The 124,396-nt window shown below is 50.3% G+C and overlaps 6 protein-coding genes across 10 annotated transcripts; 3 read left to right on the top strand and 3 right to left on the bottom strand.

Moving 5' to 3' along the window:
* The first annotated feature begins 10,000 nt into the window (after positions 1–10,000).
* Positions 10,001–30,058, top strand: AGTRAP (angiotensin II receptor associated protein). 3 transcript variants are annotated; one of them, XM_074975218.1, is made up of 6 exons: positions 10,001–10,105; positions 16,477–16,511; positions 23,867–23,972; positions 26,840–26,879; positions 27,113–27,151; positions 29,859–30,058. In XM_074975218.1, exons 1-6 carry the CDS (start codon positions 10,043–10,045, stop codon positions 29,966–29,968), a joined length of 393 nt encoding a protein of 130 aa, XP_074831319.1. In that variant the 5' UTR covers positions 10,001–10,042; the 3' UTR covers positions 29,969–30,058. The 3 variants fall into 3 exon arrangements, with proteins under 3 accessions (XP_074831319.1, XP_074831317.1, XP_074831318.1); XM_074975216.1 differs by having other exon boundaries at positions 26,681–26,879; XM_074975217.1 differs by lacking the exon at positions 27,113–27,151 and having other exon boundaries at positions 26,681–26,879.
* Positions 30,059–33,406: 3,348 nt separating this feature from the next.
* Positions 33,407–61,764, top strand: C18H1orf167 (chromosome 18 C1orf167 homolog). The gene is made up of 22 exons (XM_074933924.1): positions 33,407–33,491; positions 35,345–35,563; positions 39,132–41,086; positions 41,741–41,784; positions 42,401–42,620; positions 42,817–42,992; positions 43,537–43,634; positions 44,067–44,253; positions 45,505–45,686; positions 46,098–46,284; positions 46,897–47,107; positions 48,165–48,346; positions 48,501–48,624; positions 48,953–49,107; positions 50,348–50,556; positions 51,442–51,586; positions 55,883–56,150; positions 57,433–57,541; positions 57,790–58,027; positions 58,926–59,061; positions 59,919–60,029; positions 61,246–61,764. The coding sequence occupies exons 2-22, from the start codon at positions 35,434–35,436 to the stop codon at positions 61,303–61,305; spliced, it is 5,127 nt and encodes a 1,708-aa protein (XP_074790025.1). The 5' UTR covers positions 33,407–33,491; positions 35,345–35,433; the 3' UTR covers positions 61,306–61,764.
* A 1,986-nt stretch (positions 61,765–63,750) lies between these two features.
* On the bottom strand, positions 63,751–79,894 carry MTHFR (methylenetetrahydrofolate reductase). 3 transcript variants are annotated; one of them, XM_074933927.1, is made up of 12 exons: positions 74,679–74,816; positions 74,520–74,576; positions 73,069–73,307; positions 72,559–72,669; positions 72,168–72,361; positions 71,129–71,379; positions 70,100–70,234; positions 69,491–69,671; positions 68,535–68,717; positions 65,553–65,660; positions 65,113–65,232; positions 63,751–64,574 (listed from the first exon to the last, which is right to left on the bottom strand). In XM_074933927.1, exons 2-12 carry the CDS (start codon positions 74,528–74,530, stop codon positions 64,377–64,379), a joined length of 1,731 nt encoding a protein of 576 aa, XP_074790028.1. In that variant the 5' UTR covers positions 74,531–74,576; positions 74,679–74,816; the 3' UTR covers positions 63,751–64,376. The 3 variants fall into 3 exon arrangements, with proteins under 3 accessions (XP_074790028.1, XP_074790027.1, XP_074790026.1); XM_074933926.1 differs by lacking the exon at positions 74,520–74,576 and adding an exon at positions 79,687–79,718 and having other exon boundaries at positions 63,755–64,574; positions 74,679–74,927; XM_074933925.1 differs by lacking the exon at positions 74,520–74,576 and adding an exon at positions 79,742–79,894 and having other exon boundaries at positions 63,756–64,574; positions 74,679–74,927.
* An 84-nt stretch (positions 79,895–79,978) lies between these two features.
* Positions 79,979–104,921, top strand: CLCN6 (chloride voltage-gated channel 6). Its single transcript, XM_074934032.1, has 23 exons — positions 79,979–80,085; positions 81,978–82,037; positions 83,591–83,656; positions 84,027–84,092; positions 84,901–84,967; positions 85,858–85,964; positions 86,213–86,339; positions 87,005–87,072; positions 88,006–88,064; positions 88,534–88,666; positions 89,571–89,684; positions 90,023–90,189; positions 91,365–91,491; positions 91,892–92,021; positions 92,344–92,497; positions 92,595–92,754; positions 92,927–93,033; positions 94,452–94,638; positions 95,290–95,447; positions 96,365–96,521; positions 97,242–97,349; positions 97,914–98,039; positions 100,504–104,921. Exons 1-23 carry the CDS (start codon positions 80,005–80,007, stop codon positions 100,582–100,584), a joined length of 2,610 nt encoding a protein of 869 aa, XP_074790133.1. The 5' UTR covers positions 79,979–80,004; the 3' UTR covers positions 100,585–104,921.
* A 1,465-nt stretch (positions 104,922–106,386) lies between these two features.
* LOC142000797 (natriuretic peptides A-like) lies at positions 106,387–109,201 on the bottom strand. Its single transcript, XM_074975359.1, has 3 exons — positions 109,018–109,201; positions 108,541–108,870; positions 106,387–106,567 (listed from the first exon to the last, which is right to left on the bottom strand). Exons 1-3 carry the CDS (start codon positions 109,141–109,143, stop codon positions 106,562–106,564), a joined length of 462 nt encoding a protein of 153 aa, XP_074831460.1. The 5' UTR covers positions 109,144–109,201; the 3' UTR covers positions 106,387–106,561.
* An 8,625-nt stretch (positions 109,202–117,826) lies between these two features.
* Positions 117,827–122,698, bottom strand: LOC141974280 (natriuretic peptides A-like). The gene is made up of 3 exons (XM_074933842.1): positions 122,458–122,698; positions 120,338–120,623; positions 117,827–118,004 (listed from the first exon to the last, which is right to left on the bottom strand). The coding sequence occupies exons 1-3, from the start codon at positions 122,575–122,577 to the stop codon at positions 117,988–117,990; spliced, it is 423 nt and encodes a 140-aa protein (XP_074789943.1). The 5' UTR covers positions 122,578–122,698; the 3' UTR covers positions 117,827–117,987.
* Positions 122,699–124,396: the final 1,698 nt, after the last annotated feature.

Raw genomic sequence — 124,396 nt, 5'->3', positions numbered from 1 at the left:
AGGGCCCCTTCCCAGGGTTCTAGCCACGGGCAACAGTCTTGTGTGGGGAGAGGGGCACTCAGGCAACCGGCTCGGGGGGTCCTGTTTCTCTTTGGGGAAATATGGTCACCCACCCCAGTGTGGCATGAAAAGATTCTGGGTGGCTTGAGGTAATGTCTTGTGGCTGTAAAACCAAGATCTCAGCCCTTGTTGCAGGAGTGAGGGTATTACCCCTGGTGGTCTGGTCAGATTCCAGTTTGAGTAATTATATTCTACCTCCCTAACTTCGCTCTGCTGTTTCATCAGGATATGTTCGTCTCCATTTTCTGCCCTAAAATCTTGTGTAATGTTGCTGCGCGCTGTGATAGGAAAATGTGGACGAGCACACACAAAGTTCCCGCTCCACTGTGTAAAGTCTGACTAAAGGCCCAATAACGACAACTTTATAATGCTGTGTATATAATAAGAAATAGGACACAAGCGCATCCTCAATGCCAAAAGAGATTTGAGGGAGGAATTTGTGAAGGAACCCTTAAGACAAACCCACAATTCGGGTGGCAGTAGCTACACTGTAGTACGATTTCTGTCCAAGAATTAGGACTAAAGCATGAGTATTTGGGTCCAGCTCCAAGCAGCAGGAAGAATGCAATTAGCCAACACAGAGCAGGGGAAGTCTAGACTCTCTCTAACAGCCCAGATTCATAATAAGGGGTGGCGCTGCCAATGTTATAGCCAACACCTGGAGTTTAAAGGCCAAAGTTCTGAGCTGATCAGTCAGTTGCAGATTTCTTAGATCTGGCCCTTAGTTTGCTGATGACAACCATGTTCAAAACCTAGCTGATAGGGCTCTGCCAGGACACCTCTTTCCAACATGGTTGTTGCTAGTCTGATTGTGCCATGGGCCCCAATTCTGCCGTGAGCTCTGCAGGCGCAGATCCCCGTGCGCTGGTGAAGCCCCGCCCCAGATAGCGGCGCTCTGTGTAGGGGAAGGGGTCTGCCCACGTAGAGCTCACTGCAGGATGTGGGCCATAGTGTGTATTCCCTAGTGGGTGCAAATCATCATATCAAGCTGTAAGCAGATTCAAACAGCAGCAAAGGCAGTGACAAATCACTGTGCTGTTAGGCTTTACGAGGGACCTCAGCCTCGCTTTTGTTTTCATAGATGCAATTAAGTGCAGGTGCAAAGAGCAGCATTTAGACAACCAGTTCCCTGGCTGGCAGGATTAGTTAGCTGTTTAAAGGATACATTAGGCGATTAGTGCCTGCAAAAATGGATGCTGCTGTTCTAAATCAAGGGATACTGCTAGATCTATCACTCGGGTGTGGGGACAGAGGGAACAAAGAATCCACTGCAAAAAGATAAAAGCTTTCCAGATCAAGACATGGTGTTAAGGGGATTGACTAGAAAAGTTCTACCCAGAGGTGAGCTTCAGCCTGCAGGCGCCGTGCTCAACTGAGTTAGCATGAGATGGGAATGCAACCGCCTGACACCTGCACCAGTTCAAAACCCGCCTTCTGAATTACAGTGCAACCGAAGGAAAAGCTGTCAAGTAAATAACACCCCAAGCTGTTGAATTTGAGCCCAGCAGCATCTCAGACCCCACCACAGAGCAGCCTGGCTCAGGCTGCAAGACCTGACTTACTGCTGAGGGGCCGCAAAGCTTTTCCGAGCTAGCCCGCGCAATGTCTTCGGGAACGTGACAGCCCTTGCAGAGAAAGAGGAGTGATGCTAATGCTGGTTACATCTATGGATTCTCCATTTCTCTTCCAGGGTGTCCCAGCCCCGCTGCAGCAATCAATGGCCACGCTGCCTTTGGGGCATTAACCCCAGAAAAATCAGAGGAAGGAAAATCAAAGAAATCCCAATTCTGCACGTCACTTTCAAAGGTTAAGCTCTTGCAGATGAAGCATTCATGCAGGGTCAGCTTCTCTACGGCTGCAGGCGGTTTTGGGCCTGACCCAATGTGCTCTAGAAGGTCTCCCACTGACCTCAATAGGCTTTGGACAATCCCCAAACCAAACATAGCAGGACTTCATGGAGCAATTTCAAAAGCGCCCTTCCTTAAGGAGTGCACATGCTGTTAAGGGGAGTGAGAGAGCCTCCCCTAAAATTCAGCTCTAGAGAAATGACACGTGGTGTGGAGCTGCTGCTCCAAGGTGAGCATCATTAGGAATGAAAGAGAGAGGCCAACCTGCTGATCTGCCATAATCATGTCAGCAGCTGCCTGCTCTGCAAATATCGCTGAACCTCGGGGCCATTCCTGTCCACAAGTGACAGTTGCCAAAAAGATGAGTTAAAGGGAGATGAGGAGGCTCTTTGCAAGCCCCAGAGAGGCACAAATTAAACCATTTGGGAATCTCTCTCTGCTCTGTAATGGGCTGAACTAATTTTTGCTTCGGGGTGGCTTACTGCTCATTACGCTGGTCAACCCACAGTGCAGGCAACTGCTTCAGGTTCAAGCCATTGAAGCACTGCACATTTGAAGCCCATGCTATTCAGGGTCTGTGTGTCATAAAGCACGGTGGAAATGCTGCCATTTGTACATGGTTTCCATTAGAAAGAATCAAGGCTGCTGGTTCCCAGGCTGTGCCTTGCGTGAGCATGTGTGTCACGAGTCCCTAAAAGCAGCCTCCATCAGGCATTCTCACCTACCTTGGTACGATCAACCCCAGGGAAGTATCCCATGAGTGATCTCTCAAGGCTTTTGATTAAGGCTTCATAAGATGAAGAGACTTGCTCAAAACCTGCATCTGCTCTTTGGTTTCATACTGTGTGCCCCGGGATCAAGAGGTGAGTGTTTGAAGCTTAAATGTCTTACCACGGGTTCTGCAGAAATGGAAATCCCACTCACAATTAATACAAAACAATTCAGGGCCTGATCCAAGCCCATGGGAGTCAGTTGGGGTCTTTCACATTGTCTTTGGCTCAGACCCTGAGCAAATAGAGAGAAAGGCAAGATTGACAGCCCTGGAGAGTGAGGGTCTCTCCATCACCACAGAACAGGTACAGCCAGCATGGGCACCAGTGCCAGCTTCCCCCAGTGCCCTGCTAATGTGCTTCAACCTTGCCCTTGAAGGACCAGACTCTAGAGGGGAGAACGCTCAGTGGCCTTTAGCTTCCCTATTATACCGCCAAGAAGGGAGCCAGCTGAGTGATAAATTCCAGGCCAGTAACAATTGGACTGGTACCACCACATATTTGGCATAGGCCACCAAGCAGCCTGCAGGTTGTCACAGCTCAGTTGAGCTATTCTGAACTAGGGAGCTAGCTGTGAAGAGCTCCATGCCCCATTAACGAGCTTTTGTGCTGCTGGATTCTCCCTGGAGCTTCCATAACTTCCTGCTTATCTCTTCCACTGTATTTGTGTTGCTTTAGTTATCGGGCCCAGGGAATGCAACAGGGGCAGCCGGAGAGAGTGCAACAAAGTTAGACAGCAAGGCAATTTACAAGGTACAAGCAAAACACAGCAGAGATCAAAAATAGCCCTGATCCGCGTGGGAGCCGTGCAAATGCACCAGGCATATAATGGCTCTAGTTGTTTTCAGATCCATGGGATCATTAAGACATTTCTGAGTCACTTGAGTCCATGGCACACAATCCCACAATGATAACTGGGGATGAATGAACTACACAATACACTGAAGAACAAAGGGAAGGAAAATGCTTGATTGTACAAGAGGAAATGAATGGCATGCACTAAATGGCAATCGCATCCATCCAAGTGATGGCACTCATAAACTATAATAGTACATGATGTCTTGCTCTGGACTGAACGAAAGTGTTGAAGGGTGTCAGGAGACCTGCACAGTGCCGCATCTAAATTGTGCTTTTGCGTACACTTCTCATGGAGAATAGATTGCAACAATAGCATGGAATTGTCTTTGGAATGACACAAAAAGAAAAGGAGGACTTGTGGCACCTTAGAGACTAACAAATTTATTTGAGCATAAGCTTTTGTGAGCTACAGCTCACTTCAGTGGATGCATGCAGTGGAAAATACAGTGGGGAGATTTTTCTATATATATATGACAGTGTCCTTTTCTCCAGTACTGGGGTTTCCCAGGCATTGGCTGGCTACTCCGCTGGACAGGAAGAGGAGCGCTCCCCACAATGCGCCACAAAGTAGTAAGCCAGCAACAAAGCCCACTAAGTTATCTTCCTTTCCCATTTGTCCCATCTTCTCCATTCCATCTCTACACTAGGGATGAAGTTCCCAAATCCTCAAAAGTGCCTAATTCCCATTGGGGAACCTTTGGGGATTTGGGCCAAAGTCCCGGCCCTACTGAAGTCAGTGAAGGCTTTGACGTGGATTTCCGTAGAGACTGGATTTTCACCCTAGGACTTCAGTATGAACATTTTCCACAGTTACTATCACTAATTCAGCTCCAGGGCTGGCTGTGAAGGTGAAAAGGCTGGTGTATGATTATTATTTAACACTTATATTGCAGTAATACCTAGAGGCTAACCAGGTCAAGGTCCTAGGCTCCGTTTAATCACATAGTAATGACAGTCCCTTGGCAGACAAGGCATTTGCTGCCATCTGTGTTTTAGCCACTGTGTTGTCTAGACCTGTCCTGAACAGGGTTTCGATGTCACAGGGTTCGTGCTTAAAATGCAATCACTCACCTGGATTCCTGTCTGCATTAGCACCCCCCCACGATTGCTACCCTTGGTGGAGCTGCCCCAGGGGGACACTCTATGGAAATAATCCGAGTGCTGATTCAGCCCTGGATTATAAACTCTTCAGGGCAGAGCCAATTTGGGTTTTGTACAGGGCCAAGCACAATCTCTTTGGGGCAGGCAGTGTCTTTTCATTAGATATTTGTTCAGCTCCAAGAACAATAGAGCCCTGAGCCCTCATTTGGGTCTCCAAGTGCTACAGTAATACCGATAATAATTGCAGAGCCTGAACAAATAATAAATAAAACAAAGGTAATAAATTTGCTATGAGGATTGGCCGAATGAAGCCATTAATTACACCCTTGTAAGAGTGTGTGGTTGGTATAAGGGACCAGTCCGGCAAACTTTACTCAGGCAGATAGTCCTGCCTCACCTGAGAGATCCCCTTGAATCATGTGCCCAACCTGGGCTACAGCCCTGCAAGGCCAAAGGTTGTAGCACAATCCAGGAACCCCATAAAAACACAAGTTGTTACTGTTACCAGATGACCAACTTGTGTTGCGAATGTGTCAGCTACCACCGTTCTGTACCATGGCCGTGCAATCCTATATGGCCAAGATTTTTAAGAGTGGCTACTCGTGGTGGTGGTCTCCATTTTTAGGAGTCCAACTTGAGGCACCCTGATTTTCAGAAGGGTTTTGAAAATCTCAGCTACAGATTTTTGTAGTGTAGACAGGGCCCCTGCGTGAAACAGGGAAATGAGAGTATAAAGAGAAGCATATCCTAGCCAAAATGGAATGTGGAAATAGTGAGTTATGCTTCAGTCTCTTACACAATTGAAGTGGTGCAAGCTGGGAGAATTTGGGAGTCTTTTTTGGTTCATTATAGCAGTTGCTCTGATCTGTATGTACAGCCAAGCTTCGTCTGGTGCTGGAAGTGGTGCAAAAGCCTGGGTTTACTAACACGTCCTGCCTTGTATGTTTCCGAACAGAACTAAATAGTAATAGCTACAATGTTTGGCATCTAAATCTAGCTGGTGAGCCTCCACCGCCTTTGCTGGATCTGTTATTTATAATCCACATATTCTCTGAGTGATTTTACTAGATTAGCAGTTTATAAATAATAGGTAGTTCCACTTGGGCATTTAAGCAGCACTTTCGACTCAGATATCCCAAAGCACGCTACAAACTCCACAGTCAATGGAACTAGAGACATGATGAAGGACTGGTCACATGAGCAGGAGACAACTCTAAACTTGTGGCATGTTTTGGACTCTTTGGATACAAGGCACTATATAAATTACCAGCAAGGATCACAGCAATGTGTCATTGTGTCAATGTGTCATTGACCTTGTGTTACACCTCTGAAACTGTACAAGAGATTAAGGAATGATATATGCACTTTCACATTCTGCGTCAGCTGTGAACTTCTGACTTCTCTCTCGTGGCCCATCCACACTTTGAAAATATACCACATTTTGGAACTTGGTTACAAAACAGCCCCTGATTGATTCAAACATTTCAGTCTTTTGGTGTAGACTTGTAAAGTGTCTTCTGGGGTTCACAAGGGAGTCACCCTAACTTCTTTGGCCTTTTTATTTCCTTTGAAATAACTCAGGGAGACTTTCGGTCTAGTGGTCTTATTAGGACGCAGGCAATCATGAAGTCTACTCCCTGCTCTGATGTTGACGCAGCGTATCACCTTGGGCAAGTCACTTTAACCAAAAACCAGCTTCGGAAGGGAGCCAGTTTATATCCTCTGCAAAAGTGAAACTAAACCCAAAGGCACAAGACTAGCTTGAGGGAGGGGGAGGGACAGGATCTAGTGTAGGAGAGGGGAGACTGATGTATTTGCTGAGGAAGTCATAGCAGTTCAATCATCTCATTTCTCCACAGTACACTAGTACACTTACAAGCCCTGAGCTAGACCTGCGGCCACAGTTCCTTCTCCTGACAGTGATAGAGACAAAAAGAATGAAGAAGAGACCTTTAAAGGGGGAACACACTCTCTTGGTCTCTTTCTCTGTGTGCTCATAAAGCAATGGTGATTGTGAGACTGCATATTTTTACACACTCTTAGCTCCCTAAGTTTTCCCGTCTATCTTCTCCTGTGTCTGGGATCCCCCTTTTTCACCTAACAATGGCTCTCTGCCTGGTTCCTTATCTCGGACCTTGCCAGGGTACCTGCTGAGTGACTCAGCATGATAAGGAGGCAAATGAAAAGGATAAGAGAAGATAGTTCTCTGATTAGTTTGGACTGCCCAGTCTGAAACCAGTGAGACTCGGGAAAGGTGGGAATGTACGCTCAAGGAGAGACAGACAGACCAACAGGAAAGACAGCAGGATCAAGAGGTGCACCACATCATCCTGAAGCACTTAAAACAACGAACCCAGATGCTAGAGCACATTAATGAGCAAACACCCAAACCCCTGCACTCTAGCAGCCATTAAGCAATGTTGAGAACGATTCCTTCTGGCCAGGGTCATACACTTCCTCCTTGAGACTCCAATCCTTCCAGCAGCAGTGTCCCCAGCCTTCAATCTGAGTAGACAATAATGAGAACTGCTCTGAATGCTCCTACTTCCTGCTTTGCTGCAGCTGTGCGTGGCCAACTTGCACTTTAGTTCTTTGTAAATGAAGTTTAATAAAAGTCCTAGTTTGTGAAAACCCAGCTTTATTTTCCTTGTCTTATAATACAGAGGGGAAAATCCCCCAAAGCAGTAGCCCTCCTTCCCCAAAAGCAGTTGATAAACCCATTAGTGTATGTACACTAACACAAAGTAACACACTGGGTAACGCACACCGTCAGAGGACGCTCTGAATTAGGAATATTTTCCTCACTGAGATCTAGCCTTGACATGAAACATCTCCATTGGCCCTTCAAAGGCCATTCCACAGCCATCGTGCACTGGCTCAGGTGATAGTTAAATCTTTCTTTGCTTCTGTCCAGGTTGCCAGTGCATGGCTTCATGAGTCACGGAAGCAAAGGGTAGGCTGGGTCACCAAGAATCACAGCTGGCATTGCGACGACATTAAAGTCAATCGGACAGTCCGGGAAGAGCATCCCTGCTTTCAGCTTTTCAAAAAGTCCTGCATTCCAGAGCATCGTGGACCTTCCCTGGCCAGCCAACATTAAATGTCAGTAAATCATCCACAGTGACCCACTGATGCTTGCGTAACCAAGGAGAAGTACCCCTTTCTGTTTATGCACTCAGAGGTAAGGCGAGAGGGTGGTCGAATTGGGGACGTGCATCCCATCTATTGCCCCCCACAGTTAGGGAAACCCATCGAATCAAATCCATCTAGTAATTCTTGGAGATTGTCCGGCATGACAAGTCTGGGCAGCAGGACACACTTCATGGCCTTGAACACCACTGCCCCCACCACAGATTTTCCAGCACCAAACTGGCTGCCCACCAACTGATAGCAATCTGGCGTTACAAACTTCCAGATAGTGATCGGCTCTGTTTCTCTACTGTCAGAGCAGCTCTCCTCTTGGTATCTGTAGGGCTGGGGTGAGCTCAGCACACAGCTCCAGGAATGTGGCCTTCTGCGTCTGAAAGTTCTGCAACCACTTCTGGTGGTCTCAGATTTGTATCACAATCCAGCCTCACCACTTGGCTCGTTGTATGGACCCAAAACTGCTGCTCCATGTGCCGTTGGTCAGTGAATGCCTGCAACGGGTGGTCAGCTTCATCCTCCATCTGTATCTTCCACTCATCTTCAGTATCCCTGCTGCTGCTGAATGGCTGGCTGGTGCCGTATGCCTTGTCCTGTCCTTGAAATGGACAAGACAGCTGCGTTGATCAGTGCGGCATCCAGATTTCTGCTAGTGAGAAGGAGAAACAGTGTGAAAGAGTAGATTATAAAATGGGACAGATCTCTGGAAATTTGTCCCCAGACTTGCACAATTCCCTGGGAGGGGTGATGCTATCCCACAATACATGGTGACAGCCCCATACTACACTGCAAAAATTTCCACAAGGTAGCACACCAGACAGCAGCGTGGGGGACACCGGGATCCTACCACAGTGCCACATGTCTTTTGCCGATCCTGCCTGTTTCTGTGAAGACACGCTGCACTGGCAAAGGCAGCCCACTGTGAATGCACTCTGCCAGAATAGCAATGTCCATAGCACTTCTGCTGCTAAACTTTCCAGTGTAGACAAGTCTTCTCCCTACATACATGAACTCCTGACCAACCAAACTCAGTAAATCTTAAACAAGCTGGTGCAGACCCACTGTCTCCTGCATGAACACCGCATCTCTGTTTTCCATTTATGTATTGGATCAGACACTCCAGTGATGATCTATGCCACATAGTTTGACTTGGTCTCCTTCTCCCTGCCTTCTGTAGATATTTGGCAGTCAGTTCCAAGAGCTACAGATTGGGCAGCCCTGTGGTTTCACATTGCATTGCATAGAGTGAATCTCATCACCTGAGTCTCTTCCTACTTGCCTCTCCACATACACAGAGGGACTGATCCAAAGCCCAAGTAAAGTCAGTGGGTATCTTTTGTCATGAAAGCCAATGGGCTTTGGATCAGGCTCATAGAGCCGGAGAATTTACTCTCTCACTGGGTAAAAAGAAAAGGAGGACTTGTGGCACCTTAGAGACTAACCAATTTATTTGAGCATAAGCTTTCGTGAGCTACAGCTCACTTCATTGGGTGTTTCTCTAGGTCAGGAGAAGGATTTATCACCCTTTTGGCTGGGGCCCTAAGAAGTCAGGCAGCAATGGAGGGATGTGCAGTGACATTTGAAAGGCCCTGGTCCTTTAGGAATATGCACACCAAGAGCTTCCAAAAGGGTCTGGCCTCGGGCAGGATGTTTTTTGCATGCTGGCTTTTAAATAATAGTGTTTGCACCTGCAAAAATCTTTCACTGTCACGTTTGATTTGCAAGCCAGGAGGGACGGGCGCAGCCATGCGAAGGGGGCTGTGCACAAAATGCCAGGTCAGTGGGTGGGTGTGCGCTACCTGCCTGGATCCCAAAGGTCACCTTGGAATACGGGGCAGGTGGCCAGCCGGGCCATGGCATCCTCCCTTACCACAGTCTCGGGGGCAACCAGCACCCACACTCCCTATTACTCAGAAACCCCCAGCCCCACTGTCCAGCCCCAACACTGCCTCTGTCCAGCCCCAGCCCCCCGGCCAGCCCCACTCTGTCCACCTGGAGTCCCTGGGTCATTGCCCCACGTTCCCGGCTCCCCCCCTGGCCGGGGTCCCTTTCCTCGCGGGGAGGGGGTTTCATTCTCCCTCTTTAGGGGTGGGATGACCGATCTCGGGCGGGGGCGGCTCTGTGCATCCCCCGGCGGGGAGCCCCCGGCCGCCCCAGCGGCAGTCACAGGAGGGCGCAGGGTTCCCCCCCGGGGGCAGAGCCAGCCCAGCAGCGCCCCGCCCCCGCCCAGCCGGGCCCACGTGAGGCGCTTCCAGCACAGTCATGGGTGCAGGGCGGGGCTGCGGAAAGTTTGGAAACATGGAGGTGCCCGCTGTGAACCTCAAGGTACCGGGGGGGACGCAGAGGCTGCGGCTCAGCGACCCGTGGGGGTGGCGCTGGATCCCCCGGGAGGCTGCGGAGCTTGAGGCCCCCTCCCTCGAGGCGTGTGCGGGGGGTCTCCGTGCAGCGCCGAGCACCCGGCAGCCGGTTAGCGTAACCCTCCCCCTGCTCCTGAGCCCACGCGAACGGCGGGGCAGACAGCGGGGCTGTCCTAGGGGCACAGCGCACCCTCTGAGCGGGGAAAAGGGCTAATCCCACCTGACCTTTGCAGTCCTGGTGCATAGCCCTGAGCCCACGCCCCCCCCCCCACCGCCCCCTTTCTGTCCACACACAGATCAGTCTGACTCCGGGCCCCAAGCACTCAGGACCCCCGCTCCTAAGGACGCTGCTAGGGAGGTGGGTCAGAGCCTGGGTCGCCCTGTAACTTGGGTCCAAAGTCTGTCATTTTTTAAAATGTAGACATAGCTCAAGCTGAAGACCCAAGCCAGCAGGTCTGTGTTGCACAGCAGGGCTGTGTTAGCGTGGCTGTGAGACCCCTGGGGCCAGCAGCTTTAAGCCCAGGTTTCCAGGGCAGTGTGGATGCTCAAACCCTGGCTTGGGTGCAGTGTAGATATGCCCCCAGGGAGGCTACTCTCTAACCCCATAGATGAGGACACTTCAGACCAGAGGGTGGCTTTTGTTTTGACAATCTCCCTGTAAAGGTCCCATGACTCTTGCTGTTGACCAAGCATTTGCCCAAGCAAGGATCATAATTCCCCCTCTGCTGTAGGCTACACTGGATACAGATGCCCCGGCTGTGCACTCTGGAGAGAGCTGCATTTGCACAGTGCAGTGTGACTTGTCACTCTCTCGCTGACACTGGATGTTGGTTTTATCAAAGATAGTGACTCATTCTCCCCTCAGAGGAGCAAATTTTTCTGTGGCTCAGGAGGGAGCCGCAATCTTGGGGGATGGGTGCTGGAGACCTGCTTTCTCGCTCAGTCTGTTTTTGTCTTCAAACCTCTGCAAGAATCTCCCATGGCTCCAACCGATGGTGCTTCTAATTTGACTTGTGCCAGCTAGAAGCTTGGAGGCCAGATGGGGTGCTGGGATGAGAAACTGGACTAGGACTCTGCCCTCACAGAGCTGGCATGTGCCAATTGGTTTTGGGGAGAGTGCAAAGAAGTTCCTTAAACTCTGTTACATTCCTGTCATGTATTTGTGCCACCCAGGACAGGGTTTTGTTGTGCCAAACATCAGAAAATATGCACGTTTCCTTCAAGAAAGGAGGGAGTATTTATAACTAAGTTTCCTTCTTGCAACATTAACCCAGTTTGTTGTTAACCCTGTCATGCATTTCTGACCTACCCAAAGCTCCCTTTAACTACAGGGCAAGTTCTGGGGGCAAGAAGACTGCAGCAGCGACAATTGGCTAATTAACTGTGTTTTTTAGCGGCCAACACTTGATCCAGGATAAAATTCTGCACAAGTTTTCAGGTTCAAAATAGGCTTGGCTGCTGTTGGGCAGAGCATTTTAGGAAGTGAGCCAAATAATACTTAGTCCTGCCTTGAATAATACTTAGTCCTGCCTTGAGTGCAGGGGACTGGACTAGATGACCTCTCGAGGTCCCTTCCAGTCCTATGATTCTATTCTGGTTTTGTACAGCTGAAAACGGCTATGTATTTTTAAATTGTAGGGCATAGTTTCTAATCTGCAGGGCTTGAAACCTTTACTGGATAGCTAGTGGCCAGAGACAGATGCTGATGAGAGGCCTCTCCCAGTATGGATCAGAGTCAACACCTCGGTGAGAAGCCTGTCCTCCTTGGAGAAACCCCAGCTGCCAGGAAAGGGGAGGAAGCTAGAATTCCTCTGCGGGGGGTGAGTCCTTGGACTCTGCTCAGCGACTCTTTGAACTGGTGTTTGACTTGGCTGTCTGATAAATCTGAGACTTTCCGCACATTTTCACCGCTGTAAGAGAGCAATGCCTTTCTCCTCAGAGCTCCCTGGCTGTTAAGTGGTGTTGAGGTCTAGTTTATCTTTCCCTACCCTCCATTTTTTTTTTGGTATCCTGTTCTGCATTAATATCTTCAGGCCCTTCCTCAGCTGCTTTCAGCTTTGCTCAACCTGTAGCAGGAATAAAATTGATATGGATCTTGTCATTTTTGTTGCTCTCTGAGGGGTTAGGAATAGCTGTGAAATTAACCACAGTCTTGTTAATTTTACTTGGCTGAAGCTTGAGGAAGTTAGGGGGACCAGCACTGGAGCGGTCAGTGTGCAGACTTGGGAAAACACCCCTGGTTAAGTTTGCATCCCGAAGGCTGAATTCACAACCATAAACTCTAGACGCTTTTATGTGGCATGTTAAAACGGAAATTTAGATTTTACAGATTCGTGGCTTCCCGCTTCCCTTTCCAAGGAAAGCTTTTTTCACTTGCTAGAGGCAAGTAAGGAAATGGTGTTTTCAAGTGCTGGTCATGTGGCTTGCACATTCTGGCTTTTTTAGAACAGTGAATTCTGGGTGACTTTTACTATGGATAGTCAGGGCTATTGTGAGAATTTCTGGTGCTGGGGAACACTTGACTAGAGCAAGATCTTTCCATGTTTTTAAAGTCTTCTTAACTTTGTTGTCTGAGCACCATAAACACAAAGCATAATAGTGAGAAACAAGGACATCTAATTAAGATAGTAAACAAAACATGGACTAAGTATTGGTTGTGCAATGGACAGGGGGGAAAGCTGTTTTGAATTAAATTTGTCTCTTTAAAGTTTGGCTCCGCTAGGCCTCCTTGGGAAGCAAGGGCCCTGGGAATTATCTTGGTGGCTTTTTTTTCTTAAGTGACTTCATAGGTGCTGGAGGTTCTGCAGCACCCCCTGGCTTGAAGTGGTTTCCATTATATATAGGGTTTACAGTTCGGTTCAATGGCTCTTAGCATCCGCACTATACAGATTGTTCCAGCACCCCTGAGTGACTTGTGAAAACAAGCAGCAAGACAGAAATACAGACTGATATCTGTTTATCTTCAGAGTATGTGGTGCAGGAGCTTCCCCCGGTGCTGCCTTTCTAGTGTATCCCATCAAGACTCCAGTGGGAGGATGGCTAGTTCCCTGTATCTCTTCACTCCTGTTGTCTCTGTTGAACCTGCCTGTTGTGTTGTGGATCCTTATCATATTAGAGTAATGCCTAAAGGTCTTATTGTGGCAGGAGCCGAACAAATATATAATTAGAGAAATCCCTGCCCCAGAGAGCTTACCATCTAAATAGACAAGACAGACTGAGGGTGGGAGGAAGGAAATATTATCCCCACTTCACATGTTGGGACCTGATAGAGTGACTTGCTCAAGGTCACACACAGGGAATCGGTGGCAGAGCTAGGGATTGACCCCAGATCTCCTGAGTTTCCAAGCGATCATCCTTCCGTTCAGCCTGGAAGCCTTTAAAAAGGAAGCGTGGGTACAGGGGCTCATCCAAAAACCTTTCCACCTTTAACGTCTCTGTCACTTCTAGACGGAGGCTTAATAATGGAGTTTGTTTCATTAGAGGAAGACATTTCAGCCATCAGGGATTAAATCTTTGAGCAAAAAGAAGGGAATTAATCCTTCCCACATCCCACTGTAAGAGCCGGCCTGCAAAGTGACTTGTGTAATCTGGTATAGGCGAAGATACCATTAGACATGTATTCCTGACACCATACTGATTTAAGATGCTGCTCTGTACTGGACTGAGACCACCAACTAACCTCACAGCTGTCAGACAAGGATATCTTGTCACTACCAGCCAAGCCTAGTAACCAGGAAGGAAAAGGCCCCATATCGCTTTGCCAGTCCCCTAAAACGGTCAGTTCTGGAATAGCAAGGTTCTGACCCACCCTCCCTCCCTCGTCTGTGTGGTTAAGCATGCCTCCTAATTTAATAATGGCAATATTGGAAGAGACAGCTTTGGGGGGGGAGCTACCTAATTATGTTAAATGGTGAGGTGTTAGGGGGTCTAGTGAGTATGTAACGTGCAATTAAATTCTACATAATTAAGAGCTGCTCTGATATTGTGATAATCTCTTGAGTAAATCCTATTTGCATTTCTCCTTTTTATACAGGCACATCCTGTGTTTTACTGATTAGCAGCTTCCGTTTGGTCTGCAGGGTGAAATGGGGGAGAAGCAGCATTTTGTAGCCTTTCATGAACAACTGAAATAAAAATCAACATTAAAAACCTGTTTAAATGGCTTTTGATGTTGTGACAAAATCCAGCCTACCCAGCGTTAATGCTTAGTCCCAGCTATGCCAAGGTACTGCATCTATACAGGAACAATATTGCATCTTAAGTCGTACACACTGTGATATCTAGGCAGAATGGGGTAAGTTAAGGATGAGGAGCCACTTTTCATTTTGAATTTCCTGGTTTTTGCTTGTTTGTGTTGCAGCTTTATTGGTTATTCACATTTTTAAAAGCAACAGTCTTTGCATTAAAGGAGAGAGTGGAGGAAAGGTCTTATGACCAAGGCACTGTGCTGAGATCCAGGAGAGACCAATAGCATCTCAGAGCTGTCAGTTCGTCCTGTGTTTGCACAGCCCCTAGCACTAGGGTGTCCTGGGGCTCTTAGGTGCTACAGTAATACAGATAAATAATGACCCTGGGTTCAGTTTCCAGCTCTGTCACAGCCTATCTCTGTGACCATGGGCAAGTCACCTCACCTCTCTGTACTTCCGTTTGTAAGGTGGTAATGCTACGACTTCCTTTTTCCATCCTGTCTCTTAGATTGTTTTCTGAGGAAGGGAAGTTCCTTTATTGTGTTTATGTGGTGTCTAGCACGAAGCTGAGCCTTGAGGCCTCTAGGTGCCCCCGTGAACAAAGAATGACACTTTAGTGTATGCGTTACATATTAGATGGATCAGTAAATGCAATGAGATCAGAACAGTTCTGTGCCCAATCCCTACAATATCTAGACATGCCAAAACTGTTCCTAAATTTGAGTGTAATGCATGTGGAATGTAAGGGCTAGATAGAGACCCACTGAGAAGTCCCAGTGATTTCAATAGGCCGATTGCTTGCGTAAGTAAAGGTATTGCCATGTGGCCCTAAATGATGAAGCGTGTTGGGGTCGATGTAATTTTCATTAAGCACCTCTCTCTTATGATACCTTTAGTGACTGAAAACTCTGAAATGAGATCTGGAAACAAGTGTTGCAGTCAGTAGGAGCTAATTGATTGCATCTTCGATTTTTTTCCCCTGTGGTTCTACATTGAGGCTTGTCGTGTTTTAGAGAGATTCCCACCCATACCTTGTACCAATGGAACCTACGGCCTGTGTTTATCTGCAGGCCAAACGTGTCTTAGGGAGCAGTAACGGAGCCCAAATTGTTTGGTCTCAGCAGGTTCAGTGTGTCCTTTCTCATCCTGCTGTTAGTTCAGAAAGAGTGAAGCTCTGTTTGTTTCAAAGCAGCTGGTGGAAGTTCACAGTGGAGGCTCTGTGCACCTTGCCCAGCTGTAAATCAAATTAAACACAAATGGCAAGAAAATATCCTGCAATGCATGGAGAATGAGTGTCTCCTTGGTTACAGAAAATCTCAGATCACCAGTAAGAGAATGAGCAGCACAAGCATTTGCTTTGTTGTAAGCTCCTAGCATTTCTCATTTGCCTAATTAAACACAATGGTAAGAGCCATTCATGTAAATATTTGTATTGTGACACTGCTTGGAATGTCATTGCCATGCAAGGAGTTGGGACCTGATTGTGTAAGTTACTGAGCACCTTCCATTTCCATTGACTTCAGTGAGAGTGGAGGGAATTCAGCACCTTGCAGGATTGGCCCTGGATTTTTTAAGCAGGCATCTGGGAAGGCTGAATGTCACTGTTGCTGTCTTTGGACCTGGCAAGGCTTCGCTGGGGCTTAGCTACGTCTCTGAACAGAATGGCAGGAGGGGAAGGGAAAAAAAGTATTAAACCCTCTGCACCAGCAGGCAGGGACTTCTGCTTAGAGCTGATACAAAATGGCCTTGCAGTGGGAGCTGGGGCCCCCGGGCTGGAACACCTATTCAGTGGCGTTTTAAATGTGCTAATCAAGTGTCAATCAGATTGCCAGGCTTTCTGTTCAAACTGTTTTCTGGTTCCAAAAATCAATAACCCATTTAAAAATCCTAACCAGGCCCTGGATAACCTGCTCAAAGAGGTAAGAACAGTAACAAACTGTGACCAGATCGGAAAAAGCCCAGCAGCAGAGGCCAAGGGGAATGGCTGTGTCCATTCTGCAGCTGCAAACCAGCTCTTTGAACTGGTTTATTTCTACGGCCTGGCTGGCGCTCTTTGCTTTCCTTGCCCTTTGAAGCCAGAAAGTACCATTTCACTCCAGTTCTCCACCGTTTCTCAGACTTGCTGACTTGTCTTCTTTCTGCTCTCCTGCAGGCAATCGTTCTGGTGCACTGGCTGCTCACGACATGGTGAGTCATTTGTACGCTACTCGGACCTGGTGAGAAGAGGGGGCTCAAGAGAACCGAGAGTCGGCTTGTGACGGGTTGGGTCAAAGAAACTCCCTCAAGACTGTCACTAGATGTGCTGGGATCCCACTGAGAACAAACCCCTGTGCCAGAAAAGGCTTCCCTCCACTTACGTCTTGCTGAGCTAGATGCACCAGTCTGCTCCAGCACTGACCAAGAGGTTGGGCCATGCTCCCCTGCAGTTCACAGAAATTAAGATTCACTTAGCCCAGGAGTTTCTCAGTTAACAGGGACTTTCCCAGCACCCAGTATTCAGTCTTTCTGGGAGCCTAAAGGTATGTCTTCACTACCCATGGGATCGGTGATCGATCCATCGCGTCTAGTCTAAACGTGATAAATCGACCCCTGAGCGCTCTCCCGTCCACTCCTGTACTCCACCGCCGCGAGAGGCGCAGGTGGAGTCGACGGGGGAGCGGCAGCAGTCGACTCACCGCAGTGAAGACACCACGGTAAGTCGATCTAAGTACATCGACTTCAGCTACGTTATTCACGTAGCTGAAGTTGCGTAACTCAGATCGATTCCCCCCCCCCACATCCCCCAGTGTAGACCAGGGCTAAACCCTGAATACATCCATTTTACTCTGTATAAAGTTTATACAGGGTAAACTCATAAATTGTCTGCCCTCTATAACAGTGATAGAGAGACATGTCCAGCTGTTCGCTCCCCCAGGTATTACTTACTTACTCTGGGTTAATAAACAAACATGATTTTATTAAGTATAACAAGTAGGATTTAAGTGGTTCCAAGTAATATCAGACAGAACAAAGTAAGTCACCAAGTAAAATAAAGCAAAACATGCAAGTCTAAGCCTAATACATTTAGAAACTGATTACAGATGAAATCTCACCCTTAGAGATGTTCCAATAGGCTTCTTTCACAGACTGGACTCCTTCCTAGTCTGGGCCCAATCCTTTTCCGACCAATGTTGTAGGTTATGGCCTGGGTCCAGAAATCACTCTCACCCCCGTAGTTGCTGTCCTTTGTTCCAGTTTCTTTCAGGCACCTCTTTGAGGTGGAGAGACCATCTCTTGAGCCAGCTGAAGACAAAATTGAGAGGCTTCCAGGGCCGTTTATATTCTCTTTCTTGTGGGCGGAAACCCCTTTGTTCTTCTGTGCAAAATCACAGCAACAAGATGGAGTTTGTAGTCACCTGGGCGAGTCACATGTTCATGAATGATTCAGCTTTTTGCTGGCCGAAGCCATTGTTTACATGTTAGTTTGAACGTTCCCAGGAAAGCTCAGATTTGGATTGGCGTCTTCCAAAGTCCATTGTCAGTTAAGTGTTTCTTGATTGGGCACTTACTGAGAATAGTCCTTTCTCAAGAAGCTGACCAAATGCTTCACTGAGGCTACTTAGAATCAAACACGTTGAGATACAAGTACATAGCCAATATTCATAACTTCAAATACAAGAATGATACACACGTACAGACAGCATAATCATGATCAGCAAATTACAACCTTTCTATAGACACCTTACTTGACCTCCTTTGTACAAGTTTTGGTGCAGCTATAGGACCTTGGTTGCAACAATGATCTATATGGTCACAGTTCATGTCAGTAACGTGTCACAGCTGTTTTGATGTGGGGGGAGCACTCTCCGCACAGCATTGTTCTCTGCCTGGCTATAATATAAGCACAGCGTAGTGGCATTGGTATGGACCTGGGGTGGCTTGGCTCTTAAATCATGGCCTTGCCCCACAACCCTTTTCACAAGTGGAGCTGGGTCCTGTTTGGGTGGCAGCATAGGGCAACAGCCAAGGAAATGTGTCTCCGAATGACTCACTGATGACTCTTCTCTCTGTGTCGGTCCTGGCTAGTGCTCCAGCGCGGTGCTGGGGGGACCTTGCTGCTGGGGGTGCTGTCGTTCAGATGCAAGGTAAAAATGACCAATCGCACGGAACTTAACACTCAGCTGGTGTAAATCGGTTTTGTTCTCTTGGCTTTGAGAGAACGACTTGGGAATCAGGCCTACGGCTTCCTGTCTATCTCCTACCTACTTACATGGCCTCGCAGGAGGGCTGCCACCGACTGAGCAGTCCCTTGTGCCCAGAGTTCCCCCTGCGCCGGCCTCCCTCCACTCTTCTCTCCCTCTTAGAGCCACTCACAGCCTCTCCACAGCCTTTCTTATAAGTCCTGCTGCCCTCCACTTGGGGCTGCATTAATGACCCCCAACGGTTCCACCAGTCGAGCCCATCACCACAATCCAACGGTTCGCACTTAGCTCTGGTTCTTCTGCCATCCACACAGAGCTCGTCCCTTGCCACAGCCAGCTCACTGCTGACTCTCCCTGGAGTGTAGCCTTCTGGTGGTGGCTTCCTTCTCTTGCCAGCATTTCCCCTGTGCTGAGGAAGAAGGCTGATTATATACTACCTGCCTCAAAAAAGCTCCTCCTGATTGGCTGGAAGAGAGGGGTGTCCTGACCCATCCTACCCTACAGGGCTCCTGATCCCGGGCCCTTAAACCCCAAGACACTGTTTCTTTTCCTCCTATCAAACTCCTAATTCCCTGGGAGTGCTTCCTCTCTTCTATTACCAGGGTTTTTCCTGAGCCTTTGCTCATTCCAGCTTCTTGGAACAGGGTCTTCTGGCCCCCTCTCCTCTGAAAGGGGCCAGTATACCCCGTTATAGGCCCTCATCACTGTAGTATCTGAATACCTCAGTCTTTGTAACCCCCGTGTGAGGTAGGGCAGTGCTATTAGCCCTCATTTCACGGGTGGAGAACTGAGGCACCAAAAGGCTAATGACTTGCCCAAGATCACCACAGGGAGTCCATGGCAGAGCAGGGACTTGAACCCAGGTCTCCCAGGCTGGTCCCTCACCGTTGAATCATCCTTTCTTGACCACAGATGGTCATTAAAAATCTCTTGCCATGGTTAGCCCAAGCAAGATTAACTCAGGTGTCCTGCCCGAATTCCCTTGCACGTGTATTAATGCATCTCTGAGGCATTGTGTGTCATAGTATCTGGATATGAATTATATCAGTATGAAGTAGCAGAAGATTGCTCCGGATGGCTGAACAGAACTCCCTGCCAGTCTCCCACCTTTCAGATTTAAGGTGCTACTCAAGAAGAATCAAACCAAGATCGCTGGGGCCAGTTCCACCAGCCAGGTTCTTAGGAAGAGGCTTGCTGGAAAAAGCTAAGTTTTGCAGTGCATCCTGTCTGTGACCCCTGTAGCTTTAATTGACTGCAGTATCCTTCACTTCTCATTCTAAACTGCCTCCAGGCTGTTGTGGGCTGCTAAACAGGTGTCATATTTCACCACGGGGGTGGCTGCATTTCAGTGACGGGTGAAGATCACACTATCTGTATAGGGAGGGAGGGAGGGAGAGAGAGAGAGAGAGTCAGTCAGTCAGTCAGTCAGGCTGTTAAAGCACTTTGGACTCCTTCAGCATTCCAGGCGCATAATGAACGTAAGAAGCTGTCAATTATTTGATTTACACTGCAGCAGTGCTTAAAGGTCCCTGTGACAGAGAATTCCTGTGGGGCCCATTGTATTACATTTATGAATGGCTTATGTATAGGCTTGGCAGAATTCAATTTTTATCTTTTGCTCATTTCAATGGGCAATGTCAATTTTTTTTATTAGAAGCATTTTTTTTTTTTTTAGATTTTTATCAGTGTAAATGCCCACAGTTGTGGGAAATTATGGGGGACATCAGACAATGAAGGGAGTCCAGTAATAATTATTTAATGACGATAGACGTTGCGATTCAAAAAGCTAAAGCTTGATAACTGTTAAACCACAAGCTGTCAATGTCGCATGTCAAACTATACAAAGTCGATGTCCTTAAATCAAACTCGAGGAAGTTCTCGAGCAGCATGTTTCTTACTTTGCCTGTCTGTACATTTTGATTATCATCGATGGAAATATTTTTTTGGGGGGGGGGTGTGCGTGCGTGCGTGTATAGTGAAATAGATGTTTATAAACATTTACCAATACAAATCGAACCTTTTCAAGCCTATTTATATGGGCCAGAGAAATATGCGATTCCAGGGGCGAGGGTTACCAGCACTCCTCCAGGAACCAAAAGCAGTGGGGGGGCGATTAAGGTGAATCGCTTAGTTTGTAAGCCACTCCAGAGTGGTACCACCCTGAGGGAGGCTTGTATATGCTGGGCCAAACTGGATTTTTCAGAGACCAATGGTCAAAGAAAGGACTTTTGGCATAAAAAGGGCTAAGTTAAAACTAACTTGGGGCTTTCCTTCTGATCCAGCAAATGGACAGAACCTTCTGTCCATGGTGGGACCCCCAACCCTTGTGGAAGGGCTGGAAAGACATTGGCCTCCTCTAGGACACCATTAGTCTGATTGGTAACTCCTGGTATGTTTAGCGCATGTGTTTAAACCTGTTGATTGTTTCCATTATGTTTTCTCTATGATGCTTTTACCCTAAGAATAAATGTGCTTGTCTGAAAGAGCTGTGTGATAATGTGTAAGTGCTGGCAACACACTGTTCATAGCCCTTGGGGAGGGAGCCATGCTTAGGGGCTGGCTGTTAGGCAATCTGGCTTGCTGAGGATATCACAGTGTAAGGCAGGGAGCTGTGCAGCCTTAAAATCCCCTTGTCAGAGGGGAATGGGACAAGGCTCTCTGTCCAGAGGCAGGTGATGGCTGGAGACATGACTAGGCAGTCCTGGAGTGGACCATGGAGGTGGGGATACAGGTGCAGTTACTCTGAAACTGTGACAGTACCAAACAAGGTCCAGGCCCCATTGCAGTAGGCACAGTACCCACACCTTGCAAGAGATGGTCTCTGCCCCATGAGGCTTGCAGTCTCAACTGACTTCATCCTGAATCAGAGCATTAGCCTGACTGTTGTCTGTGACTTTTATTCTTGTGTAAGCTTGGAAGCGTTAAATTTTTATCAGTAAACGTCAAACGTTGATTTCACCATATACACACAAATTAAGGAACAATTATTTCCATCGAAAATAGAAATGTACACATAGGCAAAGTATGAAAAAGGCTGCTTGAGGACTTTAGAGTTTGATTTAAGGCTAAAATTTTGACAATTTGTGTTTTAACAGTTATACTGTTACCAGATGTGCCCGTTACTTTGGGGTATGCTCGTTTATTAGGGTTACTCTTGGGTGGGGGAGGGTTCTGTAATTCTATTAATGTACTGCTTGTGTCACTTGTGTGTTCATAGGAGCTCTACTTCTCCCTTCTGCAAGTCCCCTTCCAATGGAGCTATCCTGCAGGACCTAGGTTCCCCAGGGCTGGGTTCCTCCAGCCCCAGAATCAGATGAGCACCCACCCGCTAACAGAGCAAGTCTGAGTGGACCAGGTCAATCAGCACACTCAAGCGGACCCCCTTATATGTCCCTGGACTCAACGGGCTGGGTCAAGCAGCACTTTCAACTGCCACCTTTATATGCCACAGGTTCAGCACGTCCCTGTCCCCACTTTCACATTACAATTGTACTGGTAGTAACCCACTCGGTGAGCAAACCCCACAGAATTTGGGATGCTACAGGGATCTTTAGCTTAGGTAAAAGAAGCGTTGCTGCAGAGTAAATGGGGAAGCTGAAAACCAAGAGTAAAGTTCAGAGAGAGAGAGAAGCAACCAGCTTAACCATAAAGTTATTTACTGGATAATAGTGATAACTACACAAGGAGGGCCAAACAAACATAAGTTACATTATTAAAAGTTAATACCTGAGGTAGAAAAGAGAACAGAGAGAGAGAGAGGGAGGGATCTTACCCACTCCATGAGGCTTGAACTGGTCAGGGTTCCCAGGTGATGGTGGTAGCTCAGGGTCCTGAGTGCTGGAGACAGGCAGAGCCCCCAGCACGATCAGTCAGGAGATGGAGTCCCAGTGGAATTGATACAGAGTTTGGGTCCATGCATCAGAACACTTACATTAACATAGGTTGGGGTTTTTGTAGAGAAACAACGATGGTTCAAGGGAGAACACTAGATTTGTTTATGTGGTAAACTGATGACTCAAGGGTTTTCTTTAGGCTAGACAATAGGAGCTGATCACTCTTGGCTATGGGTGGTGTTCCTTGCAGGAAGCTCACAATGCAATTAGGCTGCTTCAGTATTTTGGATATCAATCAAGGATTCATTACTAGACTTGGTCTGATAACTGTTGAGCTGGGTGTGTGCAGGCGTAGGTTCATTAACATCTGGAGCAGAGATCCCCCATGATGCAGTGCTTCCCTGCTTTTCTGGTCCCAGAGTTCAGTGCGGTTCTCTGTTGTCCATTCTGTATGCTAATGGAGATGTCTCCCTGTCCCATCTTTCATGCAGATGAGGCTAGGGGAGTGGCCTCTGTTCTCCATTCTCTGTACTAATGGCGATGCCTTAATCACCCTTGTCAGGAGGGGTCTAGGTGTGTCTCCCAATGCCCTTCACTGCTCTCTGCAAGTCTTTTCTCTGATCGGTTTTGGTTCAAGCAGAGACTGTTGTGTGTCTTTCATGAGTCAGACAGGCTAGATACTGTGCCCTGGTTCCCCAAGAACACAGATCTGACTGGTATCAATACATTTTAACTTTTTGAATCTCAACTTCTACTGTCATTAAATAATTAGTCTGACTCCCTCCATAATTTCCTGCGACTGTGGAAATTTAAATGGATAAAAATAAAAAAGCTTAAAAATGAACATTGATATTTAGCTGTTGAAATTATTAAAAAAATGAATTCTGCCAAGCATGCATATGTGATTAGATTTTTAGATGTAAATAAATCTCCATAACAGGGTGGAGGTAAATATATAGCTACAATGGAGGCCAGCTGGGAACAATGTTCTGAACAAACGTCAAGAGACCCTAAAGAAACTTACATTTTGTTTAAAATCCTAACCCTTTGAAGGGGATTTGATTGTGTGAATTGCATGTGTGTGCTGTAGTAAATGCTTGAGCTTAATTGGCCTCATAGCTGATGTTGGAATGATAGATATAACTCTGGGAAAGGTTAACTGAGATTGCAGGGGAATCATCGGCTTCTTGCGGGTGTTGATACAGAGATCCTATAGTAGCAAATGGAGAGATCTTGCAGTAGTAATTCTTGGCTCTTACTCATGATTGATCCAGACAGCCTATAATTCCTATATATATAGAATTCTAGGGGTGGGGAAATAATCTTTTCGTATTGCTGGAGTCAGTTATTAGGATAACTCCGGAGTCTGACGCGCAGGGGAAAACCCGGCATATTGCTGGAACAGATCTAGCATTCCGTATCGAAATCTTGCAATGCACAGATCTAAGGGGGTTGAGTTCCAGTGGTTAAACTCTCACTAGTCATGTCAGACATGTTCTGAATGGTTTTTTTGTGCCTTGTTTGCCAGGGGATGCTTGGGGCTTCCGCCATCCTACGCATGGGGAAACTTCACCGTCCTGGCAGTGGGGGTTTGGGCAATTGCTCAGCGAGAGTCCATCGATGCAATAATCATGGTAAGTCTGGGGGCAGGCACCTTCCTGAACAGGCTCTGTAAGAGGGTGTTGTGGGGAAGACGTCGCTGCTTTTAAGGAGAGGATAGCAAAAATTCCTGAGAGTCTAGTCCACTTTTCAGCTGTGCTCAGAATTGAAAAGGGCACTTCCGACTCTCAAGCGGCCAGATTTTCAGAATAGCTCAGCTCTCATTTAGGCACCTAACTGAAGGTCAAAAGTGTTCAGCACCCATTGTTTCCAGTGGGATCTGCTGGGTGCTGAGCACTCCTAGCTGAACCCCTTAACCTTGCATCGTGTTAAACTCGCGAGAAAAAAAGACGATGATGCCACCACCACCACCACGGCTTTAAAACAAACCACAAGTGTTCAGCTTGTTCGTAGAAATAAATGGGACTGCCTCTTTGAAAGGGACACGTTCTAATTAAAAAAACAGTCTCTCAACTTTTTGCCTACTACTGGTAGAAGTAAGACCGAAGATGACTATAACTAAAACACGGTGGAGAGAATATTTTTCTCCTTTTTAAGTCTTGTGTATTTGACAGCATTTTGTCTGGTCAGTTTCAGTGTTTCCCCTTGATATGCAGTTAGTCCTGTTGTTCCCTCCCATTTGTGCAGGCCTTTCAAATGATGATAAGGGAAAGAAATGTTTTTTTAAAATTAGGAAATTTGATTGTGAAGCCACAAAAATTGGCAGGGGGACTTAGGCAGGTGTAGGACAGGGAAAGTACTGCTAACTTTTTGAATTAACTTGGCCCTAATCCTGGAAAAACTTACACACATACTTATCTTTTGGCATTGTGAGTGATCTTATTGAAGTCTATGGGATGAATTACAGCAGTAAAGTTAAGTACGTGTATAAGTCTGATGTCCACAGTTCAAGAAGGACTAATAAATTGGAGAGGGCTCAGAGAAGAGCCAGGAGAATGCTTAAAGGATTAGAAAACCTGCCTTATGGTGATAGACTCGAGGAACTGTTTAATGAGGGAAAATTAAGAGATGACTTGATACATTTATAAGTACCTACATAGGGAATACATATTTGATAATGGGCTCTTTGGTCTCTCTGACAAAGATCTAACAAGATCCTATGGCTGGAAGTAGAAGCTAGACAAATTTTAGACTGGAAATAAGGCATACATTATAACAGTGAGGGGAGTTAACCATTGGAACAATTTACCAGTTCTCCATTAGAGACCATTTTTAAATCAAGACTGGATGTTTTTCTAAAAGATAGAATCTAGTTCAAACAAGAATGATTTTGGGTAAGTTCTATGACCTGTGTTATGTCAGAGGTCAGACTAGATCGGGGGTGGCCAACCTGAGCCTGAGGAGGAGCCAGAATTTACCAATGTGCATTGCCAAAGAGCCACAGTAACACATCAGCAGCCCCCAGTCAGCTCCCCCGCCCCACCCTCCAGCAGCACTGCTTATCAGCACCTAACCCTCCATCCCTGCGCCTCCTGCCCGCCGCGATCAGCTGTTTTGTGGTGTGCAGGAGGCTCGTGGGGCGGGGCGCAGGAGGAGGAGCAAGGGCACGGCAGACTCAGGGGAAGGGGCGGGGGCCTTGGGGGAAGGAGGGGAGTGGGGCTGGGGCCTGGGGCAGAGCCAGGGGTTGAGCAGGGAGCACCCTGTAGCACATTGGAAAGTTGGCACCTGTAGCTCCAGCCCCGGAGTCGGTGCCTATACAAGGAGCCGCATATTAACCTCTGAAGAGCCGTATGTGGCTCCAGAGACACAAGTTGGCCACCCCTGGACTAGATGATCTGGCCTTAGACTCTATGGTACATCTTTACAGAACGCCTGCCAAGAGCCAGTAGCTGGTTAACTTAATCTATCAAGCAACAAACGTTTTTTATTTTATTAACACAGAATATTGAATCTGAAAATTAAACGAATGTAATGTACTCTCGGTGCTTGGGCCTGGATACCACAGTGAGGGGTGGCAGTATAAAAGCACTAGGATAGACCATTAATGCTACATGCTTGCTCTCGGCATTTCACTCAGCTTGGACAGTGCAGAGAAGCGACTCAGTTCCACTTTGCCTCTCATGTGCTCGCACAAAGCTACTGTTAGGGCCACAACCATGTCAGAGGAATATTGAAATCCTCACATATGGTATTCTTTTAAATCCGATACCACCTGAGTCCCTCATTGGAACTGCCACTGCAGTACAAATATGAAATTTGTGTCCACCTCAGACATGTCAAACCTCATTTCATACCAACGGATTTTGGACCTAGCCTGACTTGGCAAAGAGTCCCACTGAAGATACTGATCTGCTCCCTCCCAAGCTCAAAGTGCTGAATGTATTTTAAAAATAAATCTCTCTCTTACCCTGGAAAATACAAATGAGGGGAAAAAGGGTCCCTGACAGGTGAGGAGAGATAATTGTAAATATGACACCGAGTCATCCTCTTAGGAAAATCCATCTTTTACAGGGAAAAGTGTAAGGTGTTAAGAGATGAGCAGGAAGGGGGTGATACACCTGTCAAGGGGGTGTGGATTCCATATGCTAGACGCCACCATGGTTACAATTTCAGGCTGGCCTGGAGGTGAGGTAAGGTAAAGTAAAGCCGGTGGCACGTGAATGCAGGTCTTCAAGGATGGAGACGCGTTACATCCTGAGACTCTGATTTCCATTGGTGTGGGCTGTTTGGCTCTTGGTGGTGAATCAGATTTCCAATCAATGTCCTTGTGTTTGATTTCCAGTTCCTGACTGGCTTGTTGATCACGATCCTCCTGGACATCATTAACATCAGCCTCTTCTATCCCCGGGGTAGCTCTCTGACTGACCTGCAGCGCTTCGATGCAGGCATGGCCATCTTCAGCCTCCTCCTCAAACCCTTGTCATGTCTCTTTGTCTATCAGATGTACCGGGAGCGTGGGGGAGAGTACGTCGTCAACCTAGGTAGGAGGCCACGCGTCCATGTCGTCTGCCCTTTCCTGTTGTCAGTCTGGGCTTATTCTGCCTTCTGGATCCTTCACGCCCGCTCTCGGTCTGGGATACGCACAGCTGGATTCTGTCTGTTCTGGCCGGTCTCTCTCTTGCCCAGTCTGTGTTCTCCCCTTGCCCCCTTCTTGTGCTCCCACTTGGTCTCATGCTTTGTGGATTTTTTATGTTCTCCCTCTTTTCCCTTGCAGACCTGGAGTCCTCGTCCGACAGCCGCTTTACCTGTGACGGTATTGACTCCAGTGATATCCCCCTTGTCCGGCGTAACTGAGCTGCCTGTCTCCTCTTCCCTCTCCCTTAGCTGTGTGTGTTCCATGGCCGGGCTGGAAGCCTTTGTGTCTTTCTTCCTCACCGACTAGTTCTGTTCCCGCTGGCTGTGACTGGGGCAGAAGGAGGGAGGAGAAGGGAGAAATGAAAGCATGTTGAGAGAACGGGGGCAGGATGTGGGGTCAACTGAGCATGGATATGAAAGTCTGGCTTCTCATCCCAGCCTTGCTGTGACACCTTGGGCAAATCATTTTAATCTGTGCCTCAGTTTCCCCTTCTGAAACATGGGGCTAATATGTTCCTCACTGGGAGGGGGGGCAGTTCTGAGGAATAGCTGGTCTCTCCAATATCCTGGGTAGGTGAAATGTGTCTCTAGTTGACAATTCCTCAGTGACCTCCGCTGAGACAAGAGCGTGTTAGCTGCTGTGAAACGACCTTCTGCAGTGTGTACAGGGCAAGCCCTGAGTCTGAGCTAGCTGGCTTGCAAATCCCCACTGAGCTTCTCTTTTGGGGCGTCCTTGGCAGAGGGTCCTGCAAGCAGAGGCTGCAAAGCAAATTCTGGCCCTGTTGGACTGTGCCAGTCATTAGCCTTGCTGCTGCCCTCCTCCCCCTTCCTGCAGAAGGTACCATGCACTTTGGAGCCTGCTTTTTGCCTCCTAAAAAACCTCCTGAACAGCGGCTTTCCACCCTCGTCTCTTCGGAGACCAGCTTGGGCTAATGCACCACTCCACCGCTCCTGGCTCTGAACTGCCTGGCTGCTAGGAAAGTGGAGATATATTAGAAGGTCCTTGCTTTGCTGCTTCTGGGCTCCTGCAGAGGGTAAGGCCTCCCATGCAAGGGAGCGCTGTAGTATCCAGAAGATGGGATCAGCTTGGGCACCTGGGGATGCCAGCTGCAGGATGCCAGTCTCATCCCACCTAGTGTAATGGGGAACAGCTTTGATGCCTGCCAGTCTCTCTCCTGCCACGCTGTTAATGAAACTGCCAGCAGAATGCAGAGATCCCAGCCCCCGAGGGTTCTCAGCACAGTCTTGCCAGGCACTTGGCACAAGCCACATCCATCAGCTGCTTGTTGTGCTTGTAACCCAGACGTAACCATCTACTTGCTTGCGGCAGGAAGAGTAGGTGTCATTGAGCAATGAGTGCTGTTCCCTTCACCTCTCTAGGTTTTCGGGGCTATCCCTTCCAGCCCAACGGTGAGCCCAGGACGTGGATCTCGTCTCTAGCCCTAGGCATCTCCGTCACTAGACCGAACTCAATAAAACCGGTAGCACTAGTTTCCTGCGCTAGCCCAAACTGGCTTCACTGCAGCCTTTCGGTACAAGGTGTGAGTCACTGATGTGAGGTTAACGCATTCACCAAACGCCTCTTCCTGTTAGCTTTTCCTAGTGGCACCTTCATGCCACTAGGTCTGTCCCACCGCAGTGCAACTATCCCACTTTGTTCCACTTATGTATTTTCCTGGTCACTTCATAGTCGGTTTCGTTCTATGCAGAATAGCCGTCTGTTGCTTGGCAGCTCCCCCAGACCCCTGCCTGCTTTCAGCAGCAGTTGTCACATGTGTCGGTGACTGGCATTGATTTAAATAATTTTCTGTCTCATGATAGTTGATCAGCATAGATAGACAAAAAGCTTCTCTCTTTCTCTCGTTGCAACGGCACTGCATCAAGGCTCTGTAAGATGCTTAACACAGCAAACCGTGTTTGTAACATAATCAGGGCACGGTTGTATTAAAAGACAGTGCCCGAGTGTGATACACTTTGCTTTGTAACTCAGAGATATGAGGTGGGCTTATTAGGAAGAGAGACTGATGAGTGAATCATGCATTCAGCTCTTCACTGATTTCCACCAGCCAGACATTGTGCCCCAGGTATTCATGTATTGCAGCGTGGATTTAGTCTCCCCTGGCTCCCACAGGAAACTGTTCAAACAGGCTGAAACAAACAGTAATTGTGGGTCTGGCTATTCGACTCAGCGTCATGGCTGCAAGAGCAGTACCTCTCAGGGAACGAAAAGCAGCCCTGGCTTGTTGTTCTGAGTGAGGATCTAGGACTCATCACGTCCACCTATTAAAATTATTTTGCTTTGGAAGCCTTGGACCAACCCTTCTCCAGCTTGTTCCTGGTCCCATACTCCTTCCAGGAACTGTCTCTCTGCAAAAGTGTTAGGCCCCTTCTTCATGAGAAATGTAGTTGGACCGGGGGCTGCACTTATAGCATGATTGTACTACACCATTATTAAAACACCTGACACGCAGTTGTAACTGTAGAGGACCTTGGGGCATCAGTGTTTGTTATTCAGAGCTAATGGCAACAGTGAGGGGTCTAGAATTAGCCATACTGCAGCCGCACGCTGGTCTGTCCCTTCTGATATCCTGCACCTGGCCATTGCCCGTTTCTGCTTCAGAAAAACTCGTAATGCAACTGGCAAATGGTGCATTGCTAAGCAAGGAGGTTGGGTGAGGGAGTCCTGCCTGCCCCCAGTGCTAATTGTACTCGGACGGAAGAGTGCTTTTATTTGAATGAGCATAATTACAAGTAGCACGTGTCACAAAATTCCTTAGGTGCAAGGAGAACAAGGGTGCAATGAATGTGATGCAATGCTGAACTACGTTTATTTGACTTCCTGAGCTGGCATTGTCTGAAAGCATCATCTATTCCTCCCCATGCAGGTTTCCTCAGCGTGGGCCGGGAACGCAGCTCATACCAGTCGATTGATCAGCAAGATGCGCCTTGCCCGTACCCTGATCTGGACAGCAAGCCAGCCCCACATCCCTTCTGAGGCTCCCCGTTGCCAGAAACAGAGAGCAGGATCTCACTGATGTCCCCCACCCCCACCCAACAACAAATTAAAAACTACCCCTCCCTGTTCCCCCCCCCCCCCATTGGAGTAGGCTCTAAAATGAGCAAGCAGGAGAGGATCTAATTTTACTCTCCTCCCTTTGAGCATCCATCCCTTCCTGAAGGTGTTTAGGTGGACTGGGTCCTGCAGTGAGTTCAGAATGTCCTGGAGATGTCAGTTTAAGAACCATAGGTCTGTCTAACCCTACCACGCCCTGCCCCACAATGTCACTATTGTCTGAGTAATTGCAAGAACCTTCCCTGTAGTCTCCCAGATCCAACGCTCTGCAGCTCCTGCATCAGTGATACATCCCGCTACCCAAGATGTTCATGAAGAAGCTAGCTTAAAAGGCTCTTTTAAATGTCCATCTGATTGGGCAGCAGTCTACTGAGCCAGTGGGGGTGACCTTGGTCATATGGATAAAGCTCACAAGTGATTACTGCTGGTGTTCACAGAAACTCTCCAGTTTCAGTGAGGTGTGGTGGATGCTCATAAAGTTGTGTTCATGCTGGTAACTGCCCAGGCTAGCTGAGAGTAATTGCACACAGCTGGCCTGAGAGAAGGTGGGTCTGCGGGCCCAAGGAGTTCTTATGCTCCCTCTCTCTAGCCTTGGGTTTTCATTTGTTGTTTGTATGCAGGTTTCAAGTCCACAAGGACCCTGTGCAATGACTGTTACTTGTGCATTGTAAATATGTTGTGCCTTAAAACACACTTTTTGCCTTCACTTGGCATCTAAATAGAACGTAGTTTTTTTTTCTAAAATAAAAGGAGCACCTTAGCACTGACGGAATTCTGTGTTAAAAATTACACCACTCGCCCCACTGCCTCATCTGTAATGTGGGAAATTCCTGATGAGTTAGAATTAAGCCCAGTGGCATGGGAGAGTGATAAAAAGAGAAAAACAGGCTTTTATTTCCACTAGGTTTCTGGTTCAAGTCCAGCACGGGCCCTTGTGGAGAAGTTTGCATTGTAGTTAATCAGGGTGGAGGGTATGATGTGTCTTTCTGGGACTGCCACAGAAATAAAGGTCTGTCTCATGTGGGTATCCCATTTTAAAAAGATACTGCAAATCCTCTAACCATCTCTTGTATTCTATTTATTATTAATCATCAGACTTCACATTTTTTCTAGTGCCTTTTGTGGGCAAATCGCTGCGGCTTACAAACAAATCACAACGTTCCTGGAAGGCAGGAGCTCCGTATTCAACAGATTGCTAAAGGGACGCAGAGTGCCTAAGATCCCTACCCCAGCTCACTCAGGAAATCAGTGGCAGAGCTAGGGATAAAACCCTGGAATCTTGGCTACTAATGATTTATGCTGATAATTAAATAAAACTGTCAAAAGAGACCCCTTATTTGAATATACGCACAAGTGCCCTTGTATTCAGATATACTAGATGTAGCAAAAGTGAACAAATGTAGCCTATGCCAGCATGCATACCGCTGCTTCGGCTCTGAATGCAGGCTTTATTCTGTGCCTGCAGGAGTGTACAAAATCCAGGATTTCCCAGAGATCCTCCTTTTTAAACTGGCAGCAGGATACACTCAGACAGAAATGCAGAAGGTGCCAGGTGGAATACACCCACACCCTTTGATTTGCAGGGTTTTGGTTCTAAGGTGTTTTTCATTATCCGATGGGGATAGTTTTCTGGATTCAAAACTATCTTTGTTGCTAGGTATCAGGGGGTAGCCATGTTAGTCTGTATCCATAAAAACAACAAGGAGTACGGTAGCACCTTAAAGACTAAGATTTATTTGAGCATAAGCTTTCGTGGGTAAAAACCTCACTTCTTCAGATGCACGGAGTGAAAGTTACAGATGCAGACATAAATATACTGACACATGAAGAGAAGGGAGTTTACCTCACAAGTGGAGAGCCAGTGTTGATAGGGCCAATTCGATCAGGGTGGATGTGGTCCACTCCCAACAATAGATGAGGAGGTGTCAATTCCAGGAGAGGCAAAGCTGCTTTTGTAATGAGCCAGCCACTCCCAGTCCCTATTCAAGCCCAGATTAATGGTGTTAAATTTGCAAATGAATTTTAGTTCTGCTGTTTCTCTTTGAAGTCTGTTTCTGAAGTTTTTTTGTTCAAGTATAGCTACTTTCAAAGCTGTTCTAGAATGTCCAGGAAGATGGAAGTGTTCTCCCTCTGGCTTTTGTGAAGTACCATTCCTGATGTCCGATTTGTGTCCATTTATTGTTTTACGTAGGGACTGTCCGGTTTGGCCAATGTACATGGCAGAGGGGCATTGTTGGCACATGATGGCATATATAACATTAGTAGACATGCAGGTGAATGAGCCTCTGATGGTGTGGCTGATGTGGTTGGGTCACCACCTCCTCATCTATTGTTGGGAGTGGACCACATCCACCCTGATTGAATTGGCATTGTCAACACTGGTTCTCCACTTGTGAGATAACTCCCTTCTCTTCATGTGTCAGTATATTTATGTCTGCATCTGTAACTTTCACTCCATGCATCTGAAGAAGTGGGGTTTTTACCCACAAAAGCTTATGCCCAAATAAATCTGTTCGTCTTTAAGGTGCCACTGGACTCCTTGTTATCTTTTTTGTTGTGTTACTTACTTGTGTTACTTTGTTGTGTTATCTGTTTTGTTGTGTTGTGTCCCACTCTGCTGGGACTCCTAAGTAACACAACCTAGTAACACAAAAAATAATAGCAATTAAAAAAACATAGGCACAGCTTTTGTAGGACCTAAGTAAATGCAAGGCTTCCTCTGGTGCCTTGCCTCCCCCCTCTGGAGCCAGCACCTTTTGCAGATAAAGAGAACCAGCAGTGTCTTCTCTTGAAAATCTAGAGACTTTTAAAGAGGATCTGGTGATTTTGTGGGGAGGGTTCAGACTCAAGATTTTTTGATGGCTGGGGGTTGGCAAGATACTCCTGGTAAGGGCCCAAGAAGTGGATGTTATGACCCTCATTCACGGATGGGGAAACTGAGGCACAAAAAGGTTCTCTTCTCCCCCCCGCCCCTTCTTCTGGTGGTTTTGTTTTTAAACAAGATCAGGCAAGTCTGCTGGCTCACCGGAGGGCTTTTACCCCCGGGGCTCACTGAATCCCCACGTTGGTGTCCCTGGCCTGCGTGGGCTCGGCCCCGGGGCTGCGGGCAGGAGGGGGCCCGGCTCTGGGGAGCTCGGCGGCGCCGGCTGGGGGGCGGGGAAAGCCGCGGCCCCGGTTCTGCAGAGCCCGCCCGGGGGGCGCGGCAGCCACAGGCTCGGCTGCGGGTTCGCCCGCCCCCGGCCCGTCGAGCGTCGCAGGCTCCCTGCCGGGGCCCCCGCGGGGCGTCTCCGGCTCCGCTCGGCCGCGGCCCCCGGCTCCCCCTCGCGCTGCCCCGCCGGCGACGCGCCGAGCGCCGCGCCCGCTTCGGAACGGGGCGCGAGACCCAACGGCCGGCAGGAGGCGCCTCCCCCCGGCGCGGGCGGGCGGACGGACGGACGGACACCAGGTAGGATCCGCCCCCCCCGCACAGACACCCAACAGCTCCGCCCCTCCCCCAGCACAGACAGACAGACAGACACCTTAACCCCCCACCCCCCAGCACAGACACCCAACAGCTCCGCCCCTCCCCCAGCACAGACAGACAGACACCTTAACCCCCCCACCCCCCAGCACAGACACCCAACAGCTCCACCCCTCCCCCAGCACAGACAGACAGACACCTTAACCCCCCCACCCCCCAGCACAGACACCCAACAGCTCCACCCCTCCCCCAGCACAGACAGACAGACAGACAGACACCTTAACCCCCCCACCCCCCAGCACAGACACCCAACAGCTCCACCCCTCCCCCAGCACAGACAGACAGACAGACAGACACCTTAACCCCCCCACCCCCCCAGCACAGACACCCAACAGCTCCACCCCTCCCCCAGCACAGACAGACAGACACCTTAACCCCCCCACCCCCCAGCACAGACACCCAACAGCTCCACCCCTCCCCCAGCACAGACAGACAGACACCTTAACCCCCCCCAACCCCCAGCACAGACACCCAACAGCTCCACCCCCCCAGCACAGACAGACAGACACCTTAAGCCCCCCAGCTCTGACACCCAACAGCTCCACCCCTCCCCCAGCACAGACAGACAGACACGTTAAACCCCCCACCCCCCAGCACAGACAGACACCCACCCGGCCGTACCCCTCCACGACAGACGGACGTCCCCCAGCTCCTCCCCCCCCCACAGACACCCAACAGCTCCACCCCTCTTCCAGCACAGACAGACAGACACCTTAAACCCCCCACCCCCCCCAGCACAAACAGACACCCGGCCGTACCCCTCCGCAGACAGATGGACATCCCCCAGCTCCGCCCCCCCAGCACAGACAGACACCTGGCTGTACCCCCTCCACAGACAGACGGACATCCCCCAGCTCCCCACCCCAACACAGACAGACAGACGGACACCTTAAACCCCCCTCCCCAGTACACAGACACCCAACAGCTCCACACCCACCCCAGACAGACACCTGGTCGTATCCCCTCCACAGACAGACGGACACCAGGTAGGACCCCCCCTACCCCAGACAGACACCCATCAGCTCCCCCCACCCCTGCCCAGGCAGACTGATACCCGGTGGTATCCCCTCCAAAGAGAGATGGACATCCCACAGTCCCCTCCCAGCACAGACAGACACCTGACAGCTCCTCCCCCCCCCCCCCCCAGGACAGATAGATAGACACAGCAGCAGCCCTTCCCCCAGCACAGACACCGGCCGTATCCCTGCCACAGACGGACATCCCGCAGCTCCCCCACCCCTCCCAGCACAGACAGACAGACAGACAGACCCAGTGGTAGCCCTCCACCCCCCAGCACAGACAGACACCTGACAGCTCCCCCCCAGCACAGACAGACACAGTGGTAGCCCTCTGCCCCTCAGCACAGATGCACTGAAATACATAGAAAAGAAAAAGAACCCAGGGTGTTGGAAGAGTGAGAGAGAGAGAGACAGCAGGAGACCAGAGGCGGCTCAGCCTGCTGCTCAGACAGACAGACTGACTGTTCAGCACAGACCCAGCTTGCTGGGCATTGCCGGGAGGAGGGAGACAGGCCCAGGCAGGCTGATTTTCCAGCAGTGCAGAGGGGTACGTTGAAGCGCACACACACAGGGGCCTGCCCTATAGGAGGCCAAGGGATAACTTCAGGGTTGTGCTATTAATGAGTAAACATCGTTCTGGCTGATTCAGTGGGATAGCCAGATGCTCCCCTGGCCCGTAGGTCTTCACAATAGTGTGGGACGTGGGGAGGACACCTGGGTCTGTAGCTCTGGAACAAACACATCTGTCTGTTATTACAGCCTGCTCCCCCTGATGTGGTGGTTTTGACTTCCCATATCATGGGCCTGCAGTGGTGTATAACCTGCGTTGCTGTGAGAAAGGCCTTTCCATGAAGCCAGTTTGCAGGGTGCTAAGGTCTCCCCTGAACTGTGTAGAGAGCATGGAGAACACAAATAAGAGCTTGAGTAGCAGGAAGAAAGAAAACATCCCCCCTCTCCTGAGCAGCTATCTGAAATCAGGTAAGCAACTCTGCCCTGTCTGCTGCAGGGTTTCCAGGGTGTATATCACTCTGTTACCTAGGGGCTCTATCCAGGTAACCTACCAAACTGGGTGTCAGGAAGTGAGGCCCACCACTTTTCATTAGCCCTCCCCAATGGGTTAGCTAATTTATCTGTGCCATCTTGAGGATGTAGCTCTAATTAGACATGGGTCAAAGCTCCTTTTCCATGGACATCTGTAGTCACAATGACAAGCCAGCATCACTAATCATGGGCGATAAGCTCCTTAAAGTGCCTCAGCTGGGGTGCGCTTGCTGCTGGGATTTGGGGCATTAAGTGGACAAAGCTGCAGGTTTGCAGTGAGTTCAGAGAATCAAACACAAAGAGACGTTTGTTCTCGTCCCTGAGGTTCTGGCTGGAGCGAGTGGCATGTCCTGTGGTGGCTATCGGAGTGAGTAACTTCATACAGGAGAGGTGGTTTAGCACAAAAGGAGAGACAATCCCACGGTCGATATGAACTACACCGGGATGTGCAGCTGTGGGGGTTGGGATGTGTGCCAGAGCGATTTCCTGCTGAGAAAGCTTAGCATGGCTCCTTGAGGCTCGGCCCAGGGAAAGATTTCCCTCAAACCCAACCAGGTACAGTTTCTAGTGCTTCGGGTGGATCACCATGGGAGCTAGTCTGGTTGTTGGCAGGCGGAGTGTGCAAGTCATACAATGCTGCAAGATGATGGGGAGAGAGGGTCTGATCATCACTTAGCAGCCATGGCAGACCCACCCTTTTTCCAGCTCAGCAAAGTAACGTTTGTGAGTCTCTCTTAGACTTCAAGGGACAATATTGGGTTAAAAGCCCTACATGTGCATGGTGGTCTAGTGCATTGAGCAATCAAGACATCTCTACTTCGGACTCACTGTGTGACCTTGAGCAAGTCACTGTTGTATGTCTCAGTTTCCTCACCTGTGAAATGTAAAATCTACCACCTTAAGTCTCTGTGGATGGGGAAAGAACCCACTGATCTGGTCGAAGTGCTGCATGTTTGTTTGTTATGTATTTTAACAATAGAGGTCCCCTTTGTTATTGATAATGTCTCATAGTATTGAAAGGGGATGAACTGAAAACAATCCAGTTGACTTTTGGTTAATTATGCTGTTTGTTTCCTTTCAGTGTGGACATTGAAAATAGACTGGTCAGTTTCACTTTTGTTTCTAGTCGGTTTCGTTTTCCAGTTCTGGTGCACTAGCTCAAGGCTGTACCACTTAGTTTGCAATTATTTGTTTGTTTTTTTTTTAAATCCTGCTTATTGTCATTGGAATTACAACAACAACAAAAAGTCCATTGGTCATAGGGTTTGTAATACTTGTTTTTATTTCAAAGCCTAAATCTGGGGCTGAGTTTGACCTATGTCCCTTTTAAGCCATCTCTTTTCCTAGTCGAGACATTTTTAAAAATCTCATTGGCTTTGATCAATTAATCCTGATTTAAAAGTGTTAACCTGCATCTACACTAGGGTCCGAGTGGTGTTTCTAGAAGGGTTAGCTAACACATGTTAGTTACTGTGGATTTAATAGACACCATTTTTTTCTAGTCCACACAAGGTCTAAATGAGTTGGGTAAAAATAGTTGTTAAAATCTAATCCTGGCCATGTGTTAAGGGCCTAGTGCTTGGCAGAAAGAAATGTAATGAGGATTGGGATAGCATATGTGTCTATATGTGAGAGATCATTTGCTTATAACTTCTAGATTCTCAAAGTTAAAAGCAGACTGATGTGATCCTGTGGTGAGCATTGATGGAAGGAAACATAGCACCTGAAGGGGCTTGTCCCTTTGTGATTCTGGGCCTGTTATTAAACCCCCTTTTTAGCAACATGCTGCTAGCTGTGTGGAAATTCCTGGGATGCAATGAATCCTTTTCTGAAGCACCAGCGTGCTGTGCTTTGTGATTATGCTTTATGCAAGAATAGGCACTGAGAAGCCAGTGCCACTCTGGAAACTTGTGGAAAGTCTGTTCACTTTTGCAATGCCAGCCCCTAATTAAAATCTTCCCCTTTGCAATATGTTTGAGAACATATGAAAGACAGTGACAGCCGTTCCCAAAGATAATTGGAGTATCAGCGAATGAGTGTCTCCTTCCCGGCTTTGATCAGATTGTTGGCTGAATTTCTCTGTCAGAAGGACCAGCAGCCCATTTGCAAAGAGAGAGAGCTGAGGTTGGTAGTTGGCTGTTTGGGCCTTTTTCTGGGAGACAGGATGAAATGTACATAGCCTGGAAATTAAGCCTTAGTGTGTAATACCCGACTAAAGATACGTATTTGGCTTTCGAGCATATTGTTTCAAAACGCTCTTGATGTGAGAAAGATGATTGATGTTCATTTCACAGTCAGCTTTGGCGTTTTTCCCCCCTAATTCATTGAGTTTGCTGAAGAGAGAGGGGTGCAGGTGTGAATATATTTCATAATGTACTTTTCAGCTCACATTCACTGCCCATTTTAAAAAAAAGTAACGGTTAAACTGCTGACTTCAAGCTGTTCCTTCAATTCCCCCTACTTTTTTCTGGTGCTCTGCCTTGTGTGGCTGTAAATGGGTGATTTCCAATTTTAATCAACCAGCAGTCCAGCGAGATGGAGTAGTGGGGACTCCTCCTTGTAAGCATTAAAAAGGGGGGTGAAAGGCAACAGTTTCTTCTTACAGAAGACAGAGGAATGAAAGCACACAACCCCCTAGTACTGCAGCATCAGCAATGGGTATGAGCCTACATCCTGGAGGGGATTTGAACAGAGGCAAGACTGCTAATTAGGGACCTATGTGCACTGTAGTTCTACTTAAAACATGCTCTGGTCTTGTAATGTAGATGAGACTAAACTGTGATTCCTAAATGTGCTGCAGCCTTGGACTCTTGCCAGACTGTAGCATGATTTGGGAACCTGGGTAAAACGCAGTTCAGTCGCATCCATGCGGCAAGACTGAACTGTACTCGAAACAGCTCAGGGCATTATCATGAACCCCAGCCCAGGAGGAATTCATGTGGATGAGAGACCCAAGCCCTGCAGACAAAGATGAGGGAGTGTCCACGCTCCAGTTCAAACCACGTTGTTCAGAACTATTGAAATATGTTCTTGCTAGAAGTGTGTTAGTTTGATGGCAACTGGGCCTACCCATGCTATAGAAAACCATCTAAAGACTGGTGTGTGCACTGGCCAGGGGACAACTGTATTCGCATCTTACTAGCAAAAACCTGTATTTAGTCTCGGTTCTGGCTAAAGCATTCTGAGCTGAAGAGTAACTAGGGCCTTATCCATTGGTGGCTGCAGGTGTAAGAATAATAATGCTAGGAGAGATCCCACTTTCCCTAGGCTCCTGTTAAGATCTCGGGCTGTCCCCTTGAAATTCCTCCTGCCCTGCCAGAAGGAAGTCTCTCTCTTTATCAGGAACTCAATAGTGTACATGATATTTTCAGTGCTGGGACTGAGGCTGATCAGAGAGAAGAGGTTCATTATATGGGGAGTCCCTGAGGTGCGTGGAAAGCTGTTGGGGATGTGGTGATGAATTATTGATGCTCCCTTGAAAAGAACGGTTCTTGTTTTTCTTTAGAGCATGGAAAAGTCCAGAAGAACGTGAACATAAATCTGTATTTGGGCGCTGGAAGCCGAGCTGAAGCTACTCATCGCTGGGCCAATGCTGCTGCATTCACTGTAACCCCTGGCTGGCAAGCGGAGCAAGGCAGGAGTGCACCAGCTGTAAAAAGCAAAGGCCCCAAGAAGAGGGATCCCAGCCTGATACAGACTAATCTCTCTTGCCCTTCTTCTCAGCCTTTCCGGGCTGCTCCCAACCAGCTCTCCTCCTCCTGCTCCCAGCAGCAAAATAACCTCTACTGCAGGCTGCAGCGGGGCAGCTCTGGAAAGGTGGCATGTGGTAACCCCCTGCCGCCTTCATCAGCTCCACCCTACGTGGATCTTCAGCAGAGACCTTTCCGCTTTGACACGGCTGGGCTAGCAGGGAGTGAGGAGAATGTGAGTGTCCACCTCCTGGAGAGGAGCCTGCAGTACAAGAAGAAACCAAAGGAGGGGTCTATCCCCTGGGACCAGTCCTCTGTGCACTCCACCTGCCATAACCTTCCAGAGGGAGGAAACCAGAGCAATGAGCAACAAGTGAAAAAGCAGCAACATGGACCTTTCGCTGCTTATGATGCAGACCATGGGAATCCTTTACTAGCCAGTACAGATTCCCTTTCCCCAGCTGTAGTGCCTGTAATCCCCTCTGCTGGGCTTGTCCCCCACCACAGCCCAATGGTATGTCTCTCTCCAGGGAGCTCCAGAGGAAGTGTGAACTCCTGTTGTCCTGGGCCTGCCCTCACCTTGGACGAACTGGGTCCCCGCGGCTTGGCTGAGTCCCTTCCTCGCTCTGTGGCCCTTCAGTCTGTCCTGCAGTCCTCCAAGACCTCTGCCAGCCTGCACTGCTCAATCCAGAGGCTTAAGCAAGAAGCTGCTTTAATGGGGATATGGAGCTCCCTCCCTTTGGAGTCCAGGTCTTCTCCACTAGCTTGCAGGTTGTGCTTTGCCCCCGAGGTCTCTACACCTGCTGTCCTGAGTGTGGGAGAGGACCTTGCTAGAGAACAGAGCAGTGCTAAGCAGGCTAGAATGAAATGGGGTCCCCCATTTGTTAGGGATTGGGGTCTTGGTTCAGTGACTGGTGACGTGGGGGATGCCGAACCTAACTCTCTCTGTCACAGGTGCAGAAATACTGAATTATATGCTCAAAGAACCAAAGTTTCAGGTGGAATCTGGCCAGAAACCCTCTGTGCCGGTGCCAGCTCGGTCTACCTGGTTGATACAGACGCAGGTAGTTCCTATGACTGGTCTCCCTACCTCAGGTATAAATCTCAGGTACAGCACACTCCACAAAAGAACGGCACGTTCAGCCATGTAAAAACTAATTTCCCTGAAAAGCCACTTGGAGTGGAAGAGTCACCCTGCTCCGTGCATTGGAGGAAGGCCCTTTCATCTGGCCCAGACCCAGATGCTTTGCAGCTGTCACTGGAGACACAAGAGGGTGGCGTGCCAATGAATGTCAGTGTAGCTGTGTATGGGACTCCAAGGGAAGTGCATCTGAGAGTCCAGTCTCCTTCTGGAGATGCAGGGATCGGTCAAGTCCAGCAGCTCAGTATGAGCTCCATAGACGTCGGCACCTCTGAGCCTCATGGCAAAGACCAGGGAGAGTCAGGAGAGGCATGTGACATCATATCATCTGCAGCCAGGAGAATAGCCATGGTGAATAACAGGCAGTCTGTGCCTAGTCCCAGCTACAGCCCTTTCAGGGTAACAGCCAGGCAAGGTCCTGGTGAATATTCTTTGGTTGCCGCTGCCGTGGATGATACGAACGCTACCAATGAGGGAGGAAGTGAAGAACGCTCCCAGGAGGCCTTCTGCATGGATCAGAGGCTCAACACAGACTGGGGCCAATCTGAGAAGCTTCCTGCAGAAAGGAGCAACAGGGAACTGCAGAACTGTGAGGAAAGCAGCCAGGTGCAGGACAGAAGACTACCACGGGTGAGGACCCTGTCAGTGCACAGCATCCAGGTTCTCGTGTACCCTCCTGTGTTCGTCTCCACCTTTCACCAGCAGCAGCTGGAGGTGAAGAATGGAGGTGCTGAGGGAAAGGAGGTGTGGGGATGAATCTCCATACGGGGCCATGGGAGAGCCCCCAAGAATAATTGCAGCCATCATTTCCCTTCCCTCAGGGGACGGACCAGTGGCCCATCTGGTCTTGTATCGTATCTCTGACATGGGTCTTAGAGTAAGTGTCACCATCTCCCTTTCCCTCTCTCTAGTGTCTTATTCTCAAAGATCACCTTTGCATTTTACGTTTCCTGGCTCAGGGGAGGGAAAGCACCATGATGGCTAACTCTGCTGCAGGCATGGCAATGGAGCACAGAGGGCCCAGTTCTCCCACTCTCTTTTGTGCTGAAATTAAAAGGAAGCACTTGCAAAGCAAGGTTCTACTCAGCATAGGATGAGCTGGGGCAGTCAGCTGGGACCGCCCTGCCTCATGGCTGAGCGTTAGTTTCCCAACCACAATGGCTGTGTGAGGTTGCACATCATGTGACCACAGCCTGATTCTTCCACCTGGGGGTTGTTAGTACTTGTGAGACCGGCACTTCTTGCAGCTAATACCAGTGCGTCACTGTCTGCTCTTACCTGTAGGATCCAGAGAACAATGTCTCGTGTTTGGAGATGAAGGAGAGAAGGTAAAAAGGGCTTCGGGTGAGGGGGTTGAGTGGGGAGTTGCCTTTGGAAATGTGTGGCCATGGAACATTGCCTGGCGCTTATAGTTCCAGGGAATGTGCCACAATATTACCTGGAACACGTAGAGTTGGGAGAGTAGTTAGCCCTTGGAGAATAAATGGCTGCAACATCCAGAACTGAGTATGCTTTAAAAAAAAAAAATTGGCACGTCTTTGGACTTCCATCTTGGGTAGCTCCAGCAGTGGGCAGAAGGCAACCCTCGGTTTAATGTTCCCCTCTAGCAGTGCAGCTTCTTCAGCTGAACTCATTGCATGGTCAGCAGAGAGCAATCAATGAGCTAAGGCCTAGAGAAGGGACTTGAACCCACAACCTTTGGGATAAGAGGGGAGAGCGCCACTAACTTGGCAATGCTTACGCCCATGTTTGGTGCAGGGCTGTGGCTGAGTACGTGGTCTGGAACCTGCTTTGGAGAGGCCTGGGATCACTTAGTCCCTGGGAATGAGAGGACTAGCTGAGGTGGAGATTGCTAGTCAAGTGGATGGAGTCCTGCTGATGTGTCTTGGCTGGATTCGACCTTCCTTGCTCATACTGGAGTTCAGTCCCTTGTTTCTGTTTCAGTTCTCAGCTGCTGGGCAATAGGCGACGACTAGCCAGGTGTTTCCAAGCCTGGAGCAGCCACACCCTCAGGAAGAGGACTGCAGCTAGGGAGCTCTACAGACAGCAGCAGCTTCGCAAGGGGCTTGGGGCCCTACAGTGGGCAGTGCAGCTGAGGAAGGTGCAGATGGAGATTGCCCAGCGGAGACACTCCCTGGCTGTGCTGGCCGTCAGCTTTCACAGGGTAAGGATGGGCAGGGGACAATAGAGGAAATGCTGTCACGCAGTAAGGAGGGCAGGAGAAGGGAGGGAGGTGGCAGGGGAATGGCTGCTCATACACATGATGAGGAAAGGGTGCACAATGCTACATTCAGTGCAGAGTGGATTCGGAGCCGGGGGTTCTGATTCAGGCACGTCTCGCCGTGTCGCTCCTCTTTCAGTGGAAGTCAGCTGTGGTGAAGCAAAACGAAAGCCAAACCTCCCAGCAGGAGCCAGCGACTCTCACCAAAGAGTCGCCAGTGGGTCTTGTCGGGCTGGGGAGAGGTCCAGCTGTCACAGCCCCAGTGTGGTGCCGGCTGACGGCAGGGTCCCCGCAGGAGGCTGCATGGCACAGTAGGTAAGCTGGGATTTTCTCATCAATGACTCTTTGTGTTGGATGGTTGCGGGGCTGGAGCTGGAGGCAGAGGAACTCTCTTTAGCAAGAAGACCTCAGATGAAGGAAGAGCTGATGGCACAATCCTTCCCACCTCTGTGGATACGAGAGATTTCCAGGGTGGGAATTTACACTTACAGCTACTGAGCACTGGAGGATCCTACCTCAGGCTCGTCCGTGCTAGCTGTGGTAAAATTTCTGTGCCTCTGATAGAGGGGACAAGAGGGAAACCCAGGGTCATTTCTTGGGTCCAGTTGCGATCCATACGTGTGGAGCAGGGGTTGGTGAGTCAGAATCAGACTTGTCATCAATCCCTGGCAGGGGAATGAACTGAGCAAAGGGAAAGACCTATTTGCTCAGGTTCTATGGTAGAAGAGCTGAATCCAGAAAGCTAGAAGCAGCCCTGGTGGAAAGGGAGGCCTTGATTGTAACCCCTCCCCCGGTCTGGGTCTGTGAGCTCCCTCTCTGGCAGGTTCTGTGGCTAAACGCAAGCTTGGGACTCTTTCAGGGTGGAGGCAAACCTGTGGATGCAGCTTCATTGCAGGCAGAGAGCAGATGAGCTCTGTCGGCGGGCACAGGCCATCAGGGACCTGAGGCGGCTGGCTGGTAAGCACTGGCTCCAGAGCATTCAAACAAATGCAGTTAAACAGTATGCTCCCAGGCTGGAAGGATGGTGGCATTTCAGGAGATTTCTCTGTTGATGTCTAATTACTGCCTTGTCTTTGCCCGTTCAGGACCTGATCCTGTGAAGTGCTGGGCATTGACTCTGGTGGGAGAGGAGGCTGCTCAGCATCTCATAGGATTGGTCGCCTATTGTTCTGTTTCAACATCTCCTCTGTCATCTCCTCGGCGAGGTTAGCTTGTAGCGGATGCTCTGGCTACAGCAATGTGAGCTTCCTCCCAGCAGTTCCTGGCCATTCCCAGCAGGAGTCCTGCTGGTGGATGTTTGCGTTGATGGTGCTAAAATGTTCTAAGCTCTTCTCTTCAGATCTGATTTTTCTCTTCTTTTTTCTCTCTCTCTCTGGTCTTGTAACACAGCAGCTTTCAGACTGTGGCGCCTGCAGAAGGAGCTCCTGGACAAAGAGGAGGCCAGAGTGCAGGAAGCTCGTGCCTTGCTGGAGAAGAAGCAGCTACAGAACCTTTTCTGGGCATGGCGTTCACGGAGCTTGGAAACCGAGCGGATTTTGCCACTGCTGACTCAGATCCGGAGAGAGCTGGCCATCCGGTAAGCAAAATGGGACCCATCTTCCTTCTCTTGGGGATGTCGGATTCAGTCTAGAATGTGTTCTATTGTGAAAACCCAGGCAGGAGCCTGGCAATGAGAGATGCGACCCAGAATGACTCTTATCGAATTCTAGACAAAGCCTGTCCCCCTCGCTTATTGCTCTAAATATTTGAAGATTAAGTCAGTGCTCATGGGGAGGGTGTGAGGACATTGGCTAAAGACAGATCTAGCATGGACCAATACGGGGCGAGCTGCTTTGCATAACTCAGCCAAGGCACTTCAAACCTGAGCTCTGCTAGTCCAGTGACCAAATTTGAGACTGCCAACCATGCGGAATTGTTCCAACCAGCACAGCGAGTCTGTGATGCGGGCAAACGGGGACTAGGAGAGAAGAACCCAACTCCTTTTCCTTCCCTGGCCCAATCCAAGACTCGAACCCGGGTCTCCAGAAGTGAAAAAGGCTGGTACGGTAATAGCACTGGGGTCTCCCTTCACTCGATAGTGCCTCACCCTGTCCCTTTCTCACAGCACCGACATTAAAGACTAAATGTGTTGTGTGTATGAATTTAGTATTGTAGGCCGAAGTCTACCACAACTTTCCAAGGGTTGGGGTGGAGTCTCCATCACTGGAAATTTTTAAATCAAGATTGGATACTTTTGTACATGATCTGCTCTAGTTCAAACAGGAATTAATTCAGGGCAGTCCTATGGCCTGTGTTATACAAGAGATCAGAGTAGATGATTGCAATGGTCCCGTCTGACTGAATCCTCTGTTTATCCACAGACCAGGTACTACACAGGCCGTACTGGTTCAAGCTTCCCCTGCACAACCCCACTCAGAGGCCTCACCATTGACCTGGGCAGAGCACAACTAGGGTTGAGAGGATACTTCCGTCTCTGTGGCTCATCCAGTTATTGACTTTTCTGTTGAGACTGTCAATAAGGGGGCCAGTTGCTAGTTACAGTTTGGGTACAGTGGATTCCCATCCATTGGGAACTGGCCTGAAACCCCCAATTCATTTCATGTAGGCCACCCAATAGCCATCCAATGGTAAGATGTCTTGGTCTGGACTCAGACCTTGGACCTAGAAGTGGAAGGTGCTTGGCATTCTCCCCAGACCCCTACATTACCCAAGCACTCCAGGAATAAGTTAAGGACAAGAGACGCCTGATTCACAAAAGTTCCATGGCAGAAATAACCAGAGAACCAGCTGTTGCCGCTTGATTTATTTTATTCTTTGGTCTCTTCAGGTGTTTCAGTGCCTGGAGGCAGTTTGTTGAGCGGAAGGCATTGTGCAGGCAGAACCTGGAGCATCACAGGGCCGCGTCCCTGAGGAAGTGCTTCCAGCAATGGGTCTTGATGCTGCAGCTCAGAGAAGTGGACAAGATGACAGCTGTGAACTTGTTTATCTTGAGGCAGAGGAGATGTTATGGTGAGGTGTTGAGGGCCTATCTAATCATCTTAAGATCAGAAGATACTAATGTGCCTCTACATTTTCCCCTCCCCATGTGGCGCACTGGAGACTGGATGGAAGCTTATTGCAGGGCAGCATGAGACAAGTCTGCTACCCTCAAGATGAAATGTGATACTAACGTGAAGTGCCGAGTCAGGAAGAGGGTTGTCCCCCTTGGCCAGATTAGTGTTGCTGCAGGAAGATTTGAGATCCTGTTGATAAGCCTAGAAGAAAGCCTGGCAATAATTTACTTTGAGATCTAGAAAGGAAGCTGTGCGGTGGGGGAGTCGGTGGCTGTCCCCTGTGTCAGGCTGAGTTTCTGAGCACTGAAGGGTCACTCCTGACAAATGGTTTTTCTCTCTCTCTCCTGTCTGTCTGTGACCTGTAAAGGACAACAAGCTAGCTCAGCTGCCAGTGGGCCTGCGGTGAAGGAGGATGAAGCTCAGCTATGCTTGGCTGTAAGGAGAAGCCACCTGTGGAAAAGAGGTGTCTCTTTAGATGACCTCTACCAGCGAATGAAGCTCCAGAGGATATTTCTGCTGTGGAAGGCGAGGCTCCGTCAGCAACAGCGAGCTAAGTGAGTGTTAGGATTAAATGCTTAGGGAACACCTCAGGTTTCCTTCTCGTTGATTCTGAATTTTAGAGATTATGCCACACACACCTGCGTCGTATATCTAGTACAATGGGGAAGATGTCTCCATTGCTGCCCACGGTACCAGGTACGTCACTGTGTGAAGGGCAAACATTCCAAAGGACAGTTTGTTGGCTCTTCAAGGACCATCACCAGGACCTGCTGCTGCAGTGCAGGGGCAGGCCCTGAGTCTGGAAATGAAGGGGTGGACGCTGGTGCTAGAACCCATCACCCATCGATTCAGAAATCAGCACGGGACAGGCTTCTCCGCTTTGCCCCACCAGCGTGTCTCAGTGATCTAGAGAGTGGAGCAGTCTCCATGTTCCACTCAGTCCTTGGCCTCTCTGCTGAGACTGCCAGCGTAGGGGCTATTAGTGCGAGTTACCATGGTGGATTCCATCAGGTGGCTCCCTGGTCAGACCACACCCATGTTAACTCGTCACTGCTCACCTGGGCTGGGTTTAAATGGGTAACCTTGAGGTGAAAGACCCTTTAGCCAGCACCAGTCTGCTAAGCCATTGTGCAAACTTTTCCTTACCCTCTCCTCCTCCTCCTTAGTTCCTTCTCTCAGGCTTCGGAGCAGCGCCGACTACGGGACGCTCTGAGGCAGTGGCACCAGAAGACTCTTCAGCTGAATCTTCTGAACCACAATCTCAGGGCACCTCCTGAGGAGCCTCTTGCCTTGCTGGATTCTGAGGAGTCTTCTCTCTCTTCCGGCTTCCACAGCAGCGCTCTTGCTCCTCTTGTTTCCCATGGCTCGTTGGAAAAGGTGAGGGAGTCCTGCTGACAGTCCTCTCTGTGCTGCAGGGAAGTATTGATGCAAATATAAAAGCAGGGAAGTTCAGATCCAACAGGGACCTTGGGGGTCTGTTTCAGGCTGATAATATTTTGAGGCAGTGCTGTCTAGTGGTGAAAGCAGTGCACTGGCAGTCTGGAGACCTAGATTATATTTCTGCCACTGACTAGCTGTGCAGCCTTGGGCAAGCCACTGCACCACTCTGTGCTTCACCTTCATCATGCCAACGTCACACTGACCTGGTGCCTTTCACCTGAGGATCCCAAAGTGCCCTGCCCAGATGGGTAAATATGATTGTCCTCATTCACAGATGGGGAAAGTGAGGCACAGAAGGGCTCAGTACAGATGGGGTACTGCCTTACAGCACTGAAGTGCTGGGATTTGAATCTAAAGTTTCTGCTTCGACACAGTCCCCACACTAACAGGCTGATCTGCCTTGGCCTTAGACTTGAAGGCTCTGATGGCAGGGAATCCATGTGCTAAGTGTCCTCAGAGGCAGATACGGTCACGCCAGTCCCCTAAGTGAGGGGTTAGAGGGCAGGCACAAGGGAGCTGGTGGTGGGTGGGTTCTGCTGTATACTCACTGCATGGCAGCTAGAAGGCACAGGGTACAGAGATCCCTGCCAGTTGGGGGAGGGGATACACGGACCTCTTGGCTTGGCTGCCATGGGAAATGGACTGCAGAGCTGCTGGGCTCTGTTCTACTTTCCACCATGCTGCCAGCCTCTGAGGAGCCATCAAGATGGGAGGCTTTGCTGTACTCGCCTGCTGACTATGCAGAGTACTGGGACAATCCATGGCCAGGGCAGGTAGTAGCTAGTTAGAGGTCTATTTTCCACCAAAGGTGTGCCCACGGTCCTGAGCACATAGTGGCTGACGAGTGTTTCCTGTGGCAGCAGAGGGATGGATGCATCTTGGATCTCCCCAAGCTCCGCTGCAAAGAGGAGTGAACGTAGAGGTTAGAGGTCATTAGCAGAGGGATTGTTGCTCGGAGCACTAAACTCATAGCCATGTGCTTTCCTCTGACCAGGAGAGCAGCTTCTGTGACAGCAGTCAGAACAGCCTCTCCTCCCTCATGACCTCCGAGGACACCACACACCTGTCCCGGTCTGTCTGCTCTCTGCAGCAGCACTGCTGCCCAGTGGTTCCAGCTGAGCTGGTGGGAGAGCTCTGTTTGCAGGCCTCCTCTCCTCCACAGAGTCCCCGAGTTGGGTGAGTTGGATCCTGGAAAGAGGTGGCTCTTCTGTATGGATAGACATGGCTTGGATGGCTGCCTTTCTCCTGACTCCCAGCCCAGTGCCCCTCCAGCTGCTCTCTCCTCACCTTGCTTGGCAAGAGAGATCAGCCTGGTGCTTGTGTCTTGCAGAGAGAATCCGTTTATGGGAGGCCAGCTCCAAGCTTTGGCACTGTGGAGACCAGACAGCAGGATCGAGCCTCTCACCAGTTACTTCGCATGGGAAGAAATGCAGTTCCAAGGTGATGCTCTGCAGGTAATGAAGGATTTCTCCGTGCTGCTCAATTTACGGAAAAGTCTTTGGGTTTAATCACCTGCCAACCCCACCCCTCACCAGTCTGCTCTCAGTTGGGCAAAGAGGTTCCCATGACTGGCAGATCTCTGCACATCTCGTCCCCCTCCTCTTGCCAGCCTCAGTGGCAGATGAGCAGGAAGATTTTCCTGGTACTCAGAAATTGAAGGGGTACTTTGGAGGAGTTTGGCAGTGGTGAGTGCGGTCACAGCAGCATTGAGAGCAAGCAGGATGAATGGGGTCCGGTGTCTGTGCTGGACTTCAGACCCCTTTCTGGTTTGTTGCATTACAGGGTTACAGTTCTGGAGAGGAACTGGAGAGTCCCTGTGGCTCCCTCTGGCACCAAGCAGATCTACGACTCCTGCAGAGATATTTCTTGGTCTGGTCAACTCAGACTCAGCAGCATCTAAAGATCCAGCAGCACGGCAGGCTCGTTCTGCTGTCCCGGTATGGGCCCCAGAGCCAGTTTATACTTTTCTGACACTCTGTTGTAATTGTTTCCAGAGCATCTGTCGAAATGTCTATTGGGTGAAAATAGCAATAGTAATAATCCCTAGCTCTTCTTATCAATAGACCTCAAAGGACTTTACCAAGGAGGTCAGTATCATTAGCCTCATGTTATAGAGGGGGAAACTGAGGCACAGAGCTGCTGTGACCTGCCCAAGCTCACCCAGAAGGCCAGTGGCAGTTAAAGGAATGGAACCCAGGTCTCCTGAGTCTCAGCCCTGTGCTCTGTGCACTAGGCCAACTGGACCTTGAGCTCTGAATTGGACCTAGGATTTGCTTTTCCAGGGTTCCCTCCCCCACCTTATGTATTTCTTTTCCTTCATTTCCCCCTCTCCAGAACCCCTCATTTTAGTTTGGGCCGAGAACCTCCTCGTAGAGACTGGCAAGTCTGAACAGAGCAGTGGACCAGCTTGTCCGCTGTCTGCAAGTGCTGGGTGCTTCAGGAAGCAGGTGCAGGTCCCCTCCCGCACCACTGTTCTCTTTTGTGGAGGTGACCAATCCTTTTTGAGCTGCACTGAGCAAAGTGTCTCAATTAGGAAACATTAGGGCCTAAATTAACCCCAAAACATGAAGGCTCAGATGATCAAGACTGCCTAGGGGATTTAGACATATGGTTTCCATTGAATGTATGGGATTTGTATGTCTAAATCCATAGGCAGTTTTAAACAAATGTCAGCTGAAAAGTCAAAGCCAACATTCCACCATTGTCAAGTACAATGCAGCACAGTCTCCTGGTTAGAGCAGAGAACTAGGAGTCCCGATTCCTGCGGTCACTTCCTGGCACTGCCACCAACTCACCTGTGACCTTGGGCAGGTCACTTAACCTCTGTTCCTCAGTCTGCCCACCTGTAATGTGGGAAGATATTAACGCCCACTCCCCAGGGTGTTGTGAAGCTTAATTAATGCTTGTAAAATACTGAGCTCTTGACTGGAGGCACGGCACACATGCCAAGTGTGAGTACGTTGGGTATGAACTCTCCCCCCAGCAAAGTAATACCAAGTAACATTCCAGGTGTACTTCAGCTGGTTGCCGTTTAAAAACAAATCGGATGTAATTCCGGAAGTTAGTGAAATCTCCGTCCAGTAGTGGGTATTTCATTAAACTTAACATACAAAAGTAAATCTCTTCAAGCTGCTCCTCCAGCCTCTCACGTGTCCTACATCCTCCCCCCAACCCCAGGGCGTTTCTTGGCTGGCACAAGTGGGTTGTGGAAGATAAGAATCGGAAAGCCATGGCATCCAGACAACATGGTCTCCATTGCTGCCAGGCTGCCTTTGACCTGTGGAAGCAGAGGCTAACTCAGAAAGTGGAAGCTGACAGGCGATTCAGGCATTGGATCCGCCAAAAGGCAGCAGATGCCCTGCGGTGCTGGCATACCTGCTGGCAGAGTGAGTTACGCCATGGCATAACAGGCCCTGAATGCTGTGTAGAAGGGGCTGAAGGGGAAGGATATTATGATATCAAACTGGTTGGGAGGAAATCCTGCTTGTAGTCCTAGTGTTGGGCTCTGCAGATCTCAGATGTAATGAACTGACTAGTGTGTATGTGCACCACTGCCCTCTACTGGTTGCAACCAGAATTGCTTGGTTGTGTGTCACATGCCCTGTACTGCTTATAGCTAATGGAGATTCTCCTTTGGCTCAGGTAGTTTGGACCAGGAGGCTCTGAGTTCTACTCCTGCTGTCTCTATAAAGTTCCAAGTGGCTGTGATGTGTAGAGACAACTTGGAAGTCCTGGGTGACCACAGTTTTGAACTGAACATAATGGACTGGATCTTGCTCCCATTGAAGTAATTGTCAAAACTTCCATTGGCTTCAGTGGGAGCAGGATACAGCCCTGTGCAGTCTGTAAGAATCCTGCATCCATAGTACCCTTCATCAGAGGATTTCCAAGTGATTTACAAACAGTAAGTTCCCATGATGCCCAGGGAGGTAGGGAAGGATCCTCTTTTATAGCAGGGGTAGCTGAGATGCAGAAGAGCGGCAAAGTGATTTGCCCAGTATAACGCAATGTGCTGGTGGCAGGAGATGAATCCAGGAGTCCTGACTCCTCATTCCCTTGTCAAACCACTAGACCACACTGCTAGGAATTTTTTTTCTAAAAGCCTGTCTAGCTGCTTGTGTGGAAGGAATGATTTCAAAGCCTGTACAAGTCTGTCTGTCAGAGTGCGGGGCATGCGTCAGATCCGTTCTGTCTTTGTGCTGTTGCCTGCCCTTGGTGAGGTGGCTGCATCTCGTGGGCTGCTCTGGCCTGACTCCTGTGTTCCATTCCAGAGCAGTGCACCTTGAGGGATCTGCAGCTGCACTGGGCCCAGCACAGCTCGCAGGGGAGGAAGAGGACAGTCCTGCAGGCCTGGCACTGCCAAGCTGTGAAGTGGAGAAGCGCTGCTTGCTGCTGGAAGCGTCTCCTCTTGCGCAGGTTTGTCTGCTCCCCCTGGGAGGCCTTTCCTGGGAGCAGAAATGTAATTTACTAGAGCTGGATCTGATCTGCGCGGGATAGAGCCGGATGTGAAAGTTCAGGGGAATTTTGCATGAATGATGTTTCTGTAGAAATACTTCCCCCTCCTCCGCTCTTTTGTCCCTGCTTCGCTGCTGAAACACTTGGTGTGGCATAGCTCTTTCAGGGTGCCTGTGACCCATAGCCTAGCACTCCCTGCTGGATGTTTCTCAGGAAGTCAGAGAGAAAGCACGCGCCTGACTGCACAAGGCATCCTGGGAGAAGTGACCCAGCTTGAGGGAGCGATTGTGAAGGCCTGCCCAGTTCTTATGTCTTAGACCATTTCCTCTCGGACTGGGAGAGCAAAGAGGAGGAGGATTATTCTGCCTCAGCAAGAGAATCTCTTCTGATCTCTGCCACAAAGGGTCAGTCCCATTGGAGCCTCTTTGAACAGCTCTCTCTAGGTTGTCTTCCTTCTTTGCTAGACTACATTGAATCAGTGAAGGCAATGGGGTCACACTGGGGATGAATTGGGCCCACTGTGCACACAAGGCACTGGCAGCCTGGCACTCCAATCTCGGTGCTGAAGGTGTCAGGGCACACACAGTAACAGCTAGGCCTTGCTAATGACTCATCTGCGCCCCCTCAATTGGCTGCCAGGAACCCCACTGCCTTTAGAAAGGTTAATTGGTTGCCTTCCAGCCATTTGGCTTCGGTTTATAAACCCCTAGTGGCCAGTACCAATTCAGGAGCCTCTGCTCTAGGCAGTTGTATTTGCTAAGCCAGATGCAGCTCTCTGATGGCCAAAGGCAAGAGGCTTTTCCTTTTGAAGATCCTTTAACAGAAGGGAATTATTACTGGATCCTTGGGATCCCAGCCCAGCCAGCAAGAGGGGAGCCCAGGCAGCAGTGAGTGCCTGAGAAACAAAATCTGTCTGCAGGAGTCCGTCTAACAGGGCAGGAAGGAAAGATCTGCTCAGCCAAGAGGGAAGAGTCTGTTGAATGGGGCTGGAGAAGAAGATCCAAGAGTGTGTTGGGAGTGGGGCTGGTAGGAAGAATCTGTGGAGTAGGTGATTGTTCTGGTGGATCTGACTCTCCCACAGTTTGAATCCCTCCCCCTACCTAGTGTATTCAGAGTAGAGGTTTGTTGTTTTGAAGGCATCTCCGAACTTGGCATGGGACAGTGTCAATGAGCCAGTGACTCAGGCAGAACCTCCAAGCCTTTCAGGCTGGCTGGAGCGGGAAGAGGCAGTCTTTGCTGAGAGGAAAGGAATCTTGAGAGTCCGTCAAGCTGCTGCTCTCCAAGCCCACAAGCAGGAGGAGGATGCTGCCCGCAAAGCTGCTGGCCTCTGGAGACGTGCAGTACTGCAGAGGAGAGCTGACGGGCATCTCTACAGGCACAGACCCTGCGGGCCTTTCAGAGCTGGAAGCTGGTGTGCAGCAGGAGATGTGGGGCATACAGGCGGATCTGTCCTTTCGCTCTTCCTGGTACGAGCAGACCCTGCGGCAAAGGGAACAGGGGTCCTGGGAGATCCGGAAGGAAAGAGAAGAGGGCTGTGCAATGAAGTACTGGAATCTGTGGCTATCCCAGCACATGCTGTCTGTGTGCAGCAGAGCAGATTACATCAAGGTTGTGAGCAAGCAGTGAGGAGAGGAATGGGGAGAGCGGCACCATTATCAAACTACAGTGAAACCTGCCTTAAGCGATCACCCGAGGGCCTGTAAAATTGGTTACCTAATAGAGATGGGTCTTCAAGGCAAGATCCGACTAAACTGTCCTGGCAACACTGGAAGTGATGGCTGCAGGGTGGAGGTTGAGGTCCTTAGTACAGGCTTCACTAACCCCGAAGGATGAATAAAATTACCTCGACATGCCTTGGGTACAGGGGAATTTTTGTTCTTCCACTTTGAGTGAAATCCTGGTCCCACTGAGGCCCATTGACTTCACTAGGGTCAGAATTTCACCCTATCAGGTTAAAAATCCTGTTTAAAAAGCAAGTGCTCCTCTCTTTTACTGTGTTACAAATAACTTGGTAGATTATTAAAACCTCTAATTTGCCATCCCCTATTTCTGCATTTCTCAGCACAGGCAGCACAGATAAACGAGTCACGGTTGTCCCTCGTCACTTTCGCTTGCCAGCCCTCCTGCGCTAACTCACGGCTGCAGTGTGTGTGTTGCAAACACAACAAGAGAGATGGTTCTTTGTTTAAAAAGCAAGCCCCTCTTCCCCTTGGAGTTGCACAGTACCCACTGCACAGGAATACTTCTGATGGCCTGAGCTCTTGTGAAATCTCTTTTTTACAAAATTTACATTTGGGGATGAATTGGACCTGACGGGTTGGCTTCCATTTCTGTTAGTGTGAAAAATCAGAATAAAGGATCCTGTGGAGAGAAGCAGTGTCCATAGAACACAAGGACATGAAACTATACACTGAACTATCACAAACGTCTCATCCTGACCCCTTTTACCTGGATTGTGGTTTAAACCCTAGGTAAAGCTGGTAGTCTGCCTCAGAGCCCCAAGCTAAAGGCCAGACCCTGAGATCCTCAGCCGGGACCAGCACGTTTTAAGCAGAACAATGAGGAGTTCTCCATATAAACGATTGGCACGATATAGCATCTATTTTGTACTTATCTTTCGTTGAAGTCAACAGGGATAAGGACTTGGGGCTTGTCTACGGGGCAAGTTACTGCACGGCAAGCCAGCGTGAGACTCTTCTGCAAACCAGCTGGCCACCCACTAATGCCCCATGTGGATCCTGCTACAGTGCACTGAAAGGCCAGCCCTGCTCTGGGACTGCAGGATTTGGCCCGAATAGATTTTCTTGTGAGGGGCCAAATTTCCATTAGAAAGCAGCAGAAACAAATATCCTGTGCCCACAAGCTCACCCTGACTGGTTTAGCAATTCAGTCCATGTAGCAACCGCCCCAGAAGGTATGTCTGAGAGAGATGCAATCTTTCCTCTGCCTGCAGTGCGTCTGTCTATCAATAATCTTTCCACTGAGCGCGTCTTTGATAAGGAAGAACTTCCCGATTTCCCACCTGGGCATGCTACAGGCTGAGCTGTGCCGCCTCCGGAGGGGGGCATTTTTCATGCTAGGATAACCCACTATAGATGCTCTTGATCTCCAGAGAGACCCGTCAAGTGGAGAATATTTACACCTCAATCCTACAGCGCAGGGGATGATTTGCATAATGGGAACTCTGGGGGAACGAGGAACAAAGGAGCAGGCCAGAAGCTGAAAACGCATGGGCCGGTGAAGCTGCAGTGGAAGGCTCTGATGTGTTTCGTGTCGGTGTGTTACTGTTTGGCTACAAGGGGAAGTTATTCTGGAATAAGGTAGGGTGGGAATTGAAAGTGCTATAGCTATTCTGGAATAGGAGCATCCACACAGAACGCTGTTGTGGAATAGCTCTTGTGCCCAGTTTCTCTGCGTAGACAAACCCGTAACTGAGCAGTATACTAAACAAAACAGAGATAAAACCACCTTTTTTCACTTCTAATCAACCGGTTCCAATCCAGCCCATGTGTGTAACAGCCAAGTATTGTGATAGCTCATAGGTGTTCTATCTGAAATGAGTGTTGGGTGTTCTCGCTCCAGTTCCCCATGGAGAGAGTCCCCCCCCACAGCTAATCCACCACTGTGGCCTCCAGTTGATGACACTGGAAACAGTCTTGGCAGAGAAGCCAGGACCGATACTCTAGAGGCTGATCTCCCTTCACAGCCCTGACCTGAAAGAACCACTTCTTGGGGTTCAATGCAGTGGCAGGGCAGCGTGGTGGTAGCTTGTGTCCATGCAGGATCTGTTCTGTGGGCAAAGCAGGGTTTTAGTATACAGGGCTCTTGCTCGGACACCTTTTGTGAGCGATATTCACTCTGTAGGCGCCTTTGCATTAATATGGACCCCAAAGACTTATCATGTGACAGAAAGAAATTGATGTTCCCCCGATCACAGGAAGTACAGGCAGGCAACCTTCTGGGAAAGGCTAAGTGAAGTGATTGGGAGCATTCAGCAGAAAGTAGCTACAGTCCAGAAGTCTGGAGCTATTTGACCTCATCCTCCCAGTGCCTTTGCCCAGGAGTACTTGACAGCACAGCGTGAAAGTGGGTGTATCCCCAATCTGAGCAATCTGATCTGGTAGCTTTTTGCACTTGCTTTGAGTAGTTGTAAATAACCCCATAGGATACCAGGTAGAGGAGACTCGGACTGGTGCCTGCTTGTCTCTGATGCAGAAATGTTACTTCAGGAACCCGTAATTGTGGATTCTTTTCCAGGGTCCTAGTTGCTTGGTTCCAGGTTACCAGGCGTGGAGCCACGCAGCATGAAGCCTTCACTCAGACTGTGCTCGCCAGGCAGCAGCGTAGCCTCACACTGTGTTTTGCCCGCTGGAGGATGGAATTCTTGAGAGCTACGAAGTGGCAACAAGAAGAGAGAGACAGCAAACAACAGAGACCTGCTTGGGCTAAATCCTTTCAGCGCTGGAGAGTGGCCACTAGGGGGCATCAAGCCCTGCACTTAGACTCCATGGCTGTGGTGAAACAGGTGAGCAGGTTCTGTCTGAGTAGGGCCCTACCAAATGCACAGTCTGTTTTGGTCCATTTCAGTCATAGGATTTTAAAAATTGTAAATTTCGTGATTTCAGCAATTTAAATCTGAAATTTCACAGTGTTGTAACTATAGGGATCCTGACCCAAAAAGGAGTTGGGGGCGGGGGTGTCGCAAGATTATTTTAGGATGGGTTGTGGTCCTGCTTCCCTTACGTCTGTGCTGCTGTTGGTGGCCTTGCTGCCTTCAGAGCTGGGCAGCTGGAGAACCGTGGCTGCTGGCCGGGAGCCCAGCTCTGAAGGCAGAGCCATTGCCAGCAGCAGCGCAGAAGTAAGGATGGCAGGGTCTGGTATGGCCACCCTGACTTCTCCGCTGCTGCCTGCACAGCTGGGCCCTCAGTCAGCAGCCGCCACTCTCCAGCCGCCCAGTTCTGAAGGCAGCAGTGCAGAAGTAAGGGTGGCACGGTCTGGTATTGCTTCTGCGCTGCTGCTGACGGGGCGCTGCCTTCAGAGCCGGGCGCCCGGCCAACCGCTGCCACTCTCCAGCTGCCCAACTCTGAAAGCATTGCAGAAAGAAGGGTGGCAATACCGTGACCCCCCCCAAAATAACCTTGTGACCCCCCCCCCCCCGGCAACTCCCTTTTGGGTCGGGACCCCCAATTTGAGAAAGGCTGGTCTCCCCCATGAAATCTGGATAGTATAGGGTAAAAGCACACAAAAGACCAGATTTCAAGTCCGTGACGGGTTTTTCATGGCCGCGAATTTGGTAGAGCCCTATATATGAGACAACTCCCTGCTCTCTGAAGAAGAGCCCAGCTGGGTGACTTTGCTCAGAGACTGGCGATGGGGCTTGTCTCAAAACTTAGATACACGGGCTCTGATGGTGTGACTGGCTACGTGATGGACTGTGACTCTGCTTTTCAGGCTATAGACATGCTGCTTCCCTGTTGAAACGCAGCAACCAGCTGGTGCACATCACACAAGCCAAAAGGACTAGACCAAATCCTCTGCTCCTAAGAAAGGTGCCGCGGGACAATTTCTACCCCACAGAGCAGACCGGACCTTGGTTATCACAGTCCTTTCTGACAGGCCCACAGCCAGCAAACTGCACGAGACTCCATTTATTTTTAAGGATTTAGTCAGCCCTGCTGGGATCTGAACCATGGTGTGTCACACCTGGGCTCAGCTTGTGTGACTGCCGTGTGTGTGAGGGGAGGGGTTTCCCCCCTCCTTGCTTTTGTGTTAGGTCTTGATGGCTGCCTTGTAAATTCTATCCTCAGGCCTGCAACTACTGGACGAAAGCTGCTGCCTTGTCCCAGAGCTCCCGGCAGCGGGGCACCCTCATAGGAGCCAGGAAGTGCAGGAAAATGCCCCTGTCTTGGTCAATCAGTAAGAATCAAATCCGCTTCCTCCTGTCTGGGGGCTGTACAGGGAACAGCAGGGCGTTGTTGGAGCATGGGGGTGTCTGTCTAGAAGGGAGCCATCTACTCAAGCTCTTCTGTAAATGATTAATTGAATAGGATGGTGGCTGTGGTCTGTTTTGGGGGCTTTTGGAGCTAAAGGGAGAACAGCACCTGCCGGCTCTTTACCTTGCCACGGTGGCATGCCCTGTGTGATTGCTGTGTCTCCTTCCACAGAGCCGAGACGATGCAGAAAAAGGGATCTTGGACCAAGCCCAGCGACTTACCATAGGCTCCTTCCCAGCGCCTTCCGTCGCTGGCTAGTGATCTACAGAAACCAAAGCAGGACACAGAGGCTGCCAGTCCATCAGCTTCTGGAGAGTCCTGGTGTGGTGGGCTGGGCACCTGGACATGCCTGGCCCCAGGAGGGTGGCACCGAGCTGGTACCAGATGAGCAGTATAGAAAACGGCTCGGGTAAGCACAGGGTCTGAACACGGTCAGCACCAAGGGATCTGGAGAAGGAATCGCTGGTAACTGTGTTGTCACCTTCAGGTTGTTTCCTTCAGTAAGCGTCGGATCGTGAAGATGGACGTATCTGACCGAGCAAGACCTTGAAATCCCCGTTCTTCTTCTTCCTTCCCAATGGGGGCCCTGACCATAGGGCCTGGCTGTTTAAATGGAAGGAGCATTTCTTAGGTCTCATTTATGTGCGTGTGCCTAGCTTCCATACTTCTGCTGGGGGGCAGTCAGCATGAGGAATCGCCATGAACAATTTATTGTGCTCTGGGGGCTCCGAAGCAGGGAAGGGGACGGGGGCAGTGGACTGGTGATGGTCACTGGTTCGAATCTGGAGCAGGTGGGCAGTGACCGAAAGCTGTGGAACATACAAAAGTAAGATGGGGGTGTCAGTCCAGGCCTGATAGGAGGTCAGCGTTGAGGCACATTGGCAGGGCAGCATGGGGGAAACTCGTACCTATCGAGTGGATAAACAGAGGCCTTAACCCTGCAGCGTTGTTAACTGAACCCCCCTATCCGCACTAAATGTGCTAACCAGATAAGCAGGGATGAGCCTTGTGTCATTGTTAGAGAAGGGGGCAGTGAGTCCCAGCTTGTCCCCCCTCCTCCCACTGCACCCTTTCCGGCCAATGGAGAGCACACAACAGATGCGCCGCGAGTCTCCAGTCACTAGATGTAAGGAGCTGAGTGCGGGTTAGAGGTAAGAACTGCCGGTGTCACTCGATCCTGGCCTTGGAGCGGCGTCAGGTCCTCCGGGAAGCAGTCAGGCCGGCTGTGTCTGTGCCGAGGGAGAACATCAGCTGGGGTGAGTGCAGCCATCAGTACGAGCACGTTCCTTTTCCTTCTCTGCCTCCAGGACGAAGTACCTGAGACGATGGCAATGCAACGTGCTGCTCCGCCAGTTCCGGGCCGGCAGGAGGATGCGCTCGCTGGAGAGCGGGTGGCTGCGGTGGAAGGACACCAGCAGGGCAGCACTGATCGTGCGGGCGCTGGTGAGTGAATGTCTGGGCCCATCCACGAGGGGAATGCTCCTGCACTGTCTGTCCTCTCAAAGCCCCACCCTCCCGGGAGGTGAGTGGATAGTCCCCATCCCCGTGTCACAGCTGGGGAAGCTGAGGCCCAGGGAGGATTAAGTGGCTTGCACCTAAGGTCACACAGCAAATTCCTGGCAGGGGTGGCGTGAGAACCCAGGAGTCCTGCCTTGTGTCGCTGACAAGCTACTAACCCACACTCCTCCTTACTCAGTGTCTTCCCTCCTCCCTTTACCTCCGCAATCCCCATAGTCTGTTGTCCTCCTCCTTGGACAAGTGACTATTTGGGACCTGTTCTGAGCCCCACCTGAGGGTCCCAGCAACAGGTGTGCTCCTTCAGCTGGCCTCTGGCCCCTGGCTGACTGCTCCTAGAGTGCTGCTGGTGTGCAGGCTGCTTTGCCAGTGGGTAAGAAGTGGGGCCCCTGCCCCAGAGAGCTTGCAGTCTAAACAGCCTGAACGCTGGCTGAGGAGGGGGAAGGAGATGCATGGCCCAAACCAAGTGACTGAGCAGTTTTCCACAGGAGTCTGGTTAGCGTTCAGCTTAGTTGTGAGCTCAGTAGAAGGGATGTGGTGTGAGTGATGAGGGGAGGCTGGCCAGCTTTTTAGGAGGAGGTGGCTCAGCTGCTCTGCAGCAGCATTTCCAGGTCACGGGGGCCTTCTGGAGGACCTAGAGAGATTTGGCCAAAGGCAGTTATCATGTGAAGCAGAGAAGGGGTTGCACAGAACGGGCTGGAAGGGGCAGGGACCTGGAAGCCAAGGAGGCAGACGGTGCTGGGCAGAGGGAGCTAACCTCTGTGTGCTGCCTTTTCTCCTCACAGGTTGGGCAGAGGCTGCTAGAATGGGGCTGGAGGATCTGGAGGAGGCGCTACCTGCAAAGCCAGGTGGCCCAGAGTTTCCTGGAGGGTGAAGACCGGAGCCTGCTCGCCAGGGTAGGAGCTTACTGCTCGTCCGCTTGATCTCCCAGTTAGTAGCTGAAGCTTCAGTTCTGTGGACTACAAATTATTTGTATTATGGGAGCACCTAGAGGCCCCAACCAAGTTCGTGCCCCATTGTGCTGGGCACATCACAAACGCCTAGTGAGAGACACCTCCTGCCCCAAAGAGCTTATAGCCTAAAAAGGCTTGGTAGAAGGTGGGCAGAACGGCAACGAAGAGGAGGGAGCAGAGAGGGCACTGAAGGGAATGGCGGTTTTTGGGTATTTCCATTCTGTGTGTTCCTTATTGGAAAAGAGGAAAGCAGATTGAGGCCTGTTGGTGCACAGGGTTAATGAAGCCTTAGTAATCCGAGACTCTGCTATTCAATCTGGCTGAGGGGTTGCTGTTGTCTAGGGAGGTGTGTGGATTAGCATGTTCCATGTGTGACAACGCCATTGGCAGATGCCCTGCGCTCTCTGTTACTAGGAGGCTGTTTCCAAACTACGCTGACTCAGTTTTATGCTGTTCTAACTAGCAGGGCAAGTAAAGCTGGTTGGGAGATGCTGCTGACCCAGCCCAGAGCCCACGGCGCTTGCCTGGGCCAGGGGAAGTTCTTTCCCCCTGGATCACTCCTGCAGTCGGCTGGGTGCAGGAAGGAGAGTAAGCTGCAGGATTAACTGTTTGTGGAAATCTCACTGCAGGCCCCTTCTCGCTGTATCGCAGGGAAAGTGGAGGAATGTCAGGGTCATGTACAAACAGGCTGTGTCTAACACTGACCTGCGAGCAGCAGATTGGCTGGCTCTGCTGGTGTGACTTGATCGTTCTGCCTTGGGAGCAGATTCTGTGCTCTAGCCAGTCTCCCTGAGTGCTAGGGAGGGGCAGGTCTCTGAGCCAAGCCCCAGGGCTAGGGGTGGCAGGGAGGCATCCAGACAAATGCTCTTTGGCCCTATCATAAAAGAAGGGGATCCCAGTCACATCCTGCTGCATGAGCCCAGGCCACGCCGAGCCCGTTGTTAGAAGTCGGAGGCCCAAGCCTAATGCAGTGTGTAGAGGTGGCAGGGCCCACTAGGCCATGCAGTCTCGCCCAGGGCATCCAGGTGGAGCACTATAAACCAGGACCTCTAGTCCACCTCTGTCGTCGTCAAGATGAGGGTGGCTGGGGCTGCATTGCAGAATGCTGGGGGCCACCCAGCTCTGACCTGGGTCTGACTTCTCCCTTTTTCCATTTCAGGCCTTTGGAAGGTGGCACCAGCTGACGGTGGCCCGTCTGGAGGGCAGAGGACTCTGCTGAGCTTCTGGAGGGACTGGCCAGAGCGCACCTCGTTGGCCCAGCTGAGAACGTGGCTGGGTACTGAAAGGAAGGGGTGTGTGTGTGTGTGTGTGTCTCCTTTGAACACTTATCAAGAATGCGGGCCAGTGGTGCTTTCTCAGAACTGTCCCCGCTGGGCAGCTGCCATGGGTACCAGCTTCTGGCAGAGCCAGTCCCTGCTCTGCTAGTGCCGCATCGGCCTGCCAGGCAAGAGCCCAGGAACTCCTCGGAACAGAGTGTATCCAGCCCCGGGCTCAATTTCAAAGCACAGGACACCCTGTCTCCTCTCTGGCCTGCGGCGGGGGCGTATTCGCTTGAGTTAGCTGGGCACTCTCCTTGCCCACTGGCCTTGCCTATGTTGGTGCAGGGCAGGACCAATGGACTGCTGGGGGCATGCAGCTTGTTTGTTGCAGGCTGCCGGCTGTGCTGAACGTGAGTTCTGATTAAAGGTCGGTCTGCCACGCACTCTTTCCTTTGAATCAGGGGTTCAGCTGTGACCCTGTATCACAAACGGCTCCACCCTGGCCAAGGCTATGCCAGGATCCAGTTCTGTGATCTGGGGGGGAAGAAATCAAACTCTACTCCTGCCTAGGAGTTCCCTTTCTGCTTGTGGGTATGAGCCTTCCAACTCATCCAGCCCCTGCTTCCGCTTAGCATCAGATACTTGGCTAGGGGCAGCCCAGGCTGGCTTGAACAGGGGCTTTATTTTTAGGTCTGCCTCTTCCCACTGGGGATTCTTGTGCAGCCCTCAGCTCCTGCATGTGTTCCCGTCCATCAGCTCCTCATTAAGCCCTTCGGTGGGTGGCCAACCTCTGACCCTCTGCCTCCCGCAGGGTCCTTTTTCTGCTGAATGGGTCTGTGATGAAGAAACCTGCTGGGAACAGCTGAGCATCAAAAAGCTTTGCTGAGGCCAGGTGGGCACGTCTGCCCCCAATCATTGCTGCCCCCACCCCCTGCCCCTCATTAGATCCTGCAGTGATTGATCTATCGAGGGTGATTACAGGGCATCAGCCATTCCCCACGAGGCTAAAATTAAAGGGACAGAAGGATGCAGAAACTACTTCTGCCCAGTGCTCATGGCAAAAAGCATTCACCCAGCTGGGCAGGGATTTTGAAATCCCTCCAGAAGCTGCCCTGAGCTTGCTTGTCTTTGATGGCAGTAGGTCATCGGCCCAAGCTTTGCAACCCTGGTTTGTCCAACGTTTGGTGTCGCTGAAGCAGGCAACTGACTCTTGCTGCTCCCTTAGGTGCTTGTTTCAGACACATCCCCCTGCCTGATGGGGCCTTGAACTGTCAGTGGCGTTTTCTGGTGAAGGCATCTTTCTCCTCCCCTACACCCCCAATGCACTGTGGCATAGGGGACATGACACATCAACTCTGCAGCATGGTTTGAAGTTTGGCCAAAAGTCTCATTTAGCTTCATCTCCCCCCCCCCCCCCCCAGTAGTAATGCTGGGGACAGGCTCTTGTACAGAATGGGCCTTTCCCACGGCCCAGCTAGGCCCTGGGGGGACTGAATCCTTGACCCCATGAGCTGCTAAGTTTAAATACAACTGCTGCTGCCTGAGGGCTGTTTATTTTTTGAGCTAGTGCTGTGCTCAAGCCTCCCCCTAGCTGCAAGTGTACAGCAGTTTGAGACAAAGTCCCTGCTTGTGGTGCTCAGGGACCCACGGCTGGCCCCCCTGCCAGCATCAGCTGTGTTCAAGGATGTGCATGCACCACATCAGAATGACTCTGCCAGGCTGGACTCCCACTCCGGCTTGGAGAGACAGTTACAACATGGTTTGGCCTGATCTTGCAGCACAGAAGACAACACTGCACAACTGAGGAACATGATCAGACTGGTACAGAATGGTACAATAGATGGTACAGGCCCAGCAGCGTTGCAAAAGTGAACCATGTTTTAACTCTGTGAGACTTAGAGTGTTTACCCAAGTACCTCTACAGTGTAGGGATTAGGAATAGTTCATCCTGGCCTGAGCTGTCAGGAAAAGGAAAAAGCTCACACACCAACCGTGCATCATGTTGTGACACTTTTAAGGTTTCCCCTGAATTACTATAAAGCATGAGTATCCACTGCCGGAGGGTGAAATCCCCAGCCCTGTTGGCCAGACTGTAGCAGGCTCAACCAGCTCTGTAGCCCAGCCCCAGTGGTAGGTTGTGCGCACACCCCAATCTGCACCTGTACCAGTGGAGACCATGGGCTGTAAAATCCAGGCCCTAAGCAGCTGGTGCATGAAACACACTAGCCCCAATGCTACAAACTCCTAGCAGCTTGGCCTGGCTAGCCCTACCCTTCACGGTAAACACTGCTCCCTATAAGCAATCTCACTGTCATCCTTGAGCACGGAGAGGATGTTGGCATGAGTCTAAAAACCACTTTCAGCTATGGTAAAGCTGAACTGAGCTAAAATACAAATCCAGTGCAGAGAGTGTGCACCCCATCTTATTGATCCAGAAATGAGGCATGCCTAGTGTCTGCTATTTATTAATTAATTCCTAATCACCAAACTAAAGATTAAACTGACCTGGAGAATTCCCTTATTCCCGTTCCTTTAAAAAACAAAAGGGGGGGGGGTTGGGAGAAAACTTGACCAAGTCTTTTAGACCATGTAGTGTCCAACTACCCCAGCAGGCTGTCTCTGCTGCAGGGAGTGGGTGAGTCTCCACTAGGATCACATTGAAACAAACCCTGAAGAGGACACTGAAAAAGCAGCTCGATCGTTTCTTAGAATGCAGCCTACAGTTCTGCTGGGAGGTTCAGGTGGCTCTAGCTGCCATTAGCATATGAGAACAGACAGTGGGACACGTTTCGTTTGTAACAGAGAGGGGCGTTGGGAAGCCCCTAATGGAGTCTCGCTCTGGGAGAGACGAGCATGTGCCTCGGGCAGAGCAGGCGAGAGAACGTGGCTCAATGAGGAGGCGAGAGCAGAGTGGATGTGGCCCTTGGGCGGAGTGTCTGGCTCCATGTCATGCCGAGCCGGGCTCCTCTTGCCCCCGGCAGTTGTGCTGCCTGCAGTGAGTGGGTGGATGGACGGAGTGAGCGGCTGTGACTCACTGCTCCGTGGGACAGTTCAAGAGCTCGAAAGTGTCCTCCACGACCTGCCACAGGCAGCTCTCCAGCGGGAACTCGTTGTCCACCAGGTTGACCAAGTAGTAGTTGTCGTGGATGTACTGGATAATCATGCGAGAGGGAGACTCCTCTTCATACAGCTTAGCCCACTGCTCAATCCACAAAGCGAAGGCCTCATCCTGCCGGGACAAAGGCAGAGAGCATGGTACAGTCACCCCATGCACGTTCGTTATGTTAGCTGCGACTCCTACAATGTCGTCTAGGGCAGCTAGTCTTGGGAGGGGAAGAGAGTGCGTATGGCTTCGCATCTGCCCCACCCCACAGCTGAGGAGCTGGGCAGTAAATCAATGCATCCTCCTGCTTTCTAGAAACCATGTGTGTGCGTATTCTTTCACCACTGCTGCTCAATACTGCCTCAGCCTCAACTGCTGTGGGAACTGGCCCAGAAATACTGGGGCTGGCACTCACGTCGCCCACTTCATATAGACAACAAATACATAATGGGGGAGGAGGGGGAAAATCTTGCAGTCCTCACTCAGGCAAAGCTCCCACTGCATAAGGACTAAAGAGCTCAGGATGGACTCCATCTAGGCACTAATGTGGCCCTGTGACTGTTCAGTGGGTCTTGATAAAGAAGAGACAAAACCCCCTAAACCCAACCTCTCTCTAACCACCGGCTGGGGATAAGTTCAATGTCAGCTGGCGTGATGTTCTTACCTTCCAGTACATGAAGCTAACTGGATCCACAACCGTCGGCTGAATGATCTCTCTGCCTGGGAAGATGCCCCAGGTCACGGCGTTGGGCTGCAGATCGGGAGCGTTGGTGATGTTTTCACCCTGCCAGGAGGAGGACGGGACATTGGAAGCGCCTTCTAGAGCAAGATGGTCCTGAGCGGGAAGTGGATGCAGTGGACCTGGTGCAAAGGTGCTTTTATGGGCACTACTTCCCTGAAATTAAACTACCCTCCATCAACCAAACGGTGAAAAGCCAACGGCTCAGGAAGGAGCTGCAGGGAATAGCTAGTGCTGCTTCGCCCTGTCCCATTACCAACTCCCATCTTCCTGCCCTGCTGGCAGACTTGCCCTCTCTCCTTAGGACTTAGGCCGCCTGCATCTCCATGACGTGGCAGGAGGGAAGCGGCTAAGCATGCTCTTACCCGGACGTTGACAATGTGGTAATTCACTCGGAGCTCGTACTTCTTCATCTTCAGCACTTTAAGCAGCGCGGTGATGTTCTCGCTGGAGGTGAAGAATTCCAGGTATGCCTGCGTGGGCGGGAGGAAACAGAAGCCAAAACTCAGTGCAGTGCAGGGAAGGGAGGAACCAGTGGGGAAACCCAGCTGTTGAGGACTCATCCAGTTTTCTGAAGCCCCAGTAGCTAAAATGGGGGAGGTACTAAGAATCCATCCATCCCACCCCTCGAGACAGGCCCATACTATCCCCGTTTTATAGATGGGGAAATGGAGCCCGTGGTAGAGCTGGGAATGGCCAAAGAAACAAAGTGCCCAGCACACAGAGGTACCACAGGGCACAAGCCCAATGTATTAATAATCCTTTGCAGGCAGCCTCTTACCCATCCTCCTAGCTTCGGTCCTTCAGAGCGAAGGGGTCCAAAATCAAGTCTCCCTGTAGGCTCTACAGTAGGGGATGCACCCAGGTAGCTAAGCCACAGCCTCCGCACCTGTCATTCCAGGCGCCCATAAAGCAGCAGGTGCTGGCTGTTTCTACGAGACTCAGGCTTCATATCTTTGTTCTGTGCTGCACCCTCGTTGGCAATTTCACCCCCGTGGTCCGGTGAGCGAGGCCACAGAGGGTTATCCCAGCTGGGCTCTAATGGGGGCCTGGTCGTTCACAGCAGCACCTCTTTTGTCTGGTGTCCTCTGCGTGTGCCTAACACAGCCTAATTCCTCGTTTTCCCCGTTGGCTGCTGCTCTGGGCTGGATTCAGCAACTGCCTCCCTCCTAACAGCACTAGCTCGGTTTCCTGGCCATTGTGTTGGATGATTGATTTCCTTGCTCCTGGGGAATCTTTCTCCACTCAACTGTATTTGCCATCTGCTGGCCCAGCGGCTTTAACAATCCAAATCCCTTTGAATTAGCTTGTATTGTTCCCCACCATGTGCTGTGCTCCCACTGTTTACCTTGATTATGGGGGACCCCACAATAATCATAATAATGATCTGGCCCACAGGACCATCCTGCCCGGCCCCTGAGCTCCTGGCCCGGGAGGCTCGTCCCTGGACCTTCCCCTGCTGTCTCCCTTCCCCTGCAGCCATGTGGAACAATGCTCTGGGCGGCGGGGCTGCAGAGCCCGGCTTGACCCAGTGCTCTGCTGCGCAGTGCGGCTGCCCGTCTTGGTGCAGCCGTCCTGCCAGACACCGGTGCTCCAGGCAGCGCGGTAAAGGGGCAGGGAGCAGGGGGGGTTAGATAGAGGGCAGGGGAGTTCAGGGGGTGGGCAGGGGCGTGGATAGGGTCAGAGGGTGGGGAACGGGAGTTGAATGGGGGCAGAAGTCCCAGAGGGGCAGTCAGGAAGGAGAGGAGGAATTGGATGGGGCGGTGGGAGGCCGTCAGGGGATGGGGGGGTGGATGGGTCAGGGTTCTCGGGGGGGCAGTCAGGAGTGAAGGGTCCGGGGCCGGTCAGGGGACCGAGAGCAGGGGGGATCGGATAGGGGCGGGGGCCGGGCCATGCCTTGCTGTTTGGGGAGGCACAGCCTCCCCTAACCAGCCCTCCATACAATTTCAGAAACCCGATGCAGCCTTCAGACCAAAAAGTTTGCCTGCCCCTGGTCAGGGGACAGAGCGCTGATCTGGGAGGCCAGAGACCTGGGTTCTCTTCCTGGCTCTGTCACTAGTCAGCTGGGTAATCTTGGGCAAACTTTTTCCCCCCTCCGTGCCTCAGTTTCCCCATCTGTAAAAAGGGGATAATCAGCCTTTGTAAAGCGCCTTGAGATCTGATGAGATATGCTATGTAAGAGTGAGGCATCCCTCTGAGTGAAACTGCAGGGGAGAGTTCAGAGAAGCAGAATACCAAGACACACGCTGGAAGCTGACCAGGACACTGGGTTTAAGGTCATTAAAGATCCCCATGACTTTCTCAGTGTTCTATTTCATCCAAAGGACAGCACTTCCTGTGCCACCATGTGAGGCACTGGGTCAGGACTGGCTCAGAGGGAAGAGCGCCACCTCCTGGATACCCCTGCAGGCAGCACTTAAAGTGGGGCCTGGTTCATGAGTGGATGGGAGGCATCCCAGGAAAACATAAGTAGCACTCTCCATCCCCAGATGTGAAACACTTCAAAGGCCGGTAAGTGGCACTGTCCCTATTTTACAGATGGGGAAATTGAGGTTCGTAGGTTAACTGGCTTGCCCAAGGCAACATAACAAGTCAGTGGCAGAGCCAGAAGTACAGTCCCAATCTCCTGCCAGATCTCCCTGCCTGCTCTTGCACAAGACGGCAGAGTCACAGCAAGCTGGCAGAAAAGTCCCTTATTGGGCATATAGCCAGATGCTATCACTTCCTGTGGTGCAGGTTTTTGGAAAGTAACGAGCAGAAAGGTCTGGGAGGGAGCTCAGGGAATTTAAACTAGACGTGTCCTTAGCCCAACAAACCCCAGCTCTGAAATAAGTAGCTTTGGAAAAGAGGGTGAATGGAAGAGGCTGGTACAGCAGCCTTGGGACACAGGCATTGGGGTAGGACTACCCAGATGGCAAAAGCCTGCCTTCCAGTGAGAGGCTTTATCTATCTATCCAAGAGGAGATTGACAGGTGACTGGACCATGGTCTAGAAGTGCCCAGGAGGAGAAGATTCCCGCTGATAAAGGGCTCTTCAATCTTAGCAGGCAAAGGCGTCACAAGATCCAATGGCTGGAAGCTGAAGCTAGACAAATTCAGACTAGAAATCAAGTCCCATATTTTAACAGTGAGGGTAATTAGCTGCTGGAATGAATTATCTAGAGATGGGGTCATCATGTGAAGCTTCAAAAATCTAGGCTGGATCTCTTTCTACACAGATACTTCTATCTCAACCAGCTGATACCGGGCTGGATGCAGAAATCGAACAACGTTCTTTGATCTCCTGCGTAAGAGACCAGACTAGATGCTAAGGGTCCTTTCTAGCCGTACACATCTATGGTTTGGTACCTTCTGGAAGACATAGCCCCCACTGGGCCCCCAGCCCACGATGGGGTCAGTGGACGGTCTGCCATTGATGTTTGGCTGGGAGTTGATGGTCAGGATTCCTCTTCTGTTCACCTTGTCCAGCTGCTCCTTCAAGAGGTTGGTTTCAGCAGCGAGAGGGTCGTCGTTCCAGGGCAGGCAGGTCACCTGCAGGAAGGAAAGAGGCTATCCATTACCATAACTTCACAGCACCAGGCAATGCCTCCTCAAACAAGACTCCCGTGGGTGGGGACATGGCTGCCCACCTCATCGGGCAGATGAGCTAGTGAGAGCACATCCCACAAGTGCTCTTACCTTGTACAAGGCTGACAGCTCCCTTCTGGGTGCAAGTCAAAATCCCAGACAGCTTCTTTAAAGCCCTACATGGTCTAGGACAGTGGTCCCCAACCTTTCTTGTGGGAATAGCATACTGGGCAGGCGCCAGACACCCCACTGCTGAAATGCTGCCGAGAAACGGCAACACTTCTCGGCGGCATTTCGGCAGTGGGGTGTCCTGCGGGCGCATTAAAAATGCCCTGGCAGGTGCCACATTGAGGATCCCTGGTCTAGGGCACCCTGTCTGAGACCCCTTTCAAACCAGGGGGGCTTTCCAGCTTGCGGTCCCCAGGGCTGAACTCATGGGGGTTGTCCCTTCTTACCAGGTGTGCCACTACTCTGATCTTGGCCCTTTCACAGCACAGGGACATCTTTATCCAGGCTTGTTCCTAGCTCCCCCGTGCTGAGAGTCCCTCCCCCACGGTCACAGAGTGGGTTTGGCAGAGGAATGCCCTGACCCCCTGTGTAAAGGAATGTCACAGGGTGCTTGACACCTTTGAGATAAGCACCATTGTCTCTCTCTGAGCCAGTCCTTGTTGGGTGCTGCACTGCCCCACTCTCCAATGAGCCTCCCTCTCTGTTCTCAGCCCCAGGCCTTCACTCACCTTGTGCCCCTCCCTGTTGGGCTCTCTGGAGATGTAACAGGTGAACACCTCGAAGACGCTCTCCTCACTCGTCAGCTCCTCCCCCCACATCTTCAGGAGCTCCTCCCGCGGCGACTTGCTCTTCAGGTAGAAGAGGTAATAGTCCTTCAGCTCGCCGAAGGCTGGCGAGGAAGAGTTCCCCCTGCAGGATGGTGCAGAGAGACAAGGTGTACGTGCTGTCTGTGGTGGAATGTGACCTGCTTGACTGTTCCAGCGGGTGGGGAAAAAGCCACCCCCCAAGGTGGGGGGGAGAGTCGCAAATACGATCAACCAGAGATCTGCACCCCCACCACGTTGGGGCCACCCACTCAACCCCACCCAGCAGCTCACCCCCTCATGCAGCTCTGAGCTACTGGGCACCACCAGAGGTTCTCCTAGCAAAGTATCACCAGATGGGCTAAGTGACAGGACTCCAGAAGGGTCTTGAAACAAGTCCAGCAGCCTCTGCCAGTCCTACAGAGACGCCTTCCATTTCAAGTGATGTCAGAGCGGATGGTCCCATTACTCAAATGGCTTCCTGCTCCACTCCTCACTGGCTCCAGCCCCCTTTGGCCTAGGCCAGAGACTCACCAGCGGCCATTGGGGAAATCATCCCATTCCTGAGTTCGGTGAATGTAGCTCTTTGGCCTGGAGGCCCAGAAAATAGGCCGGACGTCTTCGACTCTTCTCTTGGGGTGGGCGCTGACTGCCCAGGGCAGAGGCCGCCTTGGGGGAAAATAGAGATTATTAGGATGGCTTCTCTGTAACGGACTCCCTGCTTTGGGACTGAAAGCACAGCAAGTAAATGCGTTTTACGGGAGAGGCAGGGTTCTGGGGCAGGCTGACCGGCAAGGGCTGAAGCAGAATTGAGAGATGTCGCTGCATCCAGAGAGGCACTTCCCTCCAGAGCGGACACCTCTCCCCCATTCAGGAGATGGCGGCGCATGCCAAGGCATTCATTATCCCCCTCTCGCGTATGCTCCCAGGCAGCTGGGCAGTTTGTTAAAGATGAAATACACAGGATGGGCACCTGCCCTTTTCTGGGGGCTAGACAGGCCTGAAAGGTTGGGTATTTTTAAAGAAAAAAAAGACCCCAATGTTTGTGTCTCCCACCCTTGCTGGGCAGCCCCCTGCTCGACTATTGAACATTTTCCCTACTGCTGCCGGAGATCACAGTAGGACCTTACTCAGCACTTAACACCAACGGGCAGGGAAGATGAAAAGTTCTTGTCTCCTGGCTGCTCGTCAGGCATTTGCGTTAAGCGTTTGTCCAAAAAACCCCAAACAAACAAAGCCACAACAAACCCACACATACACCACAAAACAAAACCCTGCCAATAGGTTTAACCAGTCCAACTACAAACCACCTTCCCCTCAGTTGCTGCAGCTCTCACCCCCTTGGTACTTAGAGGTCACAATCCTCCCAGTTCTCCAGTCTCCCACAGAGTACTCCAGGGAAGGCTGGACCGAAATTTCTAATGTATTGATACAAACAGAAGGAGAGGGTGGCGGTGTGCGGGCGGAAAGCCACCAGCTCTTTTTCTTTCCTTTACAGGTCATATCTATTGAAGGTGCAGCTGTGACAGGAGGAAGATGCCCCAGGAGTAGCTCTCTGCTCACCTGGGGTCCTCTTTCCAAATGCCCAGACGTTTGAGGATTTCAGTGGTGGCCACTTCTCTGTTGAGGGTGTAGAAATGCAGGCCGGACACCATGCCGCTGTCCAGCAGCTCCCGGCACATGGACGCCGCCAACTCCACCCCGTAGTTCCGGATGGCTGCGTCGTTGTCCTTGATGGGCTCGATCACTTCTTTGATCTCCTGCGGCACCTCGAGTTTGGAGAGCTTCACGAGCTGGCGCAGAGAATGGTAACCCTGGGCATGGGATACAAGGGGAACAGGGAAGGGTAATACCCGACGGAAAGGGTCAAGGCTGCTAACGAGGTCTCTCAATTTTCAGACCTATTTCTGCTCCCCAGCCAGTTGACACAGTAACATCTGTACCAGGAAAGAGTTTTTATAGTAGTCAAAACAGGAGACTTTGAATCAGGACTCCTGGGTTCTATTCCCATCTTTATCACTGCTTTTAGTGCAACCTCAGACAAATCACTTTAACCTGTCTGCACTCCATTCCCCCTGTTCCCAATCTTTAAAAAGAAGGAAGTATTTACCCCCTTCAAAGGGGGCAGGCAATTGGGGGAGCGGGGGTTAATTCATGTCTGAAAAGCACTCGAGACCTCCGCAGGCAAGGCGGAAGCGTAAAGAGGAATGCAAAGCTCCAAGTCGCTGTTCTGTACTGTAGCATCCCGGCTGGTGTCTTTAGACTGTAAAACTCTTCAGGGAAGAGACATGCGGTTATTGGCTTGGCACTTGTTCAGCCAATGGCTCCAGTTTACCTATTGCATCGTGCTACGCGTGCTTATTGACATGCCTAATGAAGACCTCCTGGAAAGGTGGCTCCCACCATCCTTCCATTACTTTGTTCTGCTATGTTTTTGCTTTGCAGGGACAAGAGTCAGACAACACTCAGCACCCTCATCTCCCAGTGACTTAGAGCTTTAGTGGAGAGTGCTTGGGAGCTGGCAGGATTTAGCTCAAAAATCCAGCCATGAACCCCTCCTGGCTGCTCACTTCACCCTCCTGGCAAGGGCTGGGGATCTCACCTGTATGGGAAAGATGCCAGGTACGATGGGGCAGGTGATGCCAATGGCCTGACAGTCCTTCATGAACGTGAGGAAGGTCTCGGACCTGAAGAAGAGCTGCGTGATGATGAAGTCAGCCCCAGCAGAGACTTTCTCCTTCAGGTGCCTCAGGTCAGCTTCGTAGCTCTCAGCTTCAGGGTGGCCCTTGGGGTAACCTTCAGAGAGAAGAGGAGGAGCTGAGCCAGGAGGCAGCCCGCTCACTCTTCCAGAGCCTCAGTCATGCTGGGGCATCAAACGTCTGAACCGTCCAGCACCCACAAGCCGTCGCTCAGAGTCCTGCCAGCACAGTCTGCCGATCCCCACGGTCAGAGGCAAACCCCGCCACAGCTGGCCCATAAAAAGATGCGTTTACCTGCCACGCAGATGTCAAAATAGTCATCGAACTCGCAGCGAATGTGCTTCACCAAGTCGACGGCGTAGTTGAAGCCTTCCACCTCTTCCTCCCACTCCTCGCCAATGGGGTCTGCGTGAGGAGACATGGAGACGGGTCTGACCCAGGGCCTGTGTATAGCAAAGCTCAACCAGTGCTAGATGGGCCGCCCATTAGAGAGGAAGAGTAAATGGAGTCTCCAAGTTCACTGGCTTCCTTACTTGGTTCCACCCATGGGCCCTTCACCCCCCCGTCCCCCCGAGATGGAGACACCACGCCTTCTGGGTCAAGGTTAACTCCTCTCAGCCCTAATTCAGAGGCCTGAGGCAACAGGGAGAACAGATTCGGACAGATGCTTAACCACATGACCCCAGAACTGGGAGGGATGTTAGATTGCCAGGTTGGTTCATTCCGGCTCCTCCCACAGAGGAGTCGCTCACTGGAGGTGAGGGTAACTCTGGCATTATCCCCAGGGCAGAGAAGAATGCTCACCTCCTCGCAGCGCCATGATGTTCTTCAGCCCCAGACGCTTGGCCTTCTGCAGGTGCCCTGTGATCTCCTCCTTGGTCTGGTTGCAACATGTCATGTGCAAGACGGTCTCCAGGCCACAGTAGTTGACGGCCGTGTTGGCGATGATCATGGAGGAGGTCTCCTTGTCGGAGCCTGGGTCCCCCGCCGGGTGCCAAGTCACATCAATGAAGAGGGGGCCGCCCATCCCCATGCGGTCAAACCTGCAGATTAGAACAGAAGCAGTTTATTGCTAGCCTGTGGGGGTGCTGCCACCCGCACGCCTGGGATATCGCACTCAGCGCCGGGCACCTCACTACCAGACAGCATGTGGCAGACGGGAGGGAATTTGGATCAGAGCAGCAAGAACAATTACTGGGCTGGAGAAGAGACCAAGTGCTCACCTCAGGAGAAGAGACCAAGAGCTAACTCGCTCCAGGTTGGTGAAGGAACCACTAAGGGCCACTGGCAGATCAACACCACAGAGGCGAGACCATGTTCAGGGATATCCAAACAGGTGGAACTAGCAGTTTGGGCAAGATATTTTTTTTTAAAAGAAGGGGAATTCTAGGCTGGATCTACCAGAAGCTTCCTCCCAACCACATCTAGGAGGCTGTGGCATCATCTTCCAAAGGAGAAGGTGGCAGGCCCGTGGCTATGATACGCATCTAGGGAATAGGGTACAATGGGGACTACTGGGAATAAGCAGGCGCTGCTGGGGCCATTGGGAGGGGAACTAACAGGTCTAATCCAAGTCCAGATTCCAAACGGAGGCCTGCTCCAGATGCCAGAGACTCCCCTGCCTTCAGCGCTGCTGCACCTGCTTACCCCAGGCTGGAACCTGGCCATGGCATGGGAAGCGGGGCCCTGCTATTTCATTAGCACAGCACGGAGGTTTTCAAACCACACCTTTCCCTTTCGATGTTGCCATGGTGATTTGTGACCAGAGAGGCCCTTTCTGCACGGGCTGGGCACAAGAGGCAGAGCGTTCACGTTACACAGCGCTGCAGGGGTTTGGCCTGGACACACAGGGAGAGACTCCCACCAAGATGGGGAAAAGATAGGGGCCTAAAGCAAAGCATCTAGATGACCGGGAAGCAAGCAGGATTCATGTTTCCAAGGCCATGGGCCCCGCAAGACTAGACCAGCCACCGGTCCATCTAGTTTGGTCATTGCCAGGGGCAAAAACTAATACACGATGCTTCCTGGAGAGACACCCATACACACCCCACCAATGCACCTACCGGATCCTGCACACTAAGCAAGTGGAGGATTCCTTTCTGCCCCCCTGCCTGACCCCACCGTGATCAGCTCAGACTCTAAAGCATGAGAGTGGATTCACCTTTAGCAGGAATATGTTCGCATACAAAATGATCCAGCCCCCTTAGTAATCTCACCATGGTGTTTAACTCTACAGGGATGCAAAGATGAATTACCTGGAGTCCATCACCCTTCTCAGCAGGGAAGCACAGACCCATTACCTGCTTCTTCACCTGGAAGGGAGACAGAGCACAGGCCTGAACCGGCTCTATCAGGCTGTCCCCCAGTCAAAGCCTCACACCTCCTCCCTGTTCCCCCCACCCCACAGGGCTCACCTGGAGATCAGATTGACCGCACCATTGGCCGTCCGCGGGGGGAAGAACTCCAAGGAGAACCACTTGTCCCCGGAGTCGTATCGCCGACGCATCTTCTCCCGCAGCCGCTCATGGCGCTCAGCATCCAGGACAGGGGTGGAGCATCGCGAGCTGTCCTTGGAGCTCTCACTGCCGCTGCTGCTGCCCTCCGACCTGGAACTGGCACTCCCATTGCTGGCGCTGTGGGGCTCGTTGACCATGATGCGCTCTCTGGGAGGGGGCGAGGGGAGGAGGGTGGGTGTCACTGCCTAGGGGCTTTTGTGGGGTGACTAGGAAGGCAGTTTATGGGAGGCTGCTCCAAGCAGGAGCTGGAAGAGGGTGCTGGAAGACAAGCGGATCACAGGGCACAGGATGTAGGAGGAATGCATGTTGCCTCCCTGTTGTCAACGATCCACCACACTTGAAGATTTCAGTGGGGCTGGAAGGAGACTCAGGGGTTGTTAATCACTCCACACCCTCCCTTCCCTGAACTCGCCGTCCATGTCTGCTCAATGGTTTTTAACAGTACAGAAATCCCACTGAGCAGTGATAAGATCTGAGGAGCAGCAATGGGTCCTGAGCCCTCACCAGAACAGCAGGGCCAGCTGAATGACCTTGGCGCCTGCTAATGCTCCCCAAGGAGTTCTGGCGGGTATGGCAGTCCCTGCCTCCAAGCTAGCTCCTACAAGACCCTAGTCGGCCCTACTTAGCAGCTGCGCGTGGAGATCAGCCTGAGTATGCAGTGATGGAGAGCAGTCAGTGGACCTTATTCACCCCTGGTGTAACTCTGCTAAAGCCTAAAGTTAAACCAGGAGTGATTTTGTCCCTCGTCGGAATCAGTAGGTTTAAGAGTTTCTTTCTGAACTTTCGAATGCTTTACAATTTATTTACCGCAGCGTCCTCGTGCAGCTCGTGAAGGTCAGTCTGACCTTCTGGACAGGGACTGGGGTTGCCAGCAGCTCTGTCCAGAGTGGGCCGCGTCCAGCCACCTCTCTAGCACAAGATTTGTCCCCAGCAGGGCCATGCTCTCTCTCTTGTGTTTATTCCCAAACAGCAATGTTTCTTAAAATAGCTTGGGGAGAGGCTGGATCGCTACCCTCAGAACCCTGCCCTCAAGCCCATAGCCTTCTTCTCTGTCAGAAGTCAGATGGAAAAGTCCAGCACGGTCAGCTAGTCACAACGGCCTGACATGTGCCATGTGTGTTCCCTACTGTCTGTTACCTAGTGCTGTGTCCAGTCTGGCATCACAAGAATCTGCCTTCAGCTGAGAACTCTCCCATCACCCAGCATTCCTTTCGAATGAGATTCTCCCCATCCCACATTCCCCTCCACACACAGCCTCCTTGTCCATGCACTCAGCATTCCGATCCCTTGAGAACCTCTTCCCAAAACACCATGCTGGAATGCCTGGATGCAAGCTAGGAAAAGTCCTCTTGTCTGCCAGGGCGGCCAAAGGGAATGTAGTTATTCCTTGGGGGACAAGCTGCCAATCAGCCCCCTTCAAAATGCGGATGAACTGACTGATTGGCAAGTCTAACCTGAGCCCGGGAATGAAAACAGCCTGGCCTGCTGCTGGTCTTGTAGCAAAATCAGCACTTTACCCTTGCTTTACAGATGGCGACGCAGAGATGCAGGGAGATGAAGTGACATGCCCAAAGACACACAGCAAGTCAGTGGCAGAGCTGGGAACAGACTCCAGGCCTCTTAACTCCCAATTCGGAGCATGGCTCCCTGGCCTAGAGGTGCCTTGATAAGTGTCTCCTCTCAGCTGCTCTCCACCCGGTGCTTTGGAAAGAAGGAGCATACAGTCCAGCTCATCCCAGGACAGGCTGCTTTAACTTCTGTTTGGAGGAAGCGACAGCACAAATCCTGTACTTATGGCACCACCTGTCCATGTCACCCAAACCAGCCACCGGCAGGCGGACTTTGCTCCTCCTTTGCTGCTTGCATGAGGGCTCAGGCTGAAAGGATCAGGAGAAACGCTTAGCCTCGCCTCCGGGGACCCGTCCAGCTGGCAGGAGTTGTGGAAAAAGGAGCAGGGAGGCTGCTGATGCCAAGAGGGACCTGGGCCTCCAATCTCTTGTGTGCATACAGACCAGATGTGTGTACAGAGCAGTCACAGTAACAATTACAACTGGAGCAGAAACAACCAAAAGCAGCATAAAAACTCTGATCCTGGCGTTCAGTAACTGAGAAGTGAAGCCTGATCCTCTCCACTCCCACCATCATTGTTCTAACCAACAGCACAGAAGTGGGTGTTAATGGTTAGCCCAGTGGTTCTCAACCCGCAGCCCAGTCAGCACAGCTGCGGCCCATGCGACATCCTCAGGGGCCAATATAGGTCGTATTGGATGCAGTCCACAATGGTAAATAGGTTGAGAACCACTGGGTTAGACCAAAGGTACTGACTGGGAATCCTAACTCATGGGTTCTCTTCCCAGCTCTGTTACCGAGTTGCTGCAGTTCCTTGGGCAAGTCACATATGTGCCTCAGTTTCCCTATCTGGGATTATATCTCCACCTCCAGGGAAGGGTTGAGGCTTCATTCATTAGGGTCTGTACTGTGCTTTGAGGTCCTCTGATGAAAGGGGCAAGAGGAGGACAATTGATTATTGTAAGCCTGGAAAAGGAGCCTGCAGATAAGGTATCTCTACCAGCAATATGCCAGGCCATGCCCTCATCCTCAGATTCAATAAGGGCTTATTGGCAAGAGAAGCCAGACAGGGGCCGGTAACAGGTGAGAGACAATCATCTATCCAGCCTCTGCCTTCACCGTAGGTTTCGTTCATTCCCTGTATCCACTGGCTGTTATTGACGTGATTGCTTGGGCTTGCATAGCCGCAGCCGAGACAGCAAGGAGAGGTTGGAAAGCAAGAGCATTAGCAGGAGGGAGGATAATAGCTCACACAGCCTCAGTAACTAATGGAGTTACAGGGGAAAGGGGGCTGGAGATAGAAGGCCCTGAGGCTGGGACTTGCTGCTCCCTGAAGTCAGGAGGTGAAAAGTTTCAGAGAGGCAAAAATTTTCGCCCAGGCTTCAGAGCCAGACCCCGTGGTGGTGAAAGAGGAGATAACATGGCTTTTCTTCCAAGGACTGGATTGGGACAGCTTGGCCCCCGGCCACGCTAATCAGTTATTCACCTTAAATAACCCCCAAGGCAAGTACAGGAAGGAGCATATGAGTACATGCCTAGCTGCTCAGACAGATTGTCCCTCCCCAAAGCAGAGCAGAACCAACAACCAAAACAGGGTGCTGCCAGGCAGGGCTTGTGATGGACATTACTTCCCAGCTTTAGGATGGGAGGTGTAGCAGGCATCCTGGCTGGGTCCCACATTCCCCGACCCTGGGGGAGCAGTCCACTCTCCCAGGTCTCCTGAGCCAGGTGCACCTCTCCCCTGTGCATCTTAAGCCAGGCAGCCTAACACAGTGGTTCTCAACCAGGGGTACTTATACCCCAGGGGTATGCAGAGGTCTTCTAGTGGGTACATCAACTCATCTAGAGATTTACCTAGTTTTACAACATGCTACATAAAAAGTGTAGCGAAGTCCGTACAAACTAAAATTTAATACAGACAATGACTTTATACTGAAATAAGTACAATATTTATATTCTGATTTATTTTATAATTATATTGTAAAAATGAGAAAGTAAAAGCAATTTTTTAGTAATAATGTATTGTGACACTTTTTTGTACTTTTATGTCTGATTTTTGTCAGCAAGCGGTTTTTAAGTGAGGGGAAACTTGGGGGTAAGCAAGACAAATCAGACTCCTGAAAAGGGGACAGGAGTCTGGAAAGGCTGAGAGTACTGTACAGATTAAAGAAAGGGAGGCCAGGACTCCAGGGTTCTAATCTCAGCTCTCCCACTGAATATGATCCCTCTGTTTCCCCATCTGTAAAATGGGACTAATATTATTTCTAATAATGGGGGTGGGGGGTATTGTCCATCTCTATCAGCCCACAAGCCCCTTTCCCCTACTTCCAAACAGGCAGCTGCTGCCAGCCTAGGGAGGCTGGGTCCATGCCAGTTTGCCCATACTCCAGGATGAAGATATCCCCATAAGGGCTGGAGTACAGCTGGTCAGAAAGATTCCCTAAAATAAAAAAACCTAAACATTTTGGGGGAAGCTGGGGAGGGGGTGTTTCAGAATCTGCTGATTCATCAATTGAGCCATTTTACAGGAACAGTTCAGTTACCACTGTCTGGACAGTTCGTAGGCAACCTGCATAGGCTTCTTGTCAGCTCCCAGGCTGGGCTCCTTGCCAACCTGCTTGGAAGTCAGTCAGGGCTTGCTCCGCTGCAGCCAGCCTGGGAGCACATTTCATTTGGGAAACACCCCGGTTCAGTTTCCAAAACAAAACATTGTGAAATTTCAGTTCAGTGAAAATTGTCAGGTTTTCACCGTTTTGTGCCAGTCCTGCACAGGGAACGTTTTTGAAATCTCAAACCTTCCCTCTGGACGGAACAACAGTTTCCCACCCAGCTCAAGGCAGGAGTCTCCCTCTCTTTTCCCCTAAATCTCCCCCTTCCCCGCTTCTGCGCTGTCCTGCCTCGGGGCTCCCTCGGGATCTGGGTGCTCACTGTGTGTCCCCGAGCCTATTCTGTGTGTCCCCTATTCTTTCAGCTCCTCCCCTGCAATGCATCTGAGCTCCCCCACCGAGCCTGCCCAGGGATGGGGGCCTGATCCGGGGTCTCTCCCCCACGCACGCACCCAGCCCGGGGATTGGGGGCTGATCCGGGGTCTCTCCCCCACGCACGCACCCAGCCCGGGGATTGGGGGGGGGGCTGATCGGAGGTCTCCCCCCCAGGCGCGCACCCGACCCGGGGATGGGGGGGCTGATCCGGGGTCTCCCCCCCCCAGGCGCGCACCCGGCCCGGGGATGGAAGGGGGGGCTGATCCGGAGTCTCTCCCCCCCCCAGGCGCGCACCCGGCCCGGGGATGGAAGGGGGGGGCTGATCCGGGGTCTCCCCCCACGCGCAGACCCCGTACCCAGAGGGAGGAGCCAGGCCGCGCCGCCCCGGATCCGGGCTCCCCCCGCACGTACCCCGGCCTCCAGCTGTCCCAGCTCCACCAAGTTCCTGCGCGTGCCCGTTGCCACGGGAGCGCGCGTTAAATTCCTCTCTGGGGGGAGGAGTCGCCCAGCCGGACTCCCTCTCGTCACGTGGCCCAGAACCCGCCATTCCCCCCGCCCACCTCACGCGTCTCCTCGCACGTGGGGCGAGACCCGGCGGGGACGAGGGAGACGTCACGTGATTGCTCCGGGGTCACGTGAGGAGAGGGTGGGTGGGCGGCGGCCGGCGGAGGAAGATGGCGGGGTGCGGGGCCCCCTGGTGGTGCTGCTGCTGCCCGTGCTGCGGGGAGAGGGAGAGCCGCACCCCGGAGGAGCTGGTAGGCGGCTGGGGGGCAGGAGGGGAGCCGCTGGGAGCGGGGGGGGCGCGGGAGGGGGCTGGGCTGGGGGGGAGCCGCTGGGAGCGGAGCGGGGCGGGGCGGGAGCCGCTGGAGGCGGGGGGGGCTGGGCGTGGGGCGAGGGGGGAGCCGCTGGAGGCGGGGGGGGGCTGGGCGTGGGGCGAGGGGGGAGCCGCTGGGAGCGGGGGGGGGGGCTGGGCGTGGGGCGGGGGGGGAGCCGCTGGGAGCGGGGGGGGGCTGGGCGTGGGGGAGCCGCTGCAGGGCAGGGGCCGGGGGTGTCTGGAGCAGAGCGCAGCGGCCCCTTTTCCTTTATGCAGATCGCCTCATACAAGTGTCTGGGGCTTTCTGTCTCCTTGGCAGCCAGGGCAGGCGGAGTCCTCCCGCCCCGCCCCCTGCACCTCCTAACCCCTCCCGCCCGGGAGTCCTTTGCATTCACCAGGGCTCTTTGTCTGCCCTTGGCTTTCCCCTGCTTCTCCCAGCTCCTCCCCGGCTCAGCCCGGCTGTGATGTCTCTTTGTCTCCCGTACAACTCAGGGTTGGGGCTGCCCGTTCCCTTAACTCGTCTTGTCTCTTCATCGCTCTCTGCTGCAGTAGAGCAAGCCGGTGGGAAGGGGCGCGGGAGTTTGAAATGAGACAAAAGGGTCGGAGTTAAATGGGTTAGGGGAAAAGGAGCCATTCCCTGGCCTCAGTTTCTCTTGCTAACCTTTCACCTGTGTGCCATGCAAAATCATCCCCCCTCTAAACACACGCGCGTGGCTCTGTCCTATCTGCCTTCAGCTGTCTTTGTTTGTACTGTGTTCCTGGCTTGACACCTCTGGTGTTCATACTGTAGATCCCTTTCCTTTATTCTTTCTGCCCCACTCATACTGCGGGTATCGAAATCTAAAATAACACAGGCAGGTGAGAGCAGAAATTCATCACCGCTAAAGTGGAATACGTTTCTAAGGAATTGAACACGAGATGAAGGGTACATGTCTATACAGTAGCTGGGAGGTGTAATTCCCAGCTGGGGTGGACAGACGTCTGCTAGCTCTGCTTGAGCGAGCAGCAAAAAATTGTGTGGCTACGGCTCTGGGGGCCAGCCACCCAAGTACGTACCCTGCGGTTGGTAGGGATTGTGCTCAGGCAGGTAGTTTGAGCAGCCGCTGCTATTTGTAGATGCTAGCTTGAGCAGTGCTAGTGCAGGTATGTCTACCTGAGCTGGGAATCATACCTCCCAGCTGCTGTGTAGACATGCCCTGAGAGTAAGGAACTCCTGAGTTATAGTGTTGGCTGTGCCGATGTTTTTCTGGGCAAGTCCTATAACTCTTGTGTTTGTTTCCCCATCTCTAAAAAAGAGGTAATACTTTCCTGCCTTGAGGTGCTTTGTGGGGGTTAGTTAATGTTTGTAAAGCGCTTTGATAAGGTGCGTTATAAGTGTGGATCATTACTATGATGCTGGGTTTAAATATGTCAGTCTAGCTCCAGATTCTGCTTTCTTTGGGCTGTCTACGAGTTGGAATATTCTTCTTCCCATTATGTTCTTGGATTGAGGGTTGGCTACCCTTGCAGAGCGGCATGGGGAGGCCATTTTTCATCTGTGCTAGCTTTAGGGAGTGCAAGAATGTGAATTACGCTTCACCTGCTGCTTGGCGTGCCATGCTAGTTCTGCCTCACACAGCTGGCTCTACTGTTCTCTCCAGCAATAGGACCTGGGGAAGTGGCAACTCCCCTCTCTAGCATTTTGGAGCACTTCCCTGCACTAGGCCCCCTACAACCTGGGGACCTGGATTAACCAGTGCAATGATAACAAACACCAGTCAGTGCACAATATCTGGTGCCTGTACATTAGCTCTCCTGATAATTCTCCTCCTACCTCTGGGGTTTGTTTCATAGACTATCCTCGGGGAAACACAGGAAGAAGATGACGAAATTCTTCCACGCAAGGACTATGAGGTGAGAAACTAAATAGTTACAGCTTGTGAAATGACAGATTTCAGAGTAGCAGCCGTGTTAGTCTGTATTTGCAAAAAGAAAAGGAGGACTAGTGGCACCTTAGAGCCTAACCAATTTATCTGAGCATAAGCTTTCATGAGCTACAGCTCACTTCATCGGAATGCTGAGCTGTAGCTCACGAAAGCTTATGCTCAGATAAATTGGTTAGTCTCTAAGGTGCCACTAGTACTCCTTTTCTTTTAGCTTGTGAAATGTGTGTGGGAAGAGGTGGGGGGAGATTGGGTCTCTTTCCTTTTTTAGTGGCACAAGCACCAAACCACCATCACAGATGCCAAGGATTGGGTGGGTAATGGAGAACTGCCTCTCGCTATTACACATGGTTTTGCTAGGCCAGGGTTCAGGTCTGATGGTTTGAGGGAAGACTGTACAACTGCCATGTAGGTGGGAACCATTCTGAGGTCAGGGTCCCAGCACCACCACGCTGTCCCCCTTTCACCAAAGTTATAGTCACTTGAGCCCGTAGTTCAGTCTCTTATTGTTTATTTCCTAGTAGTTGTAGGCTGCATATATTGAAAGTTGGCCATAGCTGCCTCGTTGAAATGTCTGGGAGCATCCTGGCCAGGAGCAGCCCCTTCTACTCATCAGGTTCTGATTCCTAGGGGAGCCTTTCATTTTCCCTTAGTGTGGCAGGGGAAGGGTGCGAACATGGTAGCTGTTGCTGTCAGCTGGGTTGACACCAGGGCATCCTGTCACCATTTGGCTTGTAAAGGTGAAGATGCTGCAAACAGACATCTGAGACGAGTTGTGCTTTGCAAGTGTAGCACTCCAGCCATGATACTGCTCTATGTTGCTTTGCATCTCTTATAGTATACGGTTAAGACCCTGTGCATTGTATCCTGCACGTCATGGGCCTGTCATCTCTCCTGGAATCTCTCCAATTGCCTGGAGAGGGATTTCTCAGCTGGTGACCTTTGTCTCAAGCAGTTCATATTTCTGGGGAGTTGAGGAGTGGGAGAGAGGCTGGGCCCTGTAGAACCCTTCATGTAATACATAGCTTTTAGGGGGAGAAGGATTAGGTATATCATTTTGATGCAGTCCATAGCGCTGTGAAATTGGAGTCTCTGTCAAGCTAAAAATCCTGTTTAAATCATGTGTGTTACGACTACTTTAGATTAAAACCGGATTGAAAATTTCAGTTGCTTTCCATTTCCTATGCTTGGTTAGTTTTGTATTTCACACAGTTTGGGCAGTAAACTAGATTGGCTTGTTTCCGTTCCTGGTTCACATGTGCTAATAATGCTGTAGGGTTTGGGTTTCCAGCTCTACAGGGGTAATGTTTCAATCTCTCAAAACCTCTGTTTTCATTGAAATTGCTCCCAAACACTTGTATTCTTAGTGGGGTCTGCCAAGCCTACATATAGGGCCTGAACTATTGCAGTGACCCTTAACATGCTTCCCCATCCCCTGCTGTGAGCCTCCTAGTTCTAGATAAGCCTCAGCATGATCAGTTTCAGCTGCTTATCTCCCATTAACCCTGTGGTGTTCTTTGCCAGAGCTTGGATTATGACCGGTGTATCAATGACCCCTACTTGGAAGTACTGGAAAGCATGGACAACAAGGTAGGAGCCTGTTCTCTCTCTCCCATTTTGTTGGTTTAAGAGAGCTAAATCCATAGAAATATCCTCCACTGCAGTCAGGTTTGGCTGACCCCCATTCCCACGGGAGAAGTATTGTTTACCCTTGTGCTCTGCTCAGCTTTTATATCAAAAGGGCAGAAATAGGCTCCCACAGCACCCAGGACCTTCCCTGAGCCTCGGGTTTAACGTGATATATTTATCATTCAAACTCCCTCTCCCCAGTTCAGGATACTTGTCTGTGCCCACTGTTTTATCTCTCCAGTTCTGTCCCAGCTGGTGACTGTGATGTCACATTTCTCTGGTCCCCATTTGTGTATACTTTGACTTGCTTATATTGCCTTGCCCTAAACAGAAAGGCCGGAGGTATGAAGCGGTGAAGTGGGTGATGGTTTTCGCCATTGGAGTCTGCACTGGACTGGTAAGGAGCCTATTGGGTGGGAAGCAGGGAAATTATTAGAACCAAAGACCCATTAGGAGAGTGCCTTGTGTTTCATTAAGAAGATTGCTTTGTCTGTGGCTGGTGCTGGGCCTTTCTGAGTATCACAAGGGAATGCATCTGAATTATCTTCTTTCTAAAGGGCAGGGTTTTTTTGCTATAAGTCATCTCGGTGTCTTTTCCTTACAAGGTTTACCTTGCAGATCCCCAAGAGCTAATAGTCTGCTTGCAGTGAAAGCTGCCTTAAGAAACCACTTAATGGAATGATCAAATAGGACAGAATTGTATCCTCAGATGTACTGTGAATATTAGCTTCACTGTGTACGTGTTTGGGTCTTCTGGGGTGCCTGTGAAGTTGGGGGTGGTTCGTGCATGTCTCAGGTTTAATACAGACTGTCAAGACCTGGACTCTGTTGACAAAGCTGATGGATTCAGCTGCAGCTTGCTCCTACTGCTGATATGCTCACATGGGAGTATCTCTTTCCTAGCTCTTTAACAATTTGCCCAGGCAGTCATATGGAAAGCTCATTGCCTCATCTTGGCTATAGGATGGGGGTGGATGTGTCTGAGAAGAGCATAGCAGGGAGTGAGTCTGAGTACCTGGAGTTATTTTGCCTTGACTCTCCTTCCCCACTTGTGGGATTTAGCAGCCTGTACAGGAGCTGTCATGCATAATTGCTGCATTACCAGTGTTCTGTCAGACTGCAGCTGTCTCAGTGGGGTGATCTGTTGGCATTTGCAAGTAATTGATCTCTGATGCCAGGTCTCTCCTCTTCTCTCTCTTTCACAGGTGGGTCTATTTGTGGATTTCTTTGTGCGACTCTTTTCCCAACTCAAATTCCATGTGGTACAAACCTGTATCCTTTATGTGGTTCCTGTCTTATTGTTGGACTCAGGTGGCCTCTTTCTTTTAAAACCAGAGCCTGGTCTTGAAAGGGTTAGTTCCACTAGAGGACTCTCCTGGGCAGAGGGGTTTGTTAACCACTAAACTTCCTACTGTGGATTCAGCTCAGTAGCTGGGAAAGTCCCCCTGGCAGAGGTGACAGACCGGGAGTAGCATGGTTTACGGGTACTCTCCGGCCCAGTCTTCCTACCACTGAAGCCATTGGCAAAACTCCGTTCACCAGGATCTGGGCATTGAATCACTGGGACCAAGAGCTGGATTCTGGAAGAGGAACTGGCCCCAGTAAATGCTGTAAAAAATCCTTGCCGTGGAGGGTCTCTGCAGTGCCTTCAGAATGATTTGACGTGAAATCGTCAGCATTGTCTGTTAGACCCACCCTGTGGCTCTCTAATCCTCATGCTTCCCTGGCTCCTTCTCAGAGGAGCTGCCTTATACTTCGTGCACAGAAGGTGCCATCAGCATTTCTCCTTGTCCCTCTCTGTGGGCCCTGTGAATTTTCCAGTTGGACAGCACGTAAAAGGGGAAAGCATAAGGTGTTCGCAGTGAAGATGGAAGTCAAGACCACTTTGTGGTTGCTGGGTGTAGTAACCACGGAGTGGGCTGCCATTTTCTGGGAAACACCAATCCATGAAAGAACATCATGGGCCTGTCAGATGCTCTTGCTGGCTTGTGGTTTGGGCATCTTAGGCTTAGACCAGCTTGGTCGGGGGCTGTGATGGGAGCCTGCTTTCTGAAGGCTGGTGGCTGGAATAGGAGATTCAGCCTTGGGTCCTGTTAATGGGCCCTACAGAGTGTGCTGGCTGAGGTGTGTGTGTTCCTGTTGCCTTGACTCCCTCCTTGCAGCGGTGGAGGAGTGCAGTGAGAAGGGCTGCCTTGCCATGTCCCTGCTGGAGCTGCTGGGATTTAACCTGACCTTCATCTTCCTTGCCAGCCTTCTTGTCCTGATCGAGGTGAGACTGCTTTTAATATACCCTTTCCTCCCCTCTCTGTCCCTGCTATCAAACAGGTAATGCCCATGAAGTCTGTTGCCCTCCTGCAGCACCTTCCGACCCAAGATTTCAGAGCATTTTACAAAGACTAATGAATTCAGCCTCTCGATGCACTGTTTCCCATAGTCCCTTTCTGCATTCATTGGTGGGGGCTCATCAGTCTGCTGAGGTGCTGACACACCGTGGTGTTTAATGTGTCCTCCTCACAGCCCGTGGCAGCTGGCTCTGGAATTCCGGAGATTAAATGTTACCTGAACGGAGTGAAGGTGCCAGGGATAGTCCGTCTCCGGACACTGGTGTGCAAAGCTCTGGGAGTACTCTTCAGCGTAGCCGGAGGTAAGAGGAAGCTGACAGATGCATCATGGACTAAGTGTGTGATGGTGGGGAACAGAGTTTGACTGAAAATCTCCAGGTGGGCAGGTCAGTAGTGGCTCTGCACCTTTATAGCCAGTGATGGGAAGGAGAACAGAGACTCTGGTCGGTAAATGCTGTCTGAGTGCCAGGAACACGCTGCCTAGAGCTACCTGAACAAGCAGCAGGAAGCATTTCACCCACTATGCCTTGGGAGAGAGCAGACACCTGGGGATAACAGCCCTCTTTGATGGGTGTATTTAGTGCACTCCCAGTGCCAAGCCTCAGGTGCATGGCTGATGTCCTCACTGTGCAGAAGCATGTGTTGGCACAAACACGTATGCCCCCCCCTCAATGGGACATGCCTGCCTGACGCTGCCTGGAATATTGATATCCTGGAGTCATGCTGCTCCTGAATTTCTCCCTTTGATCACGTCTCCAGGAGCAGGCAGTGCTCCTACTTTGGGGGGGTCTGCAGTCAGCCTCCGTGTTGGAAACTAGTTCTACACAGGCACGGGGGTGACTGGTTTCTGTGTTCCATGGCAAAGCAGTGATGGCCCCCTCTCCTAGTACTGCAGAACAGGACGGAGCGTGCTGGGTTTGTCTGCAAACGTCGAACTTCTGCAGTGAGAACGCTTTCTGTTTTTCAGGTCTCTTTGTAGGGAAGGAGGGCCCCATGATACACAGTGGCGCTATTGTGGGGGCTGGCTTGCCTCAGGTTAGTGCTGGAAATGCTCTGAGACGCTCTGCGACTTGGGCTCTGCCCCTCTCAGCCCCTTGGTTAAGATCAGGTGTCGTGTCTGTTAGATGTGTTCTCTTAGAAGCTAAAGTAATGATGGAGGCATGACATCATGGCTGAGTTGGCCTCGTTCTGCACCCTCTCCGCTGTGCGTTTCTAGGTCACAAGTTTGGGCCATCTTAAATCCGTATAAGTGCCATAACCTCCTCCCTCAACCACCTGGTGAGGGCTGCTACAGGCTCAGGAGGAACCCAGCACTGAGCAGGGATAAAGATGGGATCCCCTTTCCGGGCAGTGGCTCCTCCTAGGCGTGTGAATAAGGCGAACAGCAGCACAGTGTAGCTGTTCGCACTGTGCCAGAACAGCTGACAAACGGAAGAGTCCTTTCTCCTGAGGGCAGACATTGCCTCGCAGCCTCTGGCGTGTGAATGCTGGCTTCATGACCCCAGTGCTGGGGTGTCTGGAGAGCCTCTCTGTTCGTGCTGAGAGACGAAAAGGAAACAAACTCTAATCCCCAATGGGATGCAGTGCTTGTTTAGGCCAAGATGTTGCAGGAAAGGAAGGGAGCATTGGACGTTCCTCTCTCTCACGGTGAGAGGAGAGAAAACCCCGGAGACTGGTCAGCAGAAGCAGGTAGTGTGTACTTTGCAGAAACCCTCCCGGGACAAAGCTCCCAGCATGCGCTGAGCTCTGTAAATAGGATCTGCTAGAAGAGGAACCAGTACCTTGTCGTAAAGTACATTTCCTTGTCCGCTTTCCCTCCGTCAGGGCGTACAGTTGGAGTAACAAGATGTAGGCAGAAAAGTGCAGTGTTTCCCAAGCTTTGGCTGCTCCCAAAGGGGTGTTGTGGGAGGGAGGGGCTGCCTTCGTTCATCACTGTGTCAGTTTTGACTCTGTCCTTTTGTTTTTCAGTTCCAGAGCATCTCCTTTAGGAAGATCCAGTTTAACTTTCCCTATTTCCGAAGTGACAGGTACTGTACCCGAGAGGGGGGGCCTGGTAGGGTGGGGAGGGGGTGCTAGATTGGGTGGGTCAGTCAGCTGGAGCCTGTTAGCCCAATGGAGAGACGGTACATAGTTGTATTTCCAGGTGAGACTCCTTCCTGCGGCACCTGGCCTCCCCCACAATCCTCTTGGTGCGCAGCCCCCTCCAAAAGGTGTTGGGGACACAAGATTTGTCATAATGTATCAGACCACTGGTCCCTTCAATCCCATATTGAAAATACTGGCCACAGCCAGACGTACTACTTTCAGGAGGGATGATAAACCCGACAGCAGCTAGCTAACTGCATCATGCTGCCCACTGGGCACAGCTGGCTGCAACAAGAAGACTCCTTCCTGCCCCCATCAAGAAATTAGTTTAGTCCCAGGCTTGATTCCCCTTTTCCGAGTTCCTTCCGGATTCTGCCTTGATAAACTCGCATTGTTTCTCTCTGTGCTTAGGGACAAAAGGGACTTTGTATCTGCAGGGGCCGCTGCAGGGGTTGCTGCAGCCTTTGGGGCCCCAATCGGGGGCACTCTGTTCAGCTTGGAAGAAGGTTCCTCCTTCTGGAACCAGGGGCTCACGTGGAAAGTGGTGAGAACTTTGGCTCTTTGGGTTCCCCTTCCCCGTGAGAGGGACTCGAGCTGGAAGCCAGAGAGCTCGGCTGTGAAGAACCTGAGATTCTTGAATCTCTCAAGCTGAGCTCTCCTGGCACAATGTGAACTGCTTGCAGTGTCGATGCTAGAGAATTATAGCTGGGGGCCAGTGGCGTTTCCCAGGAATGCAGTCGGGAAGGAATTGTTCCACATTGTTGGGGCAGCTCTGAGAAATGGCTTTGCTCCTGTGTTTCTTCCAGGCAGTGGGAGTACAGTAGGCGGAGGTTCCATCCCTGCGTCCCCATGTGCTGTGAGAGAGAGACTTTGCTTTGCCTTAGGGTTGGAGAAATTCTCTGACTCAGATTGCTGCATTGGGCTGGAGTTGGCAGAGTTCTCAGAACACATCAGATTGCACTAGAATAGCAATCTTTGGTGTTGTGACTTGGCCTTTTTTTTTTTTTTTTGCCAAACACTTTGCGCGTCTTGGAAGCAGTGGCAGACTCCCATCTCCAGAGTGGATTAAAAGAGCAGAGGGCTTCCCCAAGATTGTAATCCAATCTAGAGCCAATTTAGGCCTCAATTTATAAATTACACACACCAACAAGCTGTGTACGTGCCCTGTAATTGATTCTAGCTGCTGCAGCTCAGTGCCCATAACCAGAATGAGGGGCTTGTTGCAGGAATTACTGAGCTAAATTCTATGGAGCTGTGTTATGCAAGAGGTCAGAATAGGGGATCACAATGGTCTCTTGTGGCCTTATTTTGTGAACACAGTAAAAAGATTAAATTTTGGAAGTGCCAGTAGGTTGCAAGCTCTCTTCCCCAGACATGATTTGTGTGGAGAGACTGGCCTTGTCGCCACTGACCTGGGTGTTTTTCTTCCTGCCTCTCTCCTTCTCCAGCTCTTTTGTTCCATGGCTGCCACTTTCACTCTGAACTTCTTCCGCTCCGGGATTCAGTTCGGAAGTTGGGGATCTTTCCAGCTACCTGGGCTGCTAAACTTTGGGGAGTTCAAGGTGCGTTGTGCTTGCTTTACTGCCTCTCCAGTCGCCCCTGGTTGTAGCTCCTGGCTTGCTGTGTGAAACGAATCAGCTCTGTTAGTTGAAATCCAGGAGAGGTGCTCTGGCTGGAATGCCCTAGCTGCTCCCTGGAAAAAAGGGAAAATTACTGCTCTGGTCTGACAAAGGGAATGAATCCTGTTCTGTGGTCGGTGCTGTTAAATGTTTCCTGCCTGAGGTAGAAGTGGCCGTGGTGTTGGGTGCCTGCTTTGGTACGTCTCCATCTGCTCTTTTGCTGCCTGGTCTCATTCCTGCATTTCTCCCTCTCTCTTCCCTCCCCTGTCCTCCCTCCCCAGTGTTCTGACTCTGATAAAAAATGCCACCTCTGGACGGCCATGGACTTGGGGTTCTTCATTATGATGGGGATTGTCGGAGGCCTTCTTGGAGCCACCTTCAACTGCCTGAATAAGAGGCTGGCGAAATACCGCATGCGGAACGTACATCCAAAGCCGAAGCTAGTCAGGTATCAGTGCTCCTTTCCACCTGCCTTGGTGTCATCTCTGTGTGTGGCTGTCTGTCCCCGCTGCCTGTCTGTCCACAGCGCCTCAAAGAGTAAGAGCCACATAGGCTAAAATACTGAAAAATTGGAACTAGGTGAGAGGAGGCAAATCCATCCCAGTGAAATAACAAAACCTGGCAAACCGTATAGCATTTGCACAAAGAACACTAAGCTAACCTCAGCTGCTACAATCCCACTACGTCCCTGTAATGACCCTTGTGGTATACAGGAGCCAGGATACCTTTATGATGAGTATGAAGGGGGTTCTTTGAGGCTGCTGTACGGACAGACCCTGTAGATCTCTTCAGTTCCTAGACTAACAATATAGCTTGTGCTGCCTGTGTGTCACCACTGGGGGTCTCCCTAGGTCTTGGCTCTGGTGACGTAGTCGTGACAGGAACAGCTGATTATACCACAGTGCCCTTTACTTAATCAGTTCATTTGATCAGAACATCTGAAGTCAAACTGTCCGCTCCATTGGTGCAGGAAATCAGTGCATAATTCAAGCTCTGGTTACAGGAAATTACCATGTAGCTAACAAGGAAGAGACCAATTTTGAATGATCCAGAAAAGCCCATGGAAGGCGGCTAAAAGCTTGTCTGTCAGACATTGCTATGGATGTAGCCTCGCCATGTGCTGTACGGGCCAAGAGCCCTACCCGAGGGGGCATGTGGATAAGGAGGAGCAGCGACTGAAATTGGAGGAAAGGCTGTAACATCATCTCTCAGATCCTAGTGTGGGCCTCTTGGATTGATGTGATGGCAGAGAGGGTCTATACAGTGCAAGCCCAGTGCAGAGTTAAATGACACTGTGTCCAAATATTCTCACCAGCCAAAGAGTTTTCAAAGCCTGTCATCCCATATCAGAGGAGTGGCCTCCTGGCCTGCACTGGCTTCTTTACTCCTGATTGGATGGATCCCTTTGCCCGGCCAGCGTGGCTGGTCGGAGTGAACATGATCACTGGACAGCCTGTCTTACAGAACCTAAAATGACCTGCTGTCTGCTAAGTGGAGCCCCAAATTGCTGGTTACTGGTGCTTTTTCAGAGCAACGTTGGGATGCAGGGCTGTGTGCAAAGACCAAGGGCTCGATTACTCTGAGCATGGTTGTCCCTGCATGGTTTCTGCTTTGTGCTTGCAGAGTCTTGGAGAGCCTGCTGGTGTGTCTAACAACCACCGTTGTGGTGTTCGTAGCGTCCATGATTCTAGGAGAATGCCGGCAGATGTCTTCCACCAATCCTAGTGGCAACAGCACTCTGAGCCTACAGGTAACACTCGTCCTACAGAGGGGCACATTCCTGCACAGTCTCCACCGGCCCAGGAAACATGCATCTGTAAAGTGTGCCCATGTAACGCAACCTCGCTTACGTTAATATACACCCTTCATAGACGTACCCACGGAGCTTCACTAACAGACTCCATCACCTGCCGATAGGCCTGCATGTGCTGATGAAAGCTGGATGCATGAGAGAATATTGCCCCCCTGGGGCAAAGTGGTGGCAGTTGTGTATCTGGGCTCATTTCAAGTCCTGTGTCCTCTGTCTGGATGAGATTTCCCCAAAGGCAATGCTGAAAGGGGTGTGTGTTTTTACTCCGGTCCTATTGGCAACTCCCAGTGCAGCATGACCAGATTATAAATTAACATAATGTCTGATTGCTGTTGGTTAGGGCTCTTCATCGGAGGACGTGAATTCAAGCATCAAGACTTTCTTCTGCCCTAATGAAACCTACAACGACATGGCAACGCTCTTCTTCAACCCCCAGGAGTCAGCCATCCTGCAGCTCTTCCACCAGGATGGTGAGTGTCCAGGAGATGTCGTGCTCAGGTCCCCACCAGCATCATCAGAGTCTGGTCTAAGCCTTACCTGTGCTTCCACGGGAATCTGAGAACTAAAAGCGTCTTCAAATTCCTGCAGCTTTCAGGGCCTGCTGAGAATAGAGCCTGCGGTCCTAGCTTCCCCCTCGCTCTGTCCCGTCATCCTCACTAGTGCTCACTGGGACTCTGAGACTAAGGAGTTGCTTTGAGGTGGAGAGGAGAGTCTGCTCTGATCCCAAGGGAGGACGCTGTGAGGTCCCAGGAGGCCTGTATCCCCTGGGTCATAACTCTTCTTGTGTTGCAGGTACTTTCAGCCCAGTCACACTCTCCCTGTTCTTCCTTCTCTATTTCTTACTGTCCTGCTGGACGTATGGGAGCTCTGTGCCCAGTGGTCTCTTTGTACCGTCGCTGCTTTGTGGGGCTGCCTTCGGACGCCTGGTCGCCAACCTCCTCAAAAGGTGCATTGCGTGTGTGTGCTGTAGAACGCTGCCGAAGCTGGCTAGACACTTGAGCAGCTTGGTCCTGATGCCAGAGCTGTGTGTGCTTCCTCCCTAGCTACATTGGGCTGGACCACATCTACTCGGGGACCTTTGCGCTGATTGGTGCGGCGGCGTTCCTGGGAGGCGTGGTCCGCATGACGATTAGCCTCACCGTTATCCTGATAGAATCCACCAATGAGATCACATACGGGCTTCCGATAATGATCACCCTGATGGTGAGCACCATGTCTACACCCCTCTCTTGGTTCCTGGCTGGACTTTGGCTTTTCTCTGCTTGGCTGGGGGAGGCTCCTATGCATGTCCATCCTATCCACCTCCTCTCAGGTTTGAGGACCAGGAGTCCTGTGCTTGGAAAGCGGTTGAACTGGTGCTTTTCTGTCTTCCTAGGTAGCCAAATGGACAGGGGATTTCTTTAATAAGGGCATCTATGACATCCATGTGACCCTGCGAGGGGTGCCGCTGCTGGAGTGGGAGACGGAGGTGGAAATGGACAAGTAAGGACAATGCTCTTGACTGTACCTGTGTTTGAGAACTGATTATGGTTCTCTGGCCTGGTGGTAAATGCTCTTGGGGGTGGGACACCCCTTCCTCCCTCCTTACAGGACTTCATGGAAGCGTTGGGGAAGTAGCTTGAGATTGGGCATAAAGCCCCCAGTAGGGTGTGAAGCCTGGGGCTTTTCTTGAGAAAGGTGGATGGCAGAGTGATCAGAGTAAAGGCACTCCTGAGTGCTATCCCTTTCTCTGCCACTGTGGACTGGGAAAGTCACCTAATCTCTCTGGACCTCCCTTTTCCCATCCTTAAAGTGGGCTAATATCTCACCAGGATTGGTTGGTTGATTGAAATGCATCGTTAATTCATAAGACTGGGTCTAGATTAATGAGACTGGGACTTTTCAGCTTGGAAAAGAGACAGCTAAGGGGGGATATTTTAGAGGTCTATAAAATCATGACTGGTGTGGAGAAAGTAAATAAGGAAGTGTTATTTACTCCTTCACATAACACAAGAACTAGGCATTATCAAATGAAATGAATAGGCAGCAGGTTTAAAACACAAGGAAGTATTTTTTCACACAACGCACAGTCAACCTGTGGCACTCTTTGCCAGAGGATGTTGTGAAGACCAAGACTATAACAGGGTTCAAAAAAGGAGGAGATAAGTTCCTGGAGGATAGGTCCATCAGTGGCTATTAGCCAGGATGGGCAGGGATGGTGTCCCTAGCCTCTGTTTGCCAGAAGCTGGGAATGGGCGACAGGGGATGGATCACTTGATGATGACCTGTTCTGTTCATTCCCTCTGGGGCACCTGACATTGGCTACTGTCGGAAAACAGGATCCTGGGCTAGATGGACCTTTGGTCTGACCCAATATGGCCACTCTTATGTCCAGCTAAAGAACCTATTGTTCTTGTAGTGAAGGGAGGTAGCAGGGGCAGGCTCTGTCTGACATTGCTAGAAAATCACTGTCCTATGGGTGCTTCTCCATGTACTCGTACACTTTGCTTCCTGTCAAACCGCAAAGCCTAGAGGTTGCGACAGAACACAGCAACGAAGGGCTTGGTGAAAACATTGAGGCAGTACACAGTTGCTGTTTCGTGTGAAGTGTCTCTTCATTGGTTTTCCCTTTCCTGGTGGTGGTGGTGAAGAAATCCTTGCGTTGTCTGTCTAAGTTAGATGGTAAGCTCTTTAGGACAGGAGCCTTTGTCATCTAGTCAATTCCTGTGATGCTATGTAGATAATGTTGCTGCCTCAGTAACCTTACAGCTGTTCTCTGCAAACAGGGTTTGTAGGAAGGGCAAAGGCAGCACTAATGTGGAATAGGTTCCTTGGGGTTCTCTCTGGTGCTGGTTCTGCACCATGCTTGTTTGCAGCGAGTATGTTGGCACCTACAGCAGTGCATTTCTTCATTGCCTCAGGCTGAGAGCCAGTGATATCATGGAGCCCAACCTGACGTACGTGTATCCCCACACCCGGATCCAGTCGCTGGTCAGTATCCTCCGCACGACGGTCCATCACGCCTTCCCTGTGGTGACAGAGAACCGGGGGAACGAGAAGGAGTTCATGAAGGGGAACCAGCTGATCAGCAACAACATTAGATTCAAGGTCAGGAGGGAGGTGGCTGCCCAGTAACCTCAGGGATAAGGGGCTTTTCTCTGATCCTGGAGGGGGGCAGCTTCCTGTGTCATCCTGGCTGTGGCTGGTGCATGCTTCATGCTTGCCTCCGTCTGCAGCTTGTCCGTGACTTTGTTCTGCAGCCGAATACGTTTTGCTGTCAGGAAGTTTCCTAATATTCTAAATATGTGGCAGGAGGGATGGAGTGAAGCCATCGTGCTCCATGAGGAATTCTCTCCCAAGGGCAGTGGTGGAAACTCGTTCCTTCGGGACACTTACCACCGGGCAGGGGTGGGCGGGAGGGTGTGGAATGCTCGTGAATGTGCCGTATGGAGCACTCCTGAGCTAGCAAGAAGCTGGACTAGCTGAGCGGCCCCAGGCCTGTTCCAGCTCTAGATTCTCTCATTTTTAAGAGAGTGGATCCTGCAGTCCTGGCAATTCTGCAAATACCATTCCTGGGAGAGCTTTAGAGCAGATAATCCTTTGCTGGCAACTGAGATCAGAAAGGGTTAATTCTTGCACTCCGTGCCTAGAGCACTCAGATGTTCTGCACTTTATGTGGTTCCTGACCCCCTGTTTTGCACGAGACCCATGTCCCTTGTCTAAAGGTTCTGCTCACACCACCCCCCCACCACCCCGCAGAAATCCAGCATCCTCACCAGAGCGGGAGAGCAGCGCAAGCGGAGCCAGTCCATGAAATCTTACCCCTCAAGCGAGCTGCGCAACATGTGTGATGAGCACATCGCACCAGAGGAGCCGCCTGAGAAGGAGGATCTGCTGCAGCAGATGCTGGAGAGACGGTGAGACCCCTGGAGGTGACGATGGCTGGAAACACAGTGGGGGTTTACCTGTGGTGCTTATGTGGTCCCCGTTACCATAGTAACTGAGCACCTCGCATCTTTACTGTCGTTATCCTCACAACGCAATGCAGGGCCGGGCCGTTAGCCCCATTGTACAGACGGGGAGCTGAGAGAGACTAAGTGACTCAGGGAGTCTGCAGTAGAGCAGGGACTTGAACCCAGGTCTCCCAAGTTGTAGGGCTGGTGCATTAGCTGCTGAACCATTCTTCCTCTCTCTTTACTGTACTCCAGCCCCATCCTCTCCATTCCTCCTCTAGATTTCCCTCCGGGCTCCTGCTGGGCCTGGTGTACCTGGGAGTCTCCTAGCAGCACCTGCCCCTCTTTCGTAAGGGGATGTGGTGCATGTGAGGCCAGCCAGCCAGCTGTATCTGCAGCATGGGCGGTGGCAGTGCAGTTTTCCCCCTTCATGTGCCTCGCCCGGCCTGGGTGATCCCTGCTGAGTTTGCAGCCAGTGTCCTACTGCGCTGGTCTGGTTTCACAATGTGGACAGCAGCCTGCTGGGACCTGGGCAGGGACCCCCAGCTGATTTTCACACACATGCGTGGTTTAATGGTTCGAGCAGGGGCTCTGGGTTGGGAAGGCTGGTTTCTGGTCTGCTTCTGCCACTGAGTTGCTGTGTTGGGGCAAGTCACTTAACCCTCTTTGCCTCGGTTTCCTGATCTGTACGAGAGATGGGCAAGTGTTTTCCCCATTGTGACGTGCTTTGAAATGCTTGCATGAAAGGCACTCAGTGTGGACTAAGCACTTCACAGCTGTCAGACAGTAACCTATTTGGGTGGTTCTGTTCCTCTGCCATTGTTACTTTAAGTACTTGCAAGCAGTACCCATTGTAACAAGTGGTGTGAAATCTGTCACAGATACACTCCCTACCCCAACCTGTACCCAGACCAGTCCCCCAGTGAAGAGTGGACCATGGAGGAACGCTTCCGACCTCTGACGTTCCACGGCCTGATCTTACGCTCGCAGCTGGTTACCCTGCTCGTCCGAGGAGTCTGTTACTCTGAGAGTCAGTCGGTGGGTCTTGCAGATTCTGGGGCAGATGAGGATTCTCTGTGGGCAGGGAGGAATTGGGAAGACGGCATCCGCAGGGGCTGGCATGCAGTATTTTAAACTCCATCGTCCCTGTAGAACAGTGAATCCTCCCTTTTGTCTGCAAAGTGAGAACTATTCCTGTTATGTAACTGTGCAAGCACAGGGGAAGGCGCAGCTACCAAACAATAGCAGCTTGTCTATGAATATACCCTGTGTATTGCATAGAGGTGACATCCCCTCTTGGGAGGGGAGAGGTCTGACTACCCATAGTGCACCCATCAGCATGGTGTTATTGTCCCCCGTGTCTCTGCATCTCAGTGGTGTGCTGGACAGAGGTATCTCCGGGCGTGTAGCAAGAGAAATGATCCAGCCTGTTTGGTGCCCAACTCCCACAAAATATCCTGGTGCCGCCTTCCAAAGGTGGGAATAGACCCTCCATGGGATTGGAGAACAAATCAGTCCTTTCCTCTCCTCTGCCAAAAGCGTGACTCCTTGTATTGTTTAAATGTGCCCTGTGCCATTGTGAATTGTTGCCAAGAATCCCTCTCCAGACGTGTGTAACTCCCTGAGCTTGTCGGCGGGACTGGGAGGGTTGCTGAGAGCACCAGTCTCAGCTATGCCCTTGCGTGGCTTCAGCCATTCATCTGCTTTAGGAAGGGCGATGCTTCTCCTCAGCGAGGCTTTTTCATTTTTCAATTGCAGAGCACCAGCCAGCCTCGACTGTCGTATGCCGAGATGGCTGAGGATTACCCCCGTTACCCTGATATTCATGACCTGGACCTCACGCTGCTGAACCCCCGCATGATAGTGGTAAGAGATGCTGAGGGGACCCTGTTGCCGTGTTGTGGTGCCCTTTCTCCCTGATGCACATGCTCAGGAATGCTCCAAAGACCTCTTAAAAATGCTTCCCTGGCCTGGGGTTATGGAGACACTTTATACCTAATCTTACTCCCAAATTCCAATTCTGGTCTCCCCAGGCTGCTGCTTTAGGGTGAGCCCAGGTTCAAATCCACTCCGGGTGACAGGGACCAAAAATCCCGCACCTCTGACATCTGTTTGAACTACTCTTCCGACCACTTCCTAGCTGCCTGGATTTAAGAAATCAATTGAATGTTAGTGGGAGAACAGCTCCTGTTCTCACTAGACTTGACTCTTGGTTTAAGTGAATATGGATCTCACTTGTACCTGTTCAAAATCTCCCTGCCGTTGGATTGGACCAGCAGGCTCAGCCAGCATGCCTGAAAGGGCCCAAGACTCATGGAGTCTACAGGGCTAAAGCACCCCTATCATCCCCTCGCTTCCAGGAGAATGGACATTCACTTGAAAACTACCTGGTAGAAATGACCTTGGTGTTTTCTTCTTGACTCTCCCCAGGATGTCACCCCTTACATGAACCCATCTCCCTTCACGGTCTCTCCTAACACCCATGCCTCGCAAGTCTTCAACCTGTTTAGGACAATGGGGCTCAGGCACTTACCAGTGGTGAATGCAGTGGGAGAGGTGAGTCCATACTGCGGCCATGTCCTGGCTGGGTGGGGCATTATGGGGCCTGCCCCATGCTCCATTTCAGTCCCAGATTGATGTTGAACAAACCCATTCTGACAGCGAGCAGAATGTGATTTTCAGGGGTTGGAGAAACCTCTCTCTCTGGTAATAAAGTTGAAACCTTCACCTGTCCCGAGTCTGGATCCAGCGCAGGGGTCTTAGTCCACTTTCCAGTGGGCCAGGGTCCACTTGACAAAACGCACCACAAATGGCACTAATTGCCCCCTGTTTTGGCAGCTTCTGCAGCCAAAGAAGACTGAAAGCCCCTGGGAGCGATCTGTCCAGGTTGGGCACATCCGTCTATTAAACAGGAATTTACATTGTCTTTGTAAGAGCTGAGACAGTCAAGTATAGAACCAATCCAATTATCCAGAACTGTTGTGGCATTTTGCGGTGCCCCAAAGTGCCCAGCAGGTGTCCTCAGCTTCCCATAAACATAGTAAAGAGTCAGCATCCCCTCACTAGTGCTGCAGCCGGATAAGAAAATCCAGAAAGCATACCAGGACTAACCGCAGAATGTGTGCGGGAGAGGGTCTTGCTCATGTATTGGGTGAGCTGTTACACTGGTGGGTCTCTTGACAGGGTTTATCATGTGACATGAAGCCAAGTTGCCCCAGAGATTATACATGTCATCCTCTTATCTAACGCCTAGAATTAGCTCAGGTGTATTTCAGGGACATAACTGATGTGGTAGGCAAGGATGAGGCTGCAGAAGCTTTCTCTGAATGTCAGGATTTATGATGTTTGCCCCACTGAGCCTGCTAGTGGAAAGCAAACGTTGCAAGCAAGGGCTATTGAGCGGTTATGCATTTTCTACTGTGACCCTACAGAGTACATGAAAGGATCCTAGCGCTAATCTTTAAATGCATTCCCATTCTGCTGAACACCACCTTGTGTTTCTGCCACTGACTGCACTTCACGAGATTTAAATCTTCCCCGAGCAGTGCTGTAGGAGAGGGTGGTGGTGGCTTCTCTCTGAGACCAGGAAGCAGCCAGCACTTTACCTTGTTTAGTCATAGTCCGCTAGCTCTCCTGGGTTGCCTAGAATGCATTGCTGCTACCGTAAGTCTCCCATGTGACATCCCACCACGGGGTTCATGGGCGTGTCTCTCTAGTACACCCATACGAGGGTTCTGCTGGCCAGAGGAGCCAGCGGATGGACTCTGAGGCTAAAAAGGCAATTAACAAAATTAGCTAAAATGTCTTGATACAGAAGTGCCGAATGCCTCTGGCTCATGAGGAGAGTCCAGCACATCTCCGGGCCTGAGTCAGCCCTTGTATTGGCCCTTACAGTAAAAGTTAAGCTGGGTAGAAGTGTGGGGAGATCCTGGCTTTAGCTGCCTTTGAAGCTGTAGTCTGAAGTATTCCCTGGCTGTGTTCCTCCCTCCCTCAGATTTCCTATTCTGAGCATGGAGCTGTTCCTGGGGGTGAGGAAGGAGGGTGTTGGGGACCTGGTCACGTACAGCTGGGCTGTGACCAGACAGGCAGTTTTGGAAGAGTGGGTGTCCAAAAGCAAGCTAACATATGGCACTGAGGAGTTTCTTTCTGACATGATACTCTGAGATATAACTAGCACAATCTAGAAACAGCTGAAAATAGATGAAGTAGCTTATGCATGATATTATAGAGGGGGTGACTAGAAACCTGGCTACTTGGACCCTCCGGAAGGTGAGTTGAAAGAAACTGATCTAGAGACGGTTTCACTCTTTTCCACGGAGACTGGAGATCATTAACACATTGGCCCAAAGCGTTCCTTTTAGCTGCTTCACTTTAAGCATCCTTTCTTTCCCACGGTGCTGAGCGCCTGCTGCTCCCAGTGATACACTCAGCACCTCCGACGTTCCGGCCACAGAGGTGCCCAACTCGATGCACATCATGATATAGCGCACGAAGCAACACCACCCCATATGGGCAGTATTAAACCAGTTTCAGATGGAGGAAGTCTGAGGTTGGTGACTTGTCTGTGGTCTCGACTAGATGCAGATTTTGTACCAATGTAACTATTTTGGCAGTCTGCTTTTTCCTACAGATGTAAGAACAGCCCCATGGATATAAAAGTGCCTTATACCAGTACAGCTTATTCCCCTTTCCACATGGTTATAAAGTACCTTCATGCTGCTATTACTACATCCATGGTAGGGTTGTGCTACCATTATACCAGTATAGTTACACTGGCATGACTTGTGTGTGTAGACAAGCCCTAAGAAAGAGAATCCTGTCAGAGCAGGGATTAGAACTTGAACCCGCTCCCAGCCCTGTGTCTAGACCAAGCCTCTTGGAGAATTGCCCAGGCCTTCTCACCTGGTTTTTTCAGGTCAGCCAGAAGAAACACTACTGCCTCCTCTCCTCCACCAAGCTCATGTCTCTTAACGTGAGTCGGTGAGACTGACTTGTATGGTTTCCTCTCTCCCCTCACCAGATTGTTGGAATAATAACTCGACACAACCTGACTCATGAATTTCTGCAGGCAAGACTGAGACAGCACTACCAAACCATCTGAGCCTGCTGTCGGTATGGCTCCCTCCTTCCTCCAAGCCTGCACATGCCCTCGCTTTCTGCTTGGATGCCCCATGACCAAGGACATGACGGATGGCTTCTCTCCCACGCAGTCTGGGGACCAGAGAACATCTCGCTGGCAGAGAGTAGAGGAGCTATCTGAGTCCAGAGCTTCTGGCCAGCCCCAGAGAGGTGCTGCTTTGACTGCTCTTGGCCAGAATGCTCTCTTCTCTCCTGCCGTCTCCTTTCATCAGAAGTTGCCCAGATGCTGCTCTTCCTATAGAAATGCCTGCCGTTTGGAGGGTAACAATATCGCCAGCTACGCCATGTCCCACGTGGAGGAGTGCAGCAAATTTCCCCTCCCTTCTCTTGTTGATTTCTTTTCCCTTCCCAGTTCTGCTGAAGTAGTTGCCTTACTCGCATGAGAAGGGGTCATTGTCAAAGCTGAGATCACCCCCTGCAATTTGCTAATATCCTCAAACACTAAATTGCTGGTTATTCTCAGTGGCATTAAAACTACACCCCCTTGGGGGGCGTGGGGAATTTTCTGCCATCAGGAACTCTTAATTGTCCAGGTTTTTCACTCTGGCTTCATGTTTTTCAGTTCAGTTCTTAAAGCTCCTAATTTCTTAATGTCCTTTGGTGCTGGAATCCCTGCTATGGATTAGTCTGACAGCAGCTGGCTGCTGAGAGCATCTGGGCAAGTCAAGAATCCAAAACAGCTTGGTTCTAATTACTGTTCTGGATTAGAAACCCTTAATGCCCCCACAAAACAACTCGGAAGAGAGAAATCCCGTCAACCTCATCAGCTGTTGCCAATGATTCCCCTTAGAAGAGAAGTCTTTTATAAGGCACTCTTGTCCCTTCCTTGTAATGCTATGTTGCACCTCTTTGGAGCATTATGTAGTGCCCTCCCGCAGAGATCCAGTGATAAGAGCCTGGTTTCACTCGGGGGTTCTGGATTCCAGGGGCATCTTTACAGTCAGGGCTGTGGAGATGAAGGAAATCTCTTTTCTCAGCCCGGCAAGCCCCGAGCTGACTACGGGGAAGAGCATGAGCGTTACTCCTCCAGCTCCGATTCAGCAGGGACAGCAGCAGGGTTGGCTTCTGTCGGCTTCACGGAAAGAGAAGGTGCGATTCATGCTGCGGCCAGCCAGAAAGGGGCTCTGGGAGGTTGAGACTGCCAGCCAGCGCTCCGCAGAGCAGTTAGTGGAAGGGCTTTTGGCAGCTCTAAGAGCACTTGGGATGTTTGTTGCAACCGCAGAATCACCTGCAGGGAAAAGTCAGCATTTAGGAGCCAGTCACAGCCAGTCTGGTGCTCTGGCAGGTACCATCCTGGCAGCACCTGTGTCATTCCAGCAGGCTCCTGTCCTTGTGGGTTTTGCATTCAGATAACTGTGGGAAGCCAGCTTCATGCCTTCAGGGGCTACAGAACTGATTGGCCTGATAAAGCACAGAGCATTCTTGCTTCCTCTGAGACTGGCCCAGCTAATCTGTGGAATGCATCCCAGGAAGGGTTCCCCACAGCCCTCTTACCAGCCCTTCGGTTAACCTGTTCCACGCCATACTGGGCTTTAGCTAGCCGTGAAAGGAGCTGCTGTTTTAGGAGTCTGTTTTATTTTAAAACTGAGCCATCTTGAGGGCTCTTCCTTCCAAGCATAGAGGGATTGCAAAACCTGTGTTTTCACATGTCCGTTGCAGAGTCCGTGATCTGCAAGCTGAGTTTGTCTGGGGAAGCTGTGTGTTCCCATGCTGGGCTGTGGCCGAGGTCGCTGTGCTCTGACTTCTCTAAGGTAACGGGTAGTGTGCACAGAACACAAGTGCCGCACACTGTACCCTTCATTAAGCAAGTCTCTTTTGGTAATTGGTGAAGCTTTCCCTTGCAGCCCAGGTTGCGGGTGGCTGAGTTGGTACAGGGGGATCCGGTCTCTGGGGGTATCTACACCATACAAAGAACCAGATCATAGGAGTTTGTGTTGTAGATAGGAAATAATTCTGTCGTATCTGCATTACAGCCTGTAACCAGCCAAAGGACGAAAGAAGGTCCCCTGACTCCATTCTGACATATATAGTGGAGAAAGGCCCCCCCTGCGTATAGGGCAGGGCTCAGCTGCATATTGGTTTATTCACTTTGGAGATTTTCTTTAGTCACTTCCAATGAAATTTCGCAAACCCTTCCCTGGGTCTCGTCTTCCCCCCCCTCTTACGAGACTGGCAGCAGACTTCCTGTGAAGCCCTGCTCCTCCCTGAGTCTGGAGCAGAGGTCTTGGCCCTCCTTGCATATCCTGCTAAGTGGAGAGGGAGGAGCCTTGCTACATGCAGTGCAAAACTTCCCTTCAGCAAGTGATTTTCACCCTCCTGGGTCCATCTGGTTATAGCAAGTACCATCCCAGTTCTGCATGCCAGCCCGGGTGGTGTCCTGTGTGACCAGCATGCATGGAACACGTTCCTCACACCTTCCCCCCGAGCTTGCGTCAGCTGTTCGGTCTCCTCCACCATTCCAAATAGCATGTGTGCTCAGGAGAACCTTCCAGGGTAGCCCAAATGGTGGGTGTTGATCCTTCAGCTCCCCAGAGCGAAGTAAAGGCATCTTCCCAGGGCCAGCACCTATCTTGTACTCCTTCCACTTGGGCTCCATAGCTGTGGTGGGAGTGGCACCCTCGTACTTCTCTGAGCCCATCGGAAAGATGGCTCAGTCCCAGCTGCCCATGCGTTTCTTCAGGGAGATCTTTGGTTAACGGAGTCTAAATGACTGTCAAGTGGGTTGACTTTGGCTTGTGCTTTTGACTTTTAGGGGGCGCCTTGCTCTACATAAGCGGACTAAGGGTCTTCAGCCTGTTTCACCCATATCTAGAGCGGGCTTGTCAGTAACTCACTTTCCCTATGCTTTGGGGCAGGAGGAGCACTGGTTTCCATGGCTGGAAAGAGACTGAACTTGTCCAAGAAACTCCAGGACATATCCCCTCCCTCATTCTCCCCCAAGATGAACTGGAAGTTTGAAATATACTTGTCTTGCACTAGCTTCCATTCCAAAGGGTTCTGGCACCTGGACAGTCCCAATGTGCAGTAAAACAATCACACTTCATTAGGGGGTTACCTTAGAGTTCGGGCATTTAAGGCACAAGCCACAAGATGCAGCAGCCATGTACTCCCTCTGTCTCTTCATAAGCCCAGTGAGAGATCCGGTCCCTGCCGCTCTACTCAGTTGCTATGTGAGAGTTCACTTACCTCCCCCCACCCACTAAAATAGGGCTTGTTAACTCTGTGTCGGTCGCCTTTGCCCGTCATGTCCTGTTTATTCAGTACATAAGTCATGGCAGTATATTTTGCCACACCATATCTTGGCCTCATTAATGAGTCATGGAGCTGGGAGCCCCAGGCAAGCCGAGCTGAAACATCTTGCTCAGGTATGTCTGGGCACTAGCCATGCCTTACTTTGCAAAGGCTGCCGGACTCCACTCCATGCTCAGCCGCACCTGCTCTGCCTAAGCATCCATCTTACTAAAAATCTAGAGCTCGAGGAAAGCAGTTCCTTTCACAGGAGAACATAACTGGCCACTGTGGCACTCTGCCAGCCGCTTTAAAAGGAAATCCACAAATGGACTCACCAGGTGTGCTCAACCGTATTGCATATGGCCCAGAGCAGGGCAAGTTCCTCTTTCAGAAATGAAGGGGTTCATGGATGCTCTTCTCTGAGTGGGGTTCTGAGATGCAACACAGCCAGGGGCTCTCGCATGTGCCACTTACGAGGGGTGCAAAGGATCCCGGATCCTCTTCTCAGCCAAGACTGCTCAGACAGCCGACCACTGAATTCCCTTCTCGCAAACCTTAACTGCTTCTGGTCTGGCACCGATTGCTAAACAGCTGACAAACTATACAGGTGCCTGTAATTCTTACAGAGTAACACTAAGGGAGAGAGTCCACGTAGTGGATCAGTATTGATGTCAAAAGCTCAGGATAGTAGAGGGGGCTGTCTCCTGCTTCCTGGGTTCCTGTGCAGTGTTAATGCCAGGTAGCAAGTCTTAACTTCTCTGTACTATGAGCCATGCCAGGGCAGCCACTTATTTTGTTTTTGTTTTGTTTTTTGCACTGTTTTGTTACGAGATGATATAAGCTAATTCCACGGTGTATATAAACTGTATTTTTGTTAAATTTGTATGAATATATTTTTTATTTGAACTTTGGCACTTGGGATGTCATCCTGTAACCATAACATGTCTGAGAGTAAAATGTCATTGTGTGTCCTTCTGCACCTGCTGGGCTCTGTGATCTTCTTCCTCCCCGTTGTATGGTTTGTTTAAATTTTATTTTTGACTTTTTTCATCCCAATAATAAAAATGGTCCAACAGCCTTAGATCCAAGCACCTATGTTTTGAAGGTAGGGAGCTATGAACGCTGTTTGCTATAAGGGTTCTAGGCCAGGGCCCTTGGCTGTTTGTATTGGAAGGCATACTACAACTAGCCACCACCCTCCTGTTTCAGATAAATGGTCAGTCTGGGTCCATCTCTGACAGTGGCCAGTTCCAGCTGCTTATAAGAAAGGAGGACACCTGCCCCCAGGCAACCTTTGCCTCCTCACCCCGCCGCCCCTCTGCCCCAGAGATCAGAATTTGGTTTGGGTAATTCTGGAGGTTTTAACTACCTATTCCAGTGCCTGATCCCTTTTTGAAATCCTTGCTAAGTTTATGCCAAATATATTAATTTCAGCAGGACGATACCTCCACTCAGAGACCAAATTCCATACTCGGTGACTTCGGGGAGAGCTTTGTCATTGACTTGGATGGCAACAGGCTTGGAGCGGGGAAATTCAAAATTTGGTGTAGTGGCTGTGGGCTAAATCTGGTCCTAGTCTCTTGCGCTTCCGGAGACGGGGAAGACGTGCTGGCTGGGAGGAAAACTCCTTTACTCAATCTACACTTATTCCTCTTCCTTTTCCCAAATGCACTGGCGTGGGGATGGAGGCAGGAATGGGAGCTGCCTCTTTTTCAATTTCTCTCTCAGATGTAATGTAAAAAATGAGGAAACAGGATCTACTTCTCTTAAAAGGGAGCGAGGCAGCCCTGTGCGATGGGACATCACTTGACAGCTCAGTGCATCTGCAGTTTAAAAACATCCCCAGCAGGTGTGAAACAGATGCCAGACGCTTGGCTACAGCCTTGTCAGCTTAGGGACTGTGCCGAGGTGTATGTATGGACTCAGGTGTGTGTGTGTGTGTGTGTGTGTGTATGTATGTATATATGTATGTAACATCAGGACTGTATGTATGTGGAGGTGTATTTTGTCATAGGACAGAAACAGCAAGTGTCTTGCTTGGAGAAGAAAGGAGTAAGTGGTTATAGATAGCTCTTGGTCTTTGGTTTTATACTAAGCACAGTTGAGTTAATACAGCAGCTATAATACGGTTACACTTAAAGCAGCCTAATGCCTGTACTCAGACTTAAATGGGGTTTATAGGCCCATTAAATCAGAGCACTTGTTCGGAGACCCCCAATACCCTTAAATAGATTATATTTACCAGGTGCATTAGTGCAGGCCAGTGAGGTTTTGCTGTGGTCCTCTTAACTACATATGAGCTACATTTTTACACACACAGACAGGTCATGCAGGGTATGGAAAAATTAACCATAGCCTTTTATTGCACTCATTTATTTGATGAAAGAAACAGACCTGCACTTTCTGTCCAAGGTGCTGAAATCTAGGCTGGAATTCTTTTCAGTGACAATGGACTAAAATGATCCCTTCTCCCTTACACTTCAGGGAGAAAGCCTGTACATTGTTTGACTCATGGTGCTGGGAGGGGGGGGGGGGGAAATTGTTTGCAAATGGGTGAAGACAGATGGCAGCTGAGTTTTGCCTACTGTCCCTGCTGCAACATAAGTTACCAGCGAGGAGCTAAGAAGATGCAGTTGACTTTGGAAGAGCTTTGATGTCCAGGACTCTGAGGAAGAAGATCAGGATTGCCCCCATCTCCAGGTAGAGCTTCAAAACTGAAGGAGAAAAAGACAAGTAAATGTAGGGGTGGTAAATTTCTTTATTCTTTGGAGGGTTGTTTGTACTAGCAGAGCATAACCTGCTGGTGAGCTTGTTACAGGTACAGAGCTTTAGCTCAAGCATATCAGCTTATGCTTTTAGCTCTAAGGGTCCCTGGTTCAGTCACCGCACCGGTGTGTTGCTTAAAACAGCGGCCATCACAATAGCTCCTAAAGGTATGGAGAGCGGGATCTTGGTGCGCTAGGTACTATACACAAACACATGAGATGACAGACAAGGCAGCTGGAGAGTGGGAGAATTATTATCCCCTTTTAACAGAAGGGGAGTTGGGTTACAAAGAGATGAAGAAACTTGCCCAAGGTCACACAGGAAATCTGTGGCATAGCCAGGATTTGATCCTCAATCTCCTGAGTCCCACCACTCAACAATCCTTGTTCTTAAAATCAGGTGAATCAGAACAAATGCAAGGCATGGTTTTAAAGGGTGGATAAAGACAGGAGCAACTTAACCAGCTACTGGTACATCAGCAGCCCCTTCCCCTTGAGAAGTCCACCAGCATCCCTTTTTTTTTTCCCCTCCAGATCCCTTTTCCTCTATCCTCCAGCTGGCCTTCTGCAGTGTTAAATATTTGGGGCCCTCTGTCCTGAACTCATCACAAGAGAGGATGGATGCTGTTTCCTTTTAAGCTTTGAGAGGAGCCTTCCCATGGTTTGTGACTAGCTGGGATCTTAAAGTGGTGGAAAGGTAACACATCAGACTGTCTGCTGCACGTGATCCTGAACAATGCCAGAGCGTGGCTACATGAGCTGAACAGATGGAGCTTGGCTAAGACAGGAGTAAGATGTGGCGGTTAAGCCATAAATGTTTAAATCCTTGCATCGCATAAAGAGCAATGAGGCACTGGAATTGTTCAGTGTGTTTCACAGGGGGCTAACCACGGGCTTTTTCATCATTACAAAGTGTTACCAGGTGAGACCAGGACCCTGAAGAGGCGAATTAGCTACCGTGATGACTGTGCAGTCAGTGTAGATGAGGACAGTTGTGTTCGGTGCCATGCTGGCTATTTAAGGTTACTCCCCCCTGGGACGTAACCAGGACTAAGGAACATGATGCTGTACAGGGCTTGCCCTGGTCTATGCTGACTGCAAAGTTGTCAGCCTCATGCTGGTTGATCCTTCGATCCTTTACTTTCTAACCCAGTAAAATTTTGCATTGAGGACATGCCCTGTGAACAATGTGCTGAAATTAAGAAAAGGCTGCATTTGAGTCTGAATAGTGAGGGAAACTGACTGACAATGATACCTTTAAATAGCAGATGAATCTCCCATGGGAAGAAGAGGTAGAAACCCCCTCAGGTTGGATTGTAAAAATTAGACTGAGCAGAATGCTAGATGTTGAAGGAGGACAATGCTGCACTGACCCCCAAGAGATGGGCTCTGATTTTTATGGTCCTCACCGTGGAAAATTCCATTGCTCTGGAATCAAATGCATCGCTCTTGAAAGGATTCTGTCTAGGGTGGGTCTTATGGCTGGTGTCTGAGTGCACCATTCCACCAGGGTTATGTGTTCTCACTGCAGCCCTTTATGTTAAATTAGGGAACTGACTTCTCGGGACTCAGCCAGAAAAGGACGCAGTCTTCATTATTGTTTCTAAAAATGAAAATTTCCTAAAAGTTCAGAAAAGACATGTTAAGAGAGAGTGTCACCCAATGCACTGGAGCTCCCAACCCATTTTAAGTCCCACTGTTTTTTCTAAATTATCCACGTGGACACTGCAGCACAAGAACAAGAGAGTTGGGGTAGGAGACCCCTCAAAATCCATCGTCCAGCTTTTAACCTAGACCAGTCAGTCCACCTGTGACTTCCCAGGAACTCTGCCCAGAGCATAGCATTGCTTCGTCCTTACTCTAGTTTGTATCCAGTGCCCCAGCTGTGCTTGAGTAGCTCAGCCATTCCCTCTCCCTCTTACCCTGTAGTTGTTGCATCCAAGTCCGCTCTGGGCTCCTATTCTATCTATCCGTTGGCCAAAGCAATCCGAGAACCTTCTCATGCTGCGTGGCGAGTTCATCAGTGCTCGTAGTTTGCTCCTCTGGGCGGATGGAGGTTTCTCGGGCCGCTCCCAGCTGTTGCGCCCATAGGCAAGGCCTTCTCTTTGGGGTCTAATGTATTCGCTGTTCCAGGGAGCGAGGGGACGTGAGGCATCTCCTGGGGCTTCCTCATTTTGCTCATTCATTTCTTGGGACAGACCTGCTTCTGCTTCTTCTGATGGGAGCTTGTCCTCCAGGCGGTCCAGCAGGGTCTGAAATGCAGAGAGAGGCAGCAGGGGAGATAGCGTTACCCTAGAATCACCCTAGGGGATGGAGTGAATGGCAAAGCAGTGCACACCTTCCCTGCTCCCCCAGCCCTTGGTTGCATTGTGTTCTGCCAGTGATGCCTGCTGCCTTACCTTGAAGTCAGCCAGTTCAGCAGCGGAGGCCGAGCCGTACATGGGATGAGCTTTGGCTCTTCCTTGGGGCTTCATGGTGAGCAGCAGCAGCAGGAACCGGAGGGCAGCAGCAGTCAACGAGCCCATGTTGTAGTCCAAGTTCTTCTCTTGCCTCCAGAGGGTTTGCCCCCTCTCGCTTATGGACTGTGATCTTGACCCCTCCCTTTTTATACACGCAGAGTCAGAAGGAGTAACGCCCAAGGAATGAAGCCCGCCGCATTCTGTCACTTGCCCGCGATAAAGGATCTGAGACCGGAGCTGGCAGAAGATTCCCTTTTAAAGTTATCTATCCCCTTCCTGGCTGTCTCTGGGGTGGCGAAGGCTCATCAGCTCCAGCGGGAATGACAGTGCGAGGACTGTGGCTGCGAGGGCCGCATTCCTGTTGATTTGTCTCAAGAGGTTTCACACTTCAAAGGTGTGAGAGAAGCACCGAAAAACATCCCCCTTTATCTCTCAGCAGTGCCTCTGGATTCTTGTTCCTTAACGATGGAAACAGTGAGGCAAGTGTTGGACAACTGGCCAGCAAGCCTCGCATGGGCATCGTGGTGGTGTCCCGATATGTGAGGGAGGCACTGAGAAAGGATGGAGGAGAATTGGCTGCAGAGCTACCATTAAAGCCAATGACCTAGACACGTGGGGCCAGATCCTCAGCTAGTGTAAATCTCTGGGGCCAGATCTATATAGCTTGACTGAGCTCCATTAATTCCTGCACCAGCTGAGAATCTGTCCCATTCCTTGCAGACCCAGAACCGTTTAACACTCCTGTCAGTGTGATGACAGCGCTTCCAGCTCCTACTTCCGGAGGCCTGGGATTTCATTCAAGAATGGTGCCAGGAAGGGAGCCGGAAAGGGGTAGTCAAGTGTGCGGAAGGAGAAAAAATTCTTCAGACGCTTTTTTGGAAAAGATCCAGCCTCCTTTTTTGAGCAAAGACTGCAGCCCGGGGGGGGAAGAGGTGTGTAGGGTGCCAGGGCAATTTTGTATTTCAGACCTGTGTCTTGTAACGGGACTCTGTAAATGGAAGGACAAGACACTGTTGGATTTTGAATGTCCTTTCACGTTTACCACTAGAATACATTAGCAAGTGATTCTGGCGATGTTACTGTCTCATTTAAGGAAAAGTCAGGTGTCATTAGGATAAGGCACGGGGGATTCTGTAGGCCTGGGCTCTCTGGCCAGCTGCCTCTGGCTCCCTAGGGGACCTTAGTCAAGTACTGGGATCGCTCTGCCTCAATCTCCCCCTTTTGGTAATGGTGGTGATAACACTTCTCTCCCTCCTGGGGTGTTGTGAGCTTTAACTGCTGTTTATAATGCATACAAAGAGTCTCGGGTGAGGAAGGGGAGATATTTTCGGAGATATTAAGCTGCTTCGGTGTCTGGGCTGAATTGTTACTTGGAATCAAATCCAGGGTCGCTGGTTTTTACATCAGCCCTTGATTTGCTGGGGTAGCTATTTGCCCCAAGGACAGCCTGGGGCTAGACAGTCTGCAGGGTGTTTGCCATTCCAAGCTAGGCCGAGTCCCTCTCTCCCCTCTGCATCGCCTTGCAGTGCTCTCCACCTGAACACTTTGCAGAGGAGGAGTGGTACTGGCTCAATTGCCTGACTACCCACACCTGGTCTTTAGCTGTAGTTTTAATCCCCAACCAATAGTGCTACCTCAGTCTTCCCCTTGAGGGGGTCTCTTTAGAGTGTGGGAGAAGTGGGGGGGACTTTGCTCCACTCCAATGCCCATGCTGTGCCTAACAGAATCTCTCCAGCGATTTCAGCCCTTCATTCACTCCATCCCTTCCCCTAACTGTCTCTGAAAGGTGCCAGGTGAGCGGTGTCCTGAATCTCCAGGCGCCAGCAGCTTCCACCATGCACCTGCACCTCTGCGAGTTAACTAATAAGCCCATGTGGGGTGGCGAATAGGACTTGGTGCTTATGGTGGGGCCCACACTCTGCCTGTGGAGTGAGTCTAAGCAGCAAAGACTTTAATGTATGCTGCACAAGGGCTTATATTTCCCTCCTAGCCCAGAGCAAGGACTCCAGCTCCCAACCAAAAGACCATGTGCAGGAAAGGGCAGCTGGGGGCAATGGGTTTTTCTATGCATACGTGCACCATACTTCTTAAGTAGAGTTAATGCAAGCCCCGTGCTAAACCACAGTGGAAGTCTATCCAAGGGCTCTTATGCGTGGAACATCCCCCCTGAACGGATCCATAAGGACCCTGCCCTGTGCTGTTTCCAGTCTCCCATCATCACACACCTCTGCCATGATGCCTGTAAGAAATCAACCACCTAGCAGGACTAGATCAAGAGGCAGTGTGGGCCTCCCCGTGAGACACACAATTTAAATAGAGGCACTGGGCTGTAAAATCATGTCTGTTTGAAGCTCTTTGTGTGTGTGTCTCTTTCTCTTTTTTACTTTTTGTGTCTCAATCACCTTCTCAGAGTGTAAGCTCTTTGGAGCAGGGACTGGGCCTTCATATGTGTATGTACAGCACCTAGAACTATGGGGCCCTGCTCCTGCCTGGACCTCTGGGACCTACGTCACTCTCAATATAAATTAATAACAAAGGTTGGTCTCTAACAAGATTGCATTGGAAACCATGGGGGTACTCTTGCGGGGCCTCAAGATGGGGAATTGCCTAAGGAAGGGGGCCTCGTTACATGTGTGACTGCATTCTCTAGCTAGCTAGGTACCCATCAGCGTGGTGGGTAGCTGTCCTGCAGAGAGGCTGGCGCTGGTCCTAGAATCTGGGCAAGAGATGTGCTGTGCTCGTGATGCTGAAGGAAGAGTTCTGCTAGCTAATGCCAGCAGAGAGACAGGTTACAATTTTCAATGCTGGGTGCCTAAAGCCAAGCTCCTAAATCCCATAGACTAGAACTGGCCTGATTATCAGAGGTGCTTGAGCTTTTTGTAATCCCCCTGAGGTCAGTGGAGGCTGCTGGAAGCTCAGTGCCTTTGGAAATTAGGCCATTAATATTTAAGTGCGCAATTATAGTTTTAGGAACCAGGCTTCAGGCAGCCAGGATTGAAAATGGTGACCCTAAGTATTAGCAAGACAAGGTGGGAGAGGTAATGTCTTTCATTGGAACAACTTCTGTTGGTAAGAGAGACAAGCTTTCACGCTTACACAGAGCTCTTCTGCAGATCATCTTCCTCAATCCCTTGCATGATGGGGACTTTGTTTGAAGTCATGTAAGAGCTCGGTCTGATGATTATTATTATATGCAGGCCCAGAACAACCATCAGGGAGGTAGTACGTTTCAGCTAGGCTAGATCCAGGGCCCTGGAACTCTGAAGTTTCCTATAAGGATTTTAAAACTAGACCTTGTTATCCCTAACCTACATAAAGGATCTTTTAGACAAAGAAAAGCAGAGAGTCAGGAGGCAATTTAAGATCTTGCCATACAGTTTAAATTTGTGGTGATGAGCACAAAGTGCAACTCAGGACAGAGCAGAGACCTTGGTGGGAAGGAATTAGAGTCACAGTGAATTGCAGCTGCATAAGTGGCTGGGATTTTGTTTATGGGTATCAGTGAAGTGGATTAAAGGGCTGGAAAAGTGCAGTGAAGAGAGCTGAAAAAAACAAAAAAACCCTCCAGAGTAACGAGAGACTATCTATATTTTCAAATATGCTGCAAACCTAGTAACACTGGTCTACTCTCTATAGTGCCTTTCACCCAACTCTCTGAACTTGGTTAATTCTGCCTCACAAACCCTCCTTTCAGGTAGGAAAGTATTAGTGTACCTACCGTTAGGTGAGGAAACTGATGCACAGAGCAGGGAAGTGACTTACCCAAAACACGTGTGGGAATGGGTTTGAGAGCCCTAACCACTACACAGCACTGCCTCTCTGGGGCTGATCTTCTCCAGAGCGGACCGTGACCTGTCTGGGTCTGGTCACTGCGTCGGTGACACCCCAATGGGCTCCGTCGAGCAGTTTGGCGGTTGCCAAGCACTTTAGGGGATAATGCCTTTGTCGTGTAGAACCCATCAATGCTAAAGGTTTTCCTGATTTATATTTCCCAAACTATCTCCTCTCAGAACTGGCTCTGACATGTCCCCAGGGGAGTTTTGCAGTTCGGTGTGTTTATATGTGTAGCAATAAAAACCCAGCCCCAGCAAGATGCTTTTCCTAGACAGCCTCCTCTTGCAGTCTGGTTCTCCCAGACTGCAGGGTCTATTAACCCAGCAAACACAGGCTTGTTCCACCAGGAACTGGCTTGCTGTTGTTACTGGAGCCACCTGGCTTTAGGTCAGGCAGCTCAGACTCTTCCTTCCATATTTAGCACGTTCCACTGACTTTATTAGTATTTTGCCCCTGGGGGGGGCTGAATGGGGAAGAATAATTTTCAAAGCCTCGATGTGTCTCCAGAGGTTTTGCTTGACTGGGTGACACGCAGATCTAGCAAGGACGGGACTGATTGCTAGAGCTGGGGTTGTTATTACCTTCCCTTCCCCAGGAGCACCTCACGTGGGGTCACTCTGGGGCGTGGGGCTGGTTTCTGGCAGCTCCTGCCTGTCTCGCTACTGTTGGGGAGGTGGATGGGTAGGATAGGGCTGTTTATGAAATGCCCTCCTCTGAGAGAAACATCAGATAGGCCTCGTGTGGTGTATTGCTTTTGTGCCCGTTGAAGACAATGGCAGAATACCCATTCACTCCAATGGGCCCAGTGGAGCTAGACCCCTTTATATGTGATAGTCATGAAAGGTGCCTCATGATTGCACCAGAAAATGAAGTCCCCAGGGCTGGTGCAGCAGGGCCAGCGTCCTCCATGCTGACCCTCCAGGAGGAACCACCTCTAGGGATGAAAATGGAGTTTACTGATCCATCTATGCTTGTCATCTCCACTGAGATTGCTAACGAGAGAGGTGGGAGGCCAGGCTGTCTCAGTAAGGAAGCAGGGACTGGGAGTATAAAACCATTTCATAGGATAGAATAGTTCAGGGGTGGGGGGGTCTCCCCCAAGCTCTGCGTGCCCCCAAACCAAACTCCACCCACTGGTGACACCACTCACAGTAGATTGTGCATAACACAGCTGTCCTTCTGCCGGGAGTGCTTTCAGCAGCAGCAAAGTTGTTCCAGTGACATTTGAATTATCCTCCTCATCGCCAGGATGCAAAGTTAATGCTCCATTCAGATCAATGCTTTGAGCAGGGGGTGGGACTAGATGACCTCCTGAGGTCCCTTCCAACCCTGATATTCTATGATTCTATGAATAGGGGGCAGTTCAGAGCTATTGCACTGGCTGTGAGCAGACTCAGGCAGACATCATGGCTTCAGCTACACTCAGTTCCCAAGCTGGGGTTTTAAAATGAAACCACAGATTCTGGATCACAAGATGGCAATACCGTCCCTTCACCCCACCAAAGAAACCTGGCTGTTCTGCCACTGTGAGCCAGTCCAATTTGACCCCAGCAGAAAAACATTAAAAGCTTTCACTGAAAACCAAATACTCATCTGTGATACAAACTGAGCAGAGCTATGGGCATTAGGCGCCCAAATACCTTTGAGGGTCTGGGACCAGGTGACTCATCATTCTGTTTGCATGAGCAATCTAATTCTTATAAGAATCTTCTCTAACTGACGTGCCCAGAACAAAATGTCCACCTAGCTCTTAAACTTCATTTCCCAGAATGCCAGTGGCCAAGGGTCAGAGTTCACATACTCCTTTCCAAGTATAAAAGCTCCAGCGTCTGTGTGTAACTCCATTACAGGGTGTTTCTGCTACCACAATAATAGTGAGCCAATGAAGCAACATTGCTCCAGCTGTCTCTGATCATCCCATGGCACAATCAGTCACGTAAGCAGCTTTACTAACACAACAAGGTACTTTCTTGACAATTAATGGGGGGGGGGCAGCTCGTGTAGCTGGTCTCATATTTACTCTTCCCAGCATTAATGCCTTTGGTACTCAAAGCATCTCAATATGCATGGGTGTAAATATCTCTCTTTCCCCAATGTATTCTCTGTCTGGGTTAGCTGGGGTCACACCAGCTTAAAAGGAAAAAATTGCTGGCCGGTAAACGGAGGGTAGAACAGGATACCCCTTCTCCTTACGCCTGCATGTGTATTGGCGGTGACCCGAGTTCTCCGTCCCATATCTCCCAACCCCTCTCATCCGGGCAGTTACTGGATACTATTATTCTAGTAAGACTTTAAACCCAAGTAAATGTCCCAATGTAAAAGGCCTGGTTTACACTTAAAAGTTAGGTTCCCCTAGCTATGGCACTCAGAGGTGAGACAAGTTCACACCCCTGCCAGGCAGCTGTAAGCTATGCCCTGCTGTAGACCTGGCTAGGCTTGTTGACCAGGGTACAGCTGCTCAGAGAGGTGGATTACCTGCAGCAATGGAGAAATGCCTTCTGTCACCATAGGATGCATTTATGCTCCAGCGGTAGGGCCCCAGCTAAGCTGCTGTAGCATAGCCAGGAGCCTAGTTCAGTAAGGAGAGGCTCTTGCGTTTTGCAGCCAGCCGGTAATTGTGCTAGTCGTTGTGATGCATTGCGCAGTTAGGAAATTAAGTGAGACCAACAGCTCACTTCAGGCAAGCCATTGGGCAGGTCAGGTGCTTACAGCTTCTGTTGCTTCTGCCCTGTGCGGGATTTGAGCGACGGGCCTAGATGTGGAAACAGAACTCTGCAGCCCATTATGAAAACCCCAGGTCACCCCATCCTCTGTTACCCCTTTGAGTATTTATTGCAGCGGGGTTGTCAGTGCCCCACCCGTAGGACCACTGGAGTAGTGGCACAAGGGTAGGCAGAGTTGGAAAAGGCCTCACATCATTGGCGGGAAGAGCATGGGCTAGAACCATAGACCAGAGTTGTGCTCGCTTCCTGACAGGACCCTCATTGGGGCTAAGAAACAGGTGAGAGAGATCCGGTTACCAGGGGCACTGGATAGCTGGCATTGCTTCCTCTGTGTAAACAGAGGGACATTGACGTCAGATAAGAGTACGTCTACCTAGCAGCCAGGAGCATGCTTCCCAGTGCAGGTAGCCAGAGGCTCTTCCTCAGCTCAGGTTAGCGTGCTGAAAATGGCAGTGTGGCTGCAGCATGGGTGGTGGCTTGCCCGCCCCCCAAGTACGTGCAGGAGTGGTGAGCCCAAGCTGCTGCCTGCACAGCTAGTTTTAGTGGGTGGACAGACACTGTGTCACTGCTGGGTAGACGCACTCTAAGGAGGTAAATTGTGAAACCTCCTCTGTTTAATAGAAAGGAAATGAATTCCCGAGCCCACAGCTCTTCAGTTCAGAGCTACCGCGAAGTAACGGCCCCGACTAGTCCCGGACCATGGTATGGACAAAGACCCCTGCTTTGATACTGTTACGTTGTGTTCCTGGGTCTTTTCTGTTCGTGGCCTTGTGTTGGGGGTGATGTTACCAGCGTGGATTGTCGGTGGGAAGAAGCAGCTCTTCCTAACACACAAATCACATCGCTCTAGGGTTGTTGTTGAACTGGGGCAATGTATCATTGGGCAGCATGTTACTGATCTTGCCCCCTGGTACAAGTCACTAGGCCAAATGCAGCCGGGGGTAAGTGGGTGCAAGTCGAGTGGCAATCTCTGTGCCAATGTAAGCAGTAATATAAAGGGTGTCAGTTGAACATCGGGGACAGCTGGTCAGAACCCCGGTGTAGCTGGCTGGGTAGCATAACTCATACAGATCTGCCATGCTGAAGATGTGTGAAACGCGCAGGCTGAGAAGAAGGGGGATGATGAAGTGTAGCAGGAAAAGCAGCTAGCAGGAGGGTGTGAGACAAAGCAAACCCATCCACATCCTTTCATTTATGGTTGCACCCTTTGGGACACCTTTAATCTCAGTGTGAGCAAGTATAATTCCCAGGTAGCTTGACTTTAGCTACCTGGGAATGGTTAGACCTGCTGGGCCAAATACATTTCAGCAGCAGTGCAGAGACCAATGTCTTGCTGTTCCGTTAGCCAGAACTGTCCTTGGGGTGTGTTGTGAGGAAAAGATGCTGGGGCCAAGATTTTCAGAAATTGGTGCCTAAAGTGTGGCACCCAAATAAGTAGCCTTATTTCCAAAAGTGCCTGGAACCCATTAGGCACTTTAGCAAATCAAGCTACTTATTTAGCCTATGAGTTTGATTTAGGTGCCTAACCATGGACTTAGGGGCCTAATTTTAGATAGCTTTTTTTTTTTTTAAATCTTGGGCTGGGCCTGATTCAGATCAGGGGTGTAAATCAGGAGTTAAATCCATTGAGGTCAGCAACTACATGAGTGTAAATGAAATCAGGATCAAGCCCACAGTATGCATATGGCAGTGATTAAGGGCGAGGGGGTGTCCACTGAAGCTGGCCAACGTTAAACAGAAACAGCTGCAGAATCACGGTAATCGAACCTGCCGAGTTCAGAAACCTTGCCCCCAGACCCTGGAAACTTTGGTGTAAAGTCCCAAAAGTCCTGCCTCAAACCGAATGTGTTAATGCTGCAAATGCCACACTTGGGCTGTGAATCTAAAAGCAGCTGATAATGTATTTCTCCCTTGGTGCTTAGAGCCTTAATTTGGTCCGCGCAATTAAACACAAGCAATTATCCATCCTCCACCGCCCCTAAGTATTTTACAAACTGACTCCTAGTGATAGAAAATCTCTGTCCTGTCTCTCCCAAGCATATTGCTTTTGAGTCTCTAAACTGTGAGATCCTGCCTCACCGGTGGCAGTGCACCTAATAAAATGTAAGCGTTCGAATTCAGGAAATACATGGATTTTTTTTAATGCAACAGACAGGAAAAAAAATTCAACATAAAAGACTAATGTGTTAGTTTTATTTGAACATGATTTTTTTTGGTGCTAAAGTAAGAAATGTTCTTATAAAACATCAAATAAATAAATAAATAAATATAAATAAATAGGAATAACTTCTCCATGAGAGTTTAGAAAGCATATGGAAAGCGTCCTGGGAGACAGCGGCACTGGAGAGTCACCTTAATTCTTCCTGAAACCTGCAAGCAAGTCACAAAATAAGAGTTATGGCAGGAAAATGGAGAGACCTTGAATGCACTTTGCTCTGTCTTGCAGTGTTTGCCATTCCCATCCTAGGTCTGTGCTTTGAAAATCAAATCCCCAAGCTGCGTCCTTTTATTAAAACACAGAAGGTGGTTTTGTTGGGTGACCTTTGGCAAACCACTTTGCCTTGCTGTACCTCAGTTTTCCCATGGGAATGGAATGAGACTTTATTGTAAAGCACATTAAGATCTATGGATGAAAATCACGAAATCAGAGCTGAGCAGTATTGTTAAATCCTGGGTTAATATAAATTGTCTGGGGAAAGGAGGGTTTAAAGAAAGATGCTTCTCTGTGATGAGAAAAGGAGTACTTGTGGCACCTTAGAGACTAACCAATTTATTTGAGCATAAGCTTTTCTTTTTGCGAATACAGACTAACACGGCTATTACTCTGAAACCTGTTCTCTGTGATGGTGTCAGAAATCATTACCAGGGCTGCTTTTAAAGGACAATGTCAGTTTAAAAATTATAACTAGGCTTGGAAGGATTAGATTTTTATCGGTAAATGTCGGTAGATGTCAGTTTCACTGTACGCACAAACAAACAAACAAAAAATACTGCCATGGATTAATCATTGAAATTTACAGCTAAGCAAAGTAAGATGCTGCTTGAGAACTTACTGGAGTTTGATTTAAGAATATTTGATATGTTTTGACATGTGATGTTGACAGCTTGTGTTCCTGATGGTTACAAAACTTTAACTTTTGAATCTCCGTGTCTGCTGTCATAAATTGTCTGTCCCCTTCCCCTGTTAATTTCCTGCCGCTTAAAATTTAAAGGATAAAAATGCTTAAAAATAAACATCTATATTTTTTTTAGAATTCCAACTGAGAATATCAAATTCTGCCAAGCCTAATTATAATAAAACAAACTTGCAAATAAACTTATTTTGTTACTTATAACCACCATAGATTATTAAAAATAGGGCTAGATCCTCAGCTGCTGTTAATCAGCGTGGCTCTGTTGAGTTAATGAAGCCAGTTTACACCAGCTGAGGATCTGGCTCTGAAAACTGTAAAAATCTTAGGCCATGTCCGCCCCGGGAGTGCTTCGGCTGTATAGTATACCGATATTTTCCTGTACCAGTAAAGTGCTGGGCTTTTGCCGGCATAATTTATTCCAACCCATTCCTCCTCTCCGTCCTGAACAAAACAAGCTCTATCCATAAAAGCACAGCTTTGCTGAGATAACTGCATCTGTACCAGTGTCCTTTTCTGGCACAACTCGGTTGAGCAGCGGAAGTCTGTAGTGTGACCAAAATTACTAAATTACTTCTCCCCATTTCTGCGGTTGGGTTTACACTTCGTACTTCACTCAGACCAGTCAATGAAAACAGACTAGTTCGTCTAATTTTCTCAGGTTCTCGTGCCCTAGCTTAATGCTGCAATGACTCGTTTGCAATCACCGTTAAATCCAAACCAAACACTTATACTGAAATTCTTCTAAACAAATGTCACTAGAACGCTTTTATTGTAAATGTTTTCCTTTTTTTTAATTTTTATTTTTTAAAAGCAGAAGCCTAATTCAGGCCTACGCTAATGTGCATCATTTCTTTAAAAGCAAGACGTCTTTGATAGCAGAAGCATCTCTCTATCCAGGTTTTTATGCTGTGCCTATCACCGTGGTATCCAAGCACCTTGCCATGTCCCTATGCTATTAATATCACTATTTAAATAAGTGTACATAGTGGCACTAATTTGCATGATGATGTGCAAAAATAGGCTGCGATCCTGCATATGGTCCCTTGTGCCCATGAGGCTCTCAGCTGAACAGATCCAACGGCACGATCAGAGCCATAGACAAGAAGGTCCTCACTGCATAGAGTCTCGATAAGGTGAGATAAACTTTGGGCAGGACACAGGCTGCCAGTTCAGGAGAAGGAGGGTGAGGTGGGTTTCAAGGCTGGATTTGGAAAAGGGAGCCTGGTGCAAGGGGGCTGTTCTAGACCTAGGGGTAGATGGTAAAAGGCCCAAAGACAAGAGCTGGGAAAGGACAGGAAGAGCGGCTCAGGCAAAAGGAGCGAGATGTGTAATAAGCAGAAAGGAGGGGAATGGGAATGAGAACAGATGACAGGGTGGTCTGACAGGACAGGGATGTCCATTGGGTTGTCTCTAGGCTGTAAGGTCCATTCAGATACCATCTTTTTGTTCTGAGTTTGTACAGTGCCTAACACAACTGGGGGGCTGGTCCATGACTAGGCCTCCTAGGAGCTACGGTAACCCACATAAATAATAATCCATTTATAATGAGTTGGGTTAGGAGGGACTCACCATTGCAGCCCATTCCGCTCAGAGAGCCAATCCTGTCAATTCTTCTCCCAAAGCAGCCTGAGTCTCTCATCATCTTGGGAGCTTTTAGCCCCCTCAGTTGCTTGAGGATGGGGTCCCTATAGGACAGAGGGGCGCTGGGGGCTGGCCTGGGCTCAGGCTGCTGGTCACTGCTGTCATCGAAGAGTTCTGGTGAAGTTTCTTGCTGAGCTTCGGGCTCCTGAAGATCAGGGTTGGACTCCAGGGCCTCCATAAGTGAGAATTTGTCCTCCAGCCTCTCCAATAGAGCCTGCGAGAGAAGGGCACAGACTGAAACACCCGTCCCTGTGGATTTCCCCGTGCCTTCCTACCCACTCAACCTTTGCCTAACCTCTGAAAATAGCAGTCATCCCATTGCCACAGGGCCTGGGGAGACTGTGTGCAAGGCTGGGCTGTAGGGTCACCTCTGTCCTCTTTGTCCAACCCAGACCCTGCAGTCTTGTCACTCTGCCCCTGTGTGAGCACATACCCAGGGGGTTGGGCAGGGTTGTGCTTGGGTGGCTAGCCTGAGCCCCCCTTCCCCACCCCAGCCACACTGCTATTTTTAGCATCCTGGCTTGAATAGAGCTAGCACATCTCTGTCTACCCCCGCTGAGAAGTACCCTCCCCGGTGCTGTGTAGACATCCCCTAAGATGGAAGGGGTGGTTCACTGCCTCTATGTCCCTTTGGGTCCATCTCTGCTCCAGGTTCTTAGCTTCCCAGCTAGCAGCAGTGACCTGCAGTGCTCCTCTGTAGCTGGCCAAAAAGCTGTCAGCTTTCCCATTCTTTTGCAGACCTCAGAAGGGGTCACCCACAGCTGTCACCTGCCAGGCTGTTGCGAGGGGCTTTACGGAGAGAAACTCTTGATCTCCCCCAGAAGCTGCCCTTGGTGTCGAACAGTGTTGCTCCCCCCTACGGTAGCATGGGGTGCACACACCTAGAAAGACTGCACGCAAGTCTTTGCACTGGCTTCCTGCTCACTTCTGAGGATCATTCATCACTCAAGATGAGTTTTAAAGCCCTGAATAACGTGGAATCAGGTTTCACTTTCAGGGCAGCTCAGATCAGCTCAGAGCCTCTTGCTGTCCCTTCCTAGGGTTCAACCCCCTGCAGGAGCCGCTACCTTCTGGAGGGTGCTGTCTGTGGGATTCTCTCCTCTGGGCACTTTGTGGGAGCCAGAACCTAGCTACGAGGCTCCATGTAAAATTTAGCAGTTTGGCTTAACTTTTGCCTGTTTTATTCTGGGGGGTTATTCTAATACTTTTAGGGAGCTTGTTCTTTAAGGGCTTGGACCGGTGCAGGGCTGCTCATGCCGGTCCCAATCCAGCAAAGCACTTAAGCACATGCTTGACTTTAAGCAAATGTATAATCCTATTGAAGTCACTGGGATCCTTCATCATGCAGGATGGAACCTGAATGTTGGTTGCTATGGCAATGGACACTATAAATCCCACAGGTGCATAATAGTTCCCCAGCTCTGGGGGCTTTTCTGAGGGAGTCCAGCTCTGTGATCAAACCATTCATTTTTTCAAAGTAATGGATCTTCTAAAAGTTCCCACCCATCTGCCCCAATCCCCTGCTCATCTCCTGCCTATGCAAGCCCTGGGTCTTTCCTCGTGTTTCCCAAATGTGAATGCACACACTGTCTTCTGCTTCGGTGCACCTGTACCTTAGCAAAAGAAATCGTATGAGGGACCTCATCTCAAAAAACCTATTGTCTCCTCTTATAAAGCTACACTGATCCCTTTATAATTCCTTCTAGAGGAGTGTCCCTAAGTTCTATGAGAGCCTTAAGGAGAGACGGTTTCTGTATTGAAGAGGCAGATGTTCCGTAGCCTCAGGACCCTCTTCTTCCCTGCCACCACCAGGGATCATCAGATGAACCCACTAGCTGAAGGGATCAGTCCCTCAAGGGTTCTGGGTTCTCTGAAGTGAGAGCCCCGTCTTCATATGGTTTAGAGCTGACTGTGCAAACTGTCTTAAGTTGGCTTGTCCCCTGTGAGTCTTTGCTAGCTACACTACTGCACTGGAGAATGGTGTTGGCACCACACCGTGCTCGGCTGAACCCTAGAAAGTCTAACAACACAAAGCAAAGAGTCCTCACCTCCATGCTGGCCAGTTCTTTGGCAGGGCTGAGGCCGTAGATGGGGTTGGTTCTGCTGGACTGGAACTGGATGAGCAGCAGCAACAGGATCCCGCAGGAAAATGAACCTTTAGTGTCCATCCCTCTGGATTGGTTTGGACGATGGGAAAGTTCAAGCTTCTTCTGAGATGTCCCTTCAGGTCTCTCTTTGTCTCTTTTCCTTGTCCTGTTTTCTCCCTCCCCTGGCTGGTCTTTTATACCATTTGGGTGTGATCCCTGCTTCCTAGGTTATCTGTGGATTTATCGGGGGCACATTCCAGTCCCATGGCAGGCATGCAGCTCTGTCAGGAGAAGATTCCCTTTATTAGCTGTCATTAGGAGGCAGCTGCTGCTGCTGAGGAATGTATGTCACAAGTCAGTGATTTCATGTCACTCTCCCCCCCCCACCCTTGATACCAGGCGCTGAGATTACATAGTCCAGTTGGAAATTCTTAGCAATTTTGTTGCGAGAGACCCCTGTGGTCAGATTCATGGAAATGGGGGAAACAGCCCTGAAACTGCTCTGAACGCCTCTTAATCAGGAGCTTTCCGGATTTCCCTGTACAAGGAGGGAAATCACCTTGTACAGGGAAAGGAAAAAATCCCAGGCCCAGGCGTTGGGGAGGTAGAATCTGAAGAAGACAGAGCTCCTAAAAGTAAATTTGAAGTGCTGGACAATCTCCCCTTCTATATATGGAATATCTGCAGCTGCTGCATACCATGGCTTGTGCTGAAAATCCCAGACCTGGGGCTTTTCTCTTCTCAGTAGCTTTAGAGGGGAATCTCACTGTTGGGATTGTCTTTGTTCGTTTGCACAGCCCCTACCACAAAGGGATCCTAATCCCTCTTTCCTCCTCCTTCTCCCCTCCGTTGCAACACAAATGGAACCTTTAAGCGGATGTTTCAGAGGTGCTGAGTACCCCCAGGTCCCCTTTACTTCAGCGGCAATTGTGGGTACTTGGCACATTTTGAAAATCATGCCAACTAGTCTAGATAGCTATAAAATCTCTCTCTCCCTGTATAATATATATCAAGGGCCATATTTTAAAGTCAGCGGGTATCTTGTCTAAGCATGAATTGCAGGGTTTGGCCCTAAATAAATTTGGCTACAGCATGATAAGCAATCACAGCTTCAGGAATAGTCTTCTCTGAGGGCCGGATTCTGATGCCCTTGTGCAGAATAGCACCCCATTCCACAAGTAGTCACACTGATTTCCGTGTAACTGCTATGGTGACAGGTGCTGCTCAGCATGGGTCAGGGCATCCGACTCTGGCCCTAAGAAAATGTGTGGGGTGCACACACAAGCATATATATGGTATAAAACATTTGTTGGGTTTTTTTTCTTAGACTAGTGGCATGATTTTTCTTAGAGATCTTAAGTTTTCAATTTTCATTAAAAGCCAGAATACTTAAGTATGATTGTCAAATTAGATGCCTTAGTAAAATACTGCTTTATCATGAATTCACCCTTCAGCCTTGTGCATACAACACAAGAGCCCATAAAAATTACTCCATTTACAGATTTTCAGGGGAGAGCTAAGCTCCGACACACAACGTTCTCTTCTAATCTTACTGAGTGGGTTCTTGTGGAACAGATAAAGCTGGAGCAGGGGAGTGGATTTCTGAGGGAATTGGATTTCCCAGCCTAATCTAAAATGAATTTGTTTCATCATATTAAAAAGACAATCAATTATTGAAAAGAATCTCCCTACAAATTATATATATATTTATAAATATTTACATAATTATCACTGTTATTTATGTTAGTGTGTGTATAATGTAGTTGTATACATACACACACAAAGTGTGTGTATGTAACAATGCATAAATATATTTGTATGTGTGTGTAATAAAATATATATATATATGAACTTCATTAAAATTACAAAGCCAAGCCCTCAAAAGTTAGGAAATGCCAGA

The sequence above is a fragment of the Natator depressus genome, chromosome 18, assembly GCF_965152275.1.
Source record: "Natator depressus isolate rNatDep1 chromosome 18, rNatDep2.hap1, whole genome shotgun sequence".
Taxonomy (NCBI): Eukaryota; Metazoa; Chordata; order Testudines; family Cheloniidae; genus Natator; species Natator depressus.
The sequence above is the reverse complement of the archived record's forward strand: the minus strand, read 5'-3'. Positions and strand labels throughout refer to the sequence as shown.

What these genes read in the sequence shown, in the direction of transcription:
- AGTRAP (XM_074975216.1), top strand. Translation starts at nt 10,043, where the DNA reads ATGGGTGCAGGGCGGGGCTGCGGAAAGTTTGGAAACATGGAGGTGCCC. An exon ending in TGCCCGCTGTGAACCTCAAG is followed by an intron (nt 10,106 to 16,476) that starts GTACCGGGGGGG and finishes GCTCTCCTGCAG; the next exon opens with GCAATCGTTCTGGTGCACTG. An exon ending in CACTGGCTGCTCACGACATG is followed by an intron (nt 16,512 to 23,866) that starts GTGAGTCATTTG and finishes CTTGTTTGCCAG; the next exon opens with GGGATGCTTGGGGCTTCCGC.
- C18H1orf167 (XM_074933924.1), top strand. Translation starts at nt 35,434, where the DNA reads ATGAAGCCAGTTTGCAGGGTGCTAAGGTCTCCCCTGAACTGTGTAGAG. An exon ending in GAGGCTGCATGGCACAGTAG is followed by an intron (nt 42,993 to 43,536) that starts GTAAGCTGGGAT and finishes GGACTCTTTCAG; the next exon opens with GGTGGAGGCAAACCTGTGGA. An exon ending in AAGCGTCTCCTCTTGCGCAG is followed by an intron (nt 51,587 to 55,882) that starts GTTTGTCTGCTC and finishes ATTCTTTTCCAG; the next exon opens with GGTCCTAGTTGCTTGGTTCC.
- MTHFR (XM_074933925.1), bottom strand. Translation starts at nt 74,917, where the DNA reads ATGGTCAACGAGCCCCACAGCGCCAGCAATGGGAGTGCCAGTTCCAGG. An exon ending in GGGGCTATGTCTTCCAGAAG is followed by an intron (nt 65,661 to 68,534) that starts GTACCAAACCAT and finishes CCGCCCACGCAG; the next exon opens with GCATACCTGGAATTCTTCAC. An exon ending in TTAGCTTCATGTACTGGAAG is followed by an intron (nt 64,575 to 65,112) that starts GTAAGAACATCA and finishes TTGTCCCGGCAG; the next exon opens with GATGAGGCCTTCGCTTTGTG.
- CLCN6 (XM_074934032.1), top strand. Translation starts at nt 80,005, where the DNA reads ATGGCGGGGTGCGGGGCCCCCTGGTGGTGCTGCTGCTGCCCGTGCTGC. An exon ending in ATTCCATGTGGTACAAACCT is followed by an intron (nt 84,968 to 85,857) that starts GTATCCTTTATG and finishes CCCTCCTTGCAG; the next exon opens with CGGTGGAGGAGTGCAGTGAG. An exon ending in GCCTTCTTGTCCTGATCGAG is followed by an intron (nt 85,965 to 86,212) that starts GTGAGACTGCTT and finishes TCCTCCTCACAG; the next exon opens with CCCGTGGCAGCTGGCTCTGG.
- LOC142000797 (XM_074975359.1), bottom strand. Translation starts at nt 109,143, where the DNA reads ATGGGCTCGTTGACTGCTGCTGCCCTCCGGTTCCTGCTGCTGCTGCTC. An exon ending in CTGAACTGGCTGACTTCAAG is followed by an intron (nt 108,871 to 109,017) that starts GTAAGGCAGCAG and finishes TCTGCATTTCAG; the next exon opens with ACCCTGCTGGACCGCCTGGA.
- LOC141974280 (XM_074933842.1), bottom strand. Translation starts at nt 122,577, where the DNA reads ATGGACACTAAAGGTTCATTTTCCTGCGGGATCCTGTTGCTGCTGCTC. An exon ending in AAGAACTGGCCAGCATGGAG is followed by an intron (nt 120,624 to 122,457) that starts GTGAGGACTCTT and finishes CTTCTCTCGCAG; the next exon opens with GCTCTATTGGAGAGGCTGGA.